General features: G+C 46.2%; 6 protein-coding genes across 13 annotated transcripts; 2 read left to right on the forward strand and 4 right to left on the reverse strand.

Moving 5' to 3' along the window:
- The first annotated feature begins 4,290 nt into the window (after positions 1-4,290).
- Positions 4,291-27,279, forward strand: NYNRIN (NYN domain and retroviral integrase containing). 2 transcript variants are annotated; one of them, XM_060619379.3, is made up of 9 exons: positions 4,291-4,365; positions 4,988-5,201; positions 15,499-16,166; positions 16,289-17,851; positions 18,814-18,944; positions 19,087-19,183; positions 20,845-20,946; positions 21,154-21,255; positions 22,576-27,279. In XM_060619379.3, the coding sequence occupies exons 2-9, from the start codon at positions 5,004-5,006 to the stop codon at positions 25,424-25,426; spliced, it is 5,712 nt and encodes a 1,903-aa protein (XP_060475362.1). In that variant the 5' UTR covers positions 4,291-4,365; positions 4,988-5,003; the 3' UTR covers positions 25,427-27,279. The 2 variants fall into 2 exon arrangements, with proteins under 2 accessions (XP_060475362.1, XP_060475361.1); XM_060619378.3 differs by lacking the exon at positions 4,291-4,365 and adding an exon at positions 4,417-4,844.
- A 10,014-nt stretch (positions 27,280-37,293) lies between these two features.
- On the reverse strand, positions 37,294-40,902 carry CBLN3 (cerebellin 3 precursor). The gene is made up of 3 exons (XM_060619386.3): positions 39,801-40,902; positions 39,374-39,493; positions 37,294-39,020 (listed from the first exon to the last, which is right to left on the reverse strand). The coding sequence occupies exons 1-3, from the start codon at positions 40,098-40,100 to the stop codon at positions 38,823-38,825; spliced, it is 618 nt and encodes a 205-aa protein (XP_060475369.1). The 5' UTR covers positions 40,101-40,902; the 3' UTR covers positions 37,294-38,822.
- A 100-nt stretch (positions 40,903-41,002) lies between these two features.
- Positions 41,003-49,602, forward strand: KHNYN (KH and NYN domain containing). Of its 4 annotated transcripts, none has more exons than XM_060619382.2 (8): positions 41,003-41,085; positions 41,860-42,080; positions 42,944-44,055; positions 44,183-44,313; positions 44,399-44,495; positions 47,305-47,412; positions 47,622-47,723; positions 48,276-49,602. In XM_060619382.2, the coding sequence occupies exons 2-8, from the start codon at positions 41,880-41,882 to the stop codon at positions 48,526-48,528; spliced, it is 2,004 nt and encodes a 667-aa protein (XP_060475365.2). In that variant the 5' UTR covers positions 41,003-41,085; positions 41,860-41,879; the 3' UTR covers positions 48,529-49,602. The 4 variants fall into 4 exon arrangements, with proteins under 4 accessions (XP_060475365.2, XP_060475363.2, XP_060475364.2 ...); XM_060619380.3 differs by having other exon boundaries at positions 41,037-41,749; XM_060619381.3 differs by having other exon boundaries at positions 41,037-41,222.
- A 1,214-nt stretch (positions 49,603-50,816) lies between these two features.
- On the reverse strand, positions 50,817-53,958 carry SDR39U1 (short chain dehydrogenase/reductase family 39U member 1). Of its 2 annotated transcripts, XM_060619384.2 has the most exons (6): positions 53,846-53,958; positions 53,423-53,529; positions 53,246-53,328; positions 52,729-52,850; positions 51,803-51,946; positions 50,817-51,562 (listed from the first exon to the last, which is right to left on the reverse strand). In XM_060619384.2, the coding sequence occupies exons 1-6, from the start codon at positions 53,859-53,861 to the stop codon at positions 51,150-51,152; spliced, it is 885 nt and encodes a 294-aa protein (XP_060475367.1). In that variant the 5' UTR covers positions 53,862-53,958; the 3' UTR covers positions 50,817-51,149. The 2 variants fall into 2 exon arrangements, with proteins under 2 accessions (XP_060475367.1, XP_081652031.1); XM_081795905.1 differs by lacking the exons at positions 52,729-52,850; positions 53,423-53,529; positions 53,846-53,958.
- Positions 53,959-80,612: 26,654 nt separating this feature from the next.
- On the reverse strand, positions 80,613-83,569 carry LOC132669490 (chymase). 3 transcript variants are annotated; one of them, XM_060619391.3, is made up of 6 exons: positions 83,406-83,558; positions 83,038-83,089; positions 82,662-82,812; positions 81,820-81,955; positions 81,339-81,593; positions 80,613-80,941 (listed from the first exon to the last, which is right to left on the reverse strand). In XM_060619391.3, the coding sequence occupies exons 1-6, from the start codon at positions 83,505-83,507 to the stop codon at positions 80,798-80,800; spliced, it is 840 nt and encodes a 279-aa protein (XP_060475374.1). In that variant the 5' UTR covers positions 83,508-83,558; the 3' UTR covers positions 80,613-80,797. The 3 variants fall into 3 exon arrangements, with proteins under 3 accessions (XP_060475374.1, XP_060475371.1, XP_060475372.1); XM_060619388.3 differs by lacking the exon at positions 83,038-83,089 and having other exon boundaries at positions 83,450-83,569; XM_060619389.3 differs by having other exon boundaries at positions 83,038-83,438.
- A 12,945-nt stretch (positions 83,570-96,514) lies between these two features.
- Positions 96,515-99,003, reverse strand: LOC144616671 (mast cell protease 4). Its single transcript, XM_078448369.2, is given in 8 exon segments — positions 96,515-96,732; positions 96,734-96,759; positions 97,199-97,401; positions 97,404-97,452; positions 97,691-97,825; position 98,220; positions 98,273-98,423; positions 98,949-99,003. Coding segments are annotated over 8 exon segments (735 nt in total). The 3' UTR covers positions 96,515-96,617.
- Between the last annotated feature and the right edge of the window lie 28,006 nt (positions 99,004-127,009).

Raw genomic sequence — 127,009 nt, forward strand, 5'->3', positions numbered from 1 at the left:
AGGTTTTCATTTGTCTATTGACTCTGCTTATGGGGTTTACATTCCAATGGAAAAAAATTCTGTATTTATGCAACTGAATATATATATATATATACACATAATATATACATTATGTATACATAATATATATGTATGTGATATATATATATATGTGACTGAATATATATATGATATAAATATATATATGTGACTGAATGTATTAAACAAGTTTTTTTTTTTAATGTTTATTTATTTTTGAGAGAGAGAGAAACAGACTGTGAGCAGGGGAGGGGCAGAGAGAGAGGGAGACACCAATTCTGAAGCAGGCTCCAGGCTCTAAGCTGTCAGCACAGAGCCCAATATGGGACTCCAACTCACAAAGCATGAGATCATGACCTGAGCCAAAGTTGGATGCTTAACCAACTGAGCCACCCAGATGCCCCTAAACAAGTTTTTAATGACTTCTGATCTGGTGTCATTCTTAGAAAGGCCTGCTTCTTCCAAATACAATATTTAAAAAATTCTCCCATGGTTGTGATGTTTTTATGATTTCATTTTTAATATTTAAATATTTGATTTTTCAGGAATTTATTTTGCTGTATGAGGTGAGGTGTGGATATTTTATTTTATCTCAGAAGGCTACCCCATTGTTCCAAGACGTTTATTGAAAAATACATCCTAGGGGTGCCTGGGTAGCTCAGCTGGTTAAGCGTTTGACTCTAGATTTCAGCTCAAGTCATGATCTTGTGGTCATGGAATCGAACCCCCCGTTGGGCTCTGAGTTGACAGTGTGAGCCCTGCTTGGGATTGATTCTCTCTCTCCATCTCCCTGTCCCTCTCCTGCTTGTGCAAAGGAGCTCTCTCTCCTTCAAAATAAATAAATAAACATTAAAAAAAAGAGAGAAACATACATCTTATCTTCACTGAAAAGCTATCTTTGTCATATACTAAATTTCTGTATGTAGTTGCTCTTCTTTTCTACATTTTTGGTCTGTTCCACTCAACAGTTTGTCTATTCATGTGCCAAGTTGCTAATAGTAGCTTTATATGTTTTGATTTCAGACTTCTAGTTTCCGGAACTGTGAAAGAATACACGTCCGTTGTTTTAAGCCACTCCCTGGCTCCATTCCCTGCTCCCCCCATTGGTGGCAACTTGCTGATACAGTGACAGAGCTGGGATTTGAAGGAGAGTCTAAGTGTGCACCTGAGCCTGAGTGCTGTGTTCTGAATGGGAGTGCACAGGTATTCAGCCCTGCTCCTGTGAGAGTGTGTGAGGGGAAAAGTAGGGGAAATTAGTGAATCCCCAATTTCCTTGGGCCTTATCAGCCTGTGGGTATAGGTATGGGATGAAGGGGCATGCTGGACATTCTGTGTCCCTTCCAGTTCTCCTCTTTGCTCTCCAGTACCCTGCTCTGTGTCCAGGAGGCTGACCTCAATGCACTGCCTCAACCCTACTTCCCTGCCCTTTGGCTTCTGATTGGGTGTGGCCAATGACGGGCACTGGCAGCAGGTTGGAAGTCTGCTCCCTCCGTCCTGGGTCGCAGCTTGTCAGTGGCTGTGTATCTTCATCTGAGGCCTCAGCTCCTTCTGGTGGCCCTTTACAGGTCCAGCTCTGGTCCATTAGTTGGTTCCAGTAATCACATCTTTCCCTTTCCCTTTCGGGCCTCTGGTGGTAATGGCTTTCCCCACACTAATCCTAGAGTCTCTTACTGGTTTTCCTTAACCCTGCCCACATCTCATAAAGATCCATTCTTTAGACGTCCTTCAGCCATCCCTTTTGAAAGGACCACGTGCTTCCTACTGAGATCCTGACCAATATGGGGAGCCATCACTCTCTCCCGGAGTAACTCCAGTTTATTTGGCTCCTGCCTCTACTTGTTTGTTTGGAACGGGCCCGACCATTCTTGGTGCCTCTGGGAAGCCACTTCTATTCCAATGGGAGCCCACCAGGCCAAGCTGCTCTGGATTCTGGCAAAGTCAGGGAGGTGCCTGTCTCCCCACTGGGTTATTCCCACAAGCAGATCCCAAGCAGGCTGCCTGGGTCCCAGGGCTCCCCACCCCCCATCTCCAGAAACTGGAATAGGCCTGTCTGTCAAGCTTACAGGGCAGGCCCCTCCTTTAATCTCCAAGAGCTTTCTCTGGAGGCTTCTCATTCTTTATGCAAACAGACTCCATGCTCCAGGGTCCCCTGTTGCCAGACATGCCGAGACATATCAGACATATCGCATTCTCCTTAGACTTGAGCTGGGATCCTTCCATACAAGGTTGGGAAGGTAAGTTTGGGCCAGGGCAAGGAAAGCCTCCAACACAATTGAACAAATTTTAACCTAATGTTACAGGCAAGGAATCACCAAACATATTCATGCTGGGAGAGGCTTAGATCAAAAATTAAGAACTTTGCACATTGCCATCCCCATGCTCTTCCTGTTCTCCCTCTAGCTGAAATATCACCTTGCCAGAGAGTCCCCATCAAGGCACTCTGCATCACCACACCTTGCTTTATTTCCAGTACAACATTTGTCATTCCCTGAAATCACAGCTGTTTTCTTCTTTCTTCACCCATTCCACGAGGGCCAGGAGTCATGTTAGTCAATGCTATACTGCCAAGGCCTGGCTTATAGTAAACACTTAATAAATGTGTGTGGAATTTGTTGAATGAATGAATGAATTTGGCCAAGTGAATGAATTTAGATGAGGAAGCCCAGAGAGGTCAAGGACTTAGCTACCTGCTTAATCATGCACAACTCGTCACTGGCAAAGTCGGGACTAGGGCCAGGCTATTTAACTAAATCTGCTACATCCAGGAGGAGAGGGGGGAGGAGGAGGGCACTGGTTAGCAGGGAGGGTGAGGAGAGCCTGGTCTAGGAGCCAGGCTGGTGGCAATGGGAAAGAGGGCGTCTCTGGGAAGGTATGGTGACATATTGGCCAGAGGTGAGGTGGGGACGAGAGACAAGATCTAGGAAGGGAAAATTAAAATGTATAGGGTATCTCTTCTGTGCCAGAACATGTGCTAGGCATAGTACCTGTATCTGTGCATCTGTGTGGTCTGATTTACAACCTGTGCGGTCTGATTTACGACCTGTGCTGTAGGTATTATCAGCCCCATTTTTATGAGCTGAAGAAATGGAGGCACAAGAGTTTAAATAAATTACCCTCTTTTATCCATTTATCAAGTATCTGATTCTTCCGCCCTCTTTCCATCCTCCTTTGAATTTAGGATTAAACCAGAGAGTTTTCCTTGAAGATGCCACTGTGTGTGGGGTCCACAGTCCATTAGAAAAGGGCAACAAGAGTTATGTATTTATTCAGGGAAGAGCAGGAAACAGGGGTAGTGGCTCTCACCTTGCTTCAGAGGAGAAACTGAAACACAAGAAGGCAGGAGCCTCTTCTGATACCTGGAGAGCAGACAGAGGTGGCAAGAGGGGAGACAACCTGAAGTTCGCCCTGAGGGTCTTTTGCTTCAAGGTACTATAAAGAGCCAGGACCGGGACACAGATGGGGCAGAGCAGAAGATTGTGGAGACAGAGATGACACAGATCACCTTTTCCTTTTCTGGATTCCAGTCTAGGGAGAAGCAGGGGTGGGACAGGACGGGCTGGATTCCAGTCTAGGAATAGTATGAGGATACTGGGAGTAGTATGAGAATATGAACCCCCTCCTCTCCCCAGTTGGGCCTCTTCCTTGCAGTGGGGCGCTCTTGGCCCCTTGCCTGCCAGGACACAAACACACCATGGCCCGACAGCCCAGATGTTCCTGGGCAGGCTTAAATTACAGTCCACTGCCCTTTGTCCCCGTAGGTACTACACTTGTGCCTGTCAGAATGCGGGGCTCATTTTGGGTTTGTAAAATAAAGGGCACTGGAGCCCAGGACCCAGACTGTGCCCTCTACAGAGCCAGGTTCTGTTCAGGCCCCAGGGCTGCATAAGGTGTTCTTTGTGCCGGGGATGCCTCCGGGGCCGGGTGTTGGAGGCGGGCCCCCAACCCAGAGCTAGTCTCTGACCACTGATGCCAAGAGGTTGGCTGTGGATCAAGGGTTGAGGGAACCCTCAAAGCCTGCGTTACGGACCAGACCCTCACTCCCATCCTGAAGCCCCGCCCCTCCCCCGCCCGGCATTACTCAAACTTGCTAAAAGGGGCTTTCATTAACCATGCCAGTCTGAAAATTCAGGCGGCTCTCCCCGCCCCTCCAGCCCTGGGGGCTTCAGGAGGGTCTGGGCTGCCTGCCAGCCCCGGCAGTCCCCAGACTTGGGGGTGGGGTGGGGAGGCGGTGCTGTTACCCTCTGCTTCCTGCTAGGTTTCCAGCCCGGAGTTTCCTCAGGCCCCGGCCTCCCCCGCTCCCCACCCTGCTCTTCCTTAACCCTTTCCTCCGGGGAAGGAGTGGCACAGGTCCGGTTCTCTGCCTCTTCGGGGAGGGCTGGGAGGGGCGCGGTGGGAGGAGCTGGGAGAAAGTCCCCGAAACCGAGCCCCCTCTCCCCCACCGGAACGCCCCTCCTTCCCCTTCCTCTTCCTTCCACCCAGGAAAGGGGAACGTGGAAGGAAATTAACTTTGACCCCTGATTCTGGCTTCGGGCCTAAAACTTGGGTGGAAGGCGGAGGTTTCCAGGACCCTCTCGCGCCCTCCCCCCGCCCTGTCGCCCCCTCCTTCGGCCCTCCGCGCCCCTTAAAGCCACTAGGCAGACGGAGAAAGGGTTCATCCTGCAGGGGCTGGCGCAGTGGTGAAAGGGGAAGGCTGGGGGCGGAGGGAAGGGCGGCGGGAGCCCAAGTGGTCCCACCCCCAGCTGCAGCCCCTGGCAGGAAGAGATTGTCGCGGGAGCCGCCGCCAAAAGGGACGGAACTCGGGCGGACGGGCGCCGTGGCCGTGGCTGGTGGGTCCGTAAGCCGAGAGGACCAGGCTGAGGCGGGGGGCGCGCCGCTCGGCGGAGGGGGCGTGGCCTGGACTCCTCCCGCACCCCGCTGGGGCGCCTCCCGCTCTGGGACCCGGTTGACACCGTCGGCGCCCTTCTTCCAGGGGCGCCGGGGCAGCCATGCTCCTGTCCGGGGGCGACCCTCCGGCGCAGGAATGGTTCATGGTGCAGACCAAATCGAAGCCCCGGGTGCAGCGGCAGCGGCTGCAAGTGCAGCGCATCTTCAGGGTCAAGCTGAACGCCTTCCAGAGCCGCCCAGACACCCCCTACTTCTGGCTGCAGCTGGAGGGGCCCAAGGAGAACATGAGCAAAGCCAAGGTAAACAGCTTGTCCCCACCCCCACCCGCCCCTTCCAGCCAGAGCCCTCTCGCTCTCCCCTGCCCGGGGGAGACAGGGGTCCCCAGAGATCCCTCGACCTGGATTCGGCACTATGGCGGGCAGGTAGTGGGCCAACGTCCTGCCTTTCCAGATCTGCAGGCTTGACTCCTTCCCTCTGGTTCCTTTTTTTCTTTTCTGCCTCACCCCTCTTTTGCGTGTCACTTCTGTCCCTCAAGTGCGCTGCGAGACCCTCCATGGTACGTGTTCCCTCATGAGCCTTCCAGCATCCACAGCCTGCTCCTCCATCTGGGGAACAGCTTAAGGTCCTTCTATGGCCTCTGCAACACCTCTTTGTTCTCCACCAAGACACTGGAAGGCCCAGGTCCTTCTGTCTCTTTTTACGTCTCCTTAAATCCTGGGTTGCCCCTTGGAGGCTCTCAGAGTGCTGGACTGGAGGGGCCCTTAGAGATGCTTCTAGAGCAATGCAGGCATTTTACAAATCAGGCATTGGGGATTGGAGAGGGTAAGAGGCTTGCCTGAGCACACTGTGTCAGGTAGGCAGGAGGGTGGCAGGTGCTGGGACCAGAACCCAGGGCTCTGGGCTCCCTGCCCCACACTCTTGATGCCCTAGGTAGCCTCTTGCAGGGGCTGGCGCGGGCGCGCCCGTGTGTGTGCGCGCCCGCGTCTGTGCACAGCTGCTCTGGAAGGCAGCCGTCCCTGGGGATGGGTGGGAATCTTGGAGGAGGGCTGTGGGCTTTCAGATGAAAGGGCCTGCTGTGTGGGGCTGGGCACTGGACAGGCCAGGTCACAGTGTACCTCTCTTGCATACTCCCTGGCTTCTCTTAACAAGGTTCTCTCTGGCCTCCAGTCATGGCCAAGGTCTCCCTCTTCCCCCAGATTCCCTTATCTTTTCCTAGTAGGAATGCTACAGTTTCTTCCCTGGGCCCCAGGCCATTCGCTTCCTGTGTATCTCTCACCCCTGCACCCTGCCCAACACACACCCCTTCCCCAGCTGGGTCTGTACCAATATCCTAATTGGTCAAGGCCATGGGTGGGGGAGCCCAGAGTACACTGGCGAGTGGCAGGCAGGCAGGCAGGCAGGCTGGAAAGTTCCTCCCTCAGCCCCTCCACTGAGTTGCTTGGTCAGCAGTTTTTCCAGTTCTGACAGAGGTGCTGGGGGGTGGGGGGAGGGGTGCCTGCCCAAAGAATGGATTGGCAGGCACCCCTCAGATTCAGACTTTTCAGTAGCTGGAATAGAGTTGGTTAACAACAGCAACCTTTGGGGGTGTTTTGGGTTCTTAGTCTTTTTATTAATTTGAAACACAACAACTCACGCTTTTATGGGATTTGCACTTTCAGAGGTGCCCAGCTCCCCTGCCCCCTGCTTAGATCCCAGATCAGATTCTCTAGGCCTGTCTGCTCCTGCTCCTACTGCTGCCTCAGGGTTCCTTGGGCCACTGATCCCTCCCTTACACTCCAGGCCCTGCTAAGGTAACCAGTGGTTCCTTCAATTCCCCCACCCTGTCACCTCAATCCTCTTTGTCTTCCTTTGGGGAAAGGCCCTGTTTAAGATGGAGACAAGGTGAGGGGCTTCTGGGTAACTCCCTCTCTTATTGCACAGAATTTGCAGAATGGAGAGATAGTTGGAGGTTTGGAGCAGGGGAGCAGGGTAGGTGGGAAGATAAGGCTCTGTCCCAGGAGTCAGGAGATCTGGGCTTAACCTGCTGTCACCAAGCTATGTCTGGTGTGGCAGAGAGAGTTTGAGATTGAGGTTTGCTACTCTCTAACTGGGTGACCTGGGGCAAACAATTTACTCTCTCTTGAGCTTATTTCCTCATCTATAAAATAATATAACACCCACATCACAGAGGGATTGTGAGTCAGCTGAAATAATGCATGCTTAAGCACGTTTGCAGATGTGGAGAGCTATGGGGGATAGATGTCAGTTATTATTGTATAACTTTGAACGAGTGCTTTTGTTTCTGATTCTGGGTCTCCTTGTTTGTAAAGTGAAAAGCTTAAATTAGAGTAAGAAGATTAAATGCTCTCTAAATTCCAGCAATCTGATACATGACAATTTCTCAAGTATAAGGATGTTTTGTGGCTTCCATGGGGAGATGCTGTGGCTGACCCCAATCCCGGCTGCAGGGATATAGAATCCTGCACTTTGATAATGTCGTACTATGCACAGGCCACCTGGCAGAGAAGACCTAGCGAGATCGGAGACTGAAGGATGGGAAAGGGGTGAGCATGGGGATGGCTGGCTTGTGAGGGGAGGGGAGGTGAAGGACACAGGCTTATATCTGGAGAAGGAACTGGGTATGTTTCTAAATTATATGCACTGGTTTTTCAGGAAAATCTCTGTAGAACTCGAGTGCTTTTACTTTATTTATTTAAAAAAATTTTTAATGTTTTTTTTTGATGTTTATTTATTTTTGAGAGAGAGAGAGAGAGAGAGAGAGAGACAGAGCGTGAGCAGGGGAGGGGCAGAGAGAGAGGGAGACACAGAATCTAAAGCAGATTCCAGGCTCTGAGCTGTCAGCACAGAACCTGATGCGGGGCTCAAACTCATGAGCTGTGAGATCATGACCTGAGACGAAGTTGGACACTTAGCCGACTGAACCACCCAAGCGCCCCTCAAGAGTGCTTTTAATTATTATCTTGTAGTGGGATTTAAGAAATAATGAGGACAGGGGCACTTGGGTGGCTTGGTTGGTTAAGTGTTTGACTCTTGATTTCGGCTAAGGTCATGATCTCGTGGCTTGGTTCTTGAGAACGAGCACCACATCAGGCTCTGTGCTGACAGTGCAGATCCTGCTTGGGATTCTCTGTCTCTGTCTTTGTCTCTGCCCCTCCCCTGCTTGGATTCTCTCTCCCTCTCTCAAAATAAATAAATAAACATTAAAAAAAGAAATAATAAAGACACTGCTGGAAATCACCTTCCCAGGCAGCAAAAACAAACACTGGGGTAGCCTCACCTCTCTAAGGTGAAATCAACAAGTGGAAAGGAGGGTTTTAATAGTGACAGAGTTGCCCAGGGACAAGCCCTGCTCAGCGCTCTGTTCTCGGCAACAATGTGAGGAAGGGTTGAGCACAGAGAGGAGAGGTGACATTTCACTTTTCCCCTTTTTGGAGATGATGGAGGGAGATGAGGGTGAGCCAGAGACTGGGTTCAGGGAGCTGTGGGACAGGGCATGATTTGCTGACTTTTGGTTTGGCTTGTCAGATGGAAGCCGATCTGTCCCTGCTCCACACTGAGCAGTAACATGTAAGTTGGTGGCCAGGGGCATGCTGGAGCTGGCTGCTACTTAACCCACTGTTAAAATTTCAGGAAGTTTGGAAGCCAGTGGAGTCCCATTGGTAATTTGAAATTAGCCATGGTGGGAATATTTATGCCACAGAAACTGTCAAATGCTACAAATCACGTCTATCCCCCCACCTGGCTGATTGCTAAACACTTCCCGGCACATCTAATTGTGTTTTGGGCAACCGATCCTTCTCCCTTTTAAATTTTTATTTAAAAGAGTTTTTGTTTAAAAATGTGTTTGAGAGAGAGAGAGAGAGCACTCGAGCAGGGGAAAGGGGCAGAGGGAGAGGGAGAGAGGATCTTAAGCAGGCTCCATGCTCAGTGCAGAGCCCAACTCGAGGCTTGATTCCACGACTATGGGATCATGACCAGAGCTGAAGTCAAGAATCGGATGCTCAACCGACTGAGCCACCCAGGAACCCCTTCTCCTTTTTTTAAAACTTAATTTTTTCTTTTATCAAAGTAATGCACAATGTAAAAGTCAATAGTTTTTAAAAAGCTCACACTAGGACACCATGATTGCCTGCCTTGTCCCTCCCAACTCCCTCTTTGGTGCTCTTCCTTGTAGGCAGTATTGCCTTTGGCATTTCCTCATCTCCACATTCCTAAAAACATATATAGGTACTGTTATATTTTGACTAATCAATTTTAGACATTTTTTTAAAAAATCTTGTATTTATTATTTATTTATTTATTTATTTGTTTATTTATTTATTTATATTTTTATGTTTTACTTTTTTTATTATTTTAAATGTTTATTTATTTATTTTGGAGAGAGAGAGAGAGAGAGAGAGAGAGAGGGAGGGAGAAATTTAATCCCAAGCAGGCTCTGCATGGTCATCACAGAGCCCGACTCTGGGCTGGATTCCATGAACTGTGAGGTCATGACCTGAACCAAAATCAAGAGCTGGATGCTCAACCGGACTGAGCTACCCAGGAGCCCCTTATTTTTTATTTTGAGAGAGAGAGAGAGAGAGAGAGAGAGAGAGAGAGACTGAGAATTAGGGTGGAGGAGAGGGGCAGGGGGAGAGAGGGAGGGAAGCTGACACAGCCTCCATGTTCCGCGTTAAGATTTTATTTTGATATAATCTCTACATCCAGCATGGGGCTTGAACTCACAACCCTGAGATCAAGAGTCACATGTTCTACCGACTGAGCCAGCCAGGTGCCCCAGTTTTAGATACCTTTTGACATACCATTATTGTAGGTGAGCCTTTAGTCCCTTATATCACCATCCCTTCTTTTTTTCTCAGTATAGTTCTATTTCAGTTTTCTCTCAGACCTGTATTTACTGTTTGCATCATTATGCCTGTGCAAGCATCACACGTATTTGAGCACTGCCATGTACCCTGCTTATGTTTTCTTGCTTTTATTTCAGTGACGTTAAGAACTCCTTGTTTTTTTAATGTACTTGTTTTTCTTAGTACCTGTAGCCAATTCTAACAACTTCAGTGGCTTCTCACTACAGTTTTCTAGGTGGTCAGTCTATGGCTTCAGGATGTCCTTGCAGTTCTAGATGTTTTCCTGGAGACATCCTTCTTTCTGTCTAGCCAGGACTACACAGTTTTCTTCCTAGACTTCAATTTGCTGTCATTCTTGGCAGCCCTTTGCGTTTTTTCTTTGTTAAGTGCATTATTTCCTGGACCGAATGCCTTTCTCTTTCTTGGGTTGGTGGAGCACGTCCACCAGTTGCGTCGTAAGTTAAAAAGATGGTGCAGTGCATGGGGCTCCTGGGGTGGCTCAGTTGATTGAGCCTCCAACTCTTGGATCTCAGCTCAGGTCTTGATCTGAGGGTTATGAGTTCAAGCCCCACGTTGGCTCCATTCTGGGTGTGGAGCCTATTTAAAAAAAAAAAAGAAAAATAAGTAAAAGATGGTGCAGTGCTGAAGAATATACTAGTAACATGCTTGCCTCTTGAGTCTTACCCTCCAGTCTGAACTAGTTGTCCCCCGTGCCTGACGATGCTTTTGGTCCTAAAACAGTGCCTAGCAAATAGTGGGTGCTCAATGATGATTTGCTGAATGATGAATACATTCTGAGATTTCTCTTCACCGTCATCCTGGAGATTGTCTTTGCTTTCTTCGTCTTTCGGATCTCCTTTCTTAGTTTCCATTGTTGATTCGCTGGAGAATGCTCTCCAGCAGCTTCCTGAGAAAGGGTTTACAGGAGGTAAAATGTTGGAGGAGGTAAAATGATATGCATATTTGCATATCTACATTGCATAGCTGAAGGTCGCTTGATTGATAGTTTGGTTGGTATTGAATTACAAATGGAAAATTATTGGTGAGATCGGGCCCTGTTTCGGGTGAGCACGAGCCTTGCATCGAGTGAACATGAGCCCCACTTTGGGTGAACTCTGCTTCTCTTTCTCTCTCTATGTCTGCCCCTCACTCACTTGCACCTTCTCTCTGTCTCAAATAAATAAATAAATGGAAAATTATTTTCCTTCAGAAGTGTGGAGGCATTATGCCATTGATTTCTTGCTTTAGGACTTTGGAAGCTCTTTAGGTCCCAGGTCCTTTGTGTGTGAAGTGTTTTCTCTCTGGAAGTATGTTGTTTTCCCCACTGTTTTGAGGTTTCTCAGTGAGACTCCTCTGTGTGGGTCTGTCTTCATCCATCATTGCTTATTATTGCTATATTCTGGGGGCCTGTCTATCTGGACACTCGTGTTCTTCAGATCTAGACAATTTTCTAGATTGGTGACTAGATTGACTAGATTGGTGACTAGATTGGTGATTGGAAAGTTGGTGACTTTCCTCCTTGTGTTTTCTCTGTTCTCCTTTTCTGGAACTCCTTTTTAGACATTAATGTCCCAATGTACTGGCCCAATGTACTTTTGCTTATTTTTTTCTCCTGTTCTCCAATTCTGACTTTTTGCTCTGTTTTCTGGAGAATTCCTGAAGTTTATCGTCCAAACTTTTTATTGGGTCTTCCATTTCTGCCGTTTTATATATATGTGTGTGTGTGTGTGTGTATATATATATATATATATATATATATATATATAATGTATATATTATATATATATATATAATGTATATATTATATATATACATACATATATACATATTATATATACATTATATATATTATAAATATATATTTATAATATACATATATATTAATGTTTATTTATTTTTGAGAGAGAGAGTGGAGAGAGTGTGCACTCGCACTCGTGCTAGTAGGGGAGGGGCAGAGAGAGAGGGAGACAGGATCCAAAGCTGGCTCTGCTGGGCTCTGCGATGACAGCAGACAGCCCCAATGCAGGGCTCAAACCCACAAGCTGCTAGATCATTACCCAAGCCGAAGTTGGACACCTAACTGATTGAGCCACCCAGGCGCCCCTGCCATCATATTTCTAATATCTAAAGTCATTTGTGGGGGTACCTGGCTGACTCATTCGGTGGAGCATGTGACTAATTCTCGGGGTTGTGGGTTCAAGCCCCACATTTGGGTGTAGGGATTACTTAAGAATAAAGTCTTTTTTATTTTTTAAAAAAAATTTTTAATGTTTATTTTCGAGAGAGAGAGAGAGAGAGAGTGGGGGAAGGACAGAGAAAGATGGAGACACAGAATCCAAAGCAGGCTCCAGGCTCTGAGCGTCAGCACAGAGCCTGATGTGGGGCTAGAACTCAGGAAATGTGGGATCATGACCTGAGCTGAAGTCAGTCGCTTAACTGACTGAGCCACCCAGGTGCCTCAAGAATAAAGTATTTTTGTAAAAAACCACTTATGTTTTTTGAATTCTCTTTTCAAAAATAACACCGTATTCTTGTTTAATGTGTGCAATGTTCTTTATCATCTCTCTGAGACAGCAATGGTAGTAAACTTTTTTTTTTTTTTTTTAAAGTAGATGCCATGTCCAGCATGAAGCTCAAGGCAGAGCTTGAATTGATGTCCCTGAGATCAAGACCTAAGCTGAGATCAAGAGTAGGAGGCTTAACTGACTGAGTCACCCCGGCGCCCCAATAGTAAACTTTTTAAAGTTTTCTTCTCCCTCCCGAGTATTTCAAATTGTTCCCCACCCGTTTGTGTATGTTTTCTGTATATTTATTTCACATTAGAAGTTTTCCTTATCTATCATGATAATCCTTGCTTGAGGCTGACACTTGTTGATTTAGAGCTTGGTTGTACAGAGATCTGAGGGCACTGTCTGTTAGGAAACTTGTTTGGTGATCTTTAGGTCTTGGCTCTCCAGCTGGCCAGATTTCCAGAATGTATTTCTCGTATTCTCTGTCCTGGCTGCTAAATCGCTGAATGGGAAGAATGAGTTTCTTGGCATTCAGCTTTCATTGTAGACTTCATTATTCATCTCTCCTCCCTTCCTTCATGTTTTTTGTATGATACCCACACCCTCAAGTATGGCGATCCACCTCTAATTCTGGGACCTTGTTTCCCGCCGTCTAGAGAACAAACCTCACAGCCTTTGTGTAGGGGGGCAGTTGGTCTCCCGTCTCGAGCTGCTCTTCAAACAACTTGACCTCAGTCTGCCTTTTTATTTATTTATTTTAGTTTAATTATTATTATTATTATTATTATTATTATTATTATTTAGATCTTATTTTTAAGTAATCTACACCCAACGTGGGGCTCAAACTCACAATCCCAAGATCAAGAGTTGCATGCTCTACCGACAGAGCCAGCTAGGAGTCCCTTGGTCTGCCTTTTTAAAGGTTTCCCATCACTCTCAATTCCAGAGTTTCTTGGTGCTGCCATTTTCTGAGCCTTTTGACTATTCTGCAGGGTAATTTGGGGGTGGTTCTGGACAGCAGACAATGAATGGTAACTGCCTTAGGAAAAAGGAGATTTCTAAGTCAGGTGTTAAATGCTAGAACACCTTGATCAAGTATAGACCAATATTAAACTGTTTCGTGTTACTGTTTTTATTTAACTTACTAATTGACAGAGGACCTGTGGACACTGAGCAATGTATTTTGACAAATACACAACTCTTTTTCTGTGCTTATTTTGTTCCTGCCTCTTCTCTCCTTTTTTCCTTCTGGAGGAAAAAGATTGGGGTGGGCTTTAAGCAGGCAGATTGCTCCAGAATTTTCTGGATGTCATTGCCTGTTGTTTCTTTACATTTTCTTGCTGTAAGGTACAGACGGCACTATGGTTAAGACCCCAGACTTTGGAGTCAGAGTGCCTGAGTATCCCAGCCGACAATCTGTTTAACCTTGGACACGTGCCCTTCCTTGCTCGTCTAAAATGGGGATGATAGCAAATTCCTTATAGGGCTGAGAGACAAATAAATGAGATCATGTGTCTAAAGAGCCTGATACACAGTAAGTATTCAATAAATATTAGTTCACACTTACTATTTGGAAAACAATCTTAGTTTTTATATACCTGTTAGTTAAAAAATATTGAACAGTGAATGGCACAATAAATATTTTCAGCTCTTTGCACAAAGAGAAAGAAACCACCGACAATCTTCTTCCTCAGCACCTCTCTTCATTTCTACATGTTGTTTTCAAGTAATCGGAATATAGGGTGCTGGGGTGGGGATTTGTTAAGGTCTATGACAGTTATCCTGCGCCCGGTCAGATTCACCCTCGCCAGACAGTGGACCAGATGAGGTTCTTGGTGGGAGGGGTTGGCTTGGGGTGTCTGTCAGGTTTTGAGCTGGTTTTGGACTGATCGAAAAGGGGTTAGACCTGGGCCTAAGCCTAGGTGTATTTTAGACCCTTTGGGGAAGGGGCTGGAGGTCTGTGGCCTGGTCCTGGTGGAAGAGGTAAACATAGGCCTGAACGGGATGGCCAGGGTACCGAGCAGAGGGGCTGGAGCCGTCTTCAGGATGGCTTTTGGTGATCTAAGAGGGAGCCTTTGTTCCCTGTTAGGGGGAAACAGGGAGAGGGGTGACCTTCAGAGACACGGGGATGTAAAGGGACAGGAGGGACATGAGGGCAAATACAGTTGACATGGGTTGACTGATTAAGAGGGAGAGCCCACGCTCCCTTGGAGCTCATGGGGGTCATGCTGGTGCAACTCAGCCATATTGGGGAGAAACCCAACCTCATCCATCCCAGTGACTGCCAAAGACTGAGTGGTTGAGCCCTGTAAACATGAGGACTTGGTCTGCCCAGAGAGCCAGAGGCCTTCCTTTTGGTTCCGCCACTGTGCATGTCTGCGGGGTTCTCCTGGATGCTGGCCCAGTGACTTACCTCCTCCTCTGTTCCCTCTGGGCAACAGAGTTACCATGGTTACAGGTACAGGTTGTGCTAGAGACCTTCTGGAGGGGGATTAAGCCAGAATCCCACAGGATTAGCCTATAGTCACTCTGCAGTCTGAGGAGGTAGAAAGAACTCTGGTTTCGGAGTCAGACACATGTGGGCTGTGGTCCTGGCCCATCGCCCTCTAGCTGTGTGCCCTTGGGCAAGCTACACAGCCCCTGCTGGGCAAGCAAAATGGGAATAGGATGGGCAGACATCAGGCTAAGCGCTTCCTTCATATTAACTCATTGAAGCTTCATAATAGCCTGATGAGGTGGGAAACTGTTGTCCCCATTTTACAGATGAGGAATCCAGACACAAGGAGGGGTAAATAACTTGCCCCCTGGTCACATAAGTTCCTGGCACATGGAGGATTCTCAGTAGTATGCAATTCCCCTCCCCTAGCTGTCTCACAGTTCTAGAATGCCAGGGTAGGACTGGACCCTAGGGGTATGTCACTGTCACTTAACCTGCCATCTTACAGGGGAAAAGACAGAGGCCCTGAGAAGAAGGTAAATTTCCCACAGTTGACCTAACCTGTTGCAGTCAAGTTGGAACCAGAATCAGGTCCCTCGACTCCAAGCCTAGGTGCTTCCCCCTTCCCCCCCAGGCCTCCCTCATTCAGTCAGAGAGCTCCCTGAAAAGAAATGAGTGTGTGAGGAGGCAGGCCTAGAGAGAGGGGCTGGCTGTGTGTGTGTGGGGGGGGGGGGAGGGTGCAAGCCAGTGGCAGGCCCATAAAGGAATGACTTCCTTTGTGTTCTCCCCACTGTGACTTCAGGAGTATCTGAAGGGCCTGTGTAGCCCGGAGCTGTGGAAGGAGGTTCGCTACCCGCAGGCCCTGCACTGCGCCTTCCTTGGGGCCCAGGGCCTCTTCCTCGACTGCCTCTGCTGGAGCACCCTGGCCTACCTGGTGCCTGGTCCCCCCGGCTCCCTGATGGTGGGGGGACTGACCGAGTCTTTCATCATGACCCAGAACTGGCTGGAAGAGCTGGTGGGGCGGCTGCGCTGGGGCCCTGCCGCTCTGCTCACCCCCCGGGGAATCTGGGAGGCTGAGGTGACCAGGGCTTTTGGGGCCCTGGTCTGGATCCGTGGTGACCAGTATGCAGGGGATCTGCTGCAGCTGCCCCCAGCGGTCCAAGAGCTGCTGCTGAGCCTGGTGCGGGACGCTGCAGGCAAGGAAGACATCATCGAGTGGCTCGGCCGCATCGGCACCTCTGAGTCCTGCCCTGACCCCGAGGTGCTGATCTGCCCTCCCCACCAGCAGAAGGAAGGCCCGGCCATGGTGTCTGTGGGAGACGGTCCTGGGCCCTTCCTGGAGGTGGGGACTCTCCAGAACAGGAGCCCAGAACATTCAAAGAGATTAACCAGCCTGGGAGCCACCAGGGCCCTGGTCTCGGGCACCCCAGGCCAGAACACACAGCAGGAAACAACCAGCCAGCTGGTAAGGTAAGTTCTGAAGAATCAGTTTGGTTTCTCTAGACCCTGTCCCTGTTCCCCCCTGCCCCACGGAAATGGTTTGAGATTTACCTGGCCTAACCACCTTTCCAACAAACTTGGATTTCCTCCAGGGTCGATTCCAACAGCCAAGGTAGTACCGACAGTGCTCGAGAGGAAGGGCCCGCGCAAGCCACCAGCAGCCAGGACTCTGCAAACCACACACAAGCCCCGTCACAGCAAAGGCAGGTCCAGAGAGTGGAAGATAAACGCCCCTTCCAGCCTCCCGTGTCAGCCCTGAGCATGTGCCCGCCCTGGAAGGCCTGGACCCCGGGGCCAGCGTTTGGGCCCTTGTGGCCAGGGGCTATCGCCGCAACCTTCTGGAGGATCAATGAACTGCACTCTCTCCACCTGGCCTGGCTCCTGTCCCAGGCATGCTTCAGTTTTCCCTTCTGGCAGAGGCCCCTGGGCCCCATTCAGTTCAAGCTACCAGGGCAGAATCCTTTGCCTTTAAATCTAGAGTGGAAGCAGAAGGAGCTGGTTCCTTTGCCCAGCATGGAAAGCCCAGACTGCAGACCAGATGGGGGACCAGGAGGAGATGCAACCCTACAGAATTGCCCGAGGCCAGAGACCCCCCAAAAAGTCATGAGTTTATTGGTGGTCTCAGGGGGCTCAGGCGTAAAGGACAAGACTAGCCCAGGACTTCCACAGATAGGGCCCCCCTTGACCTCTGCGCCCCAACTGCAAGCTGGAAGCGAGCCAGGGGATCAAGGAAGTGTGCAGTGGGATTGTAAGGGGCCAGAAGAGGGCCCTTCTGTACTGCCAACAGGACAAGGTGTGCCTACAGCTCACGGGGGGTCCGTGGCTCAAGAGGGGCTGACAGTTCAGTCAGCACCCGATGCTCAAACAGTGCCTGAAACTCTCGAAGTGCCCGTGGCTGCGGCAGTGCCCACAGCTCAAACCCCACCCACAGATCAGGGGCTGCCTGCAGTCCCCAAAGTGCCTACAGCAGAGATGATGCTGGCAGTCCCCACAGAACCTTCAGCTCTCAAAGTGCCTTCGGTTCCGACAAAGCCAGCAGCTCAAGGGGGGCCTGCAGCTCAGAAGGCAGCCGTGGGTCAACCGGCATCAGCAGCTCAAATCGTACCTGCGACTCCCAAAACTGCCACAGCTCAGAAAACGCCTGCAGCAAAAATGCCACCTGCAGCAAAAACACCCAAAGCTCAAACTGGGCCTGCAGCTAAAACAGGGTCTACGGCCCCCAAGGGACCTGTGGCCCCCAAAGCACCTGCAGCTTCCAAAGCCTCCAGAGGCCCCAAAACACCTGCATCTCAGAAGACGCCCACAGATCCAGGGCCAAGCCTGGATGCCGCCAAACTCCTGAGCGAGGTGCAGCCTTCGTCAAGGGGCAATGCCTCCTTGCCAAAGGGCCATGGGGAGTCCAGAAGGCAGGGTCCTCAGTCCAGCAGCACCTTGACTTCCGGTAGTCAGCACCAACCTCAGATGGAGGGGCTCCTGGGGGCTTGGGAGGGGGCCCCGAGGCAGCCGCCTCGTCACCCACAGGCAAACAGCACAGTGACCAGCTTCCAGAGGTATCACGAGGCCCTGAATACACCCTTCGAGCTGAACCTGTCGGGGGAACCCGGGAACCAGGGGTTACGGCGAGTGGTCATTGATGGCAGCAGTGTGGCCATGGTGTGAGTAGCTACAGGTGTGGCGTGGGCTGGGAAGTCTGGGGAGCTGGGGCAGGTCATCCCCGGGTGGGACAGAGCGTGGGCATCCCCTTGGTATGTGGGTGACATGGGTTCAAATGGGGAAATGATAGGATGGAAATGGCAATGGTGGGTGACTGGGGCATGGTAGGAATGTGCACGGAATCATGCAGACAGTCCTGCCAAGGGACGTTTCTTTCTCTCTCTTTGATAGAAACAGAAACAGGCTCACAGAGGTAAGGCATCTGGCCCAAGATTCCAGAGCCTCGTAAGGGACCTGGCTGGCCTTTGAGTTCAGATCTGTCCACTGCCAAGGCCCGTGCTCTTCCCACCGCAGCCCGCCTGTCTCACATAGCACAGCATCTGTCAACCCCAGGCCAGCTACCAATGTTTAGCCTGAACCTTAAGGCCCGGCCCAGGTGTCCTTTATGGAGCTTTTCCTGAGTGTGCCAATCAATCCTTAGAGACTGTCCTCCTGCATTGTGCTTACTGCTCTACACATGCTAGCATAAATGTGTGCAAGACCACTGAATTTGTCCCCACGGGACAGTAGTTATCTGTGCTGAGCACACTCCTGGCCCACAGTAGGTGGAATGAATGTTTGTTTGCTTCTGGCCCTGACTTAAGTTCTTTGGGTGCAGAGGTTGCCTTCTTTTTCCCGTTGCCCTGGAGTTTCCCGCACACACACACACGCACACACGCATTCACCCCACACGTGTGCACACAGCTGATCACATGCACATAGCCCCTGACATGTGTGCATACACACGCACACGCAGAGTAGGTGAGTGAGCCCAGTAGGTGCTTACAGAATGTTCGATGATGGAGGAGAGGGAGAAGGGCATTGCCGGTTGCTGATGCAGGCATGTGGCATTGTCTGAGGGAGGAGCAGAAAGGCAGGGCCACTCGTCAGGAGGAGGCTGCTCACTTCCCACCACCCCCCACAGGCATGGCCTCCAGCACTTCTTCTCCTGCCGTGGCATTGCCATGGCGGTGCAGTATTTCTGGAACCGGGGACACCGAGAGGTCACTGTGTTTGTACCCACCTGGCAGCTGAAGAAGAACCGGAGGGTGAGAGGTGAGCTGTCCACTGCCCACCCCCTCCGCCAGCCCCTGCAGCATCACCAAGCTTTGCCTTTCCCTGCCTCTCTGTCCCTGCCGTGGCCTCTTCCACTTCGCCCTTCCTCTGAGCATCTCTGTCTTCTGTCTTTCACCTCCAGAGAGCCACTTCCTGACGAAGCTGCACTCCCTCAAGATGCTTTCAATCACCCCCTCCCAGCTCGAGAACGGCAAGAAGATCACCACCTACGATTATAGGTGTGCCAGTCCCAGGCCTTTCTGGAGGGTTCCAGGGGCTGGGCTGGTGTGTCGGGTGGAGTCCAGCCTCACCTGCTCTGGGGAGATGGAGGCCACCATGTCAGAGGGTCATGTCAGAGAGGATGGCGTGGTGCACAGGCCCTCTGTAGGCAGAGGGAGGCACACAGTGAGGAGAGGGCTCCAGGATCGGCTCTACCCAAGGCTAAGGGGGATTCCTGACTTTGGGACTCTCCAGCTCCATTCCCTCAGTCTACAGGCTCTCTGACCTATGGGCTGGATCCCACTACTTTGGATAGGACCCGCCCAGGTGACTCCTGGTGCTTCCAGTGAGCTGCTTGCCCAAGTGACTGATTTGGGGCCTCGGTTTGGGCTAAAGTTCAAGTCTCCAGGAACTGCTTCAGTTTTTTTCCTCCCCCCCAGCCCTGGCACTGGGAGGAGGTATGTGTGTGGCTGTATGTGGTTGGACCCCTGGCAGGGCTCTGAAAATGGAGTTAGACTGGCCTTGTCTCCTCGCTAAAGCCCCAGTACCTCCCTATTTCCCTACATGTCAATCCTAAGCACCTAGTCCCCAACATGGCTGCAGGACCAGAATGCACAGGGGGAGCCTGTGATGCTGCCTCTGTTGGGGCAGGGAAGGCCCTGCCATAGTCACTGGGCCCAGGCTGGAGTCTGTGCCCGGTCTCGGCTGCAGTTAGGCACCTCCTATGCTGGCCAATGAGAAGTTCTGTTCTTCCCCACTTTTCTCAAGACCTGGCATCCATTCAGCTGGAAGGGCCAGGCATGGCAGCTCAGGCATCCCTCCTTCAAGAGCTAGGCCCCCTGGTAAGGTCTTTAAGCGCCTCTAAAATTTCGGGTCTGGGTTTGAGGGAAAATGGTTGTTCTGCAAAGGTCCCCTGCTGGGCACTTGTGGAATAGCATGCTTGGGGCCGCCGGAATGGCAACCTTTCGGGGAATGCCGAGAAGTAGGTGGCCTTTGCTTTCTTTCCTGGTCACAGCCCTCTTTCAAGGAGAGGTGATCCTTGGAAAAGTGGATTTGTTTATTCAGGTATGTGATTTTATATATGTTTTATATGTATATACATACATACATTACATACATATCGGTGTATGTATGTAGTGTGTATATGTACATATGGATGTATGTATGTATGTCTTGGCATGTATGGGAATGTGGTGCATTGGTGAAGAATAGTAATGGAACATGTGTGTGCATGCTGTGTGGCAGGCACCGAGGTAGGCACTTCAGTGTACTGTTTGTCTCATTCAGTTTAATCCTCACAGCAATATAGGGTAGGTATTTTATGTCCATTTTGCAGATGTGGAAACTGAGCTAGTAAAAATGCATGTGTGAATGTGGGCGAGTGTGCAGGTTTCAGCGTGTGTGTCTGTGCATGTGTATGTGAATGCCTGTGTGCTAGATAGGGGCGTGTGTTTGTATCTGTAGATGGGGGTGTGCATCCAAGTTCACCCTCCCGGGGGCTAGTGATCCCGGATGGCTGCACAGACGGACGAGGAGATGGGCTCCTGAGCCCTGGCTCCCCGACCACCAAGGGCAGCATTTTTGTTCAGCACATCTCCACGTGAAACTGCAAGTTCATTTTCCCCAAAGAGCTGGGAAGTAAGGGTTTCTGGGTGGCTAGCAGCAACCCCTCTCCCTGCAGGTTCATGGTAAAGCTGGCAGAGGAGACAGACGGCATCATTGTCACCAATGAGCAGCTCCACATCCTGATGAATAATTCCAAGAAACTGATGGTCAAAGATCGGTGAGGTGATCCCAGGGACTTGAGCTGTTCCTTCCCCGTGGATGGATGTCAGCCAGCCCCTGGCAGGGGGTGCTGGGCTTGGGAGAGGGCCCTTAGAGCTGTGCTCACCAGACGTTGGTCTCAATTCCTGTTCAGACATCTGGGGGTTAACGGGCTGTATGAATTAGGGGCTCCTCTATGACCATATCTCCTCTCTCCTGGGTCCAGCCTACTGCCCTTCACCTTTGCGGGGAATCTCTTCATGGTGCCGGATGACCCCCTGGGCCGTGATGGCCCCACCCTGGACGAATTTCTGAAGAAGCCAAACAGGTAATGGGCCAAGCCTCTGCTGCCTCCCAGTTCCTCTTGGGACTGACCAGAAACTTCTCCTTGGTGCTAACCAGCATTTGTCTAGTGCTTAACCATGAGCAGAGTGATTCGATTTTTCAGGCTTACGGTTTTACAACATATTTTTAAAAAATATTTATTGATTTTTGAGAGAGAGAGAATGCATGTGAGTGGGGGAGGCAGAGCGAGAGGGAGAGAGAATCTTAAGCAGGCTCTGCGCAGAGCCTGACGCGGGGCTGGAGCCCATGAACCGTGAGCTCGTGACCTGAGCCAAAACCAAGAGTCAGACACTCAGCTGACTGCGCCACCTAGGCGCCCCAACCTCTACCACATATCGATGCATCCATAAGCCACTTACAGTATGGTTTTGCAGCTTTACAGTTTTGCACATGTGCATCTTTCCACAGTTGGCATTTGTACTCAGCATTTTATGGCTCCCCACCCCCCCGCCCCGCCCAGATACATGCCATGTTAATTCATGTGGCTCACTTTAATGGCTGCGCGGTATTCCATTCTAGAAGTACCCAGGGGATTTATCGAATCTCTTGTCAAGGGCCGTTTGACATTTTCCATATTATGCTGTTGGCAGCAGTGCTCCAGGGGACAGCCTCATTCTTGCTGCTGTGGGAATAAAGGGAGCTGGGCTAGGGGAAGTACTGTGGAATTTTTTCCATATTTATTGTCTCCTTGGATTCTCACAACCTGGGTTAGACATACATGACTTCTGTCCTGGACCAGGTTTGCAGCAACTCAGACGGTCTGGCCTCCTCCTGCTCTGAGCTGCCTTACTGCCCCTCTCTTCCTAGTTCCCAGCAGAGAATGGTGGTAAGGACCTTATGGACAGGGCATTGCTTTCTGGACCGGGTCCCTCAGTTTCATTTCCCTGGTTTGAGAAAAAGTGCTGTGGAGGTTTGTCTGCTGTGCCCTCTCTCAAGTGCCTTGTCAGGCCGCCTTCCTTCTTGACCTCCCCCTGGCTTGCTCATCCTAGGGACAGGTTGGAAGTGCCAGTCATCTAACTCGTACCAAGTCATTGGCTTAGAAGTGGTTGAAAATGTTGCTTGGTCAACAAGGGTTTGATTGGGTGAGGCTTCGCATATGGATGAATCCCCAATATGGAGGCCTGGCACGTGCTGGAGATAGAGGAGGTACCTGCGGGCAGGGTCCTGATGGAGGCTCTGGCGCTTGGCCCAGCCTCAGGGGGACTTAGCAGTGGGGTGAGGCTCCGCAGATGTGGTTTCCCCATTGGGTGCCCCTCCCCTCCAGCAGGCCCCTGAGCCCCTCCGCTCTGCTCTTCTGGTATAGGCTAGACACTGACATCGGCAACTTCCTGAAGGTGTGGAAGACACTTCCTCCCAGCTCAGCCAGCGCCTCTGAGCCAAGTGATGGTGCTGACCCTGCACCTCCAGAGGGTCTGCAGAATATGGAAGAAGTCCGGGAGGAGAAGGAGGAGAGGCAGGACGATGAGCAGAGGGAGGGGCAAGGGGTGCAGGAGCCGCCTGAAGAAGATGCCCTGGACTCCTCACTGGCATCAGTGTTCAGGGCCGAGTGCCCTTCCCTTTCAGAGGAAATCCTCCGGTGCCTCAGCCTCCAGGACCCCCCTGACGGTGCCCTAGACATTGATCTCCTGCCGGCGCCGGCGTCTCCCTACCTGGGCATCCCCTGGGACGAGAAGGCTCCCTGCCAACAGGTTCTTGCCCACCTGGCCCAGCTGACCATCCCCAGCAACTTCACTGCACTCTCCTTCTTCGTGGGGTTCATGGACTCCCACCAGGATGTCATCCCTGACTATGAAGCCCTCGTGGGCCCCCTGCATAGCCTCCTCAAGCAGAAGCCGGACTGGCAGTGGGACTGGGAGCATGAGAAGGCCTTCTTGGCTCTGAAGCGAGCCCTGGTGTCTGCCCTCTGCCTGACGGCCCCCAACACCCAGCTGCCCTTCCGCCTGGAGGTGACAGTGAGCCAAGTGGCCCTCACGGCTGTTGTCTATCAGGAGCACTCGGGGAGGAAGCACCCTATAGCCTATACCTCGAAGCCCCTCCTTCCTGATGAGGAGAGCGAGGGCCCCCAGTCAGGGGGAGACAGCCCCTATGCGGTGGCCTGGGCCCTCAAACATTTTTCCCGCTGCATTGGAGACACCCCAGTGGTCCTGGACCTTTCCTACGCCTCCCGGGCCACTGTGGACCCCGAGGCGCCAGAGGGCCGCAGACTTTCCAAAGCATGGTTGATCCGATGGTCCCTCTTGGTACAGGACAAAGGCAAGAGGGCCCTGGAATTGACCCTTCTCCAGGGCCTGCTGGGAGAAAACCGACTGCTGACGCCCGCGTCCTCAATGCCTCGCTTTTTCCAGGTTCTGCCTCCTTTTTCCGACCTGTCCACTTTTGTCTGCATCCACATGTCGGGCTATTGCTTTTACCGTGAGGACGAGTGGTGTGCTGGCTTTGGTCTCTATGTCCTGTCTCCCACCAGCGCCCCTGTCTCCCTTTCCTTCTCTTGCTCCCCGTACACACCAACCTATGCCCACCTGGCGGCCGTGGCCTGTGGCCTGGAGCGCTTCGGCCAGTCCCACCTCCCTGTGGTTTTCCTCACGCATTGCAACTGGATCTTCAGCCTCCTCTGGGAGCTCCTGCCCCTGTGGAGGGCTCGAGGCTTCCTCTCCTCGGACGGGGCCCCGCTACCTCACCCGAGCCTGCTGTCCTACATCATCTCGCTCACCTCTGACCTCTCGTCCCTTCCGTTCATCTACCGGACCTCCTACCGGGGCTCCCTGTTTGCTGTGACAGTGGACACCCTGGCCAAGCAGGGAGCACAGGGGGGCGGGGAGTGGTGGAACTTGCCAAAGGACGTGCCGATCCCTGTAGTATCTCCTCACACCATGGGCAAGAGGCCTGACTTGCTGGCATTACAGCTGAGCGACAGCACTCTGGCCGATATCATCGCCAAGCTGCAGGCGGGGCAGAAGTTGTCTGGCTCCTCACCCTTCAGTTCTGTCTTTAACTCACTCAGCCTCGACAAAGAGAGCGGCCTGCTTATGTTCAAGGGGGATAAGAGGCCTAAGGTCTGGGTAGTCCCGAGGCAACTCCGGAGGGACCTGATTTTCTCCGTGCATGACCTCCCCCTGGGCGCCCACCAGAGGCCCGAGGAGACCTACAAGAAGTTGCGTTTGCTGGGGTGGTGGCCCGGGATGCAGGAGCATGTGAGGGACTACTGCCGAAGCTGCCTGTTCTGCATCCCCCGAAATCTCATAGGCAGTGAGCTGAAGGTTATCGAGTCCGTGTGGCCCCTCAGGTCTACCGCCCCCTGGTCCAACCTGCAGATTGAGGTGGTGGGCCCAGTCACCATAAGCGAGGAGGGCCACAAGCACGTGCTGATTGTGGCCGACCCCAACACCAGATGGGTGGAGGCGTTCCCCCTGAAGCCCTACACGCACACGGCAGTGGCCCAGGTGCTGCTCCAGCACGTGTTTGCCAGGTGGGGCGTTCCCGTGAGGCTGGAGGCTGCCCAGGGCCCCCAGTTTGCTCGGCATGTCCTGGTGAGCTGTGGGCTGGCCCTGGGAGCCCAGGCAGCCTCCCTGAGCAGGGACCTCCAGTTCCCCTGCCTGACCAGCTCAGATGCCTACTGGGAATTCAAGAGGGCCCTCAAGGAGTTCATCTTCCTGCATGGCAAGAAGTGGGCGGCTTCCCTGCCCCTGCTGCACCTGGCCTTCAGGGCCTCCTCCACCCAGGCCACGCCGGTCCAGATCCTGACGGGGGATGAAGTGAGGCTGAGCGAGCCCCTGTGGTGGGAGATGAGCAGTGCCAATATCGAAGGGCTCAAGATGGATGTCTTCTTGTTGCAGCTCATTGGGGAGCTGTTGGAGCTACACTGGCGGGTGACCGACAAGGCTAGCGAAAAGGCAGAGAATAGGCGTTTCAAGCGGGAGAGTCAGGAGAAGGAGTGGAATGTGGGCGACCAGGTCCTCTTGCTGTCGCTCCCCAGGAACGGCAGCAGTGCCAAATGGGTGGGCCCCTTCTATATCGGGGACCGGCTGAGCCTGTCTCTCTACAGGGTCTGGGGCTTCCCGACTCCAGAGAAGCTTGGGTGCATCTATCCCAGCAGCCTGATGAAGGCCTTTGCCAAGAGCGGCACACCCCTGTCCTTCAAGGTCTTAGAGCAATGACCGGGGTGCCGGGAGAGCCCCCACTCCAGGGTCCTGGGCTTTTGCTGCTAGGCCTCCCCCAGCCTCGAGAAGTGGTCTCATAGCCCCCTGGGGGCCTCGGTTGTGCCTTTTGCGGAGAAGTCAATTCACAAAGCTTTGCTGAATTGCCTTGAGCTGGGGATCAGCGTCCCTATGGAAGCATCCCCAGTTTGGGATATCGGGAGAGTCTGTCAAAGGCTGTGAGATATGGGCCTCTGGCAGTTTTACCCTGGGGGGCAGAAAGTCCCCTTTTTAAGGTAGGCCAGGCTCATTGTCTTTCCCCGGGTATCCTCATCGTCCTGTCACACGTGTGCAGGTACATACACACGTCCCCCCAGAATGTTACTCCTGCCTGTCCTAACGGTCAAACGGTGTTGGCTCTGGGCCTCAAAATCGGAACCACATTCCCTTATCAAACAGAAATCTCGAATATGGACTCTTCCCCTGAACTGTCCACCTGGGGACCTTTTGCTCTTCTCGCTGTCACAGCTGACCCAAGTCCATGAGGGCTGTGGAGAGGCAGCCCATTCCCAGTCTCACAGCCACCTTCCTCAGGCCAGCCTAGGCCTGTCCAGTTGTCGAGGAGGGACTGGCAGTTCTGGGCCCAAGGCTCAGAGCTGGGGTAGAAGTACGGCCAGCCACATAGAGCATCCCGATTGTCAGCAGGGGAAGGGCAAGGAGAGACAGCCTACCTCAACTGGCTCTAGCCAACGAAGACAACCTGTCCCCTGCTTCAACGGCGTCAACCAGAACAGGAATCAAGGATCTCGATGCCGAGTGTGGCATCTCTACCTGACAGGCTACTTCAACTAGACCGAGGGGCCCAGGCCTCTGTTTGAAGGGGGCAGGGCGTCTGAAATGAGCAGTGCGGCACGTGGTGAGGTACTGGCACGGCTCTACTTTCCAACCCTGCCCCAAAGCCCACAGCCCTCTCTTCCCATGTCTACTGTACCCCGTATCCCCAGACCCCGCACAATGTGTGACTGCTTTGGTTGGATCGTCCCCTTCCCCTGCACCTGCCTTCTGTGTAGAGCAAAGCCCAGCTCCCTCGCGGCCACTTCCTGCAAAGATCATCTTGTAGGGACAGTGAATTCCTCATAGGTGTGTGCACTTACACTCGCCCTCTGAGTGGCTGCTGCTTCTGCTGACTGTAGTTTCCTGGTGAAGGCTAGCACTGTGTCACTCTTGGGGGGTGGGGGGGGCTCTAAGTAGTTTTATTTTTCCAAAGCTGAGCCAGACTCCTGGCCCAGCTCAGGTTGCCAAAGCGCTTGGCATTGCTAGAGCCAGAGTAGGACCCACCATCGAGTCCAGTTTGCTTGTTTCACAGCCAAGGTGAGAGGCCCGGAGGGGAAGTGACGTGCCCAAAGTCACACAGCTGGTTCGCTGGTGGCTGAATTGGGACCAAGACTAAGCTTCCTAGCTCTCGGTTCACCCTAAACAGGTTTCTGGCGACAGGTTCAAGGGAGAGACTCCCTCAGAGCCGTATCCCATCCCCCATCTCCCAGTTCTTGTAGACAAACTGCTTCGTTGTTGCCCTTAAATCATTTCCAGCTGTTAATTCTGTCCAGGAGAGAATGGTTGGGTGACAGCTGAAAAACTGAAAGGTGAGCTGTGGGATTGTTAGCAGACACCTTCTTTCCTCCTCTTTCCCCTTTTCTCCCCCTCTTCTCTGCTTCTCGCTTTAGTGGTATGCCCAGCCTCCTCCCTCCCCATGCGGTACCCACATCCCAACTGCCCTCCTCCGCCCGCTCCACGTGTTAACCACATTTATGGTCTTATATCCTTTTATATGATTGTTTTTCATTCGATTTGTCAATAAACGGATCCGAATGGAACCAAGGTCTAGTTCTCTTTAGCTGCAGGCTCACTTATGGGTGGGGAGGGTGGGGGGCAGTTGTGGGGTGCTGCTGCTGCATGTTTCCCAGGCTGAGTTGAAGATTTGAAGGCCTGGGTAGTACCCTTTCAAGCTCACCTGACGCATGGTCTCATTTTATAGATGAGGAGACTGGCACCCAGGTAGTGAGATACATAAGGCCCCACGGCTGGTTTGTGGCAGGGCTGGGAGGGGAGCCCAGGCTATGGGCTCCCACGCAGCTGCTCTTTCCAGTCCCTGTCATGGAAGAACTGGGTGAATGAAGCCTGGCGTGAGAGAATGGCATCAGCGCTGACCCAGCTTAGTTGTATTGGAAACACGACAGAATTAGGTTTGGATATCGACTCTATATCTGCTACCTGTGTGGCTTGTTTCTCGAGGCCTCGGTTTCCCCATCTGTGAGATGCAGGGTGATGACTCCCACGTTACGGGATGGCACAAGGATTACATGAAATAATCTGTGCAAAGGGGCTACTGTGGTGCTGAGTATGGTGTGAGCTTTCATCTCTGCCGTGGACTGTATGTTTCTGTCCCCACCAAATTCATATGCTGAAATCTTAAACCCCAGGAGGATGCTATTAGGCGGTATTAGGAAGGCCCTTGGGAGATAATCAGGTTTAGATGAGGTCATCAGGGTGGAGCCTCCATGGTGGGATGAATGTCCTTTTAAGGGAAAGGGGCCACTCCTTGCTCTGTCTCCACCATGTGGGGTACAATGAAAAGATGGCCATCTGCAAGCCAGGAAGTGGGGTCTCACGAGACACTGGATCTGTCAGCACCTTGATCTTGAATGTCCAGCTCCAGAATTATGAGAAATAGGTGACTGTTGTTTAAGCCCCGCCCCGCCCCGGTCTATGGCATTTTGTTATAGTAGCCCGAGCTGCCTGAGACAATCACGTACTAGCTAACATTTCTCTTCTTCTGCCCTTGGAACTCTTGCCATTTTTGATCCTCAGGTTCAGAGACCTTCCTAATGTTGGCCAAGCTTCCCGACTCTGGGCCTCGGCTTCTTGGTGCCTTCCTCACCTGCCCAAACTTCTGTTCAGCACTGGCAGGGGTATGGAGCAGCAGGAGGGAAACTTCTTTCCTGAGAACTCCCCAGTGTGTGTGTGTACGCTGTCATTCATTATTCATGGAGCACCTACTATGTGCCGGGCCCTGTCTAGGTGTGGGCTGGGTAGCAGGTCATGTGAGTCATAGGGTCTCTGCCCCTTGGAATCCTCAGTTAGGTGAAGGAGACAATTCAACAAGCAAATGCAGTGCAGGGGAGTAAGAGGAGAGAGAGAGAGAGAGAGAGAGAGAGAGAAGGAGAGAGCATAGTATATGAGCTTGGGGCTCAGGCACCTGGGATCTCAGCTCACATGCTATTCAGACAGGTCATGGTCTTCCCTGACCCCCTTCACCAGGAGTAATGCACATGCCCTTAGTACAAGGCAGCAAGGGAAAGGCTCAGAACTCCTAAGTGGAAAGCCGAGCAGAAAGCTGGCTCAGCAAAACCTCTTTAGTTTTTACTCAGGATGACTTTAAGCAATAATCAGATTTTACCCACATTGGCTTCTGAGCGCTGGGATGGTGAGATTTTGCTTCTTCGCTGTTCAACAATTCTGAGCAGGATTTGAGATTCCTCCTACCTTTAGGGGAGGGCATAGTAAAAGTTTGTCTAGAGTTGACCATTACGGGCATCACAGCCTACCAGTCACTGCTTCTCTCGTTTATGCCCATCACGATTTTCCCTTCTCATATGGGGCACTGGAAGGTGGGCTTTCCCCAGAGAAATTACAAAGCAGCCAGTATGCAGATAGTTCTGTGACATAACACAAGTCATAAAGACAAAGCATGTTCCACACTGTATCCTGTTCTCACGTTAAAACTTAACATAAACTAGCTGGTGAGATTAAGACCCCTAAGCTTTGTGACACCACGCTTTCCCAGCAACCATTTACTAAGTTCTTGGCGTTCACAGGTAAAAGTGAACATATTTGAATGAAAGAAACATCGTAACAGGTAAATGGCCACTATAAAACCAAATAAAAATCCTACATGCCTTTTAGTTTTTAATTTTTATAAGCTTATTTATTTATTCTGACAGAGACAGAGATAGCATAAGTGGGCGAGAGGCAGAGAGAAAGAGAGTCCCAAGCAAGCTGCTAGCACAGAGTCTGTTGCAGGGCTCGAATTCATGAAACTGTGAGATCATGACCTGAGCCAAAACTAAGAGTCAAACGCTTAACTGACTGAGCCACCCAGGTGCCCCCCTACATGCTTTAAAATTATTTTTCAGTTAATTTATTTATTTTGAGAGACAGAGAGACAGGGAACGAGAGAGGGGGAGAGAGAGAGAGAGAGAGAGAGAGAGAGTAGTACAAGCAGGGGAGGGGCAGAGAGAAGGAGAGATGTGCACCAGTGCAGCCCCTGATGCAGGGGTCGAAGTCACACACTGAGATCATGACCCCAGCTGAGCTCAAGAGTCAGATGTTTAACCAACAGCGCCACCCAGATGCCCCACCACCCCCTACATGCTTTTTAAAGATTGCCAGAGAATCCTTGGGACATGCACCCTTTTTAATTTATTTACTAATCCAAACAGTAACAGTAACTTACACATATTGAGTACTTGCTTTGTGCCAGGCACTGTTCTAAGTGTTTTCCAACCCTGTGGGGTAGATACAATTGTTTTCTCCATTTTATAGAGGAAGAAGATGGGGGACAGAGAGGTTCAGTCATGGAAGGTCATGTGCAGCCACTAAGTGAGAGGCTCCTGTGCCACCGTCTTAACCACTATGCTCACTGCTTCTCCTGTGAGCATATTCACTTGTTGCTAGGATTACTCTGCCTTGCCCCCCTTCAATCTATGGCTGGTCTTTCCTTAACGTGTTACACTGTGTCGGTTAAGATTTCTCCATTTCAGGTTGGTCTGGATCAGACTGCTGTACAAACTAAAACCCGTCCCGATTTACCTTAGGCGGGTCCAAGAACGATTCCCTTGGCCTTGATAAATTTTGACTTGAAAGCCAGGCCTTCTTTTCTCTGAGGTGTGATGAGAAAACAATGATTTTGAGTTGCTGCCTGGGTATTTCACAGTATGACAACCCCCGCTCATGCCCAGAGGCTGGATGGTTTTCAAGGACCAGAGCTTAGGATACTCACCCCAAATTCCCACTTTGCTTTTCCTGGGGGCACCTTTTAAAATAACCACTTGAGAGCTGAGCACACAAAATTTTAGTGACCTCTGTGCCAACCACCTTATGAATAGTAGGTGCTCGTTACCCTGCTCTCTACGTCCTGTTCATTCACTCGTGACCGGGGACAAATGCCTGCCCTTCCCTTGGTTCATTGTGTGCACCCCCACCCCCGTTTCTGGGATCTGTAATAAATCTTGTGTCGCTACTTCCTTTGTGTGCATGTACCGAAACTGCACCTTTAATGAAAACGGCCCTGGGGTTTTCACTTTCCTGAGGTGAGAGCTCGGTGGAGAGCGGGCTACCTGCCTACAGTGCCCTGTGTGAGTGGCTTGTGCCTCCTCATAATGACCTTCTCAGCAGGTCATGAGCCGCATATTTTTTTTTTTTTAATGTTTATTTATTTTTGAGAGACAGAAGGATAGAGTATGAGCAGGAAAGGGGCAGAGAAAGAGGGAGACACAGAATCCAAAGCAAGCTCCAGGCTCTGAGCTGTCAGCACAAAGCCCAACATGGGGCTTGAACTCATGAAGTGTGAGGTCATGACCTGAACCTAAATCGGATGCTTAACCGACTGAGCCACCCAGATGCCCCATAAACTGCATATTCTTGACTTAATACACCAGCTCCGGGTCCCCCAACACAGGATTGTGTCACTTTCCCTCATCTAGTACCTGGTGCTACTTTGTAAGCTTCCACATTCTTATAGATGGTCAACATGAAGCAGGAGCTTGTAGCGGCTGGATTGCCAAGGATCTCAAAACCACACTAGGTAATGTCTCATTCTGAGACTCACCGATCCCCTAAAGGGCTATGCAAGGAAGTTCACTTACATAGATCAGTATGGCAGCCCCAGTGTGGAGAATGGACTGAGGGAGGCAAAACTGGAGGCCAAGGGGTCAGTTAGAAAGCTTCTGGAGAACTCTATCTAGGAGACTGGTAGTTTGAGTCAGGGGGGTGGAACACAATAGACAGGGCTCCTGGTTGTGATTGGCTATGGGGTATAAGGGAGAGGGAAGAACTGAGGACAACGGCTAGTGTTGGGTTGGGGAAACAGGGAGGTTTCATTTATGGAGAACAGAGACACACAGAGAGAGAACAGATGTAGGGAGAAAAGACCATAGTTGACTATAAGGTGGGGCGTCCAATGTATGCATCAGGGATAGAGATAACAAGTGTGGAAGCTGTCAGCACATGGATGGAAATTCAAGCTTTTGAGAATGTATCAGGCCAGAAGGAATCCTAGGGCAGAACCTTGAGGAAAAACATTTAAGACTTGAGCAGAGGGGTAGAGGAGCCTGAAAAAGAAACTGAAGCCTGGGCAGAGAGTGGAGGGCAAGCCCAGAAGGTGCACAGTCAGGGAAATTGGCACAGAGAGTTCTGGTAGGAAGGTGTGGCCAACAGGGTCAAATGTTAGGGAGGACTTGAGTAACAGAAGGACTGGAAATGTGCGTTGACTTTAGTGACACCAAAGTTGGGAGTGACCAGGCTGAGAGCATTTTAGGTGGAGCAGTGGAGGCCACAGTTGACTCAGGAGGTGAGAAACTGGCGAGCATAAATATTTGACTCTAAAGAGGAGGAGAGATGACATGAACATAGAGCCGGGGACATATAAAGCTCTGTATCTACAACTATTTCCACACCTATCATTTTCTTTTTCAGAGTCAAGAGTCTTGAGTCTATTTAACTACTAAAGGGAAGGAGTAGAGAGGGAGAGGTTGAACCTTAAGAGAGAAGTGAGACTAAGGAAAGGGGATGTTTGGAGGAAGTGAGATCCGTGACTGGTGGATGCAGGTAGCTGCCTTGACAAGAAGAGGGACACGTCTTCTACTGAACCAGACAGGAGGGAGCAGAGATGAGAATGGTGAGTTTCCGGATGTGGTGGTGGGAAGGGTTCCTACCTGGTGTTTCTGCTTCTTCAGTCAGGTTGAGGGTGAGCCCGTTTGCTGCTGATGACAGGGGCAGACCTGGCGGTGTAAAAGGTTTAAGGAAAGAACAGAAAGCTTCTGTTGGATGCTGGGGAGGATGAAGAAAAAAGCTGGCAGAGGAAACCACAAAAGATTTGCACAGAGGATTGGGGACAGGGGTGACTGGACACCATGGGTTTAAAAAAAATTTTTTTTAATGTTTATTTATTTCTGAGAGAGAGAGAGACAGAGTGTGAGCTACGGAGGGGCAGAGAGAGAGGGAGACGCAGAATCCAAAGCAGGGTCCAAGCTCTGAGCTGTCAGCACAGAACCCGACGAGGGGCTCAAACCCACGAGTTGTGAGATCATGACCTGAGTTGAAGTTGGATACTTAACTGACTGAGCCGCCCAGGTGCCCCTGGACACCAATGGGTTTAGATCCACAGTGCATCCTTCAGTGGTGGGACTTTCTCTGCTGAGATTGGCTGCCAGGGTGTGGGCACAGGGAGGCAGGACAGCTGCATTCTTTTTTTTTTTTTTTTCTTTTTAATGTTTCTTTTTGACACTGAGAGAGACAGAGCATGAGCGGGGAGGGGCAGACAGAGAGGGACACACAGAATCCGAAGCAGGCTCCAGGCTCTGAGCTGTCAGCACAGAGCCTGATGTGGGGCTCGAACTCACGACCGCGAGATCATGACCTGAGCCGGAGTCGTTTGCTCAGCCGACTGAGTCACCCAGGCGCCCCAGGACAGCTGCATTCTAGTCTTAGGATTCTTAAAGTCTGAGGAGCTTTTTGTACCTGGAGAGGAACACTAACCACCATTGGTGTTTATTTACCGTTTATTCTATTTACCTCATAAACCTACTTAAGCAAAATTGTTTAAACATTTAAACACGGTTTGTATACCCAATAAATCAAAACCTACCTATTTTTTTTTTAACGTTTATTTATTTTTGAGACAGAGAGAGACAGAGCATGAACGGGGAGGGTCAGAGAGAGGGAGACACAGAATCCGAAATAGGCTCCAGGCTCTGAGCTGTCAGCACAGAGCCCGACGCGGGGCTCCAACTCACGGACCGCGAGATCATGACCTGAGCCGAAGTCGGCCGCTTAACCGACTGAGCCACCCAGACGCCCCAAAACCTACCTATTTTACAAATCAAATTATTTAAACATTTCCTGTAAACTTCAAACCTCCTACATATTTTGATAGGATCACCAGTAATATATTAATTTCTCTAAAAGCATGATTTTGGTAAACCACACACATCTTACAAGGACCATGAAATTTATTACACCTATACTATGTGTATACACATATTATAAAAATGGGTTTGTAGACCCAAGAGATGGACACTATCTCAGTTCAGACCAATTTCTGAATTTAGATAATCCCAAAGAACATTATCTCAGGGCAGATGAAGTTTTATATGATTAATCAATGAATGATTGGCTGGGACCTGGGAACTGGAAAATCTTCTGAAATGACAAAAATTTGGGGCGCCTGGGTGGCTCAGTCGGTTGAGCGTCCGTCCAACTTTGGCTCAAGTCATGATGTCATGGTTCATGAGTTTGAGCCCTGCATGGGGCTCTGTGCTGACAGCTCAGAGCCTGGAGCCTACTTCGGGTTCTGTGTCTCCCTCTCTCTCTCTCTGACCCTCCCCCACTCTCACTCTGTGTCTCTCTTTCTCTCAAAAATAAACATTAAAAAAATTTTTTTTAAATTAAATAAAATGACTAAAATCTGAGCCAGTGTTTACCTTGTATACCATGGGAATTTCTTAAACCCATGCTTTTTCCATGTGATTTGTGTGTTGTAACTGGATGCCTTTATTTTATTTTTAAATTAAATTAAATTATTTTATTTATAATACATTAAAAAAATCTTTTTTTAACATTTACTTATTTTGAGAGAGAGACAGAGTGCGAGTGGGGAAGGAGCAGAGAGAGAGGGAGACACAGAATGTGAAGCAGGCTGCAGGCTCTGAGCTGTCAGCACAGAGCCTGACATAGGCTCGGACTCACAAACCACGAGATTATGACCTGAGCTGAAGTCGTGCGCTTAACCGACTGAGCCACTCAGGCGCCCCAATACATTCTTTAGATGTTTATTTATCTTTGAGAGAGAGAGAGAGAGAGCGCGCAGAGGAGGGGCAGAGAGAGAGGGAGGCAGGAGACAGAGAATCCCAAGCAGGCTCTGTGATGTCAGTGCAGAGCCCAACACTGGGCTTGAACTCACAAATCTCCAAGTCATGACCTGAGCCGAAACCAAAAGTTGGCTGCTTAATCAATCGAACCACCCAGATGCCCCAGGATGCCTTTCCTTTAGATGATGCCATCTTTTTTTTTTTTTTTCAACATTTATTTATTTTTGAGAGACAGAGAGAGACAGAGCATGAGCAGGGGAGGGGCAGAGAGAGAGGGAGTCACAGAAGCTGATGCAGGTTCCAGTCTCTGAGCTGTCAGCACAGAGCCTGATGTGGGGCTTGAACCCACAAACCGTGAGATCATGACCCGGGCCGAAGTCAGACACTTAACTGACTGAGCCACCCAGGCGCCCCTAGATGATGCCATCTTAAAACTTAATGACTAGGATATTTCAAAAATGTCCATGTTCCCTGCAGATGTTCCAAAAATGTCCATGCCCTGATCCCTGGAGCCTCTGAATTATGTTTCATAGCAAAAGGGACATTTTCATATGTAATTAAGGTTATTTATTTATTTATACTTTGAGAGAGAGAGAGAGAGAGAGCGAGCAAATGAGGGAGAGGGGCAGAGAGAGAATCTTTTTCTAAATTAAAAAATTTTTTTTTAATTTTAGAGAGAGAGTGAGCAAGTGAGTGGGGAAGGGGCAGAGAAAGAGAGAGAGAGAGAATCTGCGCTCAGCGCAGAGCCTGAGGCACAGGGCTTGATGCACAGGGCTCCAACCCAGGACCATGAGATCATGACCATGCGATCTTGACCTGAACTGAAATCAAGAGTCGGATGCTTAACTGACTGAGCCACCCAGATGTCTCATGTAATTAAGGTCAAAAGAGGAAGATTAGACTGGATTATCTGGGCAGGCCCAATCGAATCATATGAGCACTTAAAATCAGAGAAATTTCTCCACTGAAGTCAGAGACTTCTGACTCTCAGAAGGATAGGTCAGAGAGATTCAAAGTGTGAGAAGGACTTGGCCTGACATTGCTGGCCTAAAGATGGTGGGTGCCAGGGATCTCAGTCCTACAGCCATAAGGAACTGAATTCTAAATGCTCTTGAAAGTGGATTCTTCCCCTTCAGCAGGGAAGGCAGCCCTTGCTTTCACCCTTATGAAACCCCAAGTAGAGAATCCAGTCACGCTCTGCTGGACTCTGACCTACAGAAAACTGTGAGATAATAAATAGGTGTTGTGTCAAGCTGCTGAAGTTGTTATATAGCAATAGAAAACCAACACAATAACTTCCCTGCCATTATTTACGAATTTATGTAGCCCATTTGCACGTTCAAAAACATCTAGTTGTTTTTCCTCAATATCCAGTCTCCTCTTTTTCCACATTATAAAACTCATGATGTTTAGCTCAGCATGGCTGTCCGGAATAAAGACTCGATTTCCTAGCCTCTCTCCTTGGCCTGGTGTGGCCAGGTGTGACTAAATTCTAGCCAATGAGATGTAATCAGCATGTTGGGGGCAACTTTCAGAAGGCTTCTGTAAAGGAAGGTGGCGTGCTCTTTCTTCCTTCCTGCTTCCTGGGGGGCTGTAAGGCTAATGTAATGGCTGGAGTGCAAGGAGCCATCTTGGGCCATGATATGGCAGCTAAAGATGGTAGAACAGCAAGAAGGGAAACTTGGCTGCAATCATCATAAGACTGTGGTCCAGCCCTACTCTTTATCTGTGAATTCTTCTATGTGAGACAGAAATAATCTTCTTTGTTGGTTAACCCATTATTATTTTGGGTTTGCTGTTACTGCAATCTCATTGTAATTAGTTTGGTGATATAGAGGCTCCCTTTCCCAAGAAATGAAGGATCAAATTTGAGCTGTGAGCAGTTATCTTTTGGACGTTTGACTAATTCATCATCTTGCAACGCACTGTTGGGCTCCCTTTCTTCCTGGTTGTAATATATGACCAGATGGTGCCAATCAGTCTCCTCCATTCTTGATACAGTTCCAACTTTTTCTGGAATCACTCACAGCTCTATGTGTCCACCCTTCCCTACTTATACAGATAAAGAAAAATAAGTATACCTTACGAAGAGATAAAATACTCACTATATTTACAGTCTTCTACTTATCAGAATTAGCTAAATATATATGATTATATTTGTTCTTCTTCTCTTGATAAATTAACTATCTTTTTGCACATTTTATAGTGACTTTTTCCCTTTTAAATATAATTACAGAGTCATGGATTTTAAAAATTCACCTTGTTCCAATTAACTGTATTATTTTCCTTTCGATGATCAAATTGTCACAGCATGTCAAGGGGTGGGAGAATTTGAAAATGGATTCCTTTGCCTTTTCGGCTCTACCCGATACAGTTTAAAACGTATCCTTGCTTTTTGTCATTAACAACATGTTCCAGGCATAGAGTTATTTAAGAGATGGAGTTCTGTTCTTTTTATTTTATTTAATTAATTAATTAATTAATTTATTATTATTTTTTAATTTATTTTTTTTAATGTTCATTTATTTTTGAGACAGAGAGAGACAGAGCATGAACAGGGGAGGGGCAGAGAGAGAGGGAGACACAGAATCTGAAACAGGCTCCAGTCTCTGAGCTGTCAGCACAGAGCCTGGCGCGGGGCTCGAACTCATGGACCGCGAGATCGTGACCTGAGCCGAAGTCGGCGCTTAACCGACTGAGCCACCCAGGCACCCCTATGACTTTTATTTTTAAGTAATCTCTACACCCAATGTGGGGCTCTAAACTGCAACCCCTAGATCAAGGGTCACACGTTCTACCAACTGAGCAAGCCAGGCGCCCCGCCCCAAGTTCTTTTAAAGGTGAATCATATTTGAGGCAAAGGTCCAGGTGCTCAGAATGCATATCAGATTTGTTCTAATATTGTTTCTAGGCTACTTTAGTGACAAATTTTGAAAAAGTTACTTCTTTTGAAAACCACAAATCCGCGTTGGTGTTTCCTATGTAATTTAAGCATTACTAATTTCCTTTTTAATTTGACTCAAATATACAATTTTACATTTCTCTTCTCTAAACATACCTGCTTGTATCCTGTAACCCCTGATCCAAATTGTAAATGGCATCTTGTCTCTTCAGGGCTCCTGTGGTTTCTCATTGACCGTCATTCTCTAGTTGCTTTACTGATAGGTTTATCCATGCTGGGAGAATGGGACAGCGTGCGGTAAGACATAGAGATTTTATAACACTGGCAGGAGAGTGGCTGAGGGGATGAATCATAGCATCTAAGATAATAGGAAGTTTAAGAAGGAGGACAAAACAGCACAAATCAGGAGAAAGAAGAGAGGCTAGGACTAGTTTGGGACAGGTACAGTGAAGGTAGCTGAGAGAGCTGGGAGGGTGGCGGTGGCGGTCAGAATGTGGAGTCGTTGAAGTTCAGATCACAAAGGTTCTAGGAGGTGGCCGCGTCATTGACATGTGTCATGCTTGGAGATCAATACTTGCCCACGTGTGACTGTCTACCCCTACCTCCAGCTGTCCAAGGAAGCTCAGTACACCCACTCTTGGCTGCAGCAAACACACACACACCCCACGTCTTAGGTGGGGAGGTGAGGGCCAGAGTCCATCAGGGACCTTGCAAAGATGGATGCCCAGATTCACTGTCTGCTGGCTGCCCCAGTGTACATGAAAAGTGTGTACCATGTTCAGTCTGGGCACATGGCCTTCCTGCCCCACCAGCCACAGGCTCTGGGCTGTCCTGTGGTCCTCCCCACACTTCTGCTGGTGGCTAAGCCTCCTGCCCTAGCCCACACTGTGCTGGCTCGGCTTCTGACTGTGCTGGCCAAGATCCGTGATGCTGGCACACCTCATAGGAAGGAGCCTGCAGGGTACACTGAGGCTGGTCCATCTGGGTCCCTGTGGGGGGGCCCGTCAGGCTCACCTGTGCCACCTGTCCCCAAATAGCACTGAGCAGAAGGCTGGGGGTGGAGGAACAGGAAGAGCAGATTCTGCAAAGTAGCACAGGCCTTGCCACCTGCCATACCTTGCAGGCACAAAGAGAGGCAGTGGGAGGATGGGGGTGGGAGGGTAGGTGAGGGGGGCCAGGTCCCCAGACACCACAGCTCTACTCTTCACCTTGGGTGTTAGGCACAGGGTTCCATGCAAGAAGGTGGAATACAGGCAGCCAGAGGGAGCCTCTCTCCTACTCCAAAGATGCTGCTTCTGGGGCAGGAGAGGGCAGAGGGCAGAGGGCAGAAGGCAGGGGTTAGATTCCAGTCCTTGAAAGGCCTGAACCCTTAGAGTGGGAAAATGAGGAAGCCAGAGAAGCTTGAGTATTTCCAGCCCCCTAGTAGGTTCCCCCGACGCAGGCGCAGGGACACTCGGTCCCCAGGGTCCAGGGGCAGTAACACAGAGCTGGTGGCTGCCTCTCGGGTCACATCAGGGTCGTTGGCAAAGGCTGAGATGACGGGCCACGTGTTCAGCATCAGGCTCACCTGGTGAGATGAGCCCAGTTAGCACTTCTCCCTTTATCCCAAGATCCCCCACTTGCCCGAGGGCTTCTTCTTTTCTCCAGCTCCCAAGGGATACTCTGCAATCCTGGGAACTTGGGGCTCAGCACACGCTCATTGGGGGGCTGGGGGATGGCCAGGGTTGGACTCAGTACCTCCTCCACACTCTCTGCTAGACAGGTCCTTTCCTCTCTTCCTCCTGCCAGCCGCACCACCCCCACCCCCCAGCCAAGGACACCGTCAAGGGAGGGACTGCCTAGGAGTTAGCAGGACTCTACTTATTTCCTCTCCCTTCCCTCCCCTCCTGAGCCAGGACAGGGCCCCAGTACACAGGTCACCTGGACAGTCTGGCGGTTGTACACCTTCACCACATGGAACCGGAAGCTATAGACACCACGAACAGGGGCCACAAAAGAGCCCGAGGCCCGGTCAAAGCCACCACCCTCATTCACCAGGACCTGTGGGAAGCAGACTCTGCTGAGTGGGGGTTGAGGGAAACTACTGGCTTATGGGACAGGGCAGTGAGTAAGGAAAAGAAGGGGTGGCAGGTAGATAAGAACAGGAGGAATGCACAGATTCACAAGAAATGATGAGAACGGGCAAGGAGGAGTGTGGGTAGGGGTGTAGGGAAGGGAGACAGGCAGCAGGGCAGAGGAGCGGAGGAGCACCTAGTCACAGTAGGGGGATTTTCCTTAAGAGCCAAGTGGGTTTGAGTAGTTGATTTCAGGTCATTACACGTCCACTGGACAAGGGTAGGGGGATTACCTGGTCAAAGTAGATGGCCCCACTGGTGCCATTGCTGATCTCCCCTGCTGGCTCGTGGTGGTGGCTTCGGACTGCAGCAAATGCCACTCTTCCTGGGGGGGCCTCTCCCAGGGCTGCTCCCCCAGGCCCCCCTGCAGCAGCTCGGCCAGGCTCACAGACCACCAGGCATTCCCCCTCCAGGAGGACAGGCTCTGCCCCTTCTTGGGCCCACCCATTCCCTAGGGTCAGAAGTATCAGGGCCAAGGGCAGCCTGGGGCTGGGTGGGAGTCTTGGTCGCCAGTGTCGCTTTGCTCCTGGCATGGCTGAGTTGTTCTGTGACCCACAAGTCTTCCTGTCTTGTCCCCTCTTGCCGCTCCTTTCAGTTCCTGCTTCCCCCGGGGCTCTCACCACCCCTCACCCTGCTCCTCAGCCCCCTCTCTGGGTCTCACTGTTAACCTGGTCTCAGCATCTCCCTCTCCATACCTCTCTGTACCCCCACGACTCTGTCCTGCCTCTCTCTCCTGCTGTCACTGCAGTTCCCTCCTCCTTGGCAGGGCACGAAGTGACAGCAGTTGGGCGCTAGGAGGGAGAGGAGGGATGAAGCAGAGAGACAGAAGGGCTACAGCCAGAACCCAGGGCAGCCCCTCTGGAGAGCACTGAAGGCTGGATCTGGGACCATAGAGAACTTGGTGTGTAAAAGTGTACATGTGCCTGTGAGAATGTGTGAGAGCCTGTAGGTGTATGCCAGTGAGCGTGCATCTATGCGCCACACAGCTCGTACAGCCCCTCCTTTTCCTCATTCCTCTCCTCTTAAAATCCCTCACTAGTCAACAGCCCTCTCAGTGGCCCCTTTCCGCCATTAGAAGAAAGCGGGTGACCTTGTCTTTCCCCTACGATCGTGGTGGAAAGTGCTTGGGCCAACCGTGTCAGTATCTTGTGACCGTGGGCCAGTCTCTTTCTCTCCTTGATCTTCCACATCTTTATCCGAAGGGATCCTCTTCACCTCCAGCTCTCAATGAGTGGTTCCTCTCTCCCGAGAAACAACTGCGCAGAACGAGCGAGAACCCAGATTTACCGGGAGAGGTGAACCCATCAGGCAGGCTTGGAAGCTGAGCCCAAGCGAACCCCGGGCGAGTGGGCGGGGCCGGGAGGCGGGCCGGGGGCGGGTCAGGGAGGGTCCCGGCGGCAGGCGCGCGCTAGGGCCCGGAGCCCGCCCTGCGCCGGGTGGGGCCTGGCTGACTCCGCCCCGGGCCAGGAAGTGACTCAAAAAACTGTTCGAGATGTGGCGAAGACAGGTCCCCGTTGGGTGAGGACTTCGGGAAGGCCCGCCCAGTTTTGGGCTCCCAGCCCTTCTCCGCTGGGCCTGGGGCGCGGGTGAAGCTGGGGCCTGCAGGCACCGAGAGGCGCCCACTGTACTGAGGCCGAAACAGGCGGCCAAGGCGGGTAGGCGCGCTCTGCCCCGTGCCCCGGCGGCGGGAGCCGAGCCGGAGGCCCCTGTGCTGAGCGCGGCCGGGGGAAGGGCGCCGGGGGCGGTGGCAGCTGGCGGCTGTGGGCGGGACCCGGCTCGACCCCTGGGCCCCGGGTGGGGCCTTGGCGCTACCTAGAAGAGCGGCGGACGGCGGAGGGAGGGGGAGAGGTGGGAGGGGCTAGAACCTTGGAAATGGCAGACCAGGGACTCCAGAGGACATCCCAGTTCAAGCCCTGGTGCGGATTCATCTTTAAGAGGCCGTCTTGGACGCGGAGACTGCAGAGATCCTGAGGAGAGGGACTCTTTTGTCATCTCTCCACTTCTGGCCTCCAGACCGAGCTGGAGCCCCCACTCTTCCTGCTTAGGGCTGTGGTCAGCCTTTTCCAAAGGCCAGATGCCCATCCCCAGTAGGCAGCCTTGTTTGCCCATGACTTCCTCTCCGGAGAGAAGACCTGGTTCCGGATAATCTGACATTCTCTTCCTACCCCCAGGATGGACCCAGGTTGTTTACTAGATTGGTATCGCGACCTGTTGATAGCTGGTGTAGGGTGGGAGACCCAAGATTTGGGTTAAGGGGACAAGGAGGCTCTGAGCTGCCTTCCCTCCTTCCAGGGCTGGGTGGCCAAGCAGCCATGCCCACCTGGGGGGCTGGCTCCCCGTCCCCTGACCGCTTTGCCGTGTCTGCGGAGGCTGAGGACAAGGTGCGGGAGCAGCAACCCTACGTGGAGCGCATCTTCAGCGTGGGGATGAGTGTCCTCCCAAAGGACTGTCCTGAAAACCCTCACATCTGGCTGCAGCTGGAGGGCCCCAAGGAGAACGCCAGCAGAGCCAAGGTGAACACCCCTCTCTGACCCTTTGGGGAACAATGTCTCCCTCCCCTACAGGGAGGCAGAGCAGAGGAGGGGCCGCTGGGGAGGAGCTCCACTCACTCCTTGGTTGTCTTACTGGCAACCTCAGTGACTGTCATCTTTTGAGGGACTTTGCAAATCTGTATTTATCTGGAGTTTTGGTTTCATTTGAGCTATGTTGAGCCAGGTTCTGCCAGGACTTAGAGACAGGTGATTCCACTCAAATCAGTTGTGCTGTTTTTGAAGACTAGAGATAATCCGGTTGGGCAAGCAGGCCCCACCAAGGAATTCACTGGGGGATGGGAAGCCAGGCCCCATTGCTTCCTGCCGTCAGAGGTTCTAGTACAGCTCCACTTACCTCATGGGGTGGCCTCATGACCGAGTCTCCCTTTCCTTATCTATGAAATGTGAATAATAGCAGTATCCACTTCATTGGACTTATTGTGAATGAGATAAAGCATGAGTCCAGCAAAAGTTAGCAAATGACAGTCCTTGTGATGGAAATCTACAACACGCATACGCACGCATACATATTTAGCACGAATACATATTTAGAGAGATGGCCTTGTGATCAGTTTATTATAATAATATCTTAAGTTGAGTCAGGTTCTAAGTGGAAATATTAGCCGTAGCCCTATCAGCTGAAAAGGGAAAAGAAGTGAGATTCTTGATCCCTTTTTAACCCTCACCTTTGTCAGGCTCTGTGGGGCTCCATTGCTCTGCCCAGGCGTCCTGGAACTCAGGGATGGGGTGGTGGTGGTGTGCAATGGGCCTGAAGAGGCTACTGGGCCATGTAGAATTCCAGAAGTCTCCTTTTTTCCTATCCCCTATCCCCGTTCCTCCCCCAGGAGTTCCTGAAGGGTCTCTGCAGCCCAGAGTTGCAGAATGAAATCCACTACCCACCCAAACTGCACTGCATCTTCCTGGGAGCCCAGGGCTTCTTCCTTGATTGTCTGGTCTGGAGCACATCAGCCCACCTGGTGCCTGGGCTGCCCGGCTCGCTAATGGTCAGTGGCCTGACTGAGGCCTTCGTCATGGCTCAGAGCAGAGTGGAGGAGCTGGTGGAGCGGCTGAGCTGGGACTTTCAGCCAGGGCGATCCCCCAGAGTCTCTCAGTGTGCCGGAGTGCTGAGAGACTTCTCCGCCCTGCTGCAGCCCTATGGGGATGCCCACAGAGAGGCCCTGCTACAGCTGCCCCTGGCTGTCCAGGAGGAACTGTTGAGTCTGGTGCAGGAGGCATCCAGAGGGCAGGGGCCCCATGCAATACCCCCCTGGGTCGGGGGGAGCTCGGGCCCACTGGGTGCTCAGTACCAGGGAGTCAGAGCTCTCTCGAGTGAAGGCAGGGAGTCCCTGCACACTGGACCTACAAGGTGGCAAGAGTCACGGGGAGAGAGACATGTTATGGAGAAGGAGGGAGGGAAGCAGGGTGGTCCCAGGGAGATGGATTTGGGGTGGAAGGAGCTGCCTGGGCAAGAGGCCTGGGAGAAAGAAGGGGCCTTCAGATCACAGCCAGGAGGAGGAGAGGCAGGGCAGGTAGGGCCCCTGACAGGAAAGGGCCTGGGGAAGGAGGGGGTGCCTCAGGACAGAGGACGGTTCTGTGTCCAGAGTGAGCCTCCTGGTGCCCAGGGTCCCTATCCGAGGGCAGCTCAGCCCCGGGGAGCCTCCCTCCTCCAGCGGTTACACAATGGGAAGGCCTCACCTCCAAGGGTGCCTAGCCCTCCACCTGCACCCGAACCCCCGTGGCACTGTGGAGACCGAGGAGACAGGGGAGACAAGCAGCAGGTCGTGGCTCGAGGCCGTGGGTCTCCGTGGAAACGAGGTACCCGCGGGGGCAACTTGGTGACTGGCACGCAGCGTTTCCAGGAGGCCCTGCAGGACCCTTTCACCCTGTGCCTTGCCAATGTGCCTGGCCAGCCAGACCTCCGTCACATTGTCATTGATGGCAGCAATGTGGCCATGGTGTGAGTACCTGGTGGGACAGAGGATCCCAGGGAGGGGGATGATATGAACAGTTTTATGGATCTTGGGGACACATGCTGAGAGGCCCCGTCTCTGGAGCCCTAGAGCGCTGACCCCTTCCCACTGCAGGCATGGCCTCCAACACTACTTCTCCAGCCGGGGCATTGCCATTGCTGTGCAGTACTTCTGGGACCGGGGCCACCGTGACATAACTGTCTTTGTGCCTCAGTGGCGCTTCAGTAAGGATGCCAAGGTCAGAGGTGAGTTGGGCACAATGTTTTGTAACCCGGGAGAGGCCCCGTTTCAACTTGAGGATAACCCCATTGTGCTCCTCTGTTTCTCTAGAGGGCCACTTCCTGCAAAAGCTATACTCCCTCAGCCTGCTCTCTCTCACTCCCTCCCGAGTCATGGATGGCAAGAGGATCTCCTCCTACGATGATAGGTACTTGCTTCTCTCCTGGCCCCAATGTTGAGATTCAAGAAGCACAGTGGGGGCAGCCGAGGCGGGGATGGAAGCCCCTGACCCTTTGTGCGGTCTCTAAGTCTGGGCAGCGGGAAAATGGCCAGTTACTCCTCCGCGTACCTGGATGAATCCAGGCCAGAGGAGACAGAAGGTAGACAACTGTGTTTGCCCATTCATTCATTTTTGATTCATCAGACTAAATGATGCCTTGTATTTATATAGTGCCTTACTGTCTAGAACATACTAGTTTAATGGGAAGCTGGGAAAGCTGGTGACATAAATAACTTCTTACAGCCCAAATTTCCAAACATGTAGAGAAAACCCCCTGGAAGTACCGGTGTAGCTGTTCAAAATAACAAAGGCAAAGGAAGAAACACAGCGCGGCCATACTAAGATGATACAAAACGTGTTACAATAGGAACATCACTGGACTTAGAAGTTGAAGATCTGAATTTGAGCCCCAAGTTGTACCTACTCCTTGACTCTGACTACAGACCAGTCTCTTAACGGGTTAACCTCTTTGTCCCAGGGTCCTCTTCTATCTGTTCACCCTCCTTGTGAATATCAAAAGAAGCTAAGGTATGTGCTTGCCTCACTCAAGGTGCCAGGCAAGTGTACAGTGATAGTCCTTGACTTGTCATGGATCCCCTCAACTATGGCAGTAGGTCTCTTGTCTGTCACACAGGAATGCATAGAGTAAGAGTGGTCACCTTTTTAAAAAATTTTTATGTTTTGTTTTTGAGAGACAGAGACTGAGTGTGAGTGGGGGAGGTGCAGAGGGAGGGAGACACAGAATCCAAAGCAGGCGCCAGGCTCCGAGCTGTCGGTGCAGAGCCCGATGTGGGGCTTGAACTCATGAGCTGTGAGATCACGACCTAAGCTGAAGTCAGATGCTTAACCGACTGAACCACCCAGGCGCCCCAAGAGTGGTGGTTAACTCTTAACAAACAAAGGCTATACTACATGGCAAAGGCAAAGTGAGCAGTTAAAGCTGTCAAATTGTTTAAATAAAAAATCCAGGGCACATTCCCTCCCCAGGGTACACACATAGAGGGGGAAATGGGCAGATTTTAAAAGCCAATTCGTTGTTTGCAATTACAAGTTCTTTATTCCCTAGGATTTTCAGTCTTAAAGAAAAAAAATGAGTTTCCAAGCCACAGTGATTATATATTTTGTCTTTTCAAATACTTTTTTCTCCCTAACGAACAAATGGTATTCTACAAAAAGGCAGTTCACTTTCTCCCAGTGCTCTTCTGTTTTATGTCTAGATTTCACAGATTATCCAAGACATGGAACCTTTCCACACCAGCACTGACACAGAATTGAAACTGAAGAGCGAGTCAGTTGTAATGAATGTTAAAGGCACGTGTCTGTTATGTAGGTCCCGGTAGGCAGACAGCACAATATGAATTTGGAATTTTGTCTAGTTACAGTGAGTAGCAGAGTGGTGCATAGCATAGGCCTACTGAATGAATACTGCTGAGCAACAGAAGTAACATGACAGTAAAATACCCTTAACCTGCAAATACCTTTTCTATTATCATATGATACCGTGTACATTTATATGTCATCTCCTTCATGCGTTTCCCAGACAGAAACTCAGAACCAGTCATGTTACACCTAACGTTTATCACTCGTTCCCTGTTCACCACACTGTCTTTCAAATACTGCCTGCCCACTTAGCACCTAGCAGTAGGCACATGGCCTGTAGAAGGAGGTGGGGGTGCTGGGAATTAGGGAAGGCCTGATTATTGATTTCAGAGCCCAAACAAACCATAAACCAAACACTATGGCATCTCGGAGGAAAGGGAGCCCCCTTCTGGTGGGGATTTTATGGGAAGGGAGAGATTAGCAAGTTTTTTTGTTGATTGAGGATGTGGGCTGGGCCCCAGCTTTTTGGCTTCTAAACCTGTTGTAAAAGACCCCCACCCATTGCCTCAAGAGTCCTATCTCATCTTGTGGAATCAGAATTACTAAAGTGAGGCCCAGGCATCTCTTTTAAAAGTTCCCTGATGATCCTGTTCATCCAGTGAGGTTTGGGAAGCACCTCCAGATGGAGGGAATCGTCTGAGAAGCATGGTGGCAGTCAGACAGCACAGGGCATGTTTGGAGAACAGGGTGTTATCTGATCATTGATTTTGTCAGAGTTGAGAGTACATTAGAGAATACCAGAAGAGATACGGCTGTACAGGTAGATTGAGCTGGGTTCTAGAAGGCCGTAGCTGCCAGCCCTGTGGACTTTATTCGGTAGATAAATGGCAAGGAGGGAAGAGTTTTGTTTGGGGGAAATGCGTGTTCTTTTAGGGGAGGGCAGGAGAGACTTGAGGGTGGTAAATGGCTGGGGTCAGGGCACCCCTTATCAGGAGGCTATGCAGTATCTCAGGTGCAATGTTCAAATAGCTAAGGGTAATGGTAGGACTGGAAAGGAAGGGGGCAGAGTGGAAGGCTCTTCAGAGGAAGAGCATGATGGATTTGTGACTGATGGGGGAGGATGGAAGGAGACAGAGCTGGAGCCAGATCTCACGGTCTCTCATGAATGAGGCACAAAGTGTTGGGTGGAGGGTTGTGGTGGATAGAGGGGATGCTCTTGGGAGACCATGCGGATTTGTCTGTTTCCTCTCTTAACTATGGCACCTGAATCTGGCAGTCACTTAGTGACTGGGTCAAGGTGAGGTGGGGGGTGGGGGGGTCAGATCTCCATGCCCAGAAGTGGGTCATGGAAGTCGATGATACTCTGGGGTTGGGGCCTTGGAGTATCCCAGAACGGCTGCCGTGGTTTTTGAGACAGGTTCATGGTGAAGCTGGCTGAAGAGACCGACGGGGTCATTGTCTCCAATGACCAGTTCCGGGACCTGGCGGAGGAGTCTGAGAAGTGGATGGCGATCATCAGGGAGCGGTGAGGGAACCCTCCCCTGAGAACAGGGCGCATACTCGGACCTTTCTCTAAACCAGTTCTGTTCTGCCATCGGGTGAAGACTCTGGGAAGGGGCTTGATACTGCCTTGAAGGATACGGTGGCCAGTAATTTTCTGGTGTTGCTGGTCTCAGCTGTCTGGGAGGTTCTTAAGGGTCCCTCTGTGACCATACATTCTCTGTCCCCATCCAGCCTACTGCCCTTCACCTTTGTGGGAAACCTCTTCATGGTTCCTGATGATCCATTGGGGCGAAACGGCCCCACACTGGATGAGTTCCTGAAGAAGCCAGTCAGGTAACGCCCCAGCTTCTCCTAGACAGCCCCCAGCCCTGGCCCTCTGTCTGAAGGGCTTTGTGGACCTGGAGACTTGGGGGGAAGTGTGACCTCAATCTGGGCCAGCTTAATTCTTCAGTGGTTCCGGTTGCGGTGGGCTTGGCCGTATTTAACTGCTTTTCAGGGAATCCTGACATAGACCCTCCAGGCTGGGAGGGAAGCTTCCCCTGATCCATGTTTGGTGGATTATTTGGAACATGGTTGCTTTTACTTATAGCCAGTTGTATTTAGCACATCTGTGCCGAACCATGAAGTAAGTAGTCAATATATTAGACTTAAACTAGATCATACCAGTGGCAGGGTTCACCTTCCTGGCTCCAAAGGAAATGTCCTCCCCTTCAGAAGTGGGTTGATACTGCCACTCAGTGGTCATATTGGGGAACTTCAGGACCATTCCCCACCTCCCCCCTCCCTCCAAGCCGGGAATAGGCCAGGCAGTTAACTGGGATGCCCCCTGGGCTCTAACTTCCCTCCGTGATGCTCATCAGCTTTTCTTGTTCTGTTTCTTCCCAGGGCTCAGGGGTCTTCTAAGGCTCAGCATCCTTCCATGGCCTTCACAGAACACGGTCATCAGCAGCAGGGGAGAGAAGAGGAGGAAAAAGGCGGTGGTGGCATTCGGAAGACTCGGGAGACAGAGCGGCTCCGGCGCCAGCTGCTGGAGGTGTTTTGGGGCCAGGATCACAAGGTGGACTTCATCCTGCAGCGGGAGCCATACTGCCGGGACATCAACCAGCTCTCGGAGGCCCTACTGAGCCTCAACTTTTGAGTCTCACCTGTCCGAGTGGCTGCTATACCGTCAGCTCCAGCCTCACCCAACTCAGCATTTTCTGTGAGGGTCCTCGTGCTGCTCAGATCCTGACCTAGACTCACTCTGAGTTGGTGCGACTTGATCTCATCTGGAGTCAGGACCTCAAATAGCTCTCAGGAGGTTCTGCTCAGCCTTAACTTCTCAACCTTGCCATAGCACAGGGTTTCTGTAGGGAGTGGGGGCTGCTGGGAAGAGTAGGTCCTGGAGATTGGGACTGCTAGCTCCTCCTTCAAATTGAGTTGGGGATGGAGACGGGGGTGGGGGACGAAGAGCAGGTGGCAAGAAAGCGAAGCCTTTCCTTGCCCTGGCTTTGGCAGGTCAGAGGACAGGTTGCTTCCTAGGCCTGGCTGGGAAGGGGGATGCTGGGCCCTGGGGAGGCTAGTGTTATGGGGTCTGGGTCACAGTGGGGCAGCAGGGAGCTGGTGAAGGCAGAGGGAGACTTGGCTTCCGGTCTCAGCTATGCCTGTCTGTGACCTTGATTGAGCTGCTTGGCCTTTACTTCTGTGTATAAATCAGGAGCAAAAATGCCAGCTGGGAAGAGAAATGAGAATGTGGGGGAAAGCTCCTTGGAGGAAAGGTACTTGCATCAAGTCTCAGGTGTGTCTGTCTGTGGCTGCACAGGCTTCCTAACCAAAACCTCACTTTCAGAGAGCTGAGGATCCTCAGTCCCCAGGGCCCGTGCCCTAGATTTTAACACTGCGTCCTCAGTATAATGTGCCCTATCATGGCTGCGTCCCTTTTGGGCAACTCCCCCAAATCCACATTTATAAAACAGTTAATTAGGGGTGGCTGTTTGCATTACCAAAATACTCTCAGGGTTCCTATAAATGGCAGCTCTCCTGTTGCATTCAAGTGTTTGTTTACAGATTCACGAATGTGTCAGAAAGTCCCCGTTGAGATGCACTTGCTGAAGTGTTGAGCGTTCGCCAAACTGATGAAGCCATGCTCTGTCTGCAATGACAATGTTAATGTGATCTGACCCCAGCATTTTCTCTACAGAACACATTTACTGCATAAAGTGAGGCCCCCTTCTGCTCTGTGTGCATGTGTATGGGGATGGAAGGGTTTATAGAGGTGGTATTGAGATGAACCAATTATCTGGAAAATGAAAACCAAAGGGTCCAAGTCAGAAGGCACCTGACTGGCCACCAGATCGACTACTGTCATCCTGATTCCTACATCCTGTCCTTTATCTGCTTCAAGTCCTCCTGTGCCAGAAAATTGACTACTCCAAGGTTGCACATTTCATCTGTGGACAGTATTGGTTGCAGCCCCCAAATATGCTTTTCTGTTACATCTACCTTTGGGTGGGTCATTCTCTCAGGAACAATACAGAGCCCGTCAACTTCCTGAAGAGTCCAAGACCAGATAAAGAAGTAGGACAAGTGCCCCTGGATTCTGTGCTGTCCGGGCTCTGCAGCGAGTCCCTGGACATGGTTCTTTTACGGCTGTGGACATCTGCCTGAGTGGCACACAGCGAGTTAAGTACTGCCATCTCCGTTCTTCATTCCAGCAATTAGTGTTGGGGAGCTGGATGATGGAGAGTGTCTTCAGTTCTTCTCCCATTAGGGCTTTATAGCACTAGCCTGTATAGACCTGACCTAGGGGCAGGTGTGTGGCAAAGAGGCTAGCTGTGGGGTGACTGACTCACAGACAACTCCTAGTCCTCTGGGAAGAAAGGAGATTGGGTAATCTGGCCCCAAACTGGGGGCTAGGGGGAACTACTGGTCAAGGCGTGGCACACAATCGGGACAGTAGGCCAGAGGGACCCAACTGTCCTTTCGTGCTAGGGACTCTGGTTGCTTGAAGTCGGCCCAATCAGATGAGAGGCAAGTCCCAAGCTTCTTACAGGTGGGGATGTTGGCTTTGTCCTACTGCAGCTTCATGAACTAGGGCCAGCGGGATTGCTTTATTAATTCACTGCTCTTCAGTGACAGACTGAAGGCTGTTCTAGACTGAAGCCTTGTCTCTTCCTCTGCTGGCACCCTAATGGCACTGTGTGAACAAGTACACAGGGTGACCACAGAACCCACTGGAAATGGATGATCACTGCGCTCGTTTTCTGGTCTCTACCTTTATAATAACCTCATGCCCCAAATTTGTTACTGGCTCTTGGCAAGGGAGGGACCAAGAAGAGAGATGCCCAGTATAACTTTCAAAACCCCAACATAGGGAAAAGAATCATCTGGCATTTCCTTAGAAATAAATTCCAGAAGAATCTAGGCCAAAGAGGTGAACGAAGTCTGTGAGATAATTTATCTTTATTGCCTCAATCACAGAGAATTCTCTACACAACATAAAGGGTAACTGGGACAGTAATGGGACACACAGGGAAACCAATCTGGGAATTCTTTTCCAAGGAGTTGGAAGAGTTTAAGGATCCAACTTGATGAGACTGCAACCTTGAGACAGTGGACAGTCTCTCAGTTAAATCAGGTGGAGCAAAGGAACCATGAGGAGGGCAGGGAGAGGAATCTCTAAGGACTAGATGATTTCAGGTCCCAGAGGAGTACCTGAGTCTCCAACCAGGAAGCCTCTGTTGAGGGACAGGACTCCAGCCCTGCCAGAGGCCTCCCTGCTTAGGCTACGACTTCCTTCAAGGCGGCCCCTAGCTCTGGGAAGGAATACTGGTAGCCTGTGGCCAGTGTCCGCCGTGGGACCACCTTCTGGCCCTCCAGCAGCATGATGGCACGCTCTTGCCCAAAGACAGCTTGCACCACCATGCTGGGGAGAGGGATGAAGGCTGGGCGGCCTAGGGCAGCGCCCAAAGCCTTGGCAAACTCAGCATTTGTAGTAGTGGGGGCTGGAGCCACTCCATTCAGGACCCCCTGCACGTGGCTTGCTTCAAGGGCATGGATCAGGATTCCTGCCAGGTCTCTGATGTGAATCCAGGGGAAGAACTGGTGGCCCGAGCCAATGGGGCCCCCCAGGCCCAGGCGGAAGGGCAGCAGCATCTGACCGATGGCACCGCCCCCACGACCCAGCACGACCCCTAGGGCAGGCAAGAGATATGGTCGGGGAGGAGGCTCCTCAGCCTCCAGCAGTTCCATAGTTCCTCCTGGTTTCCTCTTCCTCCCTTTTCCCAGGCCAGCTTAGCTCTATAGTAGCTCAGAGGTGTGGCTCTCTCTGGGACTTCCTGTCCTCCCATCCACAGCTTGGCCACAAATCTGCCACTCCCCGAGCCCAGGAAGACATTCCAAACCTGTCTGATACCCAGGCCCCTGGTTCTCACCAGAACGCACCACCACCTGGCGTGTAGACTCTCCAGGAAGCCTGGCTGCAGTTTCCCATTTGGTTACCAGGTTGGAGAAAAAGTCAAAATCCCCTCCTGGGCTGTCCTCATCGTACTCTGCAGTCGGGCTGGGCTGGTAGTAAGCTGCCGGTGGAATAGCACTGGTTTGCCCCAACGTCCTTGGTCCTGCCTGGCCCTTTGCACCTGATGTTTCCCTTGGTCTTGCCCTCCTAGGTCTTTGGGATCTTCCCATGGGAAGACAGAGCCCTAGTTTTCCTTTGAACTACTCCACGAGTTGACCTGTTCCTGCCCTAGAGTAACTTATCTTTAGTTGTAGCTAAGCTGAGTGACTGCTAGAGTGTAGTGCTTAAGAGCAAAGACTCGGTGCCAGGCTGCCTGAGATTTATTCTTAGCCCCACCATTTATTAACCCTAGGAGTTCAGGCAAATTATATAACCTCTCTCTGCAGAATGTTTGCATCTTTACAACAGGAATAACAATAATACCTATCTCTCATAGGGTGCTTGTGAAGGTTAAATGCTGTAATATGTGTAAAACACTTAGACTAGTGGCAGATATATGTTCTATAACCGTTTGCAGTTCTTTGGTCCCAATGGTGAAATACAAGAATCAAATTCTGTTCCCAAAGAACTGTGGAGTGAGAAGCAAGGGACTTGGGAGTAGATGAGGCTTTTTCTGGCACTGAGAGCAGTGCCACTATCCCCTCTTCCTCTGAGAATCCCGGTTTCTCAGAGAAAGTACGCAAAGGTCAGGAGAAATATGCATGGACTGAGGGCCTAGGAAGTTGTTGTGCTGGGAAAAGATCAGTACTCGGGTGTATATAGCTAGAAGGGCCTGAGCTAACCCCTTGCTGTGCAACCGCTCTTCTTCTGGCTAATATAAGGGGCTGGTGATTTGGGACATACCTACACCAGTGACTAAGACCCAGGCCTTGGGGGGTTGTGGGGCTTTGGTGATGGCTTTAGCCAATATCTGGGTGGTCTCCAAGCGGCTGCTGAGAACCTCCTTCTGGAAGGTTTCATTCCATCTGCAGGAGGGAAAAAAAAAAAAAAAAATAAGGGAAATAAGTCACTAAATACATACACGCATATCCCTTCCTCTTTCCCTGGGGCTCATCCATACCCACTTCTAGCAAACCCCTGCACTGTGGTTTAGAGGAATGGCCCATCTCTCCTGTAGGAAAAAAAAAGGCATATATCTTGGGTATCTTGAGTTATGAGTGAAGACTAAAGTCAATGGCTGAGGCAGGCAGAAGGGCAGGTGGGGGTGGAGGAAGGAGTGGGGCGGGATGAGTAGTTTGGGATATGAGTTTAGTTCTCAATCTGACATTTCTATTCGCCACAGCTCACAGGTTCTCCTCATCAGGGTCACACCCGTCCTCCCTCTGCTCTGAAGGACATCAGCTTCAGGGCCCTAGCTGACCTTCGGAGAGGGTTGAGGATGTTCTCTCCTGCCAGGTTGACAGCCGCATCACAGCGCGGCAGCCCCGACGTAGCAAGCTCATCCTGTTGAAGAAAACAATGAGGCGGGTACGGGTGGTGGCTTGCCCTGCGCCGCCAAACCAGACCTTCTCCCATAGCTTCCAGAGGATGGACATACCCAGGTGATCCGACCGGGCCCGGGCTTTCGGGAGACCAACGTCACTTCGTGGCCCCTGGCTTTCAACAGCTGGGTTAGGGCTGTCCCAATGAAGCCCGTCCCGCCACCTGACCAGAAATTACGAGCTAATTACAGAAATTATCCTCTCGGGGGGGTCACCTTCCGTCCCCGCATGTGGCCCCCTCCTCTGGTGCCATCCCATCTGACTCCAGACTTCTTCTCCCCCCTCCCGCGATGCAAAAGTGACACAGGTCACAGGGACTGGGGGAGATTCGACTTCCTGGGATAGGAAGCCAAGGCTGGTGCACGACTACCAGTGCACGATTCATTGCCCTCCCTCAAAAACGGCCTCCCACCTCCCAGTCTTTTATTTCAACCTTTCCATAAGCCCGCCCCCGATTCTCCCTTTCTGCCCTCCCTCACCCACAAGCACCCGCATAGCGACCAGGACCTAACGCGCCCGCGCAAGATTTAGTGGGGCGCTCCCAATCTTGGAAACGACCGCCCAATCCTGGGAGCGACGTTTGTGCGCATGCGTCTCTCGAGAAGCGCGCTCCAATAGGGGGGCGGGCAGGATTGAGACTGGGCGTGGTCCTGCTTGGCGACCCGGAAGAGTTCATAGAGAAGGCTGTATATTTCAGCGCGAGGAGTGGCTGGGACCGGCTGGGGTGGGAGGTGGTAGACTTAGACCCAGTGGGCGGGGAAAGAAGGTACGAAGGCAGACGACGGAAGGTTTTAGAGTGGGGAGCACACAGTTACCCACCCACCCACTCATGACCGAAAGCCCGTAGAGATTTGAATGTCCTTTCAGCCTGGCGGATTGGTAGTAACGCAAGAGAATTTTTCTATCCGTACTATGGATTTTTTTCGGCCTGGCCTCTTCATCCTTTCTTCTCCCTGTTCTGCTTCCTTCCTATCTTCGTTTGAAATTTTTTAGGTTACTCTCCTCTTAATCCTTCTCCAGCCTATTTCTTCGGATGCTAATGCCCTCTGTCTTCACCTGCATAGCCAAACTTCTCCAAGGAGTGGTGTCCATTTTTACTCCCCAATTCACTCCCGTCTTTTGCCTTTATTGTTTATGGACTCTGTCGTCAAGAGCACCAATTTCCAATGTGTCACCAAAACAAATGCCTAGTTTCCAGTTATTTTCTTGACCTCAGTTTCACTGGACACTTGCCGACTTCTCCCTCCCTTTGGAAATCGTCATCTCTCGGCCTTCGTGAAAGCCACAGCTCTCTTCTGGGTGTTCCTCCAAACTTTTCAGTTTCTGTTGCTTGCTCTGCTTCGAAGGTCTTAAAATGTTGGTATTTCCTCAAAGCTGGGACCTAGGACCTTCCTCTCTTCGGTCTGCACTTTCTCCCAAGTGTATGTGGGTGAATTTGAGGCTGGACACCTAGTTCCTGAACCTGCTTTGAAAGCGTAAGCAGCACTATAGCTGTGTTAGTTGCATTAGTAACTTAGGCCCACCTTCTGTTTTGTTCCCTACTTATGTTTTAGTACTGCTTATCATTAATTTTGCCCTTTTTGCCCCTACTCCCTGTTTACCCACTGATTGTAAAAAACTAATGAGGACCAGACGGTAACATTTGTCTTCAAAATTATCTGACGTGCCTAATATACCAAGTCCTGCTCGTCCCCTCATTTTCCGGAAACATACACACCTCCAAATATCCTCCTTTCAGGATTTCAGGAACCCCCTCACCCACCTCTCATGTATTCACCTCCTTCCCCAAACATTTATAAGCTGTCCCTTCACTCAACAGAGCAAGGCAGCTTTATGAATGATCCTCTTCTCGTTGGGCTGCTCTTCTAATAAAACTTCTTTGCTTCAAAACTGGTGTCTCAGACATTGGCTTACTGAACATCCGGTGCACTGACAAGTGTGAGTTCAGTAACAAATACAGTTACCAGTTTTTCAGAGGCTTCCCAACATCCTATGCAACTTGAATTTCTCCTCTGACCTTTTGACTCTATAAAAACTTGTCACTAGACACTTCTTCTTGGATGTCTGAAAACTTGTTGATTTTATTTACTAAGTATCTCCCACATCCATCTGTTTCTGTTTGTCTGCCACCACCACTCTCTTTTAACTTATTATGCTCTTTTGTGTAAATTTCTGCAGCAGGCTCCTAGTAGGTCTCCCTGCTTCTGCGTCTTTCTCCTCTCCAAACTGTTCCACACATTGCAAACTGAATGATTTAAAAAGCTGGGCGGAGAACACTATGGTGACATACAACTCCTGAAAACAAAAGCAAAGACAAAAAACAACCCCCCCCCCCCCAAAACCTCCCATTGTAAGTTTCCTGGATGTGCTGGGTAAAATGTAACACATCTCCATTTAAATACATTAAGGCAACTAGAAAATAAAGGAAATCCTCAGAGACCAAAAAACAAGTCTTGGAACTGAGGGTACCTTGTGGTTGTTTGTCAGAGTAACCTAGGGGTGTGGGTGACAGCAGAGAATACCTCAGACCCCTGCATAAAGCTCTTGGTGGGCTATGTTCTTAGGGGAAAAAATGAGTTTAAAAAAGCCTACTAGTGCCTGGTTGGCTCAGTCAGATGAGTGTATGACTCTTGATCTTCAGGTTGTGAGTTTCAGGGCAGCGTGGGGGGGTAGGGCTGGGAGGGTGGGGGGAGCAGAGATTACTTAAATAAATAAAACTTAAAAAACAAACGCCCACTTAGTATCAAAGAACATGACCAGGAAACTTGTTTCTGCAGGCTTGGCTCTCCCCTAGGATTGGTTGTAAAAAAATTTCCTTCCCTGAGAAGTTGTATCTATTGTCTGGCCCTCCTGCAGATTCGGAGTTTGAATTAATTGTTGTCTGCTTGGACTAGAAAGCCCTGAGCCAAAAATTTAAGTGTTCCAGATATGAATAGAAATAAATTTTCCCTTGGTTTCACAGGATCCCAATTGATAAAATCCTGCCAATCACACAATCCAAAACACACGAAAAAATCCAAGCTACTCTGGGGAGGGGTCAGCTGAAATAATACATAGCTGAATTAGACCAAAAAGGATTTCAGATATTAGAATTATGAGATATAGAATATGAAACTACCAAATCCAAAATGTTTCAAGAGGAGACATTAAAAACATGAGAAAGAGAAGATACTATTTTAAAAATTCCAGCAGAATTGATAAACCAATTAGAATTTCTAAAATTTAAAAACATAATAACTGAAATTCAAAAACTCTTTGAATGAGTTTAACATCAGGGAATAGATTTAGCATTGGTTAAGAGATGATTAACTAGATATGAAGACATTACCCAGCATACAGCACAGAGAGACAAAGAGGTAGAAAATATAAAACAGAGGGTAAGAGACAAGGAAGATAAAGTGAGAGATTCAAATTCTTTCTATTTGGAGTCTTGATAGAGAGGAAACAGAGGAAGGGACAGAGAAAATGTTTAAAGAGATAATAACTGATTATTTTTCCAAATTAATGAAAGGTATGAATACTCAGATTCAATAAGCAAAATGAATCTCAAGTAGAATAAATAAAAAGAAATCCATACCTAGTCCCATCATAGTAAAAGTATAAAAACCAAGAAGAGATATTAGAAGAGGGCAGAAAGACAGATTATCTATAAAAAAATAACAATTAGACGGACAACAGACAATTTAGCTACAATACAAGCCAGTGGAGTAATACATTAAAACCTTCAAAGGCGAAGAGAAAATAATGGCCAACCTAGAACTGTTTACAAGCTGGCATTCAAGAATGAAGGTAAACCGATGGTATGTTTAGACAAGCCAAAGAAGAGAGCATTTGTTATCATCAGACTTACAAACTTTGTCAGGAAAAAAGAAAAGGGTCTCAAAAGGAAGGCGTGAGATGCAGGAGAATAATGAGCAAAAAGCTGGTAAACAAATGGGGAAATATAAACAAATATTGGCCATATAGAGCAACACAATGATATATAATTTGTGGGTAAAAACTGAAGCAGAACTAAAATGTTAGTCACCAATAATGGAGCTGGAGCTGAGTTGTTGGGGAAGGGTAACAGTCCTGAATAATACTAAACTTTGTTAAATATCCATTTAACAAATGAAGGGCAACTATTATATATTAGAAACAAAATGTGCACTTATAAATCAGTAGAGACAACAAAACAATCTAATCAATAAAAAAGTCATTGAGAAACAATAAAAAAAGAAAGTTTAGACAAAATTAGAAGATTCAAAGTAAGATAATAGGAATAATCGGTATCTATAATACATTTAGACTGAGAAATTGAATTAATTACATGCACTGGAATTCTAGATTTCAACGTGGATGAATCTTACAACTGTAATGTTGAGCAGAAAGGAAGTTGGAGGAAAGTATTTATGGTATGATACTATTTGTTTAAAGAGTAGAAATTGGCCAAATAATGCACTCTTAATTGGGGAGGTAGATTTAAAGTAACAAGAAAGGCATGAAAAATCCTCAGGATAGCATTTACCTGTGGGAGTGAGTGGGAAAGCAGTCAGGGAGGGGGACTCAAGGGACCCTGACTTCTTACTTCTTAGGCTAGATGGTGGGTACATGAACCTTCGTTTTGTTTTTCTTTGTAACTTTTAGTTGTCTGAAGTATAAGAAATAAAAATTTGTGGTGGATTTAAAATTTATAGTCCTGTCTCAGATGTGCAGAAACAGAACTTTAGTTTTTATAACCGAACCCCACTTGCTCATGAACGTTTTTCTTTGGCAGTGGAATAAACTCAAACTCACCCAACCAAAGTAACTTCCTCATTTCTAGTTTAAAGTTCTCATCTCACTCAGTTTTCTAGGAGTAAATTCGCAGTCTTTCAGAGTGCCTCGTCCCTCTTCTCCCTTCCCTTTTCCCGCTGGACACCAGGGTGTAGGAGGCCCATGGTCCAGGCGCTGCCATCCAGTCCTCAGAGATTTGAGAAGGCCAAATCTCTTCTCATTTGGCCTTTTCATGTTGCCTGCTGTGGGCTGAGACACGGCTGGTTAAGCTGGGCCTCTGGGCATAGTTGTTTGATACAAACTCCCATGCTTCTGGGTATTATATCTTCTGCCTGTAATACCCGTGGTCCTGGCTGAGATCCCAGTGTTCTAAGAATGTCTGCTAGGAGATTGAGGAACAGTAGGCTTGTCTTCTGACCAATAGCATAGAACGTGTGGGGCTTGGTAAGTCTCCCCATAGGCCGCCTCCTGATTTTCTGCTACAGTCTTTACTGCCTAGGCACCGCGCTGCAGTCTAGCACTGTTAGTTATATACTGCTGTTAACAAATTATCTCAAAACTTAGTGGTTTGAGGGGTGCCTGTCTGGCTCAGTCGGTAAAGTATATGACTCTTGATTGATCTTGGGGTTGTAAGTTTGAGTCCCATATTGGGTGTAGAGATTACTTAAAAGAAAATCTTAAAAAAAGATACTTAGTGGCTTGAAACAACAATAATAATATTTATTATCTCATACAGTTTCTGTGGGTTAGGGATATGGGAGCAGCTTAGCTAGGTGGTTGTGGCTTAGGGTCAGTCATTAAGTTATGGCCAAGATAACAAGGCTGCAATCATCTGAAGACCCGGAGGGCCCTTTCCCAAGGTGGCTCACTCCCTTGGCTGCTGGCAAGAGGACTTGTGTCTTGCCGGTTGTTAGTAGAAAACTCCAATTTCTTGCCACGTGGATGTCTCCATAGGGCTTCTTGAGTACCCTTATGACACAGCAGCATGTTTGCCTGGATCTAGTGATCTAAGAGAGAAAGAATGAAGAGGAAGCCTCAATGCCCTTAACGACCCACTTAGACTTGGAAGTTGCTTTTTATCATAATTTGTTTCTTTTTTTAAAAAAATTTACTTATTTATTTATTTTGAGAGAGAGAGAGAGAGGGAGACAGAGGATCCGAAGCAGGCTCCGCACCAACAGCAGTGAGCCTGATGTGGGGTTCGATCTCACAAACCATGAGATCATGACCTGAGCTGAAGTCGAATGCTTAACCGACTGAGCCATTCAGGCGACCACCATAATGTTTCTTAGAAGTGAGTTACCAAGTTCAAGTAGAGGGGAATTTGGCTCCAACTTTGGAAGGCAGGAGTGTCAAAGAATTTGTGGACATATTTTATGTTTTATTTTATTATTTTTTAAAGTTTATTTATTTTTGAGAGATTCAGAGACAATGTGAATGAGGGAGGGGCAGAGAGAGAGGGAAAGAGAGAATCCCAAGCAGGCTCTCCACCATCAGCACAGAGCCTGATGCGGGGCTTGAACACATGAAACCATGAGATCATGATCTGAGCTGAAACAGAGTTGGATATTTAACCGACTGAGCCACCCAGGTGTCCCTTGTGGACATATTTTAAAAGCATCACAAGCTCTGTGCTGCAATTGGGGCTTCTGGGAGAGCCTTGCAAGCTCCCAGCTATGCTTGGGGATTGCAGCACAGTCTTGCAGTTTTCAGATATGTCCTCTACCTCTCTGGGTTGGGTGTCTCTCCCTGCTACTCTAGTTGAGTTCCTTTTCAGAGAAGCCAGGCAGCATTTATAATCTAGTTTTGACCTTTCCAAGCCTCCTTGACCTCCTATTCCCAGCCCAGGAAAAGCTATGTGATGGACAATAGCTCTGATATCATATCCTGTTTCTTTTCTATTCTTTGATTTACAGAACAAATTCTTTGCTCCATCTTCTAAGATCTAGTTTGTTGGAACACTTAAGTATTTTCTTCTCTAAAAACTTTGCTCTTGCAAGTGAATCTCCTACTTTCCAGGCTATTCCAGGCTCATCTCTATTGTAATTTGGCTTTATTTTCAGGAAGATTTATCCCCTTGATCACAAGGATGGATTCTTGGCTTCTAATCCTAGAAAAAAAAAATCTCTCATTGGACTGAATTTGCTCATGTGTCCATCTCCAAACCGACAATTGTGGCCAAGTATGGAGTGTTCTGATTGGCCAGGCCTGGGACATGTGTCTATTGCTGGACCAGGGTGGCGGGGAGTCCCTACTCATCGTCCTCAGCCAGGTTTCTGAGGTATCAAGGGACTCCTCCTCTCTTCAACCACACTCTAGTTATTGACCAACCCTTCTTTCTCTCCTGGCTCTCTTTTCTTACAGTGAGTTGGGGAGGGGACTGGGCAGAGGGAAAGGAGGTTCTGCTAAATCAGATGCCCTAAGACCATGGATTCAGGGGGGTGGAGTTTCATCAATATCCTCATGGAGGTGAGGCAGGAGTTCCTTCCAGAGCTGTGTATCCTTTGTGGGAGGGAATATACATAGGGACAGTGCTAGCTCCCAGCAACCACTTCTCTCCCAGTAGGCTGATGGGAAACAGGTCCTGTCTAAGTGTACTCAATTTCTCCTCAAACTCCTTAAAGTCTTTCTTCTTCTGCGTCCTGGGGGTGAGTGGGTTGACTTCTCCTTCTTTTTTAGCCTCTCCTTTTACAACTGAACTAAAGTTAAGCTGTTTGCAGCGCTCACAGTACATCTGACACTTCAGCTGTGAAAACATTCAAATCGGAGCCAGACAACAAGACATGAGAAATTTTTGTCTGCATCTGGGTATTGGTGCAAATGCAGCTGGTTTGCCTTTCAGGAAGACAAGGGTCTCTTCGGAGTCTGTAGCAATCACAAGGATTTCATTCATTGAAATGGGACTGTTTCCCCCACAGCTGCTTTCTGAAATAGCAAAAGAAGCTGAGCACAGTCCCTCTGGGTGGTCAGGCCATCACCACAGGGTGCGACAGGAAGCCAAAACTTACTGGGGGGGGTGTCCTGGCTGCTCCCCTCAACTTGGGCAGGGGCAGAGTGGGTTGGGGGTTTGCTGGTGACAAGCACTTCTTCCTTTCTCCCATGCCACCTCTAATTGTGTGAATGTCCCTCTGCTTCATTTTGTTTGGGCAGATTTTTGCAACTTCTCTCAGGCTCTGGAATGTTGCTTGCTAAATGCGATTCACATCATCATGTCACATGGTTTCTTATTAAAATATGATACAACCATCCAACCAACCATCCAACCAAAATCTTAATACTGGAGACACAGCAGATTAAGGAACCTAGAACCTCCTCCCTCCCTTTAAAAATAGTCTTCTCTGGGGGCGCCTGGGAGGCTTAGTTGGTTAAGCGTCCGACTCTTGATTTTGGCTCAGGTCATGATCTCACGGTTCATGAGTTCGAGCCTCGCATCTGGTTCCATGCTGACAGCACGGAGCCTACTTGGGATTCTTTCTCCCTCTCTCTTTGCCCCTTCCCTGCACTCTCTCTCTCTCTCAAAATAAATAAATAAACTGAAAAAAAAATGAAGATAGTTTCCTCTGACCCCAGGTTTTGTGGTGATAGAAGCAGTGTTCTGACAGAAGCAGAGTCTAGCCATTTGTGGAAAGGCCAGGTTTTCTCCTAGGGCTCCATCTTCTCTTCTCTCTCCTCCATGAAGAGTTCTAGATGCCACTCCCTCTAGTCAGACCCCTATCCAAACATCTGTTCCCAGTGGGGCCTTACTCAGGAGTTAATACCTTTTCACCTCCCACATTAGCCCCATCTGCTTCTGTTCTTGTTCTGCTGTGAAGACCATGTGCCCCTGAGATCTCTCTGAGTCTAGTTTCCAGAGCAGTGAGTGAGAAATGAGTTAAGGTTTGCCTTCCTGTGTGCTCTGCCAGTGCTGGAGTGTGTGTGTGTGTGTGTGTGTGTGTATGTGTGTGTGTGAGAGAGAGAGAGAGAGAGAGAGAGAGAGAGAGAGAGGAAGGGAGAGGTACACACATAGAGAAACACACACAGAGATTAATTAGCCTTTTGTCTGGCTGAAGGGCAATGTTCATCATGAGCAACAGCTCTTGCACCACCAGAGGCCTCACTAGCCCAGAACCAGAAATCCCGTTTCCTCTCCTCTCAAAGGGAGGGCCACCGTCTGCAGACTGTCATCAGTGTTCCAGTCCTGGACTGTAAAATGGCCATCAGGAGGCTTTTCCTGGGTTTGCTTTTCCCCCTGGCCAACAGCGTAGCAAATAGATACAGGCAGGAAAAGCCACACCAAGTCAGGTGACAAAATGGTCCTCCTCTCTCATGGCCGGGTCATGGCTTACTAAACAGGAGATCTGAAACCCTTAATGGTGTATGAAGAACTTATGAAGGCTTATCTGATCAGCAGGGACTGAACGGGAAGATGATTAATGGGACATACTTCCAGAGAAAAAGAAGGAGACGGATGGGCAGATGAGAGTTGAAGTGGCCCTGTATGTGAGGAAGACATGAACAATCTTAAAGCGAAAGCTTATATACGGTCTCTGGGAGGAGATCACATTCTCACGGATTCTCAAAATCACATTCACACATAATAAAATGCCGATTTTATGACACGGCACATTCTTGCGGTTGCTGTAGAAGGCAGATCACGGCCAGATGAACACAGGTTATTTATTCACTGGCCTGCTAGAACTATTTGGCACCCTTTTGGGGAACTCTTGAGTGAGTGGGTGAGGGGGTGAGAAGCAAAGCATGTTTTTATTGTTCAAGATGGACTGGATGAAACAGTCAAGGGTGAATGGAAAACAGCAGAGCTCTGTCCACTGTGGATCACCTGACCAGTTCGAGTAAAGAGAGAGGCTGGAGCAGCTGTCAGTTTATTTTCATTTTTTTAAATGTTTTACTTATTTTTGAGACAGAGATAGAGAGACAGAGCATGAGTGGGGGAGGGGCAGAGAGAGAAGGAGACACAAAATCCAAAGCAGGCTCCAGGCTTTGAGCTGTCAGCACAGAGCCCAAAAAGGGGCTCGAACCCACAAACCCTGAGATCGTGACCTGAGTTGAAGTCAGATGTTTAACCGACTGAGCCACCCAGGTGCCCCTGGAGCAGCTGTTGACTGTACTGCTTGAGGAAAGGCTGGAACATGGTTTGTTAGGGTGGAATTGGAGGTGATGTCTTTACCTTGGGTGTGGAACTAGACTGTGGTATAAACCAGGCCAGGTGTGAGCCATACTTTCTTTAGTAATAGTGTTTATGCCCAATTAAGTCCAACATTTTTGTGGGAGAACAGAGATCACACATAAAACAGGAAAATTAGTTAATGAATAATTGCAAGGTAAAATATTAAAAGGCAACAACCCTGTAAGTTAAGAAATAAGATGTCTGGATTAATGTTTCCAGGCATTAAAAAAAAAAAAATCCTCATTGGTGGTTAACCAGCATCGTAAAAGAGGCTTCTATGGGTAAAAATCTGCCTTTAAAACATATGGTCAAATTGGCTGGGTGAGGAGAAAGGGAGCTCACTGAATAGCAAGAGTTATATCTATCTATCTATCTATCTATCTATAGATACATATAGAGTGGGTATATATATAAATATATATAAAATAGAAATATATTAAATATATGTTTAAATAGAAATATATATATTTAAATATGTATTTAAGTTCATTTATTTATTTTTGAGAGAGAGCAGAGAGACAGGGAGAGGGAGAATCCTAATCAGGGGCCGCACTGTCAGCACGGAGCTCAATCTCAGGATCCATGAGATCAACCTGAACCAAAATCAAAAGTCCGATGCTTAGCCAACTGAGCCACGCAGGTGCCCCAGCAAGAGTTAGATATTAACTGGTAATAAGGTAACCAAAACACTGAGAGGGACAGAGAACCAACTTAACAACAACAAAAAAAATTCAAACTTTTAATTGCAGTGGGTAACACTACTGTAACTCATTGAGTTATCACAGAGTGAGTGCATCTCTGTAACCACTACCCCAGTCAGGAATAGAACATTACCAGCTCTCCAGAAGGCCCTCATTCCCCAACCATGTGCCTTTTCCTACTCTTTTTTTTTTTTTTTTTTTTTTTTTACGTTTATTTATTTTTGAGACAGAGAGACACAGAGCATGAACGGGGTAGGGTCAGAGAGAGGGAGACACAGAATCCGAAACAGGCTCCAGGCTCTGAGCAGTCAGCACAGAGCCCGACGCGGGGCTCGAACTCACGGACTGCAAGATCATAACCCGAGCCGAAGTCGGCCGCTCAACCGACTGAGCCACCCAGGCGCCCCATCCTACTCTTTTTTTTTTTTTTATAATTTAACCTTATTTTTTTAAATTTACATTCAAATTAGTTAGTTTATAGTGAAGCAATGATTTCAGGAGTAGATTCCTTAATGCCCCTTACCCATTTAGCCCATCCCCTCTCCCACAACCCCTCCAGCAACCCTCAGTTTGTTCTCCATATTTATGAGTCTCTTTTGTTTTGTCACCCTCCCTGTTTTTATATTATTTTTGTTTCCCTTCCCTTATGTTCATCTGTTTTGTCTCTTAAAGTCCTAATATGAGTGAAATCATATGATTTTTGTCTTTCTCTGACTAATTTCACTTAGCATAGCACCCTCCAGTTCCATCCACATAGTTGCAAATGGCAAGATTTCATTCTTTTTGATTGCCGAGTAATACTCCATTGTATATATATACCACATCTTCTTTATCCATTCATCCATTGATGGACATTTGGGCTCTTTGCATACTTTGGCTATTGTTGAGAGTGCTGCTGTAAACATGGGGGTGCATGTGTCCCTTTGAAACAGCACACCTGTATCCCTTGGATAAATGCCTAGTAGTGCAATTGCTGAGTCATAAAAAACTGAGTCATAGTCATAAAAAAACCCTATTTTTAGTTTTTTGATGAACCTCCATACTGTTTTCCAGAGTGGCTGCACCAGTTTGCATTCCCACCACCAATGCAAGAGAGATCCTCTTTCTCCACATCCTCGCCAACATCTGCTGTTGCCTGAGTTGTTAATGTTAGCCATTCTGACAGGGTAAGGTGGTATCTCATTGTGGTTTTGATTTGTATTTCCCTGATGATGAGTGATGTTAAGCATTTTTTCATGTGTCGGTTGGTCATCTGGATGTCTTCTTTGGAGAAGTGTCTATTCATGTCTTTTGCTCATTTCTTCACTGGATTATTTGTTTTTTGGGTGCTGAGTTTGGTAAGTTCTTTGTAGATTTTGGATACTAACCCTTTATCTGATGTGTCATTTGCAAATATCTTCTCCCATTCTGTCAGTAGCCTTTTAGTTTTGCTGATTGTTTCCTTTGCTGTGCAGAAGCTTTTTATTTTGATGAGGTCCCAGTAGTTCATTTTTGCTTTTGTTTCCCTTGCCTCTGGAGACGTGTTGAGTAAGAAATTGCTGCAGCCAAGATCAAAGAAGTTTTTGCCTGCCTTCTCCTCGAGGATTTTGATGGCTTCCTGTCTTACATTGAGGTCTTTCATCCACTTTGAGTTCATTTTTGTGTCTGGTGTGAGAAAGTGGTCCAGGTTGATTCTTCTGCATGTCGCTGTCCAGTTTTCTCAGCACCACTTGCTGAAGAGACTGTCTTTATTCCATTGGATATTCTTTCCTGCTTTGTCAAAGATTAGCCAGCTATACGTTTGTGGGTCCATTTCTGGGTTCTCTCTTCTATTCCATTGATTTGAGTGTCTGTTCTTGTGCCAGTACCATACTGTCTTGATGATGACAGCTTTGTACTATAGCTTGAAGTCTGGGATTGTAATTCCTCTAGCTTTGGCTTTCTTGTTCAAGATTGTTTTGGCTATTCGGGGTCTTTTCTGGTTCCATACAAATTTTAGGATTATTTGTTATAGCTCTGTGAAGAATGCTGGTGTTACTTTGATAGGGATTGCATTGAATATGTAGATTGCTTTGGGTAGTATCGACATTTTAACAATATTTGTTCTTCCTACCCAGGAGCATGGAATCTTTTTCCATTTATTGGTGTCGTCTTCAATTTCTTTCATAAGCTTTCTATAGTTTTCAGTGTATAGATTTTTCACCTCTTTGGTTATATTTATTCCTAGGTATTTTATGGTTTTTTTGTGCAACTGTTGGATTCCTTGATTTCTCTTTCTGTTGCTTCATTGTTGATGTATAGGAATGCAACCGATTTCTGTGTGTTGATTTTATATCCTGCGACTTTGCTGAATTCATGAATCAGTTCTAGCAGTTTTTTGGTGGAATCTTTAGGGTTTTCCATATAGAGTATCATGTCATCTGCAAAGAATGAAGGTTTGACCTCCTCCTGGCCGATTTGGATGCCTTTTATTTCTTTGTGTTGTCTGATTGCAGAGGCTAAGACTTCCAATACTATGTTGAAAAACAGTGGCGACAGAGGACATCCCTGTCTTGTTCCTGACCTTAGGGGGAAAGCTCTCAGTTTTTCCCCATTGAGGATGATATTAGCGTTGGGTCGCTCGTATATGGCTTTTATCATCTCGAGGTATGCTCCTTCTATCCCTACTTTCTTGAGGGTTTTTATCAAGAGAGGATGCTATATTTTGTCAAATGCTTTCTCTGCATCTATTGAGAGGATCATATGGTTCTTGTCCTTTCTTTTATTGATGTGATGAATCACGTTAATTGTTTTGAGGATATTGAACCAGCCCTGCATCCCAGGTATAAATCCCGCTTGGTCGTGGTGAATAATTTTTTTAATGTATTGTTGGATCCGGTTGGCTAATATCTTGTTGAGGATTTTTTCATCCATGTTCATCAGGGAAATTGGTCTATAGTTCTCCTTTTTAGTGGGGTCTCTGGTTTTGGAATCAAGGTAATGATGGCTTCATAGAATGAGTTTGGAAGTTTTCCTTCCATTTCTATTTTTTTGGAACAGTTTCAAGAGAATAGGTGTTAACTCTTCCTTAAATGTTTGGTAGAATTCCCCTGGGAAAGCCATCTGGCCCTGAACTCTTGTTTTTTGGGAGATTTTTGATTACTAATTCAATTTCCTTACTGGCTATGGGTCTGTTCAAATTTTCTATTTCTTCCTGTTTCAGTTTTGGTAGTGTGTATGTTTCTAGGAATTTGTCCATTTCTTCCAGGTTGCCCATTTTATTGGCATATAATTGCTCATAATATTCTCTATTATTGTTTTTATTTCTGCTGTGTTGGTTGTGATCTCCCCTCTTTCATTCTTGATTTTACTTATTTGGGTCCTTTCCTTTTTCTTTTTGATCAGACTGGCTAGTGGTTTATCAATTTTGTTAATTCTTTCAAAGAACCAGCTTCTGGTTTTATTGATCTGTTCTACTGTTTTTTTTTTGTTTTTGTTTTTGTTTTGGTTTCAATAGCATTAATTTCTGCTCTAATCTTTATTATTTCCTGTGTTCTGCTGGTTTGGGGTTTTATTTTCTGTTCTTTTTCCAGCTCCTTAAGGTGTAAGGTTAGGTTGTGTATCTGAGATCTTCTTCCTTCTTTAGGAAGGCTTGAATTGCTGTATACTTTCCTCTTATGACCACCTTTGCTGTGTCCCAGAGGTTTTGGGTTGTGGTGTTATCATTTTCATTGGCTTCCACATACTTTTTAATTTCTTCTTTAACTTCTTGGTTAGCCCATTCATTCTTTAGTAGGATGTTCTTCAGTCTCCAAGTATTTGTTACCTTTCCAAATTTTTTCTTGTGGTTCATTTCGAGTTTCATACCGTTGGGGTCTGAAAATATGCACGTATGATCTTGATCTTTTTGTACTTACTTAGGGCTGATTTGTGTCCCAGTATATGGTCTATTCTGGAGAACATTCCATGTGCACTCGAGAAGAATGTATCTTCTGCTGCTTTAGGATGAAATGTTCTGAATATATCTGTTAAGTCTATTTGGTCCAGGGTGTCATTCAAAGCCATTGTTCCTTGTTGATTTTTTGATTAGATGATCTGTCCGTTGCTGTGAGTGGGGTGTTGAAGTCTCCTACTATTATGGTATTACTATTGATGAGTTTCTTTATGTTTGTGATTAATTGATTTATATATTTGGGTGCTCTCACATTTGGCACATAAATGTTTACAATTGTTAGGTCTTCTTGGTCTATAGACCTCTTGATTATGATATAATGCCTTTCTGCATCTCTTGATACAGTCTTTATTTTAAAGTCTAGATTGTCTGATATAAGTATGGCTACTCTGGCTTTCTTTTGTTGGGCATTAGCATGATAGATTGTTCTCCATCCCCTTATTTTCAATCTGTAGGTGTCTTTAGGTCTAAAGTGGGTCTCTTGTAAATAGTATATAGATGGGTCTTGTTTTCTTATCCATTCTGTTATCCTATATCTTTTGATTGGAGCATTGAGTCCATTGACGTTTAGAGTGAGTACTGAAAGATATGAATTTATTGTCATTATGATGCCTGTAGAGTTGGAGTTTCTGGTGGTGTTCTCTGGTCCTTTCTAATATTTTTTTGCTTTTGGTATATATATATAATTTATATATATATACAATTTTCATCTTTTCTCCCCTCAGAGAGTCCCCCTTAAAATCTTGTGGGGCTGGTTTAGTGGTCACAAACTTCTTTAATTTTTGTTTGTCTGGGAAACTTTTTATCTCTCCTTCTATTTTGAATGACAGGCTTGGTGGAGAAAGAATTCTTGGCTGCATATTTTCCTGATTCAGCACACTGAATATATCCTGCCACTCCTTTCTGGCCTGCCAAGTTTCTGTGGATAGGTCTGCTGCAAACCTGATCTGTCGTCCCTTGTAGGTTAGGGACTTTTTTTCCTTTGCTGCTTTCATGATTCTCTCCTTGCCTGAGTATTTTGTGAATTTGACTATGATATGCTTTGTTAATGGTCGGTTTTTGTTGAATCTAATGGGAGTCCTCTGTGCTTCCTGGATTTTGATGTCTGTGTCTTTCCCCAGGTTAAGAAAGTTTTCTGCTATGATTTGCTTTCATAACCCTTCTATCCCTATTTCTCTCTCTTCCTCCTCTGGGACCCCTATGATTCTGATGTTGTTCCTTTTTAATGAGTCACTGATTTCTCTAATTCTTAAATTGTGCTCTTTTGCCTTCATCTCCCTCTTTTTTTCTGCTTCATTATTCTCTATAAGTTTGTCTTCTATATCACTGATTCTCTGTTCTGCCTTGTCCATCCTTGCCGCTGCTGCATTCATCCGTGATTGCAGTTCAGTTATAGCATTTTTAATTTCATTCTGGCTATTTTTTACTTCTTTTATCTCTGCAGCAAGAGTTTCTAATCTATTTTTGACTCAAGCTAGTATTCTTATCATTGTGATTCTAAATTCTGTTTCAGACATCTTGCTTGTGTCTGTGTTGGTTAGATCCCTGGCTGTCGTTTCTTCGTGCCCTTTCTTTTGGGACAAATTCCGTCGTTTTGTCATCTTGAAGGGAGAAAAGGAATTAATGAGATAAAAAATTGAAATTAAAAAAATTAAAGTTAAAAAGTATTAAAATTAAAAATTAAAAACACACACCCACACAAATCGAATAGATGATGCTAGATTCTAGGTGTGTTTTGGTCTGTGTGTAGAAAGTGGTTTGACAGATTAGAGAGACAAACAAACAACAACAAAAAAACAAAAATAAAAAACAAAAAAGGGGGGAGAGAAAAAAAGGAAATCATTTGAGAATTTGAAAAAATGAATACACTAAAGTAGACTAAAATACACAAAAGTAGAGAATATACTAGAAAAAATTATAGAAAAGTATTTTTAATAAAAATTAAAAACAAATATGAATTTTTTTCACTTTCCATGTTTAAGAAAAAAGAAAAGAAATGAAAAAGAGAAAAAAGATAAAAAAAGAAAAAAAAAGAAAAGACAAAAAAAGAAATTGTTTGAAAATTTGAAAAAGTGAATACACTGTAGTAGACTGAAATAAAATGATGGGAGTAAGATAGAATTTGAAAAATTTACATAAAATAAAAAATATAGTAATAAAAATTAAATAAAAATATTTTTAAAAAAATTGAAAGTAAAAATGAAGTTTTTCTCTTTCTACATTCAAGAAAAAGAAAAGAAATGAAAAAGAGAAAAAAAGAAAAAGAAAGAAAAAAGGAAATTGTTTGAAAGTTTGAAAAGGTGAGTACACTGAAGTAGACTAAAATAAAATGATGGGAGTAAAGTAGAATTTGAAAAAATTTACACAAAAGTAAAAAATATAGTAATAAAAATTAAAGACAGATATTTTTAATAAAAATTGAAAATAAAAATGAGTTTTTCTCTTTCTGTATTCAAGAAAAAGAAAAGAATTGTAAAAGAGAAACAGGAAAAAGAGAGACAAAAAAAATTGAATAGATGAACCTGCTAACAGATTGAAGTAGTACTGAAATTGCTTCGTTTTCCTCTAGAGGTCAGTCCATGTAGCTCTTTATAGTCCATAACTTAAGCCAGGGGTGAGGTTTGTGTTCTTGAAGAGTGAAGTTAGCCCAGTTGGGCAGGGCTCGGTGTAACAGCTCTGCTCTCCTGTAGATGGCGCTGCTAGCCTACTGGGGTGGATTGTTGCGGTGCTCATCGGTGTGCATGCGCATGCGTGGGAGCGGTGAAAAATGGCACCACCCAGCCACCCTGTCTGTTCTCCCGGATCAGCAATGGCGCACCGGTCCTCCGTCTTCAGCTCTCATCCACTCCCTGCTCTTCCACTCTCCGTGACCAGGCCCCAGGCAGTACCTCTCTCCCAAGTTTTATCTCAGATGCAGCTGTTTTCCCGGCCCCTTACTTCCAAAGGACTTCAGTTTTGACCTGCTCTGCCCCTCTGTGGGAGGGTCTCACCGAGCAATGGCTGAATGAGCAGTGGCTGAATGTCGACTGCACCCAGGAACGCCCACTGGACCCTGCTGTTGCTGGTGCCCCGAGACTGCGGCCAGGTGCCAGCCCACCCCCAAAAAAGATTGCGAGACAGTGTAGCCTCAGCATTTTAGGGACCATGGAAAATCGTAACACATATCTGGCATCAGGCTTCACCCTTAACGACCTTGTTCCAGCACCAGCGAATGTGGCCGTTTTCTGGGGTCTGCTGGGACCAGGTGGCTTCAACCATCTCTACCAAATGTCCTTCCTTCAGTGGAACTGCTTTTCCCCGTGTGGCCCGCGAGAACCTCCCGGACCACACTCTGTTCCTGGGGATTCGCCCTTCCCACCAGAGCACCACCAGGTATGGAGATGCGGAGTTGCAGCCTTTGCGCTCCCCTTGTTTACAGTCTTAATGGAATTTAAACCCTCTCCTTTCTCCTTTCTCCCTTTTTAATTTAGTTCCTGTGGCTGTTTCCAATTTTCCACGTTCTCTCCAGCTGCTTTTGGGGACGGGTGCTTTTCCCGTATGCTCCCCCCCCTCCCCAGTCTCTGTCCTCTCTCGCCCGCAAAAGGGGTTCCCTACCTTTTGGGGCTTCTTGGTCCCCAAGTTCAGCTCTTCGTGTTGCATACTTGCTGAATTCTGTGGTTCAGGTTGTGCAGATTGTTGTGTTAATCTTCCAATCGGTTTTCTAGGTGTGTAGGATGGTTTAGTGTCGGTCTGGCTGTATTTCATGGACGCAAGACACAAAAAGCTTCCATGCTGTCTCGCCATCTTGGCCCCCTTTTCCTAATTCTTGTACCTCCATCCTCACCAAAGGTAACTGCTATCTCGACTTTTAACACATAGATTGGTTTTGTTGGTTTCTGAACTTTATATAAATAGGCTAACAATGGGTCTTCTTTTAAGGTCTGGTTTTTTTTTTTTTTCTCCTTCTCAATATTATGTTTGTGAGATTCATCCATGTTCTTGTATGTAACAGCAGGTACTTTTCATTGCAGGGTAGTATCCCATGTAATGTTACCATACCACAATTATATTTATTCATTCTGCTGTTGATGGACTTTTGGATTGTTTCCAAGTATCATGTTGCTATGAGCATTATTGTTCATGCTTTATGATGCAGGTATTTCTTTTGGGTGTATCCCTAGAAGTGAAATTGATAGGTCAGAGGATGTGACTATTTTTATTTTGTCAACTGATGCTGTCAAAGTGGTTGAGTGAGTTTACATGCCCTCCGCACTGTAGGAATGTTCCTGTTGCCCTCCTTTCTGGTATTGATATTATCAGTCCTTATTTTTAGTCATTCTGGTGAGTTTGTAGTGGTATTGTGTTGTGGTTTTAATTTGCATTTTCCTGATTGCAATTGAGGTTGGGTGCCTTTCATTCGTTTATTGGCCATTTGGATATCTTATTTTGTGAATTTCCTTTTCAAGTCTCTGGTCTGTGTTTCTCTTGGATGGTCTGATTTTTTTCTTATTGCATTATAGGCATTATTTATAAATTCTGCATGTGAGGCCTTAGTTGGTGTATGTAGTACAAGGATCTTTCTCCACTTGGTGGCTTGCTTTTTCACTCTCTTAAAGGTGTCTTTTGATCAATGGAGGTCCTTCTTGTAGTCCAATATATCAATTTCCTTTGAGGCAATAGTTCTTAACGGATGTGATTGTCAGATACAGGACATCTAGTTAAACCTGAATACCAGATAAACAATAAAATAAATAAACAACAAAATAAATAAACAATAAAAAAATTGAATGTAAGTACTTCCCAGGTAATATTCGTGACACATACAATTTTGTTGTTGTTGTTTATCTGAGATTCAAGCTTAACTGGGTGTTCTGTTTTTTTCACCTAAATCTGGCAGCTGTACCCATAGGGGACATTTAACAATGTCTTTGAGGCATTTTTGATTGGCATAACTGGGGTGGTATTGGCAGAGGTACTGGCATCTAGTGGGAAGCCAGGGATGATGTTAAATATCTTATAATGCACAGGACAGCCCCCATAACAAAAATTTATCCAGTTCAAAATGTCAGTAGTGCAAGGTTGAGAAACTTGCTTTTAAGTTAGTGATTTTTGTGTGCCTTGAAGAAATCTTTCTAAACCCCAATGTGAAGAGATACTGTCTTGTCAAATTTGTCTACAAGTTTTATTGTTTTACCTGTCATGTATGAATCACCTGGAACTGACTGTTTTTTTTTTTTTAAGTTTATTTATTTATTTTTGAGAGAGAGAGAGAGAAAGAGAGCATGGCAGCAGAGCAAGAGAGAGAGGGAGACAGAGAATCCCAAGCAGGCTCTGTAATGTTGGCACAGAGCCCGACGTGGGGCTTGAACTCATGAACCGTGAGATCATGACCTGAGCCAAAATCAGGAGTAAGACACTTGGGGCTCCTGGGGTGGCTCATTCGGTTAAACATCTGACCTCGGCTCAGGTCATGATCTCACGATTCGTGAGTTTGAGCCCTGCATGGGGCTCTGTGCTGACAGCTCAGATCCTGGAGCCTGCTTTGGATTCTGTGTCTCCCTCTCTCTCTGCTCCTCCCCTGATAGTACTCTGTCTCTGTCTCTCTCAAAAATAAATAAAAAACATTAAAAAAATTTAAAAGCTTATTTTGAGAGACAGAAAGAGAGAGAAAGGCAGAGAGAGAGGGAGAGAACTCCAAGCAGGCTCTGCTCTGGCAGTGCAGAGTCCAATGTGGGGCTTAATCCCATGACCTGAGTCCAAACCAAGAGTCAGGTGCTTAACCGACTGAGTCACCCAGGTGCCCCCTTGGAATTGATGTTTGTGTGTTTGTGAGGTAGGGGTCAAATTTCATTTTCCCCGTTGATCTTCACCTGGCCCAGCAATAAAAGGACAAAGGACAGTCCTTTCCCACTGCCCTGAATTTCCTCCTTTGCCAGGAAATGTGTCCCTGGAGTTACAGAATGTGTTAATGAGCAGATCACTGCTGTGGACACCTGGAGCTTCATGTCACCAGGGACTTTTGGGAGATGGTGTAAGACACGCCTCAGACTTGTCTCCCCAGTAGAGTGATGACACTGGGTTAATCACTCACCAATTCCCATCCCTTTTGCGTTGAGGCCACTTTAGGGGCCACTTCTGATCTCCTGTGAGCACTGGCTGAGCATGCTTCTACACCAGAGCAAGCTTTTAGGGAAAGAGTTGTGATGAGCTGGGTAAGAAGCCTTGAGTGGAAGCTCCCTTCAGTGAGCAGTTACAGGGTAGGGACACCTCCTTCTGAAATGGCCGGGTCCACTGCTGGCCCACATTCAGGTCATTTCATCTTGTCATTGATTCTTCAAGGTAGTGGTTCTTTCTTTCTTTCTTTCTTTCTTTCTTTCTTTCTTTCTTTCTTTTTCTCTTTCTTTCTTTCTCTATCTATCTATCTATCTATCTATCCTGGCATCTACCTATCTATAAGAGATATTTATTTTAAGGAATTGGCTCACGCCACTGTGGGAGCTGGCAGGTTTGAAATCTGTAGGGCATGTCAGCAGGTTGGGAATTCAGGTAAGGGTTGACATTGCAGTGTTGAGTCCGAACCCCTCAGGGCAGCCATCTGGAGACTAAGACAGGCTTTCTATGTTGCAGTCTTTTTTTTTTTTTTAAATGTTTATTTATTTTTGAGAGAGAGAGAGGAAGAGAGTGAGTAGGGGAGGAGCAGAGAGAGAGGGACAGAAGATCTGAAGTGGGCTTCCCCCTGACAGCAGCCAGCCTGATGTGGGGCTTGAACTCAAGAACCACAAGATCACGACCCGAGAGCCAAAGTTGTATGCTCAATGACTGAGCCACCCAGGCGCCCCTCTATGTTGCAGTCCTGAGGAGAGTTCCTTTTATGTCAGGAAACCTCAGTCTTTGTTCATAAGGCCTTCACCTGATTGGATGGAGCCCACCTGCGGGTGGAGGACGTCAGAGTCTGCTGATTTAGATGTTAATCACTTTATAAGGCTAACCTACAGTCCCTGCCAGTTGCAGTTGGTCCTGGGGCCATTAATACTAGTTGTTGCCTTCCTCCTCTGGCACCCATTCCCCGCCTCCCTCCTGCTCCACCACATGGCAAGCTCTTCTGTTGGTTTAAATTGTTTACCCAGTAGGGTAACCCAGACCTTTATCTCAGAGGTTACTGTGCTTTTTTTTTTTTTTTTAAATTTTTTTTTTTTAACCTTTATTTATTTTTGAGACAGAGAGAGACAGAGCATGAATGGGGGAGGGTCAGAGAGAGGGAGATACAGAATCTGAAACAGGCTCCAGTCTCTGAGCTGTCAGCACAGAGCCCGACGCGGGGCTCGAACTCACGGACTGCGAGATCATGACCTGAGCCGAAGTCGGACGCTTAACCGACTGAGCCACCCAGGCGCCCCTGTGCTTTTTTTTTTTAAGGGAAGGGTTGCTGCAGTTACAGGTTTTAGTTATCACTGGGCATAAAAGCACCAAAGAGTACCTCATACTCCTCCCTGCCCTTATTACATGACAACTCTATCTTTGCATGATAATAAGGGTGAGTTATTCATGGTAGTGAGGTAAATTCACTGTTGCCTAGAGATTCACTCATTATCAAGACAGGCTTGGCATGACAGCTGGCAGCCATAACTTTAGATTTAGTGGAACCCTTACTATACCCTCAGCCCCAGCGGGAGCAAATCCCCTGGTCTATTTCTGGGAACCAGGGCCCTGAATTCAGTAGGTCTGATCACAGACACTTGATGTCCCAAGATCAGATACTCAGTGTCTATTAGGGTCCAGTAGCTTCCCAGGAGCTACTTTTTGTATGATAAATAACTCTGTGCTACTGATGGCATGGCTTTACTACAGAACCTTAGAGGTCTGTTCTGTAAATCAGGGCTTGTCAGTCACTTTGTAGGGTCCCCACTCTTATCTATCGGGAGTACCTGTAACACCCATGGGTTCTTCTGGGGTTCTTTGAGTTCTGCCTGAACCTGCTACAGATTGCTCTCTTGCCTTGGAAGACTTTCTCTTGAAACCGTCATCAGATTTCTGAGACATCTATTAAATGGGCCAGAACAATATTCTCAAGTGTTTATATGCTGTCTCCAAAATCCAAAGAGGCCTACCATGCACTATTCCTCTCAATGGCCCATGCCATCACTATAGCGGGCCAGTTTTATGTTCTGGGCAATGTCCAGACATAAAGGCCTCTTTGGGCTCATCCTGTAAGAGAACTGGAGAGTTGCCATAATCTTGAGACAAGATGGTGAATGCAGACTGCTTTCCTTCTCCAGTGAATGCAAACTGCTCTGACCTGTCTGCTTGGTGCAGACTGAAAGAACACGTTTGCCTGATCCAAAGTCACATATAAAATGCTACAGGCTGTGTTGATCTGTTCTTGCAAACATATGACATACAAAATAGCAGCAGCATTTGGGGCTGCTACGTGGTGAAGTTTATGGTGGTCCATTGCTGTTTGCCATGGTATATCTGGCTTTCCAGGATACTATCCCCTGCACCTTTAAATCTTAAAAAAAATTTTTTTTTTAACGTTTATTTATTTTTGAGACAGAGAGAGACAGAGCATGAAAGGGGGAGGGGCAGAGAAAGAGGGAGACACAGAATCGGAAGCAGGCTCCAGGCTCCGAGCCATCAGCCCAGAGCCCGACACGGGGCTCACACTCATGGGCCGCGAGATCGTGACCTGAGTCGAAGTCGGACGCTTAACTGACCGAGCCACCCAGACGCCCCTTAAATCTTTAAGAGTGCCACTACACTATGCCATTTCATCTGGGATGTTGTATTGTTTCTGATTTATCATTTTGGCCAGATGTGGGGATGCAGCTACACGTGCTTCCTCTTAGCCTTTCTTTTTTTTTTTTTTTTTATTTAAAATTAATTAATTATTTATGTATTTATTTATTAAAAATTTTTAAGGTTGATTTATTTTTGAGAGAGAGAAACAGAATGTGAGTGGGGGAAGGGCAGAGAGAGAGGGAGACACAGAATCCTTAGCAGGTTCCAGGCTCTGAGCTGCCAGCACAGAGCCTGATGCGGGGCTTGAACTCACAGACCGTGAGATCATGACCTGAACCAAAGGTGGATGCTAACCGACTGAGCCACCCAGGTGTCCCCAAAAGATTTTATTTTTTAGTAGTCTCTACCCCCAATGTGGGGCTCGAACTCACATGCTCTATCCTCTGACTGGGCCAGCCAGGTGCCCTTCCTCTTAGCCTTTCTTACCAAAATGGACCTTATTTCATAAATCAGAGAATCATTATGAGAGTTCTGTCAGCTTCTAAGTCCCGAATATACATGCCAAGTATGCACTCGGAGTCCAGGGAATTGACCATAGTGTGGGGTCAAGAACCCAAATGACCTACTGTGACACAGACACGAACGAGGACTTCATTTGTCACTTGGCGCATAGGTCTCAGCTCTAACAGATGGGGCGCGGCTGCATATCAGGTTTTCAAGTACTACTCCCCACTCATATCCTATATGCAAGAGCCCTCAAACGTTCTGGACATTTTGTAGGTTCCCTTGGCCAAGGATGAGAAGATATCTCCTGAAGTTCAGATCAAGGGTGGTAGGAGGACCTGAGGTCAGCAGCTCTCTCAGATGCAGCTGGGGCAGGGGGAGACTAGAGAAGCTGTTTATAAAATGCTGAACAAAGGGGGCAAAACACAAGGCAGAAGAGACAGCAAACACTCTGTTCTCCTGAAGCTGTTAGCTGAGTTTCCTTTGGTGGTCCCTCATGTTTCCCAGCATGAGAGTGTGTCCCCTTTTTGGGATGGAGTGGTGGGATCTAGGTTATATCCCTGTCTAGAGGAGCCAGTGTTAGCCCTTCATTGTTACCCAGTGATGGAAAGGTGTCTCTCTGGCTCCTACAATGGCTTTGCCCTGTTGGTGGCCTCTGTCACCTAGGTGCCAGAAGTCTCCCTCTTGAGGGGTTGCCTTAAAAAAAAAGTAGCGGTCCCTGCCTCTCACATAGAAATGAATCACAAAAGTATCCCTCCTGGGCCAGCTACCTCTCCTGCACCTGAAACTACTTTAGCACAGGCTTGAGGCTATGTAAGGCTCAGTGATGTGATCTTTGTCTTTTCTTTTGTCAAGCAAGAGGAAGAGTTAGGGAGGCTTCTGGGAATAGAATAGGGTGTGGCTTGAGAACTTTCAACCTGGGGTAGTTTGGTGGCGTCTGACTCTTGATTTCGGCTCAGGTCATGATCCCAGGGTCAGGGGATGGAGCCCTGTGGGCTCTGGGCTGACAGCACAGAGACTGCTTGGGATTCTCTTTCTCCCTCTCTTTCTGCCCCTCTCCTACATTCTCTCTCTCTCTCTCTCTCTCTCAAAATAAATAAATAAATTTAGGATAAAAGGATTGGCCAATGGGAGCACGGTCAGGAATTCAGGAGCAGAAGGAGAGTGATACAGTAGGATTTATTCACACAGTCCTTTCCTGGGAAACCACTTAGAATCAGTTGGCTGTGGGTCCTTCCATGACCCGTGGGTCCTTCCATGACCCACAGCTCCTGTCCTGCAGCTACAGCTAGAGCAAGCAGAGGTGGAGCTCCAGCTGTCTTTCTGGGTTCCAATAACCACTCCTTACCCAACCCCCTTCATGCCAAAGGGACGGTGGTGGCTCCGTACTCTTGCCAACTCTGGGATGTGTCACCACACCCTATTGGTTTCCTGTTCCCTTTGCACATAGATAGATCCTCCATCGAACTTTTCCTAAATTATCCTGTGTGATTGTGCCATCTGCCAATACTGGGACCTGACAGACAGACCCTTTGAGGATAAAGGCCCAAAGAATACACAGATGTGGCTGTTTCACAGCCCAGAGGTGGGGCTGGCGATGGAAAATCATGCTGCACTTTTCAGAGCCCGCAAGCCCAGCACAGATAAGCGCATACGTGAGATGAAAATCAGAGAAGATGGTCATCAGGAAAACCATCACGGAAACTAGCAAAGATCTCTGCTTCTTGGCTACCATGGCCTGATAATGCAATCGTTTCCTGATTGATGAGGAAATGAACTCAGACGAATGCAGCCAAATACTCTTCTGGGGAGCTGTGGTGTTTCACAGCCCTAAAGCCACGTAACAAAAACACAAACACAAAACTCCAAACACTTTTAAACTATCCAAATAAACTGAAAGTACCAAAAAGTTGAGTAGGGACAGAAGCCTTTCAACATTTAATAAAAAACATAGACTCAGAATATAATGCCCCAAATGTCACAAATCACATAATCCAGGCAAAGATCTGTTAGCGTCTTCTTAATCCCTCGTGGCCGGTGGAGGGACATTCAGTCAAGGGGTATTTCACAGTGGGAAGAGGAAGAGTCCAGGGTCTTCCCAGGAGAAACAAATCCTGCATTACATTACATTGAAGTTTTGCATTTTCCCACATGACTGAATATTTTTGAAAACAAATTTTTAACGAATTCAAAATATTCAGTAAAAATATTCAATCATTTGAATTTACCATTTTTTTCAATTTTTTAAAATGTTTATTTATTTTTGGCAGAGAGACAGAGCATGAGCTGGGGAGGGGCAGAGAGAGAGGGAGACATAGAATATGAAACAGGTTCCAGGCTCCAAGCTGTCAGTACAGAGCCCGACGCGGGGTTCCAACTCACGGGCAGCAAGATCATGACCTGAGCTGAAGTCGGACGCTCAACCGACTGAGCCACCCAGGCGACCCTGAATTTACCATTTAAACTTTGTTCCATGACTGGGATTCCAAGTTTTCCATTATTAACAATGCTGAGATTAAAATCCTTGTTCATGAATCTTTGTGTAAGACGTAATCAGAGACATAATCTCTGATTATGTTTTTCAGGCAAATTGCTAGAAAGAGTTTGCTCGAGGCAGCGATTCACCATACCCTCCGAAGCCAGGAGGGCTATAAGCCTCAGGCTGCTGTTGTGCCTGTCTCCTGTCCTTCTGACCTGTTTTCTCTTCTCTAGCCAGTCTCTCAGCTGGCAAGACTTTGTGTTGAGCAGGCTGTAGGTTTTTGACTTCCTACTGGTTTGGGTACGGCCCTTGTGGCTGGGAGTTGCTCATGCAGAACTGTGATGCTATCCCCCCCTTATCTGCTCCAGCTCTCTGTTCTGCATCAGGGAGTGAGAGACAATCTTCTCTGCATCTCAGATTGAAGCCCCGCAGATGGTAGATCTCCTCTTATCGAGGTGGACTGCGAGGAGGGCCCTGTGTGGAAGCAACTATCTTCCCTGCATCACGTATCTAAACCGGTGGTTCTCACTGAGGATGATTCCTGCTCCCCTGCCCCTTGGAGAACACTTGGCAATGCCCTGAGACATGTCTGGTTGGCACAACTTAGTGGAGGGGCGCTATTCCTGGGACCTGGTGGGGAGAGATCAGGGATGCCCTAAATATCCTACGTCTTTGCCTGTGATTCACAATGTTCTTAGTGATTCTGGATATTACTGAAGATAAATTCGAATCAGTATAGAGTTGATGATTACAGCAAGGATCTGGCATAACATCTTGTTTAAGTTGGAAATAAGGATCCTGTCTCTCCAGGGATTCCCTTTCTCTTCTTTCTTTCCCTAATTTTTCTTCATTATTTCCTCTCTGTATGTCACACTCACACCCCCCCCCCCAGACCCCCCCCACCTGCTCCCACACACCCTGACCATTTCCAAGGCTTGTAGGCTGCCTAGGCTGGAGGCCAGTTGCATTGTGCCAAGAGAAGAGAGCATCAGAGAGAAGACACATCCTCACGTCTGAAAGCTGGGTCTTTATTGAGGTTTACTGAGGATTCTGTGACCTGGAGGGGCCCTCGTGGGTCTGAGGGATGCGGCAGGGCCTCAGCAGAGATCAGAGGCAACTCGAAAGTGAGTGGCACAGAAAGCCTGCCCAGGTCTGGTTCCAGATTTCCCCTCAGGCTGGCCCAGGCTCCATCCAGGCTTAATTCTGCTTCAGGACCTCATTGATCCAGGGCCGGTAGTGGGAGATCCGGATGAAGACAACAGGGGGCTTTGCATTCTTCCGTCCATGGGAGACGATGCCCTGAGCCACCCCAGCACACAGAAGAGGGCCCCCTGAATCTCCCTGTGGGGCAGAGAGAGAGAGAGAGAGAGAGAGAGAGAGGGAGAGAGAACACAGAAGGTGAGCTGGGAAGTCGTCTACTCCCAGTGAGACCTGGGGTCAGACCAAGCAGCCCTGGTTCCTCATGGGGTTATACATCTTGGTGTGATGCCCCTTTTCTGTTTCCTCCTGGCCACCTCATGTGCCCTGTGCAGCGGCCTGGGAGGGGTGCCCAGAGACTGCACTGGGCCATGGGTGGGGGAGGGGCAGGGAATGGATCTGCAGAGGGGTGATTCCAGTTCCTTAGGCCCATGATCTGAAACCCTGTCGCTGGCTGACAACCTTCCCACCCATCTCCTTCCACAAGACATCTGGGCCCCGAACAGTGACTTGTAGAAAAGAACCCTCCTCCGAGGATCACCTCAAATGCAGATGTTGTCTTCCTGGGATTGCCAACACACAATTGGAGGTTGTGGTCGAAAGTTCTGTAGTGTCTGCAGGCTTGGGGATTCATGAGCCTCTGCTTCACCTCTTGCAGAGTATCAGAGCCTGGTTCATTCAGTTGTGTTTTTCCCCAGCCAGCCACCCGGCACATTCTCCCGGGTGGGATGATGTTGAACTGGGGCGGAAGGGGGAGCGTCCCCACGGCCAGGGTCAGGTTAGCTTTCTCCTTCAACTGTGGAGGGCATGAGGGGCTGTCAGTGCTAGAAATGGGTGACAGGGCAGTTGGAGGAAATCAGGGAAGGACAGGGCAAACTGTTTTGCATTAGAACTACATCCAGTGGCACGAGTCAGTGGGGTTGGAGTCCAGAGGCAGGTTGGGGACATTTTAGGGCAATGGAGACCTGAAGGAGAAAACTAAGAGAACAGAAAGTGGGAAATGTGGAGAAAGAAGTTATTACCTTCAGTAACATGATGTCATGGAGAAGAGCACTATCATCATATTTTGGGTGAGGAAATTGTTTTATGACCTCAAGCTTCTGCCATGTGTCTTCTTTCTTTTGTATGTTATGGGCTCCAAGGGTGACCATTATGGACCTATTGTGAGGGAGAAGGAAGGACCAGGAGAAACTGTGATGGTCTGAGGTTTCTCCTGCGATGTTCCCATTCTGAGAAAAGAGGACTAGAGTCTATCACGGGGGTCACTGGACTCTACTCACCCCTCTTTCCCTGGACCACTTGTAGCATTTGGGGTGGGGGCTCATATTTTACTCAGGGAATAGCTTTCTCAGGGAACATGGACAATTTCCAGGACCCTCAGGAATTCCTGGAGACTGAGTAGGCCATGGAGGACCCAGGGGACAGGATTAGCACTTCCTAATTTAGGGAGCCCTGTGTGAGGGCCAGAGATATCAGAGGAAAGGAGGAGTTGAGGTGGTGGGATCCCTGGTGGACCCTGTTGTCTGCCTCCCTGGAAAGATGGCTCAAGTCCCTGAGAACTAAAGGCCAGTGTTCTTGGAAAGGGCTTAGAGGAAGTGGCCTGGAAAACTGGGTGGGTTGGGAGAGGGAAGCTACTTTTAGAGGAGGGACTTTTGGATAGGGCCTCCTTTTCCTCTCTGTAGGGGAGCCGAGCTCACGGTGATTGAAGATCAGGGCATCTCATCAATTATGGGACCAAGTTCCATAAGTTCAAGTCTTGCCTCTCCCAGCCCCAGGAGCCTCAGACCACCCAAGGGTACATCCTTGGCTGCCACCCTAGCTGTTAATCTCTAGAAGGGAGATAAATGGGACCCTGCTGTGTCACCTTCCTGCACAGTGAGCAGCCGTCAGCACAAAGTTCCGTCTTATCAGGAAACCACCGCAAGATGCCAGTCTATTCTGGAGAGTGACAATTTCCAGGTGGGCCATGTAAGGGCGGGAGTGTGGCTTGCACTCTGTGCCCCCGATGATCTCTCCTGGAACAGAGATCCCCAGGGCTTGAACACAGAGAATGCATAGGCTGAGCTAAAGTTGAGAGGGGCTTCTCTCTAATCTCATCCTCACTGTGTACTCTGCCTGTTGCCCCCTCAGGAGGCTCGGGTATCTGGTGTCCCCACCCACAACCTCTCACATAAATTCTCACTCCTTCTTCCAGGTACAACAGCCAATCTGGCCTCAGATGCCATTCAGGCATTTTTCACCTCGGATTTCCCCCACTGCCATTGTGCCTGGGACCTCAATGCTCCTCTTCCACTGGGCTCCAAACCTTGAGGGCAGTGTCAGAGAATGGCCACATTACGAGGTAAAGTGTAGCCCCGAAGCTCAGAAGATGAAGAGAACATAGGACCTCCTACCCAATATCTCACCTTAAGTCATGAGAAGATGCCCCTTCTTCCTCCCACCTGTTGGGGCTTTCCCCTAGTCAGTGGGGTTCCTTGTCCCTGGGAACTACCATAGGCTGCAGAGACTGGGGGGGTGGGGGAGGCATATCCCAAGTGGAACTTCACCCTGGATTCCTGCAGAGAGATCCTGCGATCTTGTTTAAGAGTCAGCTATATTCAGACTAAACTGTGTTGGGGGCTGATACTGCAGCTTCCAGAGGGAAGGACTCACCAGCTTCAGCTCTGGAGCAGAGGAGAAGGAGCGGCAGGGCGAGAGGAAGACAATGCATCTTCTCAGAGAGGCTGCCCGGGCAGATGCTGCTTCTGTTTTCCGGCTTGGGTTTTATAACTCCAGCGATGAGCGAAGGGCTGGGCTGGTAACCATAGGAACTGTGTGGTCATGTTTTCTTCTCCCATCCTAAACTGGTGATCTTTCTGATCAGAAGTTTCCCCCAAGTTACCCTCCGTTTTGCTGGAGGTGAAGTGAAGGTCTGACCCTCAAGTTTTGGCTTCCAGGATGAGCTTTCAACCATGGTGCCTTATCTGGTGAGGGGAGGTGGAGGGATTGTGTCTTTCGCAGTCAGGGCAGCTGGTTTCAGGCTCATCAGAAACACGGGTGGGGAGAGTCCTTACACAGAGCATCCAGAAACACATGCACTTTTATGGCCCACAATAGGAAGTGCATTTTAAAAAAGGGACCCAGTAGCCATATATATACATGTGTGACTACATGAGCACAAACATACACACGTACAAATGAATCAAAAGTTTCGGGAAACAATATTTATCCTTGTCACGTGCAATGCTTTCAGTTTCCATTCATTCCATTCCACTCCGTATTTTTTATTTAAAAAATTTTAAATGTTTATTTATTTTGAGAGAGAGAGAGAGAGAGAGAGAGCGAGCAGGGGAGAGGCAGAGAGAGGGAGAGAGAACCCAAGCAGGCTCTACACTCACAGTGCAGAGCCTGATGTGGGGCTTGATCCCACAAAACTCGAGATCATGACCTGAGCTGAAATCAAGAGTTGGACACTCAGGGGCTCCTGGGTGGCTTGGTTGGTTAAGCGTCCGACTTCGGCTCAGGTCATGATCTCACGGTCCGTGAGTTCGAGCCCCGCGTCGGGCTCTGTGCTGACAGCTCAGAGCCTGGAGCCTGTTTTGGATTCTGTGTCTCCCTCTCTCTCTGCTCCTCCCCTGTTCATGCTCTGTTTCTCTCTGTCTCAAAAAAATAGATAAACGTTAAAAAAAAATTTAAAAAAAAAAAAAAGAAGAGTTGGACACTCTGGGCGCCTGGGTGGCTTGGTCGGTTAAGCGTCCGACTTCGGCTCAGGTCATGATCTCCCGGCCCGTGAGTTTGAGCCCCGCGTCAAGCTCTGTGCTGACCGCTCAGAGCCTGCAGCCTGTTTCGGATTCTGTGTCTCCCTCTCTCTCTGCCCCTCCCCTGTTCATGCTCTGTCTCTCTCTGTCTCCAAAATAAACGTTGAAAAAAAAAAAGAGTTGGACACTCAATTCACTGAGCCACCCAGGTGCCCCATCTACTCCATATTAAAATATGGACAGCACCCCACTTAAAGGGTGAACACCTACAATTTGAAAACCATTGATCTGGTCTCTCTCATCCTCTGAACCAGATGTTCATAGGCAGAAGAAAGATCTATGGAGTGTAGATGGGGAAGGGAACATACCCAATGGTAGGGTTTTATACACATTATCACAAGAGCACGTGGGATTGGAATTAGCATTTTTTGAGAGCTTATGCATCATTTATTGTCCGAACTCTTGATATATTTGCATAACAACCCTGTGAAGTATGTATGATTAGCTCAGTTTTATGGATTGGCTATTGAGGCTTCTAGTTTAGAAATAGATTTTTCTTATTCCAAATCAAGGGCCCTCTCTGCCCTACCACCAAAGAGAAACAGAGAAATAGAGTCCCACCAATGGGGACGTAGATGTAGAAGAATGGTTTGCCCTGGGAGCCTGGGGTTTCCTACTCTCTCATTATTATTCAAACTTGTTTTGCTGAAATAGAATGTACACAGATGTCAGTATCTGAGGTTTTACTCTTTTTATTCTTCAGAAAATACCATTACTGTCACTTTACAGATGTAGGACTGAGGCTCAGACACATTAACATGACCAAGATCACACAACTCATAACTACCACAACCAAGTTTCAAGTACATACTTGCTGTTTTCCCCAGACTTGGAGAAGCAGGGAGTCCAGGGAAGAGTTGGGTAACAGGGTGGAGTGTCATTTCTCTTGGAGACTGAGAAGCCATTTAATTCAGAGATGGGTAAGCACAGGGGAAAAATATCTTCCCCAAATCATTCTACCATGCCCTTGGTCTCAGCTTGGGTTTGTGACTGGGGTGGTTCATTCCTTAGTAAATACTGGTTAGGTCCTCAGTTGTCCTCAGCTCTGACCCTCTCTAGAATAATTACACCTACACGTATTTGTAGTCCCTGTACAATTTTTTTTGTAAAATTTTTTGATGAATCCCTGTACTAATTTTTTCTCACTCTCTTTATCTGCCAGATAAAATACAGAATGCGCAGTTAAATTTGTATTTCAGATGAATACCAAATCATTTTTTAAGTATATCTCAATATCAAATGAGACATACTTATACTAAAATAAATTGTCAATCTGAAATTCAAATGTATCTGGGAGTCCTGCATTTTTATTTGCTAAAGATGGCAAACTTACTCTGGGCATTCTACCATCAGCAGAACAGAAGAGAATCTGGACCTGGAGAAGTCCTATCCTGTGGCCCTGCACCAGTTGGACCCAAAATCCGAGAGGTAAGCAAATGAAACATTTCTATTTTTCACTCATGTAATGAGAAGTTGAGGGGTAGGTAGTCCAGGACTTGTGTGATAGTTCCACAGCATCAGTAAAGACCTGGTTCACCAACATTCAATTTTTGTTTCACCTGTACTGGCTGAGGGCAAGAGAATGGAATAGGTATAAGCTCTGGTCAAGTGCCAATTTCAGAAATAAAGTTGGCACTATCTGCCCGTATTTTCCATATTTTCTTCCTTGTGCTGTCATGTGTGTTTGCATATTTGAACTGATTTCCTTTTTCTCTCTCCTCTGCCCTCCTTCTGCTATTTTGTATATAGTATGTTGTTGGTGGTGAACCTTCGGTTTAGTCCACGGTTTGTAGAATATCACTTTGGGAGTCTGACTAGATTAGAGGTGGCATGGGTATCACCTAGAGATCCTGTACTTGGAGTTGAAAGCAGTAACTGATGAGACTGGATTATATCAGTTCTGGGGAGAGTCAAGCCTCATTTTTCTTTGTACGGGAGATAGGGAGGATTACGTTCAATGAGAGCACTTTTGTTTTAGGGAGGTTAGGTACGGAGAAGGAGTGTGTGGCAGCTACGTGATGGCTTGTAGGAGACATTTGCCATGTATGGTGGGTCCTTAGTGTCTTTTGAACACCCTTCCCATATCAGAGGAATTCCCAGCTATGCTTCTTGCTTTCCTAAGGTGGAATCCATAAACTTCCTTTCTCAGATTCTTTTGCATCTAGGCCTCAATCTTATGACTGAGACTCTACCAATCAGTTGAGTAGGTATAAAACTTGATTTAGAAAGGTGTAATCAGAGGGAGCAGGCATCGTGTGGAATTAATTTTTCCAGTGAGGGTGAGTGGCCGAGGGGTCTGTTTTTTGGGGAAAAATGAGCTGTGGGTCAGCTGTCTGGTGCTGCCTGAGGGCCAAGCCAATGGGCTGTGACGCCTTTGCTGAACAGTTCTGTGCTGTAGTTCAACGTCGTTTCCCTGGCTACATCGCCTCTATATCTGATTCCACAGCATGTGAGGAAGATGGTGACTCTGCATAAGGAAGAATTTGCTAATAATCTGTTGTTACAACACGAATGTGTGGGGAGGGGAGGCAAGTGATTTCCCCATTGCCTGAGATATTAAAGTAGAGGTTGGACAGAGTCTTGTTTAAGATTCACAGTGAGTGGGAAGGAAAAGGTTGGGCCGACTATAAAAACAAAACACTGGCATTTAGTGACGGCAATGTTCCTGGGCCACTATAATGCAGAGGGATCATCCCTCCTCTGAGTTCCTGAAGCATTTATCATCAGTGCCATTATTCACTTTGACATTCAAGGCACATGGCCGGCTTTGCAGTTAGATGGGAGAACTTGAATCCTTCTGCCACTTAGCTATCTGTCTGACCTTAGCAAAGTTCCTTAAGTTCTCAGCTTTAGTTACTACCTTTGTAAAATACAAAGAATGACATGAAACAGGGTTTTTGGAGAATTAAATATGGTGCTAAATGAAAAATGCCACATGGTTGGTCTTTAATAAACACTGATTTGGTCCCCTTTTGTTATATCTTGTGTGGTCATATAACGGTTTGATGGGCAAATGGTGCATATGTCCTCCTGGAGGCTGTTTATCTTTCCCTCTAAATTCTCCTAAACATATTACAGATTAATCAGATTTACCAGACTTGAGTCATGTCCTGCTTTGTACACCATCTTGTTTTATTTGTTGAACTTTAAGTTGCCAGGGTGTTTCTTAACCTTGTTCTCTGAGTAATAGCTGTGTCTTTTTGGATTGAGCATGTGACTGAAGTGGGTTTAACCCTCAAATTGCCATGCAGGACTAGAACAGCTGTAAACGTTGACCCATGTTGCAAGAAGAAATACTCTTGTAAGAAATACTATGGAGAGGGACACCTGATGGCACGGGCTTGTGCTTTCTTGCCTCCAATTGAGATAGCAGTGCAATGGAGAAGGGACAGTAAGTACATTCTTCATGGCATTGGCCATATTTTCCCGAAGCAGGCTGGAGCTCACTCTGTGCTTGCCCTTGCAATAGCTGATGTTTCTGAAAGACCAAGTTTTTCTGAACTTAACTGCTACTGGTTTACATTCAATATCTGCCGAGTAATTTGCAAGGATATATAAGCTGATACAGGTTCGTGTATCTGGGCCTGTAGCCCTACCACACTAGTTCCTTTTTTTTAAATTTTATTTTTAATTTGTTAAAATTTACATCCAAATTAGTTAGCATATAGTGCAACAATGATTTCAGGAGTAGATTGCTTAGTGCCCCTTACTCATTTAGCCCATTCCCTCTCCCACAACACCTCCAGTAACCCTCAGTTTGTTCTCCATATTTATGAGCCTCTTATGCTTTGTCCCCCTCCCTGTTTTTATATTATTTTTGTTTCCCTTCCCTTATGTTCATCTGTTTTGTCTCTTAGAGTCCTCATATGAGTGAAGTCATATGATTTTTGTCTTTTTCTGACTGACTGATTTCACTTGGCATAATACCCTCCAGTTCCACCCACGTAGTTGCAAATGGCAAGATTTCATTCTTTTTGATTGCCGAGTAATACTCCATTGTATATATATACCACATCTTCTTTATCCATTCATCCATCGATGGACATTTGGGCTCTTTGCATACTTTGGCTATTGTTGATAGTGCTGCTATAAACATGGGGGTGCATGTGTCCCTTCAAAACAGCACACCTGTATCCCTTGGATAAATGCCTAGCAGTGCAATTACTGGGTCATAGGGTAGTTCTAGTTTTAGTTTTTTGAGGAACCTCCATGCTGTTTTCCAGAGTGGCTGCACCAGCTTGCATTCCCACCAACAATGCAAGAGAGATCCTCTTTCTCCGCATCCTCGCCAACATCTGCTGTTGCCTGAGTTGTTAATGTTAGCCATTCTGACAGGTGTAAGGTGGTATCTCATTGTGGTTTTTATTTGTATTTCCCTGATGATGAGTGATGTTGAGCATTTCTTTATGTGTCGGTTGGCCATCTGGATGTCTTTTTTGGAGAAGTGTCTATTCATGTCTTTTGCCCATTTTTTCATGGGATTATTTGATTTTTGGGTGTTGAGTTTGATCAGTTCTTTATAGATTTTGGATACTAACCCTTTATCTGATGTGTCATTTGCAAATATCTTCTCCCATTCTGTTGGTTGCCTTTTAGTTTTGCTGATTGTTTCCATCACTGTGCAGAAGCTTTTTACTTTGATGAGGTCCTGGTAGTTCATTTTTGCTTTTGTTTCCCTTGCCTCTGGAGACGTGTTGAGTAAGAAGTTGCTGTGGGCAAGGTCAGAGATGTTTTTGCCTGCTTTCTTCTCGAGGATTTTGATGGCTTCCTGTCTTACATTGAGGTCTTTCATCCATTTTGAGTTTATTTTTGTGTCTGGTGTAAGAAAGTGGTCCAGGTTGATTCTTCTGCATGTCACTGTCCAGTTTTCCCAGTACCACTTGCTGAAGAGACTTTGTTCCACTGGATATTCTTTCCTGCTTTGTCAAAGATTAGCCAGCTATACGTTTGTGGGTCCATTTCTGGGTTCTCTATTCTGTTCTACTGATCTGAGTGTCTGTTCTTGTGCCAGTACCATACTGTCTTGATAATTACAGTTTTGTAGTATAGCTTGAAGTCTGGGATTGTGATGCCTCCTGCTTTGGTTTTCTTTTTCAGGATTGCTTTGGCTATTCAGGGTCTTTTCTGGTTCCATACAAATTTTAGGATTGTTTGTTCTAGCTCTGAGAAGAATGCTGGTGTTATTTTGATAGGGATTGCATTGAATATGTAGATTGCTTTGGGTAGTATCGACATTTTAACAATATTTGTTCTTCCTATCCAGGAGCATGGAATCTTTTTCCATTTATTGGTGTCATCTTCAATTTCTTTCATAAGCTTTCTGTAGTTTTCAGTGTATAGATTTTTCACCTCTTTGGTTAGATTTATTCCTTGGTATATTATGGCTTTTTGTGTAACTGTAAATGGGATGGATTCCTTGATTTCTCTTTCTGTTGCTTCATTTTTGGTGTATAGGAATGCAACTGATTTCTGTGCATTGATTTTATATCCTGCACTTTGTTGAATTCATGAATCAGTTCTAGCAGTTTTTTGGTGGAATAAATAAAAAATTTAATAAAATAATTTTTTAATAATTTAATAATACATATATAGTTGCATATATATGTGTGTGTGTGTATATATATATATATATATATATATATATATATATATGTATTTAAAAATACACACACAAAAAAGCGAATAAATGATGCTAGATCCTAGGTGTGTGTTTGTATGGGTGTTGAAAGTGGTTTGACAGATTAGAGAAAAAAAGGGGGAGAGAAAGAAAAGGAAATCATTTGAGAATTTGAAAAAATGAATACACTGAAGTAGACTAAAATGAGATGATGGGAGTAAAATATAATTTGAAAAAATTTACACAAAAGTAAATAATATAGTAGAAAAAATTAAAGAAAAATATTTTTAATAAAAATTAAAAATAAAATTAATTTTTTCTCTTTTTGTATTGAAGAAAAAGAAAAGAAATGAAAAAGAAAAAAGAGAGAGAGAGAAAAAAGAAGGAAATTGTTTTAAAATTTGAAAAAGTGAATACACTGAAGTAGACTAAAATAAAATGATGGAAGTAAAATAGAATTTGAAAAAATTTACACAAAGGTAAAAAATATAGTAAAAAAATTAAAGAAAAATATTTTTAATAAAAATTGAAAATAAAAATGAATTTTTTTCTCTTTCTGTATTCAAGAAAAAGAAAAGAAGTGAAAAAGAGAAAAAAAAGAAAGAAAATTGAATAGATGGATCTGCTAACAGATTGCAATAGGACTGAAATTACTTAGTTTTCCCCTAGAAGTCAGACTATGAAGCACTTTATAGTCCATAAACTAAGTAGGCGGTGAGACCTGTGTTCTTGAAGAGCAAGGTTGGCGAGGTTGGCAGGCTCAGTGTAATGGCTCTGCTCTCCACTAGATGGCACTGCTAGCCTACTGGGGTGGAATGTTATGGTGCTGGCAGGTGCGTGGGAGTATGCGCATGTGCGGGAGCGGTGAAAATGGCGTCACCCAGCTACCTGGTCTAGTATTGGAAGTCTGTTCTCCCAGTCAGCAATCTCACACCCGTCCTTTGTCTTCAGTTTTCTTCCATTCCCCGCTTTTTCACTCTCTGTGACCAAGCCCCAGGCAGTACCTCTCACCCGAGTTTTGTCTCAGATGCAGCTGTTTTCCCTGGCCCCTTACTTCAAAGGAACTGCGGCTTTGACCCGCTCCGCCCCTCTGCAGGAGGGTCTCACCGAGCAATGGCCGAATGTCAGCTGCACCCAGGAACACTTGCTGGACCCTGCTGCTGCTGGTGCCCTGAGACTGCAGCCAGGTGCCAGCCCACCCCAGGAAAAGGTTCGCGAGATAGTGTAGCAGCAGCTTTTCAGGGATTATGGAAAATCACAACACACATCTGGCACCAGACTTCACCCTTAATGACCTTGTTCCAGCACCAGCGAATGTGGCCTTTTTCTGGGGTCTGCTGGGACCAGGTGGCTTTAACCGTCTCTACCAAATGTCCTTGCAGCAGTGGAACAGCTTTTTCTGTGTGGCCCAACAACCTCCCAGACCCCACTCTGCTCCTGGGGATTCGCCCTTCCCACCAGAGCACCACCAGGTATTGAGCTGCAGAGTTGAGGCCTTTGCGCTCCCCTTGTTTACAGTCTTAATGGCATTTAAACCCTCTCCTTTCTCCTTTCTCCCTTTTTAGTTTTGTCCCTGTGGCTGTTTCCAATTTTCCGCTTTCTCTCCAGCTGCTTTTGGGGAGGGGTGCTTTTCCCGTATTCTCCCCTCCCCTGCCCCCATCTCCATCCTCTCTCCACCTGCAAAAGCACCTCCCTTCCTGCAGCTTCTCGCTCCCCAAGTTCACCTCTCCGTGCTGCGTACCTGCTGGGTTCTGTGGCTCAGGTTGTGCAGATTGTTGTGTTACTTCTCCAATCAGTTTTCTAGGTGTGCAGGATGGTTTAGTGTTGGTCTGGCTGTATTTCATGGACGCGAGACACACAGAAAACTTCCATGCTGTTCCGCCATCTTGGCTCCTCCCCCGCATACTAGTTCCTTTTGAATGACTTCCCTCAGCATGATTGTTCCAGTGGACAGATTATCCAGGAGAATGACGGATGAAGAGGTCCTGGGAGCTGACTCCAAGTTTTGGATTGGGAGGAATAGGTCTCATGGCCTCACACAGGCTCTTCAGCAAGAACCACCCCCCACCCATGGGTGCTTTTTTGGATTTCTTCCTGCTAGGTCTTTTTTCCATTTACCATTCTTGCGATAGGCTGGTGTTTGAGCAGGGAAAGTCCTAGGGTGCCCCTTCTCATGAATTTGGGCAAGCCCTTTGCCCTGAGCAGTTTCTCCTCTGGACCCTGTGATGCTATCACCCCTCATCACTCTCAGGATCGGTCAGGCAGGCACTCCTCTTCTGTACCTCAGAATTAACATGGCACCAAGTGGCTGTTGTGGCCTTATGTTTTCTGGGTGTGCTGTGGGAGAGACTGATGAGGCAACAGCTGTGGTTTCCCTTCCAGGGGTCTACGCCATGCTCGTTTAATCTGTGGTTGTCGTCAATGACAGAGTCAATGCCTGGAGGCTCGGCCCATGGTGTCCCCGGCTGCTTCCTGTGGGCCACACTGTCAGGATATCACTACTGGATTTGGACCCACTTGTGTTCTAGACAGTCCTAGAATGGGCTGGTATCCTCCTTCTACTGGGATTGCTATTCTGTGTTGAGGCCTCATACGGGTGTCTCGTTTGACTTGTTTTTTTCTCCATGTCTTATGTTTTTAGTTGCAAGGAGATTCCTTTGTTCCTTGAGTGGTGAGTGCTCCCAGCTGCAGGTAGATTCCAGTAAGGCTGTTGGGACAGCTTGAGGAGAAGTTATGTGAGATATCAGAGGCAGGGGGTGTACAGAACCCCCAGCATGGGGGCGAGCCAGCCATCTAGGCGTCACTGAGAGTTTTCCCCAGTGTTTCTGATGAAAGACATTTGGGTTGTTTCCAGGTTTTTGTAATTATGAATAGAGCTGCTTTAAACATTTGGGTACAGGTTTTTGTGTGAACTTAAGTTTTCATTTCTGTAAGGTAAACAGCCAGGGATAGGATTCTAGGTCATACAGTAAGTGTATATTTAATTTTCTAAGAAACTGCCAACCTCTTTTCTAAAGTGGCTGTACCACTCTGCACTCCCCTAACAACGGATGAAAGTTATGCAAGCCCTGTCAGTCCCTTGGGGTCCGATTCAGCCTGCAGACAGTCCAGATCTCTGCGGTCTCGACAGGCCCCAGTACTTGTTGGAGGCCAGGCTGGCAGGGTAGGCTGACCACTCTGTCCACGTCTCCGGTTGTCCAGCTTCCCGGGAAGAAAAGCTGCCGTATAAATGTGCTGTCCCAAGGGGTCAGGAGTGTGTGGGGTCTTAGAAGCAATTCAGTGTGTGCTGTGGTCTCCTAAGCAGACATCACACATAATGTCCTGTTCCTTGTATTTCATGTTTAAAACTACTTAATTGTACAAATATAAAATGAGATTTAGGGCTAAAAGAAAAAAAAAAACACATCTTTTAATTACCATTGTAGCATAAGTTCTTTCATTTTTGAGATTTTTCTGATTTTTTCTTTTCAAAATTTGTCAGACGGGGTGCCTGGGTGGCTCAGTCGGTTAAGCATCTGACTTCGGCTCAGGTCATGATCTTACAGTTGGTGGGTTTGAACCCGATGGGCTTTGTGCTGATAGTGCAGAGCTTGCTTGGGATTCTGTGTCTCGCTCTCTCTCTGCCCCTCCCCCACTTGTGCTTGCGCTCTCTCTCAAAAATAAATAAACACACACACCCAAAAAAAAACTAAAAAAAACTAAAAAAAAATTTCAGACTTATGCCTGTTTTTTTCTTTCTTTAATGGTAATTTAGGGGTGGCTGGGTGGCTCAGTCGGTTAAGTGTCTGACTCTTGATCTCAGCTCAAATCTTGAACTCAGGGTCATGAGATCCAGTCCTGTGTTGGGCTCTGCATTGGACATGAAGCCTACTAAAAAAAAAAAAAATGGTAATTAAAAATTTTTTTCACAATCATGTTTTATTTGCATCACAAGTATATATCACAAACTATATTTTATACATTGTGTGGCCATTAACATAGATCTATTTTTTTTTTAATTTATTTTTAACGTTTATTTATTTTTGAGACAGAGAGAGACAGAGCATGAACGGGGAAGGGTCAGAGAGAGGGAGACACAGAATCTGAAACAGGCTCCAGGCTCTGAGCTGTCAGCACAGAGCCCAACACGGGGCTTGAACTCACGGACTGCGAGATCATGACCTGAGCCGAAGTTGGCCGCTTAACTGACTGAGCCACCCAGGAGCCCAGATCTATTTTTTAAATAAAATTTTCTTTTAAATCATAAAAATTATAATATTTGCTATTGCTTTTATATTTTTGTATTTAGAGTGATTTTCACCAGGTCCTTTTTATTTCTTCCTATATCTTTCTGTCTATTGTCCTATTTTTATTGTTCATTATTTACTGAAAAATGTTTATTCATTTATTTTGAGAGAGGGATGTTTGGGGAGGGGCAGAGAGAGAGAGGGAGAAAGCAAGAATCCCAAGCAGGTCCTATGCTGTCAGCACAGAGCCCAACATGGGGCTTGATCTCATGAACCATGAGATCGTGACCTGAGCCAAAGTCAAGAGTTGGATGCTTAACTGACTGAGCCACCCATGCACCCTATTTTTTACTTTTCTTATTTCTTTGTAAAAGTGTTTATTAATTTTGAGAGAGAGAGAGATCTCTCTCTCTCTCTCATTTGAGCTGCTTCCGTACCTTGGCTATTGTAAACAATGCTGCAATAAACATAAGGGTGCATGTATCTTTTCAAATTAGTGTTTTCATTTTCTTTGGGTAAATACCCGGTAGTGAGTAGTGAAATTACTGGATCTTATGGTATTTCTGTTTTTAAGTTTCTGAGGAATCTCCATACTATTTTCCACAGCGGCTGTACCAATTTACCCACTTAGACTTGTTTTACACATAGAGTTAATTACCAGTCTTGTATATTATGCTAGCTTTTTTTTTTTTTTTTTTTTTTTTTTTTTACACCAGTACTGACCAGTGGCAAAGCTGGAAGCCATGAACTGTGGGCTGGCAGGCTATAGGAGGATGGAGGTGCTGGGTTCCCTGTGGGCAGCAACGGCAGCTCTTTCCTGCCTGGGGCCAGGCCTGCCTTCTCAGGACTTTTAGGGACTGTAGTGGGACATGTTTGGAGGTCCTTGAATTGCAGGTTCCTGAGAGTTAGTTGGAGTTCATGCCCTGTTTCCCTGCGTTAGGGTAGGTGTGGCTGTGTGTTTGCTCAGCTCAGAGTGTTGCAGGTCACTTGGAGGAGGAAATGTTGGAGAACTTGGCCCAACTCAGATATCCTTCTGGAAGACCTGAGACATCGTGTCATTTCTGGGGGAAGATGACAGTTGAATTTGGGTGGCTCTGATGTAGTTCACAGACTGGGCTGACGCTGATGGTTTTGGGGCTCTCCCCTCAGCTAGAATGGTCCTGCCCCACCTACAACTTTGTTTTGACGGCTGTAACAGACGGACCCATCTGGAGGACTTCTAGGTGTCATCCCTCCCCCTCCCTCCTGAGTTCTTGTGCTTGGGAAGTTTTATCCTCCCCACTTTTCCATCTTGGCACATGGTTCCCTGGCTTCAGACCCAATATTGAGAGAGATGATAATGATGAGGTAGAAGTGGGTGTAGGGACTCGAGATAACAACAGCCTAGGCCTGGGGTCATCTCTGGAAACAGTCATTGGGAGTTTGCTATGGTGCATCTCTGCTCTGAACTGCAGTAGCTGAGACACAGGTTTTGAGGAAAGAGTAACATTGAGAGGAGGAGGAGGAAGAAAAGGAGGCAGTGGGGGAAGAAGGTAAATTAGTGCCAACATTACTTTGGATGTTTTTTTTTTTTTTTTAATTTTTTTTTTTAAACGTTTATTTATTTTTGAGACAGAGAGAGACAGAGCATGAACGGGGGAGGGTCAGAGAGAGGGAGACACAGAATCTGAAACAGGCTCCGGGCTCTGAGCTGTCAGCACAGAGCCCGATGCGGGGCTTGAACTCACGGACTGCGAGATCATGGCCTAAGCCGAAGTCGGCCGCTTTTACCGATTGAGCCACCCAGGCGCCCCGTGGATGTTAAATCCAAAGTGTGCAGATCAAATTTTTTTCTTCAATAATCCATAATACCACACAGTGCACAGGGAGATAAGTAGGCAAGATTATTAATCTGGTAAGAAAGGAGCCCAGAACAATTCTTCATTCAAGCCATAGAAGGATATCTGGACTCCTCCGTCAGAGCAGACCAGCTCCGTGGGAGAGAGAAGAGTCTCACACACATAAGTATGCTGAAGGCAGCATTTTTATTGAAGTTTGCTGGGGATACAATCAGTAGGGGCTTTGTGTGCCTCTGAGAGACTCCCTGGGCTCAGGCTGGGGTCAGGTTCTGTGGAACCCAGGGCTACTCAGGGAGGCCTCGGGCTTTGGGATTCTCACGTAGGCTGGTCAGGCTTCTGTGGCTACTGTTTCTTCAAGATTTTATTAATCCAAGGCACATATGGGGAGATTCGAGTGAAGACAGCAGGGGGTTTTGCATCTGTACATCCATAAGACACAATACCTTGGGCCACCCCTGCACGAAAAGGGGACCCCAGAATCCCCCTGTGGGTTAGAGAAAGCAGATCACGAACAGGGAACGTCCTTCTCACCCTACTGTCACTTCATCTGGGTTCTATCAGCAACCTGGCTAGTTCCAAGATACCCTAGAGTCAGATCAGGAATCCTGGCTCCTCATGGAGTCATAAGTTAGGGGTTTAATGTCTCTGGCATGGAACCATAAGCCTAGATCCTGTTCTCTCCATCTCTTCCTTTCTCTCCTGAAGACCTGTCACCAGGTCTTCAACTAGATGAGAGGGTCAGAGGCAGGACTTGGGTATGTGAGGATGGAACTCAGAAGGAGGATTCTAGTTCCCATGGTGCTAGAAACCCACAAACTCAGACACCAGTCACTGTACTAGGGGACTTTGTGACCCCACATCCTCCCAGGAGGATGCTGTCTCCCAGGGACCATTGTGAGGAGAAAGTGTAAGTGTGTGGTCACCTTGTATGTCGATCTTGTCTTCCTGGGATTGCCCACACAGATTTGTAATTTATGGCTGTAAAACGTATAGTGGTTGCAGGCCTTGGCATCCATGAGTTTCAACTTCACCTCCCTCAGAGTATCTGACACCGGCTCCATCACTCCCGTTCTTCCCCAGCCAGCTGCCCTGCACATTCTCCCAGGTGGAATGAAGGTAGACCGGTGGGCAGGGAGATTGTCCCCACGGCGTGGGTCAGCTTGGCTCTCATTTGTAGCTGTGAGGGAGGGAGAGTAGATGGACCTCCAGTCCCAGAGAAAGTGAGTCCCAGTGTGCTGTGGTAGAGGCTCCCTGGGCAGGGCCAAGAGTTTCTCCCCAGTGGGATGGTGATGACATGGAGTGGGATGAGGGTGGGTCCCGAGGACATGGGTTGGACAAGGGAGAATGAGAAATGCACAGGTTAGGAGAAAAGTTCAAGAAGGGGGAATGGGAAAGTGCTGGAAGGCTAATGGCACCTTCAGTAACATGATGTCATTAAGGTTGGTGAAAAAGTTGTAATTTGGGTGAACTATTTATTCTGAGACTTCCAGCTTCTGCCATGTGGATTCTTCCTGTTTTATGTCATGAGCTCCCAGAGTGACAGTAATTTTCTTGTTGAGAAGGAGGAGAGAGGCAGGAAAAGGTGCTGGTCTTCTGAAAAGGGTTCATTCTGAGCAAGGAGACATCAGGCTCTCTTCTTTCCCAGTACAAGGCAAGACCTGAGGAACTCAGGTCTTAACTGAGGACAGAAGTCCCCCTTCCCACCCCGGGATCATAGTGGGTTCACGAAGGGCCAGGCCCTGGCAGCTGCATGGGACTGAGCGAGCTCAGCTGGCTGGCATCAGGACAGTAAGGCAGTGTTAGCTTGCTGTGACCTGGCTGGTCTTTGGAGGTGGAGACAGCAAATGAAAATGGGCTGGTCCCTCCCAATATGCATTGCTGATCATCTTGAGATGAGCAGGACACAAGAATTTCTCCTTAGGCCACTTTGAAGTTGCGTGTAACTCTGGCACCTACAGCTCCTCACGTGAAAAGAGAGTAGGTCAAAGTTTTCTTACCTTCCTTTACCATGAGCGGCTGTCATCACAAATTCTTGACTTACGAGAAACCCACCACAGCTGGCAACATAACCCTGGTCAGTGATGATTTCCAGATGGGCCATGTAGGGGCGGGGGTGTGGCTTGGACTCAATGCCACTGATGATTTCCACTGAAACAGAGAACCCCAGGTCCCTAAACGCAGGCTCCCTTGCCTTCGGATAGAGCACTGGGTGAGGGAAAGGAGGTGGAAGCTGAGGACCCACATAGCTTTTACCTTACTTCTAATGGAGCTCAGACCTCTGTGTGTCCTTTTTGCTGGTTTCTTGACCCTAATCCGCCTTGTCAACTGACCCTCACCCTACTTTCAGAACACGATGGTTAGTCTTGATTCTGAGCTGTCATCTAAACGTTTCTTCAGGTCTCTATCCTGACCTCTTCCACCTGAGAGCAAGCACCAAGAAGGACCATGAATCAGAATTGTGGCTATTTTCAGGAAAGTGGGTTAGGAGGAACTTCCAAAGACAGTGTTCTGATTCTTTCTCCACCCAAGTCTTCTCATCCCAGGGAAACTGTCATCAACTGCAGGAAAAGAGTCTGACCCTTCCAGGTGGAGATTTCCCCCTAGAATACTTGTCATGGAACTTGTAGCCTGACTTAAGGGCTTCTTTGACAGGGGGTTACACCCTAGACTCACCAGCTCCAGCTTCAGGAGGCAAAAGAAAGGCCAACAAAAGGAGTAGGACCTGCATTTTCCCAGTGATAGTGTCCATGGTGAGCTTCTTCTGTCCCTGCCCTCCCTTGCCCCTGCTTTTATAACCCCAGAAGTAGAAGGAAGAGGAGGACTGGAAACCACAGAAACCACCTAGTCACATTTTTGTCTTTCACTTTGGCCTGGCTAGCTTCCTCATCAGAAAGTCTTATGACCCTTCTCTTTGCTCTGCTGGTGTCAAGGCTATGGTCAGAGCCCCAGAGTTCTGTTTACTGGGATGAGGCATGCACCTTTCTCATCTAATGCCGTTCTCTTGAGGCAGCATAGTAACACAGATGAAGGGGTTTTAATTTTTTAAAATTGTATTTATTTTTATTATTGAAGTATAGTTGCCATATCATGTTATGTTAGGTTTCAGGCATACAACACAGTGATTCAACAATTCTATACATTACTCAGTGCTCCCCATGATAAGTGTACTCACCATCCATCACCATACAGTATTATCACAATCTTATTGACAATATTCCCTATGCTGTACTTTCTCTCTTCAGGACTGATTTATTTCACAAAATATAAATAAGAATGTATAAATATATGTAAAATTTATTTATAAAATATAAGGATGTATAAATAAAATATATTTATAAAATATAAATATAAATTTTATAAATAAGGAGGTTTATACTTCTTAACCCCCTTCACCTGTTTTGCCCATTCCCCACTGACTTCTTTTCTGGCAACCACCAATTTATTCTCTGTATTTAAGAGTCTGTTTTTGGGGCACCTGGATGGCTCAGTTGGTTAGGCTTCTGACTCTTGATATTAGTTCAGGTCATGATCTCACAGTTCCTGAGACAGAGATCCAAAATACATCAGATCTGAAACTCATACTTTTTCCATTCCACTAATCTGAACAACAAGGGATGTGGGATGAAGGGTTAGTCTAGTAAATGGAGAAAGGAATGGAATGTATCAAGAAGAACACTTGTGTTCTCTAGAGGCTGTTGGGGTTTTCCCCTTGTGCACTGAGGGTCACACTTGGTTTGGTAACAAAATGACATCTCAGTTGTCATTATTTGAGATATTACTCTAGGCTTTCATTCTTTTATGTGCCTTGAGAAAGAAAAAAGTTGTTCTTGATTAAATAATAACATGCCATTGATTACAAGATTCATTCTTATTGTAAAGGGGTTAAAATGTAGAATATTGGGTATCTTGGAATCAATGAAATATGGTATATTCCAAGCACTCCTTCACCCTGACACCAATCCTGAGAACTATTATTGTTTCCATTTAACAGATGAGGAAACTGAGGCTCATAGAATTTGAGTCACTTGACAAGATGTCAAAGCCAATACATATCAGAATTAGGTGTCAAACTCCGTATCTTCCATATATGGATATATCTTTCCATATATCACCCTGCTTTCCTAGACCGTAAAAACAAAACAACAACAATGAGAAGGATCTAGAGAGGCTTTCTTCACCAATATCCACAGTTTTAGAAGATGCAGTCCTTCTAAGAAATCCCTTATTTTACATTATTCATAGTGGCTCTGCTTTCCTTAATTGAACTCTAAATAATAGAGATGTTGGCACTGGAAGTGAGTAGGAACCTAACCTACACTTAGGTTCTGAAACTTGGCCTGGGTTATCTACTACAGGTTTTCTAAATTGAATATCTATCTATCTATCTATCTATCTATTTATATCTATATATAGATATTTTTAAAAGTTCATTTATGTATTTTTGAGAGGGGAGAGAGAGAGTCAGTGGGAAAAGGGCAGACAGAGATGGAGAGAGAGAATCCCAAGCAGGCTCCACACTGTCAGCACAGAGCCTGATGCTGGGCTCGATCCCATGAACCGTGAGATTATGACCTGAGCCAAAATCAAGAGTTGGACACTTAACTGACCAAAGCCACACAGGTGTCCCTCTAATCTGAATATATTTGAAGACATTGCTTACCCTATTGTAAGTAGTAAAAGATATTAGTTGTAAGTTGTAAGTAACCATTAATGCATACAGTAGCAAACCTATTAAAATATCACTTGTACATACCTTTAATCCAAGGCAAGACTTTAGGTGTCTAAGTATTTGCTGACATAGAACATATTAGCAGAAATAAGGAATATTACAGGGTTGGTTGGTTGCTTCTAGGTGCACTAAAGAACTTAGGAGAAGTAAGTGATGAGCTTTGGGCTTTCAGTTCCAAGCTTATGATCTAAGTAAAGGTCCAGAAATCTGTTCCATAAAGGAAACCCTTATATCATGGAATCTCCTGTCTGAGATTTCTAAATATTAAACCAATGTCTAATCCTGTGGGTGGTTTGAACATATTTTGAATCACCAAACTGGTAGGGTCTCTTATATAAAGTTACAGTGTTCACTGGGACTCTGAAGATTGGATTGGGAATACATTTGGACATATTCTGATGAAGCTGGCATTTTAATCCCTGAATTCCTCCAATCTTCCTTTGCCTGTCAGCAGCAGCCCATCTTTTCTGGTCTGAGGAGGTTAGTCTTCCCTCACCTGAAGAATCTGTAATGAGATTCCCTGAGGTAGTTACTTTGCAGCTGACTGCTGACCACCCTCTCCTACCACCTTTAGTGCTTCTAGATCTATAACCAGATTCAACTCCCAGTAAATCCCAGATGTGTGACCCATAAGGAATTGCAATATACACCAAAGCAATTGTAAGATTTTTGCTAATTTATATCAAGAGAAACATGGGAAGGGGGAAGGGGTGGTATTGAGGGTGTTGGTGTAGGTGTTGGGCCAGGCTGACTTTGTTGATGGGATGAACTCAATACAGATTCCCATGTCAGCATATTTGATCAAGCATATCAAGGTAGTTCTAGCTATTTGACTAGTTGATTGGATTGAGCTATTGATCCAAAGGTGGCCTATACCAAGTGAAGTTGAGATGCCAGACTTCTTTGATATAGAGAAAATATTCAAAGCTTTGAGGAAATTAGAAGGTAGAGTAGATTTATTATTGCGAGACTGGTTTACTCACCCCCTAAGTGTGTCTTAGGAGAGTACAGAGAACATTCTTTCCACCAAACTGTCAAAAATACTTCAGGGAGTGGGAGGCACTGGCATCTCTGGAGAGTGCTGTAGTGGATATTTGCTGCAGGCTTAGAATGGCAGTGGGAATGGGTGCTATGATCCTGATGAGGTCAGGATCCCTGAGTTTCAAGGAGATAATGGGACCCCAGGGTGGGACAAGCCAAGCTACCGAGATGCTATAGGCTTGGTTACCATAATGGGCATCAGAATTGAAGCAGAGGTCAAGATAGAGGCCCATGACTTTGACTAATTGATCATGGTGTTCCCAGAACTGAAATAGATAGGCAGCCTACTAAGGTCTTAGTTGATTTGTATAAGTGGAAGCATTCTGGGTCTGGTGAACAGAGCTTTTGAATATCACAAGGCACATCAACTAGTTCTTGGACTTGAACCAAGTCATTGACCCTTGAATGAAGAGGATGGACTACCTTTGAGGAAGGTCCTTGCTACATAGCCAAAAGTTGTACTATGCATTTTCCTGTTTGTCTTCTTCAAAGCTACCTGTGGCCATTAGCAAAGTGACTATGAATTAGAGAAAAAAAACAGACATTTTCATGCCCTTGTTTGTTTGTTTTTTGTTGCTAGACTGATACAAATTCCCAAAGACCTAAAATTCCTGTGTGAATCACAGCCACACGAGAGGCTTGTGGACTGATCAACAAAGTTTTGGCATGTGTCCATCTCATAGTGGGTCCAGTGGGTTCCCAAATCAACCTTTGACTATTTCCCAAGCTCCAGAATGCAGAGGTAGAATAGATGTATTAAAAAGAATCTCCATAATGGTTGCCTGATTCATGGAGTGAGGGCTAATGTGGTAGAAAAAGGCCAAACAGAGCCACCAGAACTGCCTCTCCCTACCCAAATAGTAAACCAAGAGCAATATTATATTCATGGAGACATTCAGAGATTAGTGCAACCACCAAATTATAGAAGGATGCAAGAGTGATGATTCCTACCACATCTCCATTCAGATCACCTATTTGGTCTACTTAGTTTTTAGTTATAGGACTTCTGGGATCTCTGTCTTACTCCTGAGGAACTCTCGATGTTTTTTTTAAAGGTTTGTTTGTTTATCTATCTATCTATCTATCTACCTATCTATATCTATCTATCTATCTATCTATCTATCTATCTATCTATCTATCTATCGGGAGAGAGAGAATCCCAAGCAGGCCCCACACTATCAGTGCAGAGCCCAGTGTGGGGCTTGAACCCATGAATGGTGAGATCATGACCTAAGCTGAAACCAAGAGTCGGATGCTTAACCGACTGAACCACCCAGGCGCCCCTCAATTTTTTTAAAATTGTGTTGGTGCTTGAAGGTTAGAGAACAAAGAAGTCAGGGAGATAAAAGGTTGAGGGGATGTGGATTGTAATGTCTCAGGGAGAGAACTCCCTCTGGGGTGAAAGATGGCAGGAGAGCTTGTTTTATTTGTTTTCCTTTCTCACTTCTGTTGTAGGCTCATTGCAGACCTGAGAACAGTTGGCTTTGCATTGTTTCCTGTTCTATCTTCTTTTTTCTTTCTTTCTTTCTTTCTTTCTTTCTTTCTTTCTTTCTTTCTTTCTTCCTTTTCTTAAATTTTTTTAATGTTTATTTATTTATTAAAAAATTTTTTTTTTAACGTTTATTTATTTTTGAGACAGAGAGAGACAGAGCGTGAACAGGGGAGAGGCAGAGAGAGAGGGAGACACAGAATCTGAAACAGGCTCCAGGCTCTGAGCTGTCAGCACAGAGCCTGACGCAGGGCTCGAACTCACAGACCGTGAGATCATGACCTGAGCCGAAGTCGGATGCTTAACCGACTGAGCCACCCAGGCGCCCCTTAATGTTTATTTTTTAAGAGAGACAGAGACAGAGTATAAGTGGGGGAGGGGACCTTAAGAGAGAGGAAGACACAGAATCTGAAGCAGGCTCCAGGCTCTGAGCTGTCAGCTCAGAGCCTAGTGTGGGGTTTGAACTCCTGAACTGTGAGATCATGACCTGAGCTGAAGTTGGACACTTAACTGACTGAGCCACCCAGGTGCCCCTGTCTCATCTCCTTTCAATAGCTTCTAAATTTATGGACATGCTAGGCAGTCCTCAGGCCGTCCCCTTCCCAAGGGTTTGAGTAGTCCCTTAAATCTTGGATGCTTCTTTCATAAACCATTTGATGCTGCCAGTCTGTCAGCAATCAGCATTGGTCAGGCCAGCAAGAGACAGCTCTCTGCATCTTAGAATCAAATCTATCAATGGCAATCTTCCCATTATCTGGTGAGCTGTTGGAGGAGATCTGTTTGCACCATCTGTCTTTTTCATTTGCCTGCTTGAAGTTTGATTTGTGGTTGCTGCAAGGAATGAGATGGGGCAGCTGCTAGGAGCCAGCACAGCAGCAAGGGTCAGGGACATAGTCTCAAGGTATCTTTTATGCTCTCCCTTCTGTGGGTTCAATTAACTGAAGGGGTGCTACTCAGAACTCTCCATTTAACTTTCCAGGATGTTTTCTCATGTAATGATTCTTGCAATTCCTTATCTCTTTATAGAACCATCCAGGAATAACTTTCTCCTTCCCTTAGATACCACATATGATTGATAAACTTTTGAGCTTTTGGCTGGTCTGTGGATACTGCTATGGTGGAGGGACCCAGGCACCAAGATCTCCTGTGAAGGATGACTTTTTAATGCTTGTAAGAGGATTGTCATATGGAGAAGAGAGGAGTGCATCTCTTAGGGCAAACATCTCTCATTTGAATATAAAGATCACACTGTCAAAGCTTGGGAAAGGGTTATCCTTTTCTTATAGAAGCCTTATTCAGGCCATGCATTTGGGAGCTAGGTGAAGTAAGTGCATAGTTAAGAGCTCTGGAATCAGACTGTGGAATCCTGGTAGTGTCCTTTACTAGCTTTGTGATTTGGGGTAAGTTTCTTCAACTCTTAGCCTCTCCCACCCAATAATTCATCTTCATAAGATGGTGAAGATTAGGGGCACCTGGGTGGCTCAGTCAGTTAAGCGTCCGACTTCAGGTCGTGATCTCATGGCTTGTGGGCTTGAGCCCCACCTCCAGCTCTGTGCTGACAGCTTGGAGCCTGAAGCCTGCCTTGGACTCTGTGTCTCTGCCTCTCTCTGTCCCTCCCTTGCTCTGTCTCTCAAAATATATAAACATAAAACTATTAAAAAAAAAAAAGAATGGTGAAGATTAAAGGGGAGGCTTGGTGGCTCTGTCAGTTAAGCATCCAACTTCAGCTCAGGTGATGATCTCATGGTTTGTGAGTTTGAGCCCCACATCAGGCTCTCTGCTGTCAGCACAGAGCCTGCTTTGGATCCTCTGTCCTCTTCTCTCTCCTCCCCTTCCCCACTCGTGCTCTCTCTCTCTCAAAAATAAATAAACATTAAAAAAGTGGTGAAGATTAAATAAGAGAATTTATTTGTATAAAGTACCAGGTAAAGTAAGTACTCAAAGTTAATTACTAATATTAGCATTATGAGCCCCCAAGATCACAAACCTCTTCCAAGAGTTTGTGAACCAGAATTGTCTTCCTCTAAGTTGTGCCAGGACTCTAAAAAAGCCAATGGAAGTAAAAAGCACCTTCCAGCACTTGGAACCATCTTCTCCCCAAACCTATGACTGTATCTGAGTGAGTCTGGGACCCTCCATTCTGTTCTCAGGGGAGTGGTGGCTCTGTGCCCTGGGGTTTCCCAGCCCTGTGGGAATGCTATCCTGCTTTCCATGTTAAACTGTGGGAGCTGAGTGCTGGAGCAGCTGGTTCCATCTCTGTTTTGTGTTCTGGGACCTCCTAGACCATATTTCTGTGGATTCTTTAAGCTGCTCATTTCCTTCCTAATTTCATGGCCTTTTCCACCCAGTCTTTTTTTTTTTTTTTAATTTAATTTAATTTTTAAATTTACATCCAAATTAATTAGCATACAGTGCAACAATGATTTCAGGAGTAGATTCCTTAATGCCTTACCCATTTAGCCCATTCCCCCCACCCCCTCCAGTAACCCTCTGTTTATTCTCCATATTTATGAGTCTCTTATGCTTTGTCCCATCCCTGTTTTTATATTAATTTTGTTTCCCTTCCCTCATGTTCATCTGTTTTGTCTCTTAAAGTCCTCATATGAGTGAAGTCATATGATATTTGTCTTTCTCTGACTAATTTCACTTAGCATAAAATGGTCCAGTTCCATCCATGTAGTTGCAAATGGCAAGATTTCATTCTTTTTGATTGCCGAGTAATACTCCATTGTATATATATACATCACATCTTCTTTATCCATTCATCCATCGATGGACATTGGGCTGTTTCCATACTTTGGCTATTGTTGATAGTGCTGCAATACATTGGGGTACATGTGTCCCTTTGAAACAGCACACCTGTATCCCTTGGATAAATACCGAGTAGTGCAATTGCTGGGTCATAGGGTAGTTCTATTTAAAAAATTTTTTACAATGTTTTTAAATTTATTTTTGAAGGAGAGAGAGAGAGAGAGCATGAGCAGGGGAGGAGCAGAGAGAGAGGGAGACACAGAATTCGAAGCAGGCTCCAGGCTCTATGTTGTCAGCACAGAGCCCAATGCGGGGCTCAAACTCATGAACTGTGAGATCATGACCTGAGCTGAAGTGGGATGCTCAACCGACTGAGCCGCACAGGCACCTGGGTAGTTCTATTTTTAATTTTTTGAGGAACCTCCATACTGTTTTCCAGAGTGGCTGCACCAGCTTGCATTCCCACCAACAATGCAAAAGAGATCCTCTTTCTCTGCATCCTCGCCACCTGTTGTTGCCTGAGTTGTTAATGTTAGCCATTCTGACAGGTGTAAGGTGGTATCTCACGGTGGTTTTGATTTGTATTTCCCTGATGATAAGTGGTGTTGAGCATTTCTTCATGTGTCGGTTGGCCATCTGGATGTCTTCTTTGGAGAAGTGCCTATTCATGTCTTTTGCCCATTTCTTCTCTGGATTATTTGTTTTTTGGGTGTTGAGTTTGATCAGTTCTTTATAGATTTTGGATACTAACCCTTTATCTGATGTGTCATTTGCAAATATCTTCTCCCATTCTGTCAGTTGCCTTTTAGTTTTGCTGATTGTTTCCTTTGCTGTGCAGAAGCTTTTTATTTTGATGAGGTCCCAGTAGTTCATTTTTGCTTTTGTTTCCCTTGCCTCTGGAGAAGTGTTGAGTAAGAAGTTGCTGTGGCCAAGGTCAGAGAGGTTTTTGCCTGCTTTCTCCTCGAGGATTTTGATGGCTTCCTGTCTTACATTGAGGTCTTTCATCCATTTTGAGCTTATTTTTGTGTCTGGTGTAAGAAAGTGGTCCATGTTTATTCTTCTGCATGTCGCTGTCCAGTTTTCCCAGCACCATTTGCTGAAGAGACTGTCTTTATTCCATTGGATATTCTTTCCTGCTTTGTCAAAGATTAGCCGGCCATACATTTGTGGGTCCATTTCTGGGTTCTCTATTCTGTTCCACTGATCTGAGTGTTCTTGTGCCAGTGCCATACTGTCTTGATGATTACAGCTTTGTAGTATAAGTTGATGTCCGGGATTGTGATGCCTCCTGCTTTGGTTTTCTTTTTCAAGATTGCTTTGGCTATTCGGGGTCTTTTCTGGTTCCATACAAATTTTAGGATTGTTTGTTCTAGCTCTGAGAAGAATGCTGGTGTTATTTTGATAGGGATTGCACTGAATATGTAGATTGCTTTGGGTAGTATCGACATTTTAACAAAGTTGTTCTTCCTGTCCAGGAGCATGGAATCTTTTTCCATTTATTGATGTCGTCTTCAATTTCTTTCATAAGCTTTCTATAGTTTTCAGTGTATAGATTTTTCACCTCATTGGTTAGATTTATTCCTAGGTATTTTATGTTTTTTTTGTGGAACTGTAAATGGGATGGATTCCTTGATTTCTCTTTCTGTTGCTTCATTGTTGGTATATAGGAATGCAACCGATTTCTGTGCATTGGTTTTACTTCCTGTGACTTTGCTGAATTCATGGATCAGTTCTAGCAGTTTTTTGGCGGAATCTTTAGGGTTTTCCATATAGAGTATCATGTCATCTGTGAAGAGTGAAAGTTTGGCCTCCTCCTGGCCGATTTGGATACCTTTTATTTCTTTGTGTTGTCTGATTGCAGAGGCTAAGACTTCCAATACTATGTTGAAAAACAGTGGCGACAGAGGACATCCCTGTCTTATTCCTGACCTTAGGGGGAAAGCTCTCAGTTTTTCCCCATTGAGGATGATATTAGCGTTGGGTCGCTCATATATGGCTTTTATCATTTCGAGGTATGCTCCTTCTATCCCTACTTTCTTGAGGGTTTTTATCAAGAGAGGATGCTGTATTTTGTCAAATGTTTTCTCTGCATCTATTGAGAGGATCATATGGTTCTTGTCCTTTCTTTTATTGATGTGATGAATCACGTTAATTGTTTTGTGGCTATTGAACCAGCCCTGTATCCCAGGTATAAATCCCACTTGTCGTGGTGAATAATTTTTTTAATGTATTGTTGGAGCCGGTTGGCTAATATTTTGTTGAGGATTTTTGCATCCATGTTCTTCAGGGAAATTGGTCTTTAGTTCTCCTTTTTAGTGAGGTCTCTGTCTGGTTTTGGAATCAAGGTGATGCTGGCTTCATAGAATGAGTTTGGAAGTTTTCCTTTCATTTCTATTTTTTGGAACAGTTTCAAGAGAATAGATGTTAACTCTTCCTTAAGTGTTTGGTAGAATTCCCCTGGAAAGCCATCTGGCCCTGAACTCGTGTTTTTGGGAGATTTTTGATTACTAATTTGATTTCCTTACTGGCTATGGGTCTGTTCAAATTTTCTATTTCTTCCTGTTTCAGTTTTGGTAGTGTGTATGTTTCTAGGAATTTGTCCATTTCTTCCAGATTGCCCATTTTATTGGCATATAATTGCTCATAATATTTAGTCTCTTATTATTGTTTTTATTTCTGTTGTGTTGGTTGTGATCTCTCCTCTTTCATTCTTGATTTTATTTGGGTCTTTTCCTTTACTTTTTGTTCAGACTGGCTAGTGGTTTATCAATTTTGTAAATTCTTTCAAAGAACCAGCTTCTGGTTTCATTGATCTGTTCTACTGTTTTTTGGTTTCAATAGCATTAATTTCTGCTCTAATCTTTATTATTTCCTGTCTTCTACTGGTTTTGGGTTTTATTTGCTGTTCTTTTTCCAGCTCCTAAAGGAGTAAGTTTAGGTTGTGTATCTGAGATCTTTCTTTCTTCTTTAGGAAGGCTTGAATTGCTGTATACTTTCCTCTTATAACCACCTTTGCTGTGTCCCAGAGGTTTTGGGTTGTGGTGTTCATTTTCATTGGCTTCCATATAATTTTAAATTTCCTCTTTAACTTCTTGGTTAGCCCATTCATTCTTTAGTAGGATGTTCTTCGGTCTCCAAGTGTTTGTTACCTTTCTAACCTTTTTCTTATGGTTTATTTTGAGTTTCATAGCGTTGTGGTCTGAAAATATGCATGGTATGATCTTGATCTTTTTGTACTTGGTGAGGGATGATCTTTGTCCCAGTATGTGGTCTATTCTGGAGAATGTTCCATGTGCACTGGAGAAGAATGTATATTCTGCTGCTTTAGGATGAAATGTTCTGAATATATCTGTTAAGTCCATCTGGTCCAGTGTGTCCTTCAAAGCCACTGTTTCCTTGTTGATTTTTTTTTAATGTTTATTTATTTTTGAGACAGAGAGAGACATAACATGAATGGGGGAGGGTCAGAGAGAGAGGGAGACACAGAATCTGAAACAGGATCCAGGCTCTGAGCTGTCAGCACAGAGCCCGACGTGGGGCTCAAACTCACAGACTGTGAGATCATGACCTGAGCCGAAGTCGGACACTTAACCGACTGAGCCACTCAGGTGCCCCTCTTGTTGATTTTATGATTAGATGATTTGTCCATTGCTGTGAGTGGGGTGTTGAAGTCTCCTACTATTATGGTATTACGATCAATGAGTTTCTTTATGTTTGTGATTAACATATTTGGGTGCTGCCACATTTGGCGCATAAATGTTTAAAATTGTTAGGTCTTCTTTGTGGATAGACCCCTTGATTATGATATAATGCCCTTCTGCATCTCTTGATACAGTCTTTATTTTAAAGTCTAGATTGTCTGATATAAGTATGGCTACTCCAGCTTTTTTTTGATGACCATTAGCATGATAGATGGTTCTCCATCCCCTTACTTTCAATCTGAAGGTGTCTTTAGGTCTAAAGTGGGTCTCTTGTAAACAGCATATAGATGGATCTTGTTTTCTTATTCATTCTGTTACCCTATGTCTTTTGATTGGGGCATTGAGTCCATTGGTGTTTAGAGTGAGTACTGAAAGATATGAGTTTATTGCCATTATGATGCTTGTAGAGTTGGAGTTTCTGGTGGTGTTCTCTGGTCCTTTCTAATCTTTGTTGCTTTTGGTCTTTCTTTCTTTCTTTCTTTCTTTCTTTCTTTCTTTCTTTCTTTCCTTTTTTCTCTCTTTCTATTTTCATCTATTCTCCCCTCAGAGTGCCCCTTAAAATTTCTTGTAGGGCTGATTTAGTGGTCACAAACTCCTTTAATTTTTGTTTGTCTGGGAAACTTTTTATCTCTCCTTCTATTTTGAATGACAGTCTTGCTGGATAAAGAATTCTTGGCTGCAAATTTTTCTGATTCAGCACATTGAATATATCCTGCCACTCCTTTCTGGCCTGCCAAATTTCTGTGGATAGGTCTCTTGTGAACCTGATATGTCTTCCCTTTTAGGTTAAGGACTTTTATATTTTCCTTTGCTGCCTTCATGATTCTCTCCTGCCTGAGTATTTTGTGAATTTAACTATGATATGCCTTGTTGATGGTCGGTTTATGTTGAATCTAATGGGAGTCCTCTGTGCTTCCTGGATTTTGATGTCTGTGTCTTCCCCCAGGTTAGGAAAGTTTTCCATTATGATTTGTTCCCATAACCCTTCTAAGCCTATTTCTCTCTCTTCCTCTTCTGGGACCCTTATGATTCTCATGTTGCTCCTTTTTAATGAGTTACTGATTTCTCTAATTTTTTTTTTTTTGTTTGTTTTTGAGAAAGAGACATGGAGTGCGAGCAGGGGAGGGACAGAGAGAGAGAGAGAGGGAGACACAGAATTCGAAGCAGGCTCCAGGTTCTGAGCTGTCAGCACAGAGCCTGATGCAGGGCTCCAGCTCACCAACTGCAAGATCGTGACCTGAGCCGAAGTTGGACACTTAACCGACTGAGGCACCCAGGTGCCCCTGATTTCTCCAATTCTTTTTTTTTTTAAATTTTTTTTAACGTTTATTTATTTTTGAGACAGAGAGACAGAGCATGAACAGCAGAGGGGCAGAGAGAGAGGGAGACACAGAATCTGAAACAGGCTCCAGGCTCTGAGCTGTCAGCACAGAGCCCGATGCGGGGCTCGAATTCACGGAGCCTGAGATCATGACTTGAGCCGAAGTCGGACACTTAACCGACTGAGCCACCCAGGTGCCCCTGATTTCTCTAATTCTTAAATTGTGCTCTTTTGCCTTAATCTCCCTCTTTTTTTCTGCTTTGTTATTCCCCATAAGTTTGTCCGCTATATTGCTGATTCTCTGTTCTACCTCATCCATCCTTGCCACTGTGGCATCCATTCGTGATCGCAGCTCAGTTATAGCATTTTTTATTTTATCCTGACTAGTTTTTACTTCTTTTATCTCTGCAGAAAGGGATTCTAACCTTTTTTGACCCCAGGTAGTATTATTATTGTGATTCTAAATTCTGGTTCAGACATCTTGCTTGTATCTGTGTTGGTCAAGTCCCTGGCTGTCGTTTCTTCCTGCTCTTTCTTTTGGGGTGAGTTCCTTTGTTTCATCATTTTGAAGGGAGAAAAGGAAATAATGAGGCAGAAAAAATTAAAATTAAAAAAATATTAAAATTAAAAAATTAGAAATACCCACACACACAAAATCGAATAAATGATGCTATATCCTAGGTGTGTTTTGGTCTGAGTGTTGAAAGTGGCTTGATTGGGGCGCCTGGGTGGCTCGGTTAGTTGGGCGTCCGACTTTGGCTCAGGTCATGATCTCGTGGTCCGTGAGTTCGAGCCCCACGTCGGTTTCTGTGCTGACAGCTCAGAGCCTGGGTCCTGTTTCAGATTCTGTGTCTCCCTCTCTCTCTGACCGTCCCCCATTCATGCTCTGTCTCTCTCTGTCTCAAAAATGAATAAACGTTAAAAAAAATTAAAAAAAAAGTGGCTTGATAGAGAAAAAAGGGGAAAGAAGAAAAAAAAGAGGAAATCGTTTGAAAATTTGAAAAAATGAATACACTGAAGTAGACTAAAATGAAATGATGGAAGTAAACTAGAATTTGAAAAAACTTATGCAAAGGTAAAAAATATAGTAGAAAAAAATTAAAGAAAAATATTTTTAATAAAAATTAAAAATAAAGATGAATCTTTTCTCTTTCTGTATTCAAGAAAAAGAAATGAAAAAGAGAAAAATGAAAGTAAAAAAAAAGGAAATCGTTTGAAAATTTGAAAAAATGAATACACTGAAGTAGACGAAAATAAAATGATGGAAGTAAAATAGATTTCAAAAAAATTTACACAAAAGTAAAAAATATGGTAAAAAAATTAAAGAAATATTTTTTTTTTCTCTTTAGGAGATTAGTATTTATTTATTTATTTATTTATTTATTATTATTTTTTTCAATATATGAAATTTATTGTCAAATTTGTTTCCATACAACACCCAGTGCTCATCCCAAAAGGTGCCCTCCTCAATACCCATCACCCACCCTCCCCTCCCTCCCACCCCCCATCAACCCTCAGTTTGTTCTCAGTTTTTTTAAAAAATTTTTTTTTTCAACGTTTATTTTTTATTTTTGGGACAGAGAGAGACAGAGCATGAACGGGGGAGGGACAGAGAGAGAGGGAGACACAGAATCGGAAACAGGCTCCAGGCTCCGAGCCATCAGCCCAGAGCCCGACGCGGGGCTCGAACTCACGGACCGTGAGATCGTGACCTGGCTGAAGTCGGACGCTCAACCGACTGCGCCACCCAGGTGCCCCTCAGTTTTTAAGAGTCTCTTATGCTTTGGCTCTCTCCCACTCTAACCTCTTTTTTTTTTTTTTTTCCTTCCCCTCCTCCATGGGTTTCTGTTAAGTTTCTCAGGATCCACATAAGAGTGAAAACATATGGTATCTGTCTTTCTCTGTATGGCTTATTTCACTTAGCATCACACTCTCCAGTTCCACCCACGTTGCTACAAAGGGCCATATTTCGTTCTTTCTCATTGCCATGTAGTACTCCATTGTGTATATAAACCACAATTTCTTTATCCATTCATCAATTGATGGACATTTAGGCTCTTTCCGTAATTTGGCTATTGTTGAGAGTGCTGCTATAAACATTGGGGTACAAGTGCCCCTATGCATCAGTACTCCTGTATCCCTTGGATAAATTCCTAGCAGTGCTATTTCTGGGTCATAGGGTAGGTCTATTTTTAATTTTCTGAGGAACCTCCACACTGTTTTCCAGAGTGGCTGCACCAATTTGCATTCCCACCAACAGTGCAAGAGGGTTCCCGTTTCTCCACATCCTCTCCAGCATCTATAGTCTCTTGATTTGTTCATTTTAGCCACTCTGACTGGCGTGAGGTGATATCTGAGTGTGGTTTTGATTTATATTTCCCTGATGAGGAGCGATGTTGAGCATCTTTTCATGTGCCTGTTGGCCATCTGGATGTCTTCTTTAGAGAAGTGTCTATTCATGTTTTCTGCCCATTTCTTCACTGGGTTATTTGTTTTTCGGGTGTGGAGTTTGGTGAGTTCTTTATAGATTTTGGATACTAGCCCTTTGTCCGATATATCATTTGCAAATATCTTTTCCCATTCCGTTGGTTGCCTTCTAGTTTTGTTGGTTGTTTCCTTTGCTGTGCAGAAGCTTTTTATCTTCATAAGGTCCCAGTAATTCATTTTTGCTTTTAATTCCCTTGCCTTTAGGGATGTGTTGAGTAAGAGATTGCTATGGCTGAGGTCAGAGAGGTCTTTTCCTGCTTTCTCCTCTAGGGTTTTGATGGTTTCCTGTCTCACATTCAGGTCTAAAGGAATATTTTTAATAAAAATTGAAAATAAAAATGAATTTTTTCATTCTGTATTCAAGAAAAAGAAAAGAAATGAAAAAGAGAAAAAAAAGGGAAAGAATATTGAATAGATGGACCTACTGACAGACTAAATACAGCTGAAATTACTTCGTTTCCCCCTAGAAGTCAGACTATGAAGCGGTTTATAGTCCATAAACTAAGCAGGCAGTGAGACTTTTGTTCTTGAAGAGCGAGGTTGGCCCAGTTGGGCGGGGTTTAGTGTAACGGCTCAGTTCTCCACTAGATGGTGCTGCTGACCTCCTGGGGTAGATTATTGTGGTGCTCATAGGTGTGTATGCACATGTGGGGGAGCGGTGAAAATGGCGTCACCCAGGTACCCGGTCTCTAGTATCAGAACTCTGTTCTCCCCGATCAGCAACCGTGCACCCGTCCTTTGTCTTCAGCTTTCGTCCACTCCCCGCTTTTACACTGTCCGTGACCAAACCCCAGGTAGTATCTCTCTCCGGAATTTTGTCTCAGATGTGGTTGTTTTTCCTGACCCCTTATTTCTGAAGGACCGTGGCTTTGACCCGTTCTGCCTCTCTGTGGAAGGTCTCACCGAGCAATGGCTGGGTGCCAGCTGCACCCAGGAAAGTTCATGGGATAGTGTAGCAGCAGTGTCAGGGATTATGGAAAATCACAACACACATCTGGCACCAGGCTTCACACTTAACGACCTTGTTCCAGCACCAGTGAATGTGGCCTTTTTCTGGGGTCTGCTGGGACCAGGTGGCTTCAACAGTCTCTACCAAACGTCCTTTCAGCAGTGGAACTGCTTCTCCCCATGTGGCTTGAGAACCTCCCGGGCCCCAGTCTGCTCCTGAGGATTCGCCCTTCCCACCAGAGCACTGCCAGGTATTGTACTGAGGAATTTCAGACTCTGTGCTCCCCTTGTTTACAGTCTTAATGGAATTTAAACCCTCTCCTTTCTCCTTTCTCCCTTTTTAGTTCAGCTCCTGTGGCTGTTTCTAATTTTCCACTTTCTGTCTAGCTGCTTTTCGAGAGAGGTGCTTTTCTGTATTCTCCCCCCTGATGCCGTCCTCTCTCTGCATGCAAAAACACTTCCCTGCCCTCCGTGGCTCCTCTCTCCCCAAGTTCACCTCTCTGGGCAGTGTACCTGCTGAATTCTATGGTTCAGGTTGTGCAGATTGTTGTGTTAATCAGATCAGTTTTCTAGGTGTGCAAGATGGTTTAGTGTGGGTCTGGCTGTATTTCTTGGATGTGAGACACACAAAAAACTTCCATGCTGTTCCGCCATCTTGGCTCCTCCCACTTCCACCCAGTCTTAATCCCTTGATGATCACATGACACATAATTGGCACTATCTCCCTTATCCTGACCTTCCATTTATTTTCTCTTACTAACATATGAGTTCTTTCAGTGACAATGTTAGCGTCAGCCTGGATATCACAATTCTCCATTCCTCTCAGGCTCTGGGTTCCTGATAAAATGCCACTCACTCACTCACTTTATCGTTCAAAAATGTTTGATGGGCACTTACCAGGTGCCAGACCCTGATGAGTGTGCCATCTCATCATCGCAGTGCAAACAGCACAGTGCAAATAGCACAGTGCTGCAATGGACAGATGCAGAGACACTGTGGGTGGTAAGAGAAGCTGTCCAGGCCATCCTGGGAAGGCAGCAACAGCTTCATTCTGTCTGAGATCGGAAGGATACGTTATATTTTGTCACTGGACAAATTGAGACAGGTCCTTCTCAGCAGAAGTAGCAACATATCTAAAAAGGGCAAGAGAAAGACTGTGTGATTGGGGAAACTACAAGTCCCTCAGTATTACTGAGGCATAATGTTAATGAAACAAGGGCAGGAATGGTGGAAGATGAGGCCAGCTAGATAGGAGCCAGTTTAGGGATGGCTTGTCTGCTGTAGAAGTGTGGAGTTTGTCCTATAGGTCAGTGGTTACAATATGGTGGTAAAAAACACATTAACATAAAACTTACCATCTCCACTATTTCTGAGTATGCAGAACACTGGTGTTAACTTTATGCACATTATTGTACAATAAAAATGTTTATTTATTTTGAGAGAGAGAGAGAGAGAGAGAGAGAGAGAGAGAACAAGTGGAGGGGGGAGGGGCAGAGAGAATCCCAAGCAGGATCTGCATTGTCAGCGCAAAGACCCAATGCAGGGCTTGAACTCACAAACCGTCAGATCATGACCTGAGCTGAAATGAAGAGTCTGACACTTAACTGACTGAGCCACCCAGGCGTCCCACTAGGATTTTTTCATCTTGTAAAACAGAAACTCTGTACCCATTGGACAACAGCTGCCCTTTTCTCCTTCCCACAATTTTTGGGAAATCACCGTTCTAGTTGTTTCTTTTTTATTATTTATTTGTTTATTTATTGAGAGAGTGCACACAAGTGAAGGAGAGGGACAGAGGGAGAGAGACAGAAAGAATCTTAAGAAGGCTGCATGCTGGGGCGCTTGCGTGGCACAGTTGGTTGAGCATCCAACTTCAGCTCAGGTCATGATCTCACAGTTTGTGAATTCGAGCCCCACATTGGGCTCTGTGCTGACAGCTCAGAGTTTGGAGCCTGCTTCAGTTTCTGTGTCTCCCTCTCTCTGCTCCTCCCCTGCTTGCTCTGTGTCTCTCGAAAATAAATAAACCTTAAAAAAAAAAATAAGGCTCCATGCTGAGCGGGGCTTGGTCCATGATCCTGGGATCATGACCTGAGCCAAAATCAAGAGTTGGATACTCAACAGACTGAACCATTCAGGTGCCCTACGTTCTATATGTTTCTAAGAGTTTGACTACTTTAGATACTTCATATTAGTGGAGTATTTGTCTTTTTAAGACCGGTTACTTAGTATAGTGTCCTCAAGTTTCATCCACGTTGTAACATATGACAGGATTTCCTTCCTTTTTAGGGTTAAATGATAATCCATTGTATGTATCTATCACATTTTTTTTTAACTTAAAAATTTTTTTTATATTTATTTTATTTTTGAGAGAGAGAGAGAGTGCGAGTGGGGGAGGTGCAGAGAGGGAGGGAGACACAGGATCTGAAGCAGGCTCCACACTCTGACCTTTCAGCACGGAGCCCCACGTGGGCCTCAAACTCACAGACTGTGAGATCATGACTCGAGCTGAAGTTGGTGCTCAACTGACTGAACCACCCAGGCACTCCTTCCTTTTTTTTTTTTTTTTTTTTAAAGTTTTGTTTATTTATTTTGAGAGAGACAGAGAGAGTATGAGTGGGGGAGAGGTAGAGAGAGAGGGAGACAGAGGATCTGAAGTAGGCTCTAGGCTGACAGCAGAGAGCCCTATGTGGAACTTGAATTTATGAACTGTGAGATCATGACCTGATCCGAAGTCTGACGCTTAACCTACTGAGCCACCCAGGTGCCCCATAACTTGTATCTTTCATTTAAAATTATGTTTGTGGGATTTGTTCATGTTGTTGTGTGTAGCTCTGGGTCATTGTTTCCGTTGTATGAATACATCATAATTTATATATCCATTTTACAGGTGATGGACACCTTTTTTTTCTAGTTTTTGATTATTAGGGATAATGCCAGTGAAAGCATTCTTAAACACATATCCAGTGCACATTTGCATGAATTTCTCTATGGCTGTAACTAAAAATGTAATCATTGGGTCAAAGCATATACATTCCTTTAACTCTGATAGGAAATGCCAAACTGTTTCCAGAATCATTTTGCAAATTTGTGCTCTCATCAGCAGCTTACAAGACTTCTTTTTGCTCCATATTTGCACTAGCATATAGTATTTTCAGATTTTTTTTAAAGTTTATTTTTATTTATTTTGAGGGAGTGGTAAAGAGCAAGTGGGGAAAGGGGCAGACAGAGAGGGAGACAGAATCCCGAGCAGGTTCCGCACTGTTAGCGCAGACCCTGATGCAGGGCTTGAACTCGTGACCAGTGAGATCATGACCTGAACCGAAGTCAAGAATCAGCCACCTAGGCACCCCTCAGTTATTTTTATTTTAGAGAGAGAGAGAGAGAGAGAGAGAGAGAGCGTGAGAACACGTGGGCCAGCGGGGGAGGGGCAGAAGGAGGCGGGGATAGAGAGAATTGTAAGCAGGCTTCATGCTCAATGTAGAGCCTGACTTGGGGTCCATCCCATGACCCTGGAATCATCATCTGAGCCAAAATCAGGAGTAGGAAAAATCAACCAAAATCAACCAACTGAGCCATCCAGGCACTCCTTCAGATATTTTTTAAGAAAAATTTTTTTTGAAGAATTACACATATCGAAGTATACAAATCTTGTGCTGGAAGTCCTTGCTAGATTAATTTGGCAAGAGAAAGACACAAAAGGCATCCAAATTAGAAAGGAAGAAGCAGAATTGATATTTGCAGGTGATATGATCTTATATGTAGAAAACCCTAAAGTCTCAACCAAAACTCTATTGGAACTAATCAAGGAATTCAGTAAATTTGTAGGATATAAAATCAACATACATAAATCAGTTACATTTCTAAATACTAACAATAAAATACCTGAAAAAGAAATGAGGAGAGCTATTCTATTCACCAGGAGATCATGGTGCTGTGAATCTGGGTGTTTTCTAACAGCATGACAAGGAAGACTTGCTCGCCCCTCCTGTCAAAGAAAGAATAGTTTTGGCTGGGGAGAAGTGGGGGAAAAAAAAGCAATTTGCATTTTTCATTTGTATTGTGAAATGTGAAAATAAAATTGTCAACTGTTTTAGTTAAAAACAACAACAACAACAACAACAACAACAACAACAACAACAACATACTCCTGGGGCACCTGAGTGACTCAGTTGGTTAAGTGTCCTACTCTTGATTTCAGCTCAGGTCATGATCTCATGCGGTTCATGGGACTGAGCCCCGCGTTGGGCTCTGGGCTGACAGCGTGGAGCCTGTTTGGGATTCTCTCTCTCTCTCTCTCTCTCTCTCTCTCTGCTCCCTGCCCCCAAAATAAATCACTAAACTTAAAAAAAAAAAAATATATATATATATATACATACATATATACTCCCAATAAACTATCATAAAGTGGCACACTCATGAAACTATTGCCTAGATCAGAAAATATTGCCAGCACCCCAGAAGCTCCTCTCTGCCCTTGCCAGTCAATCTCTTTCTTTTCCTTAAATGTAACCTCTGTCCTGACTTTCATCACTGTAGATTAATTTTGCCTATTTATTTTTAAACTTTATACATTTAGAATCAATCAGTATGTATTCTTTTGTGTGTGGCTTCTTTTATTCAACATTGTTTTTATTTTTTATTACTTTTTTCAACATCATGTTTTTGAAGACTCATCTTTGTGGGTTGTTTGGAATGGTTTTTCTTTCATTCTCATCGATGATTCATGTTCTATTATGATTATTCTACAATTTATATGCCCATTTTACTGGATATTGGAATTTCCAGAGTTTTTGCTAATGGCAATACAGCTGCTGTGAACACCATGTATCAGTATCTTATTGCAGTTTTTATCTTTTTTGTCTTTAGCCTTCTCTGAAGACTAATACTGTTGCAAAATTTTTTACATACTTATGGACCATTTTGGTATTATTTTGCAAAATGTGTGAGATTTTGCTCATTTAAAATATTACGTTGCTGAGGAGTGCCAGGGTGGCTCAGTCAGTGGGGTGTGTGACTCTCGATCTCGGGGTTGTGAATTTTGAGCCCTATGTTGGGTGTAGACATTACTTAAAAATAAAATCTTAAAAAAATTACATTGCCTGTATTTATCTCAGTGATTTGTGGAAGTTATGTGGCTTTATATATCCTGGATGTAAGTCATTTGTCAAATATATGCCTTGCAAAGGTTTTCTCCCACTTTACGGTTTGCCTTTTCACTCTCTCATCTTTTCAAAAACAAAAAATGCTTTTTAAAGATATTTTTCCTTATGATTAGTGTTTTTTTGTGCCTTATTTAAGAAAATTCTTACCCACCTGGAGGTCATGAAGATAGTCTTCTATATTAACTTCTAAAGTTTTCTTTGGGAGGATATTTTATTTTTATTTTTATTTAGTTTTTATTTTTAAAAGAGATTTTATTCATTTATTTATTTTAAGAAGTCTCCACACCCAGCCTGGGGCTCAGACTCACAACCCAAAGATCAAGAGTTGTGTGCTCTATGGACTGAGCCAGCCAGGCACCCCCTCTGGGGGAAGATTTAAAATCAGATTCTATCTCTTCAACAGACATTGGGCTAGTCATATTTTCAAAGTTTCTTGTGTCAGTTTCGATGAGTTATGTTTTTCTAAGAATCCATGAATTTTCTAATCTAGAATTTCAAATTAGTTATCAAGTGTTATTATGTACAATTATAATATCATTTAAAAATATGTTTATTGGGGCGCCTGGGTGGCGCAGTCGGTTAAGCGTCCGACTTCAGCCAGGTCACGATCTCGCCGTCTGTGAGTTCGAGCCCCGCGTCAGGCTCTGGGCTGATGGCTCGGAGCCTGGAGCCTGTTTCCGATTCTGTGTCTCCCTCTCTCTGTGCCCCTCCCCCGTTCATGCTCTGTCTCTCTCTGTCCCAAAAATAAATAAAAAACGTTGAAAAAAAAAATTAAAAAAAAAAATATGTTTATTGTCTGCAAAATGTGGAGTGATGCCAAACTTAGGAGATAGGAAGAAACTGAAACAGCATTAGGGTGGGAAAGTCCGGGTAAGGCAGTAGGGGCATAGCAAGGATTCAGAAACCAGGCCACGGTATTCCAAAAGAGTGCCCAGAATCTGCTAGGGAAGGTGGACAGATAACGACACACATAAGAAATAGGCAGAGGTCTTACCCTTCAGGGACTCTGAGCATACCAGGGCTCAGGAAAAAGGTCTGCTCAGCCCAAGTTGAGTTGGGATGGGGAGTAACTTAACTTCTTTCTTCCTTCTCTCTCTCTCTGTCTCTTTTTCTTTTGAGCCCCCAGCAGGAAAATGAAATGCCCCTTAAGCATTTTCTCCTGGGCAGAGTAGCTGGGGGTGGGGTGGGGGTGGGTATGTGAGGTCTGGGCATTTTTTAGTGTGAAGTTTTAGTGCTAGTCCTGGTGGGGACTGGGGAAGTCCTAAATATGTAATGATTTGCACTTAACAAATTGCAGGGTGGGAGTGACCATCTTTCTCCAGACTGCTTCTTGAATTGGGGGATATCCTGGGAGTAACAAAATGAAATGAAAACCAGATAAGGATGTTGGTTTTCTTGAGTTCATCACTTTCTCATCACGAGTCTCATCAAGATCGTGGCAAGTTCTCACTTGCATGGAGGCATTCTTTTCTCTATCCTGTCCATCACTTTTCAGAAAGCTGATAAATGAAGTCACATTTTTTTTCCCCAAAGGAAACATAAAAAAGTCTTAAGGGTGTAACCCTAAGCCTGTGCTCCTCATGTACTCTTTCTTCAAAGGTCACTGCCTAAGGAGCTTTACGAAGATGGGTCCCTTGGCTCACTCTTGGACCTGAGCCTTACGGAAGCTTCCCTCTGGGCTTCTTCTCCCGTTGAATTTCTTTGCTTTGCCTGTCAGATTGTCTCAGTATTAGCTAGACACAATTCAGGAGAACTTGGTCCTAGGAACATCCCAGCCCTGGGCTCTGAGAGAGTTTTCAGGGAGGGTCTTGTGTGGTGAATGGGCTCCCTGCTATCTCACAGAGCAAATGAAGAACTGAGAGTGAGGGTGTTTAACTCAGAACACAGTGGAATTGCCTGGGTTGGGATGGGGCAGGTGTGTGTGGCAGCTGACTGGAAGCATTATATGGACTGTCATATGGTTTGTGTTTTGTTTGGACCTAAGCTTTCATAATTTTGGTGGAAAAGGGAAGAGGTTGAATTCCATGTACTTTCTGTCCAGGTTGTTGTCTGAGTAGCCAGATGGGGGAGGTTGGGATGCAACCCATCTGAGTAGCCAGATGGGGGAGGTGAGGAAGGAGGTGACTACGCGAACTGAAGCTCTCTTGCTGCTGAAATGGTTGCGTCTTGGAGAGTACTGGCCTGGCAGTTGGGACACCAAGGTTCCCATCTGGAGACAACTCTCTGAATGGCCCCATGTGGTTACTTCCCTTTCTGTGCCTCAGCTTCTTCATATTTCAAAGGAGGAAGTTGTTATACATCAATGGGTTTCAAAATTATTAATTTTATAATGCCAGGTATATCTTTTATCAAAGAAAATTTTATACCTATGCCTGTACCTAAAAGAGCTAGAGATAGGCTCTTCTGATTGAATCAGAAGTGAGGGACTAGGACCTGAGATTATTTCATTCATTACCATTCTCTTCCTGTTTAAAAGCCATGGAACAAGATGATAAATTACACAAACAACCTTCTGTTCTAGTGCCAATAGAATGTATGTTTAGGACTAATGAGCGAAGGAACTGAAACCTTGACAATTTTGAGTCTTTCTATCCATGATCATGGAATACCTCTTCATTTATTTAGTTTTTCTGTGGCATCACTCATCAGAGTTTTGTTGTTTTCCTTATATAGATCTTGCACACATTTTGTTAAGTTTATACTTAAGTATTCCATTTTTTTGGTGCCAATAATGTAAATAATATTGTGTTTTTAATTTTGAATTCCACTTGTTCATTGCTAGTATATAGAAAAGTGATTGATTTGTGTTTATTAATCTTGTACCCTGCAACCTTGTTATAATGGCTTATTAGTTCCAGCTGTGTTTTTGTCAATTCCTTTAGATTTTCTACATAGATAATTATCTCCTCTGTAAATATAGACTTTATTCTTTCTTCCCAATCCATTTACCTCCTTCCCACCCTTTCTTATTTCATTAGCTAGAACTTCCAGTATGATGTTGAAAAGAAGTGGTGAGAGGGGACATCCTTGCCTTGTAGCTGATCTTAATTGGAAACTTTCTCGTTTTTCACCACTAAGTATGATAATAGCTGCAGGTTTTTTGTAGATATTCTTTATCAAGTTGAAGTTCCCCTGTATATCTAGTTTATGGTAAGTTTTTATCATAAATTGGTGTTAGATTTTGTCAAATGTTTTTCTATATCTATTGATATGGTCACGTGAGTTTTATTTTTCAGCTTGTTGATGTGATGGATTACATTAATCGACTTTCAAATGTTGAACCAGCCTTGAACACCTGAGGTGAACCCCACTCATTTGGGGTGTATAATTCTTTAAAAAACATTATTGGATCTGATCTGATCATGTTTTATTGAGGATTTTTGCATCTATGTTCATGAGAGTTAATTGGTCTGTAGTTTCTTTTCTTGTAATGTCTTTGTCTGGTTTTGGTATTTAGGTATAGCTGGCTCCAAAGAATGAGTTAGGAAGTAATCCCTGTACTTCTATCTTCTGAAAGAGATTACAGAGAATTGGCATAATTTCTTCCTTAAGTGCTTGGTAGAATTTACTAGTGAATCCATCTGGGCCTGGTGCTTTCTGTTTCAGAAGGCTGTTAATTTATTGGTAATCTCTTTACTAGATATAGACCCATTCAGATTGTCTATTTCTTCTTGGGTGGGGTTTGGCATATTATGTCTTTCAAAAATTGTTCCATTTCATCTAGGTTGTCAAATTTGTGGGCACAGCGTTATTGAAAGAATTCCTTGATTATTCTTTTAATGTCCATGAGATTTGTAGTGATGTCCCTCTTTTATTTCTGGTTTTCATGACCTATGTCCTCTCTCTCTTTTTTTCTTAGTTAGCTAGAGGCTAATCGATTTTATTAATCTTTTCAAAGAGTCAGGCTTTGGTTTAATTGACTTTCTGTATTGATTTCCTGTTTTCAATTTCATTGATTTTTGCTCTAATTCTTATTATTTCTTTTCTTCTGTTTACTTTGCATTAATTTGGTTGATTTTAGAGATTTCTTCTTTTCTAATAATATAGGCATTGACTGCTATAAATTTCCTGTAAGCATTGCTTTTGCTACATCTCACTAATTAAAAAAATTTTTTTAGTGTTTATTTATTTTTGAAGAAAGAGAGACAGAGCGTGAGTGGGGAGGGCAGAGAGAGAGGGAGACATAGAATCCAAAGCAGGCCCAGGCTCTGAGCTGTCAGCACAGAGCCTGACATGGGGCTCCAACTCACAAACTGTGAGATCATAACCTGAGCCGAAGTCGGACACCTAACTGACAGAGCCACCCAGACACCCCAACATCTCACTAATTTTAGATAAGTCATGTTTTCATTTAGTTCAAAATATTTAAAATTTTTTTTTGAGATTTCTTTTTTGACTATATGCTCTTTAGAAGTTTTTTTTTTTTAATGTTTATTTTTGAGAGAGACAGAGTGAGTGGAAGAGGGGCAGAGAGAGAAGGAGACACAAAATCTGAAGCAGGCTCAAGGTTCTGAGCTGTCAGCACAGAACCGATGTGGGACTCGAATCCCTGAACTGTGAGATTATGACCTGGGCTGAAGTCGGCTGCTTAACTGACAGAGCCACCCAGGTGCCCCAGAAGTTTAATCTCCATGTACTTTATGATTTTCTAGTTATCTTTGTGTTATTGATTTTTAGTTAAATTCCATTGTGGTGCAAGAGCAAACATTGTATGATTCCCATGATTTTATTTTTTTTTAAAAAAAATTTTTTTTTTTTTCAACGTTTTTTATTTTTATTCTTGGGACAGAGAGAGACAGAGCATGAACGGGGGAGGGGCAGAGAGAGTGGGAGACACAGAATCGGAAACAGGCTCCAGGCTCCGAGCCATCAGCCCAGAGCCTGACGCGGGGCTCGAACTCACAGACCGCGAGATCGTGACCTGGCTGAAGTCGGACGCTTAACCGACTGCGCCACCCAGGCGCCCCGATTTTATTTTTTTTTAAAAGGGTATGTATATTAAAAAAATTTTTTATGTTTATTTATTTTTAAAGGAGAGAAAGACACAGTGTGAGTGGGGGAGGGGCAGAGAGAGAGAGGGAGATACAATCCAAAGCAGGGTCCAGGCTCCAAGCTGTCAGCACAGAGCCTGACTCAGAGCTCGAACTCACAAGCCATGAGATCATGACCTGAGCTGAGGTCAGATGCCCAACCGACTGAGTCACCCAGGCTCCCCAGGATATGTATATTTTAAAAGTTTGTTTATTTTGAGAGAGAGAGCGAGCATGCATGTGGAGGAGAGGGGCAGAGAGAGAGTGAGAGAGAGAATCCCAAGCAGGATCTGCAATGTCAGCGAAGAGCCCAATTATGTGAGATCATGACCAGAGCTGAAATTAAGAGTCAGACACTTTACTGACTGAGCCACCCAGGCGCCCTGATTTCCATTCTTTTAAATTTGTTAAGGTGTGTTTTATGGCCCAGAATGTGGTTTATCTTGGTGAATGTTCCATGTGATCATGAGAAGAATACATATTCTGCTGCTGTTGGATGAAAGAGTCTAGAGATGTCCCTTGTATCAAGTTGATTGATGGTATTGTTGAGTTCAACTATGTCCTTACTGATTTTCTACCCCTGGATCTGTCCACCTCTGAGACAGAGGTGTTGGAAGTCTCCAGTTATGATAGTGGATTCATCTGTTTCTTTTTTCAGTTCTATAGTTTTTGCTTCAAATAGTGTGCTGCTCCTGTGGTTAAGCAAATGCATCTTTAGAATTGTTATATCTTCATGGAGAATTAGCCCCTTTATCATTATGTAGTGCCCTTCGTTATCCCTGATAACTTTCCATGCTTTGAAGTCTGGTCTGGTGAAATATAGGTATCCCTGCTTTCTTAAAAAAATTTTTTTAATGCTTATTTACTTTTGAGAGACGGTGAGAGCCATAGAGAGGCAGAGAAAGAGAGGGAGACACAGAATCCAAAATAGACTCCAGGCTCCGAGCTGTCAGCACAGAGCCCAACGTGGGGCTCAAACGCATGAGCTGTGAGATCATGACCTGAGCTGATCCACCAACTGAGCCACCCAGGCGCATTTCCCTGCTTTCTTTTGATTAGTGTTACCATAGTATATTATTTTTCTCTATCCATTTACTTTTAATCTATATGTGCTTTTAAGTGTAAAATGGGTTTGTAAACAACATATAGTTGAGTCTTCCTTTTTGATAGACTCTGACAATTTCTCTATTTCAATTTTTTTTTTAACGTTTATTTATTTTTGAGACAGAGAGAGACAGAGCATGAATGGGGGAGGGTCAGAGAGAGAGGGAGACACAGAATCTGAAACAGGCTCCAGGCTCTGAGCAGTCAGCACAGAGCCTGACGCGGGGCTTGAACTCACAGACCGCGAGATCATGACCTGAGCTGAAGTCAGACGCCTAACCTACTGAGCCACCCAGGCGCCCCAATTTCTGTATTTTAATTGGTGCATTTTGACCACTGACATTCAAAATGATTATTGATCTACCATATTTGCTACTGTTTTCTTTCTTTCTTCTTTGCTTTTTGTAGTGGTTGACCTACAGTTTGCAATATATTTACAACCAATCCCAAGTCCTCTTGCAAATAATACCGTACCATTTCACAGGTAGTGTGCCTCCCTTATAATAACAAAATAATCCTAATTCCTCCCTCCCATCCCTGTATCATTACTGTCATTCATTTCGCTTATGTATAAACTTACATTCCATAATATATATATAATATTCTATTATGTCCACTTACACATGTCATATATATATCACATACATATATAACATTTATGTATTAAGTATATATATATATATAGGATCTCACTACAGACACCATGGACGTTGCAAGGATAATCAAGGAATACTATAAACAGTTCTTTGCCCACAAACTTGATAATCTAGATGAAATGGGCCTATTTGAAAGATACCACTTGCCAGCCTGCATGGTTTCTGAGGAGAAGTTGGATGTAGCTCTCATCTTTGTTCCTCTATAGGTTAGGTGTTTCTTTCCTCTGGATTTTTTAGGGATTTTTCCCCTTTATCTTTGATTTTCTGTAGTTTGAAGATGAGATGCTTTGGTGTAGTTTTTTGGGGCAGTTATCC

Source organism: Panthera onca, chromosome B3, assembly GCF_046562875.1.
Source record: "Panthera onca isolate mPanOnc1 chromosome B3, mPanOnc1 haplotype 2, whole genome shotgun sequence".
NCBI lineage: Eukaryota > Metazoa > Chordata > Mammalia > Carnivora > Felidae > Panthera > Panthera onca.

What these genes read in the sequence shown, in the direction of transcription:
- SDR39U1 (XM_060619384.2), bottom strand. An exon ending in GGCCCGGTCGGATCACCTGG is followed by an intron (nt 53,329 to 53,422) that starts GTATGTCCATCC and finishes TTTCTTCAACAG; the next exon opens with GATGAGCTTGCTACGTCGGG. An exon ending in CCAGGTGGTGGTGCGTTCTG is followed by an intron (nt 51,563 to 51,802) that starts GTGAGAACCAGG and finishes TGCCTGCCCTAG; the next exon opens with GGGTCGTGCTGGGTCGTGGG.
- KHNYN (XM_060619380.3), top strand. An exon ending in TAAGGATGCCAAGGTCAGAG is followed by an intron (nt 44,314 to 44,398) that starts GTGAGTTGGGCA and finishes CTGTTTCTCTAG; the next exon opens with AGGGCCACTTCCTGCAAAAG. An exon ending in ATCTCCTCCTACGATGATAG is followed by an intron (nt 44,496 to 47,304) that starts GTACTTGCTTCT and finishes TTTTTGAGACAG; the next exon opens with GTTCATGGTGAAGCTGGCTG.
- CBLN3 (XM_060619386.3), bottom strand. Translation starts at nt 40,100, where the DNA reads ATGCCAGGAGCAAAGCGACACTGGCGACCAAGACTCCCACCCAGCCCC. An exon ending in GGGCCATCTACTTTGACCAG is followed by an intron (nt 39,494 to 39,800) that starts GTAATCCCCCTA and finishes TGCTTCCCACAG; the next exon opens with GTCCTGGTGAATGAGGGTGG. An exon ending in ACAACCGCCAGACTGTCCAG is followed by an intron (nt 39,021 to 39,373) that starts GTGACCTGTGTA and finishes TCATCTCACCAG; the next exon opens with GTGAGCCTGATGCTGAACAC.
- LOC132669490 (XM_060619391.3), bottom strand. Translation starts at nt 83,507, where the DNA reads ATGCATTGTCTTCCTCTCGCCCTGCCGCTCCTTCTCCTCTGCTCCAGA. An exon ending in CAGTATCAGCCCCCAACACA is followed by an intron (nt 83,090 to 83,405) that starts GTTTAGTCTGAA and finishes TTTGGAGCCCAG; the next exon opens with TGGAAGAGGAGCATTGAGGT. An exon ending in GCTGCTCACTGTGCAGGAAG is followed by an intron (nt 81,956 to 82,661) that starts GTGACACAGCAG and finishes CCCTCACAATAG; the next exon opens with GTCCATAATGGTCACCCTTG.
- NYNRIN (XM_060619379.3), top strand. Translation starts at nt 5,004, where the DNA reads ATGCTCCTGTCCGGGGGCGACCCTCCGGCGCAGGAATGGTTCATGGTG. An exon ending in GGCAGCAGTGTGGCCATGGT is followed by an intron (nt 17,852 to 18,813) that starts GTGAGTAGCTAC and finishes CACCCCCCACAG; the next exon opens with GCATGGCCTCCAGCACTTCT. An exon ending in GAAGAACCGGAGGGTGAGAG is followed by an intron (nt 18,945 to 19,086) that starts GTGAGCTGTCCA and finishes TTTCACCTCCAG; the next exon opens with AGAGCCACTTCCTGACGAAG.